A 144,179-nucleotide genomic window follows, 5' to 3' on the forward strand; every position below is an offset into this window, starting at 1 on the left:
TGGATAACATGGTGAAACCCCATCTCTACTAAAAGTACGAAAATTAGCTGAGCGTGGTGGTGTGCACCTGTAATCCCAGCTACTCAGGAGGCTGAGGTGGGAAGATCACTTGAGCCTGGGAAGTGGAGGTTACTGTGAGCTGAGACCTCACCACTGCACTCCAGCATGGGCAACAGAGCCAGACCCCATCTCAAAAAATAAATAAATAAAAGCACTTGCTATGTGCCAAGCAATGCTCTAGCACTTGACAGTATAAACTCATTTAATCTTCATAATAACCCTAGGAGTAGGTACTTTTATTGTCCCTGTTAACACATGAGGGAACTGAGCCACAGAGAATATAAGTGACTTGCCCAAGTTGGAAAGTTAATAAGTAGTAAAGATCCAAATATCCACAGTTCAGCATTCCAGAGTCTGCACACCTGTCATAAAATCTCAGAAGAGCTGGCTCTGTCGAGTAGGCCAAAGTGGTTTCTGTGTTCCTTTCTTTTCCCAGCCCAGAGCTACCTCTCCTTCCATCGCTGCCCGTGGTCTCGGAGAGGACACCCTTTCTGATTTCAGAGCCGCATCCTGCTCAGCAACTCAGGCTTGCACTGAGGAGCTGGGCAAAGCAAGACCATGGAGGAAGGAGAAGAGGAAGGGCCAGGACAATCTCTCCTCATGCTCTGGCTGAGAGAAAAGGATCCTGGCAGCTTCCCAAACTCTGCCTGGACTCCTGATATGTGCTATATCACTTTCAAATATATCCGCATTATTACCCCAATACTTCACCTGAAGTGTCCTAATAAAATACAAGTGGATATTAACTAAGCTGTAAAAGCCATAAAAATGCTGCTTTACAAGAGATTTTTACCTGTGAATCAGCAGCTGGGTTAATTCATTATTTAGCAAGCTTGTTATTTATAGCATATTACAGCTTGGTAAATTCTTTGTATGTGATGTTTCTGTGCATGATTTTCCCTTAAGAGAGGGAAAATGTTTATCAACCATCCAGGGAGGTTGTTTCAGTCACAGGCATATTGTTAAAATAGCTTGGGCTAGTTTCCCTTTCTTACTTCCTGCACAAGATTCCCATCTGGAAAGAACAGGGGCTGAGAGAACTGTAACCAAATCAGGCATTTAGCCATTACTGGGGAGCCAAGAGTCCACTGTAAAGCAGCATTTCCCATCGTGCGTTCTGCCACAGGCCCATGGAACATGGACTATGAAATAACGGCTCTGTAGGAAGACCAGTTTGGTTAATACTGGGTTAAAGTCAAAGTTATGAGCTGCAAGACTTTGATTAAAAAAATGTTGAAAGCTGTATAGCCTTTAATATATGAACATGTCTTTCAAGTCTCCAAGAGGAAGATATGGAATGGCTTGACTATGGAGTCCTTTTTATGCACAAACCTCACGGGTGCTGGAACCTATGTTAAGAACACTCCTCTAAGAAGTACTTCTCATGCTGAAATGGAACTTATATATTTTTAAAATTTTTTTTATTTCAACAGTTTTGGGGTACAAGTGGTTTGGGGTTACATGTATGAATTACATAGTGGTGAATTCTGAAATTTTGGTGCACCTGTCACCTCAGTAGTATACTTTGTACTTAATGTGTAGTTTTTTTTTTTATCCCTGGCCCACTTCCGCCCTCCTCCTTCTGAGTCTCTAAAGTCCGTGGTATCACTCTGCGTGCCTTTGCAGACTCACAGCTTAGCTTCCACTTATAAGTGAGAACAAATGAATATTGGTTTTTCACTCCTATGTTACTTCACTTAGAATAGTGGCCTCTAGGCCAGGCATGATGACTCACACCTGTAATCTCAGCACTTTGGGAGGCTGAGGCTGATGGATCACTTGAGGTTGGGAGTTCGAGATCAACCTGGCCAACATGGTGAAACCCTGTCTCTACTAAAAATACAAAAAAAAAAAAAAAAAAAAAGCCAGCGGTGGATGTGCACCTACAGACCCAGCTACTTGGGAGGCTGAGGCATGAGAATTACTTGAATCCAGGAGGCAGAGGTTGCAGTGAGCTGATATCAATCACACCACTGTATTCCAGCCTGGGCAAGAGTAAAACTTTAGAAGAAAATAATAATAATAATAATAATAATAATAATGGCCCCAAGCTCTACCCAAGTTGCTGCAAAAGACATTATTTCATTTTTTCATGGCTGCGTAGTATTCCATGGTGTATATATACCATATTTTCTTTATCCACTCATTAGTTGATGGGGGAAACTTCTATTTCAGTAAATTCGGGGCCTGAACTCTGCCATCTTGTCCATTCCTGAGAAATTGTGAAATGGAATAGTCAACATAGACCAATCTATTGATGCAATACAGAAACAATCTAGTCCAGCTACACCTAAATGCCTCTAAGAAGTATCTGCACCTCATCATTCAGCACACTCTTATATTCTTTGGGGTTTGATCATTGCTTCATGTTTTTAGTTGTGTCCTCTAAAATGACTGTGCTTCGCTGTGGCAGGGACTGTCTTCTGCCTCTTTGGTCCCTCCTTGTACTGCATAAGCACGACAAGCACCAGGTCCCAGCAGATGAAAGGATAATCAGCAAACATTAAGTAGCAACTAGCTATTTCAGGCCTTAGCTTTCTAAAATGTTTTTGCTTTCAAGCAAAGTAGAAAAGCAGACAGTGTATCTTTGGACAAAGAAGGCTGGAGCAAGGCCATAAAGCAAAATGATTGCCCAAGTCAGAAGAAAAAGGGTAAAGGAATTCAAAGTGTTGGGACCTTTGAGGCCAGACTTAGAGGGACTGACTGCTCTCTGTTGTGAACGGTTTGTCAGATAAGGAAGGCAGCCTGAATACCTGCCAGAAGGTCTGGCCTCTACTCTGTGGTTACTCTAAGCATTTTTTGTTGTTGTTGTTGTTGCTCTAAGTGTTTTTATTCTATGATTTATTCTCCAACTGGAACCGATTCCAAGTAAGAGATACCATTAAATTTAATTTTAAAAGTCATTGCTTTTCTTTTAAATGTGAGTTTAAAAGATTTGCTGCATTCAAAAGTGCCATTTTATTACATTCAGCAGGGTCAACATTTTTTCCATTTGAATGACATCTGATTTTATTGAAACCCATGAGGTTACAGAGGCCACTTACCAGAAACTCATTTCATAGCAATCATTACTGAAATCCACTTCTTAATTCAGGGATACCTTCATCTATAATACAGTTTCTCAACTGTTAACCCTAGAAAGCTAAAACAACTACTTAGTGATTGAAATACACTTCCTAATCTGAAGGTGTGGCTTTCTACAGAGAAGGCCTTTGGCAAACACTAGCATAGCTCACTGGGTGGAGAGAGTCCTGATGTGGGCCCCAGCTGACACTTCTAAAACTGTGTGACTCTGAGCAAAGTCCTTTCCTCTCTAAGCCTCTGTTCTCTGTTCTATGAGAACAGGACCTTAAACTAAATGGTCTCTGAGATCCCAGTATTGTAGTATGATGTTGGGATATACGAGGAGAGAGAAAGGAAGAAACCAACTAGTGGAACACTGGGTTGTAAAGACCCGAGTCAGTGATCTCAGTCAGCTTCCAGGGGCATCATGCTAAAAGGCCCATTTGTATCTGTCCAGAAGAAACAAACTGCAGAGAATCCTTGGCCTGGAAATTCTCTGTCATATGTTGAGGTGGTACCTCGGCACTTCGGCAGCACCTTTGTCAATAGGGCTAGGGGTCCTCCCATTAATCAAATACAGAGATCACAGCTTCTAACATTCTCAGGAGCATATCTGCTGATGGTTAAAGTAAATGCTCTCAACTCAGAAGGCTCTGGAGTCAAAATTTTGCTATGCCAACTTTGTGGATGTGTGATCTTGGACAAGTCCTTCTACCTCTCTAAAGATTCCACTTTCTCATGTGTAATATTCAATGACAAAAAAAAAAAAAAAAAAAAAAAACAAAGAATTTGGTACAGGGACTGGCCCCTAATCAGGAAAATGCTAACTGCAATTATTATTTTTCATCCCTGTTGTTAACTGAGGTCTATTAACCAACTCTCTATATAGTCCACCTGTCTGTAATATAGCCAAAAAGAATTCCAACTTTCTTTCTACAATTTCCTTTATGTGAATTCTCAGTTACAGCCAAGCTAATCTACTCACTGTGTCACAATGCTTCTGTACATGTGCTCAAGCTGTTTCCCCCACCTGAACCGCTTGCTCTCCTCTTTCCCCATCTCAGACAAATAATTATATTTTGTCAAATGTCCCTTGTACTCCACGACCATCTCAAATAGTAGGGATTACTTTCTCCTCTAAACTCGCAGTCCTAAACTGCCCAAATCACTTGCTTGAGAATTAATCACAAAAACTGCCTTGTGCTTGGACACATTATAAATTACTACCAAAATGATTTCACTTTTCAGGTGTGACTGCTTTACAGTAGAGGCTGAACTGTACCCTTTTGTCTCCCCACTCTAGCGTCTAGCGTGGAACATGGGATCAATAAACATACTGAGTGATTTTTTGTTTTGGTTTTGGTTTTGCCTATGAACAAACGTAGCTCCACCTTTATAGGAAAGACTCCACTCGAAGTTTCTTTGGGCCTGTGCTGGCCAATGTGATTGCCAGTAGCCACACAGAGCTCTTGAACACTTGAAATATGGCCAGCCTAAAAGGAGGTGGGCTGTAAGTGTAAATTACATACCAGATTTCTGAGACTTAGAACAAAGAAAGGTAAAATACCTCATTAATATTTTTATATTATTTACATGTCAAGGTGATAATATTTGGGGCCTACTCAGTTAAAATAAATACATATTATTAAAATTAATTTCACATGTTTCTTTCTACGTTTTTAAATTGACTACCAAAAAACTTTAAAATTATATATATGGCTCACATTGTATTTCTATTGTACAGCACTGCTGTAGTCCTTTAAAAATATAAAGCATGTGAACACACTGATAATTAGAGGCATTAATTATTTTACCACTGTTCTTTTCAGAGGACACCTGTAACAACCTACCAGTATTTGAATTTCATGTCTGTTCTAATCTAGCACTGGAGGTGTGAACTGTTCACGGGTCCTTGGAGAGAATGGAAGCTCCTGATGTGTATGCAGCTGGGGACCTGTCTACAGAGTCCTGGTAAAGAATGTACTATGGTCAAGGCCATCTCCTTCTTGCTTGATGTTTTTGTTAATTAAGATGCCTGAAAACTCCTTGGTGAAATACTAAAATAAAATATGGCCAAAAAGGCTTACACATGCAAGTGGGGAGGGTGGCAAAGGAACAAACTCAGTGACCAGTGTTGGATAATGATGTTGATTTTAAGGCAGCAGTTGGGCATTTCCTAAGGCACTTCCATTGATAAGAAATCACTCAAAGGCCCGCCATCCATTCACAAGGACCATTTGTATCTTTATGCTGACAGTGGCTACAGTGTCTTCCCAACAGAATCCCATCTTTGTCACAGCATTATTCAAGCCTAGGAATTGTTGAGTGCTCTGTGAACACAACTTCTATAGGTGCTGTGGGAGCTGCCAAAGATAGAACTCCAACACTGAAGGGTCCTATAAACTTACTATGGTTCACAGCGTCAGGGAAGGCTTCACAGGGCATGCCACACTGGATAAGTGACAGTTTGTTATGGCAGAGGATGTTATAGCAAAGGACGAGAAAGACGCGAAGGAGAAGGAAAACAGGAGGAGGATGTGTGTCCTGGAATGTGTCAACAGTGGGAAAAGAAGGAATAAAAGAAAGAAAAGAGGGAAGGAAAGAGACAAAGAGGAAATGTAACTGTGAGACTCTGCACGTTTCAATTCCGTTTAAAGGGAGACTTATATAGATCAACCTCATAATCTTATTGCAAATATTAAATGAGTTATTACATATGAAAACTCCTAACGTTGTTCCCAGTCTTCATCTTTGTTAATTCCCTCCCTTCTTTGCCTTTTATGTTGGGCTTAGACCTCTTGATTTCTGACTTGGGACACTGAATTTACACCTACAACCACTGCTGAGCTGTAAGTTCTTGCCCATGATGTTCCTCACCTTGAAGTTGCCCCTCGGTTTTGCTGTTGGAGAGGATTTCAGGTGCTTGATAACTCAGGAAGAGCCAGTCTGTCTCACAAAGGACAGCTTTCATGGAAAACTGGGAGCCGTGATTTTCAGCAAAATGAACAACAAAATGACTGTTTAGTCTCAGCAAGAGAGTACTTAGTCTCTGGACCTGTATTTCGAACTCGATTGACCAACACAAACATACCATTTTATCTGCCCAATCCTGATCACTCTGGGAGATCCACTTTTAATCTACTTCCTAGGGACTTGCCATGGCAAAGTATTGCAGGATTTGCCAACCAAGCACTTCATATCTTCTGTTTTAACTCATCTGTGGAAAGAAAACAGCCAGGATCATTTGGGGGTGGGGGTGTTTCTTTAAAGTCAGCATGGCTCCTGTTTTCTTTCAGTAAAGACACCATCTTTGTCACCCCCTACCTGCTGGCGCACATGGTTCAGAACACATGGTAGTGGTTTTGTTAATTCTTGAAGGGGAAAAAAAAAGGCAGTGGATAAGCTGCATATAGTCACAAAGTGATCCCTAAGGCAACCTGGGCACAGTATAGCTAAGCTCAATACAGGCAACTGGGCAGCAATGAAATAAAGAGCGGGCATATCTTCTCGGGCCTGCCAATGTGAGGTGGCAGAAGTCTGGGCGACACCAAAGCCATGAAAATCTTCCTTCAGAGACTGCCTGTCAAATCATCTCAGATGAGAGAGGAACATTTCCAAAATCACTCAAAAGTAAGGGGTTTTCAGAATAGTGGTGACCTCGGGGGTGGGTAGAGATACCGACTGGGCACCAGAAAACTTCCTGGGGATATGGAAATATCATATATGTATGTATATATACATACACACACACACACTCCCAGGTGTGATTTATATATATATAAATATATGTACAACATATATGTATATAAATATGTACTTATATATTTAAGTATATATGTGCTTTACATATATTTATATAATTTAAGTATATATATGCTGTATTTATATATTCAAATATGTAGATATATATGCTGTACATATATTTTATATATATAAATTACATCTATCCTTTTTCAACCTAACATTATAACAAGCATTTTCAAACATGACCATGTTTTCATTTTTTAAAAATGATTACATAATAGTCTATCGAGTAGATTCATGTTAATATATTTAACTACTTATTGCTGGAAACCTAGATGCTTTCCAACTTCCTCTTATTCTGATCTGGAAAGATCTAAGTTAATATCTAAGCTGGAAAGTATCTAAGTTAATGTTGTATTGGATCCTGTATGTAATGAATATATACATATGTGTGTATATATATGTGTGTGAAGCATATATAGATGCATAAATTAAGCATATGTGTATATGATTAATATTAATATTAATAATATATTAATAATATTAATATATTAATATACCCAAATGTAGGTATGTAAAAATTCCCCAAGCCTATGCACTGAAGACTTGTCCACTTTATTGTATCTAAATTATACTCATTAAAATTTTTTAATGTTAACTGTTCCCATGTACAGGTCCAGAGGAAGACTCAAGCCTTGCTGCTGCCAGCCATGTCAACTGGCACAGCCCTTCAGGAAGGCAATTTGCCACTACATATCAAAGGCCTTAAAATAGGTTGAGAACCTTTGACTCAGTAATCCCATTTCCGGATATCTCTCTAAGGAAATCATTTGAAACATGAGAAAAACGATGTGCATAGTGATGGTCAAACAAATCATTGGATAGAAGATGTACTTGCTTGTGTGTGACTAGGTTATGTTCTGTGAACATGTCAGGATAAAAAAAGCAGGATACAAAAGCTTGTTTGTTCATGATGACTTACTTGTACTGACAAAAAAGGAACAGAGAAAACAAAAAAGACAAAAGCACACAATTGTTACAATGTTTATGTTGTGATGAGAGAATTTTTGGTGATTTCTTTTTGTCACTCTCCTATGGTTGCCTTGGGATCACTTTGTGTCTGTGCACAACACAGCCGCCACTGGTGTTTTCTATGAAGTATAGTTATATTATCTGCAAAACAAAATCAGGGAGCAGGGAACCCAGAGGTCTCTGGATGGTTCTGCCCTTAACAACTGCATCAGGTAATTGGTATCAAGCCAGACAAATGAATAAAATGATACTTCTTAAAGTAATTCCATACCTGCATGGCTTCTCTTATATTTGTACCATGCTTTAAGTATTTTCCAGAACGCTTTTACATATATCAATCAAATTATAAGAAAGAGGGAATGATAAAATGGAAATCTAAAGGGGGCCTTTGGATTGGATCATACAGGGCCCACTAGGATGGACATGGGACCAGGTCACCCAGTGCCTGCAAAGGCAAAACAACTATAGAGGTAAAGTCCTTCAGATTCCTGTCATAAGAAATTCTCATCTGATTCTAGCCTTCATTTATTCTGCTATGTGGAGCGATCCAGGGGCAAGCAAATTGAGACTTACATTGTTTCCACTGCCTATAATAAAAGCAGGCATTTTTAAGTGTTCTTCATCATCCCTTGCTACTTCTTATGTTTTAAACCCAAAATTTTACAGTCCTGTCACTTCTCAGAACTTCCAGAGATTTTCTCCTTTCTACCTGTATGAAGTTTGAGAATGATTTCATTTTTCCCCTCCAGGTTTTCCATTAGCTAAAGCCGTTAGAAAGAGCTGGAACCTTGACTCTATGAGGCCTCCTTCAAAGTAGGCTGACACTGGGGTTGATGGTCCGGTTACAAGATTGAAGACTTGGGGTCTGTAAAGAACTGCTCTTGAAAAGTCGTTAGTGAGGTCCCCAGGCCCAAGTTTTCACACCCAGTGCAGAAATTCCCAGGGCATTTCACCCCCAGTGAATACATAAATTCCATTACTCCACATGTACCTTTCTACTACTGCCCAAGAGAATGGTTACATATGCAGATTACAAAGGAAGGTAGTGAAGGGGTGACAGAGAAGACACTAAGGGGTTGTTTTGTTTGATTTTAAAGATTTTAAAGAAGACATATGTCAAGAAACTATCTCAGGATTTTTGTTTTTCCAGAACTTTCTTTCCTTTAGGTCTCTGAGATCTAACTGGAAACCTGTGACAAACTATATGTACCTGTAATTTCATTATGTTGGATTAAGGGCCAAATAATAAACATGAGGAGAAAGAGGTTTCCCAGAAACCTGACAAAGACAGGAGAGAAAACACTGTGAAATACTGTGATGCGATTATATAGGCAGACGAATTCCACTAACTGACTTTGTAGCGTGAAACAAAACACTTGACTAACCCTGACATCGGTCTTCTACTCTGTAAAATAACAGGTCCCAACAAAATAGCCCTCCAGTTTCCAGAATTTCTGGTACAAAATGAGAGCCTAAGAGGATATTCAAGTGGGAGGCTCAAGATGTCCAAGACAAGGAGGACTAATAACATGCAGGCCTCTCCTCTGTAAGTCCCAGCCACTTACAAACATTCTACAGCATACGAGCTTGTGCCAGTGCATTCTGGACACTGCCTCTGAGTTCTCAGAACCGAGATACTTCGGAAACGGTTCTCATCTACTAAAATTACCCAACAGCTGTACTTAATGGGGCTGGGAGGAACACTTTGGTTCTGTTCCAGGGGAGAAACAAAAGGGTCAGGCCTGTCTTAGGCGGAAGCCACCCAGGGCAACAATGTTTCTCTTCACAGTGAACTTTCCCACCTGTCAACAGACGCTTAAAGCAGCAGGATGAATCTGAAACAGCTGAGTTGGACACCGAAGTAGAACAAGGCAGCTGTTCTTGCCTTTCAGTATAAAACGCAGGGCAATTATGTTGAGAAGGAGCTGGTGGTTCATAAATACGATTGCTTTGCACATTCTCTTCTTTCTGTGGTTTTTAGGACTTGAATTATTTAACTGAAATAGCTGCAAAACAACCAAAAGGTTTATGCTACAGGTAGGCCAAAGAAGCAAACATTACAGGAGACAAAGGAAAGTGATAAATTACCATGGTGAGGTGAGGAGAGCTAGGGAGTCGCTGAGCTTCAGAATTAAGCTCCAATGGAAAGAATGGATTGTACGACATTATTCACTTGCAAAAGTTCATCTCCAACCAGTACTTAAGTACCAATCATTTGAAGAACATTTATCTGAATGTTTTGATAAAAGCTAATATAATTAATAGATTTAAGATCAGGAGATGTAAATTAGGGGTGCGTTATGATTACAAAGATAATTTTAAATTTATATTCTGGAAGTTTCAAAAACTCTAAATCTAAACAAGGATAGATGTCAATTCAGAGAAAATAGTTTATTAAAAATTTTTTTTAGCCGGGCGCTGTGGCTCACGCCTGTAATCCCAGCACTCTGGGAGGCCGAGGCGGGCAGATCACAAGTTCAGGAGATCGAGACAATCCTGGCTAACATGGTGAAACCCCGTCTCTACTAAAAGTATAAAAAATTAGCCGGGCGCGGTGGCGGGCGTCTGTAGTCCCAGCTACTGGGGAGGCTGAGGCAGGAGAATGACAGGAACCCGGGAGGCGGAGCTTGCAGTGAGCCGAGATCATGCCACTGCACTCCCACCTGGGCGACAGAGGGAGACTCCGCCTCAAAAAAAAAAAAAAAAGTTTTTTAAATCACAGATTTTCCAACAGTTATGCCATGTGTTTTATGTATACCATTGTGTTTGGCAATTTCATTACAAGCCAAAATATTAATGAAAAGGTTAAGTATTGATATCTAATCAAGAGTACATGGGACCGTACACTCTATGCTACATTTTCATCTAGTATAAAAATAACTTTTATCTCTTACTTTTTAAATGATTTATATTTTCAATTCCATGAGCTGAAAAGGTTGGCATTAATTCGTTTTTGTTTATTTGTCTTTCCAATAGTTTTTTTCATTTTAATATGAGACTACATATGTGATCACTAAACTTAATCACTGTATTTAAAAATGTGAAGAAATACAGATGAAAAATCAGTCACAATTCGCTACCAACTTAATACACGGTTAGCCTTCTGGAAAATGTCTTTCTGTTCTGTTTTTCTATGTTTTTCTTGTTCTTGTTGTCAGTAACAGCTTTATTGAGATATAATTTACATAACACACAACACATCCATGTAAAGTGTACCATTCAATGGTTTTTAGTATATTCACGGAGGCAACCCTCACCACCATCAATTTTAGAACATTTTCATCACTCCCAGAAGAAACCCATGTCCCTTAGCCAATGATTCCCCAACCCTCATTATTCCCAGACTCTGGCAACTACTAATCCATTTTCTGTCTTTATAGATTTGCCTATTGTAGTTGTTTTATATTTCTAATTATACTATATATTTTTATCCTTTTTAACCTAACATTATAACATAAACATTTTCTAACATTAATGACCATGTTTTCATTTTTTAAAAATGATTACATAAGTCTATCCAGTAGATTTATGTTAATATATTTAACTACCTGTTTCTGGAAACTTAGATACTTTCCAACTTCCTCTTATTTTGATCTGTTAATGTTGTGTTGGGTCCTGTACATAAGCCATTAAGTCAAGATTCATTCACTGGAATGTGTGTTCCAGCTGTGACATTAAGGCAATGCCAGCCCTCCTGCCAGCCTATATTTCTCCTTCTCTGTCAGAGTTTAGTGCTTGGCTAGAATTCTGCCCATGAAACACTTGGCATGCAGTGGCTAACCTTGCCAAGGGGAAACTAGGGCTCAAAAGTGACCCCAGTGACCAGCCGTCAGTGCCGGATGTCTAGTGTCCTGCTATCTTCCTGCTCTGATCAGTATCACACCCAGAATACGATTTCTCCATTTGGCACTGTAATCCGATGCCCTCAGGCTGCAGCCTCAAGCACACAGCAATTAGGAAACCTGTAAAAATCTAGTCCCCACTTGGGGAAGTAAGTAGGAGGCTTCCAGGAGCATTCACAGGAAGCAAACTTGCACATTCCACTCTCCCCAGTGTGAAAAGTGATGGGACAACACACAGCAAACCTGGAGGAAACATAAGTTTTCAGGGCCATATCTTAAGCCTGATAATGACCCCTGTTAAGGATGAAATGTGAATAACTACAGGTAACACTGAGCATTTACATGCTGTTTATATGCACAATCACATTCTATTATCCATCCCCACTTGGCAGATACAGAAACTGAGGCTGTCCTGCTAAGTAACCTGCCTAAGGTCACACAGCTCCCTGCACCCGCATCCTCCCACTCCCTAAAAAAGTGGCAAGAAAAGAACTCCATTCTTTTCCTATGCCAAAGTTCAAGCCCTCTCATTCATTTAAATGCCATCCACCTACTGTAAAAGAAGAGGAATGAGGCGATATCATGTGTTTATTAGAACACTTACTATGCACCAAGCCCTGGGTAAAACACTTCCTCACATATAAGCACTCAATACATGTGTGAGTTAAAGGCATCCCCATTTTACAGTTAAACAAACTGAGGCTTTGAGAGGTTAAATGATCTCTCTGACCTCTCGGAGCTAATGGATGGCCCAGCTGTGATGAAATCCCTGATTCCAACTAAAAGAGCTTATTGTTATTCCAAAGCTTAAAGAAAAATGCCTCTGCTTTAGGTCATTGATACAGTCAGGGTCCCGTGGCAACATCATTATTTGAAGACCCAAGGCTCAGGAAATTGCACTTTGGCCAAGTTAAAGAAAAGCAGGCTAAACTCATCTCAGGGGGCAATGAGTTTTGAATACTTCATTTCCAAGTATAAGATAAACTTAATGGAAAAAGGTGTAATTTCCTTCATGACTTGAGAATTGCACATCACACATAAATGTGCACTTTGTCAAAGCTTTGTAGTTCACCTTTACACTTAACAGACCTCTTAGGAAGCAGAAAAAATATGACAATTATGCAAATAGCAGTGTTGAGTCAATTACATGGAAAAGTGGGTATACTGAAAGGCAAAAAGGGTTTGGCAAAACTTAAGCTTCCCTTCTTAGCAATGAAGAGTTTAAATTCAAAGACATTTTTGGCAAACATGAGGGCATAGGTGGCTCTCGCTTTCTCTCTAGGTATTATTAGCACCAGAGGGCTCCTAGTCCTTTGTTTTCAGCTTTTAATAACCCAAGTGCTTTCTAATGGTATTTTACGTGAGTTGCTAAAATGTTCAGAATTCATTTCTCCATATTGAGCTCCACCCAGATGATTCTCAGCAAGCAAATAAAAATAAGAATCTAAAAAGATTTCTTCTCTGTTGAAATGGTGAAGAAATCCATTCCTTTTAGCCTGTTCCATGCTTGAAAAGGTTAGTGTGGCCTTTGGAAAATACCAGCCTGTGCATTCCATACACTGTTAACGATTCCCAGGATGTGCTGACACTTTCGAGGACATCTTAACCTTTTTAAAATGGGGCCTCCATTGTCTTACCTTAACAAGCAGTTTGCTCACCTTGTGTCTTACAAAGGCCACCATGGTGGAAAATACATATGAGATGAAAAGCTGCACGGAGCAGTGGTGTAACAGGAGGAGGAGGATGGAGCACCAATTACATAAAACACCTGCAGAGCACCTCCCCCACCCGTCTCTGTCCCCAACCCAGTAATGACTAATGACAGCTGCTCCCTTAAACAGTACCTGATGATTACTTCTCCTCTCGGTATCTTCCTGGAGGTCCTCCTCCAAATTGTAGCTGTATGAAGGTAACTCAAATACATTTATGAGTCTCATAGTCACCAAACTTCAGGTTCACCAAGTGGTCCCTGTGGTTTAGAGAACCAGACTGATAAGCAATCTGCTATAAACATTTTAGGCCATGGCTGTAACCCCAGCACTTTGGGAGGCAGAGGCGGGCAGATCACCTGAGGTCAGGAGTTTGAGACCAGCCTGGCCAACATGGAGAAACCCCGTCTCTACTAAAAATACAAAAATTAGCTGGGTAAGGTGGCAGGTGCCTGTAATCCCAGCTACTCAGGAGGCTGAGGCAGGAGAATTGCTTGGACCTGGGAGTTGGAGGTTGCAGTGAGCTGAGATTGTGACACTGCACTCCAGCCTGGGTGACAGAGGAAGACTTTGTTTGGGGTGGAGGGGGGAAGAAATTTGCTATAAACATTTTACTTTCCTGTTTTGATGCCTCGCATATTCTGGGGGCCAGAACTCTGAGCTGTCTGGAGTACCCTTTCAAATTCTTGAGCCTATTAATCCCTTATAAATCTCTACATATGTTTCAGGCTCGTCAAGTGAAGCAGTGGACCACACATTTTTGAGCACAGCTCCAGGGTCCCCTATGTGGAGTTAGCTGGCCCCTCTTCCAGATTCCCGTAGTACTTTTTCCCCCAGCAGTTTAAAACACTTATTGAGCATCTGCTATATGCAACACTTTGTGCTGGGTTCTTGGGTTACAGATGTGGCATTACATAGTCCTTGCCTTCAAGGAACTCAAGTCCTAGTGGGTTGCACTTCTGTGGGGTTTCTGTAAAGTTAAAATAGTTAATATGAGACCTTTTTCATGTGTAATTTACAATCTATCTGTAAACATGAGGGAGTCTCAGGGTCCTGGCAACAGGGCACCTTAAGGTTGCTAGGGCAGGAGGTACCTGTGCCCACAAAGGGGAAGGCTGGAAGGCCATTATGAAGATGGAAAAGGCCATTTTGGAGATTCTTGGACTCTCTGCCTTCCAGGTAGAGGGGTGCTGCTGTGAGAAGCAACAGCTTTCCTCTCCTCCCACAGTCCTTTGCACACATTTCAACACAGGTTCAACATATTTCATAGGAGTGTCCACTCACATATCCGTCCTGGCCAAAGGCCAGTGAATTAATTGCTTGAAGGAAGCAGCTGGGCTTATCTGTATCCCAGAACCTTTTTCTTTTCTGTATCCTCTTTAACAACTAGCATACCAAATGGCAGATTCTAAGCCTTTCCTATTGCTTCCAGATGAACAAATAAATAAAGGCAAGTGAGTCTAGGTTGGTTAGTGGCAAGCCTTGATTATAAGGCCAAGGAATTTGAACATAGTTGTACATAATTTTTCATGAGAGGGGTCAGAATAAATAAAGCCTCTAACAGGAAATGTATATTCATTTGTGTGTCCTACAGAATTAAAAATTTCAGCTTCCAGTGTAAAACAAGAATTTTTTTTTTTTTTTTTTTGAGATGGAGTCTCACTCTGCTACCCAGGCTGGAGCGCAGTGGCACGATCTTGGTGCCACTGCAAGCTCCACCTCCCAGATTCATGCCATTCTCCTGCCTCAGCCTCCGGAGTAGCTGGGACTACAGGTGCCCACCACCACACCCAGCTAATTTTTTTTTTTTCAGTAGAGATGGGGTTTCACCATGTTAGCCAGGATGGTCTCGATCTCCTGACCTCGTGATCTGCCCGCCTCAGCCTCCCAAAGTGCTGGGATTACAGGCATGAGCCACTGCACCTGGCCTGAAAACAAGATATTAAAAACTCCTTTGAACAATCTGTTTGTGGGAAATGAGGAGTCATTTAGGATTCATCAGAGCGAAGAGGTTTACTTGAGCCTTGAGGTGGAGAGAAATGACATTATAAATCAATTTTAAAAATAAAGGCCAAAAACACCTAGAAAGCATTTTGCAGTACAAGAGAAAAGCAATTTACTTGTTATTGCTTCCATTTCTTAAATCATCTGGCTTCATAGATCAACACTAACTCTCTTTGAATCTACCAAATGAAATTCCATCCAATGACTCATTACCCAGGACAAGCCACAAATTGTGATTTGTGATTCCAGTAGTTCCTCCAGGAAATGCGGGAAAAATGATTGTCCAGGAAAACAGTAGAGTCCTGTGTGTGTGTGTGTGTGTGTGTGTGTGTGTTGTGTGCGCGCGTGTGTGCATGTAAATAGATGCCATTCACATGCCTACCTGATTCTACTCCATGATGTCCAGATTGGGAAGACTAATCAAAAATGGCCCTGTGACTTCCCAGACAGGTGTTTCTCACTGAATATTGACTCCTTGCCACTGTGGGGCCAAGGCTGCCCCACTGGCCACAGTTTGCAGTGAAACTAGCAGAATGCAGAAAGCCTGGCTTCACTCTAATTGAGTTCAGGCAGTGTCACTAAATCCCTACCTCAAACAGGAACCCTGTGTGGCAGGTTCCCATGAAACAGTCCTTGTTGTTTTCCTCCATTAGCACTTCTTTCATATCCAGGCGAGCCGTTCTTCACAGAGTAGCATTTGGGAAAAGAAAACCCCAGAACTCAGATCTAATCTCTCATTCAAATTGTTCTGCACATTTCTAGAACTATGACTGCAGGTGCCCAGGGAGAGTCCAGAGAATTCTTGGCTTGACCCTGTTTCTCAGAATCATCCTCTCATCTCACAACCATGTTTTGTTTGCTGTACTTCGTGCATTATTTGATCCAGCCCCATCTTGTAAGGAATCATTGCCTAATCAATGGATTTGCTGTGAACAATTAACATGAGATGCAAATAGACATAATAAATATATTTTTTCTCCTCACAAAAGCACAGGTTTCTTTATGGCACAGGCATAGTTGCCATCATCAAGTGGTTATTTGGTCTGATGCCGCATACTTTACAGTAATTGTGTTTTTATGGCTGTATTCTTTCAGACTTACATAGCAACATCATTTTAATTATCATAAATTCTTTAACCATCTGACTCCTCTGTGAACACAAGCTCTCCCCACCCACCCACTTCACCAGACCCTGGCAGGCCTACAGCAAAGCTTCACAACGCGATATTTCCCTTCTTGCCCATGAAATATATCTGCCCTGCCTTCTCCAGTCTTTTACTGCCAGAGAGAGTCATCAGTTCTGTCCTGAAAGATGTCATTCATAAGATGAGATCCTATGAACCATCTGCTGGTTGCTCTGTATCTGAAAGCAACTAGGTCATTAGCAAAGAAGTATCTCAGTTCCACTATCTAGCACCAGATGGTGTTTACACTGAAGGGAGCTAGCTATGAGATCTCCAAATGATAGGCCTGGATTAAAGGGGTGGTCTAAGGAGGCTTCGACTTCTAGGACCCAGAATTATAAATTATAGTATGTGAATTGAAATTAAACTCTACTTGGCAACACTGAATTTAGTATTTTATCATTTTAACTTGGACTTGATTGTTTTCTCACTAAGAAAGGACTTACATAGAAATTCCAAAAGGACAGGTATTACTTCCAAATGAATGCAAGAAGGTTTTATTTTTAGCTGAATCAAAATTGAATGTAGAAAAAGTCGTTCTGGATTTCAATACCGTGAGCTGAAAAATTCAGTTGTAAATGACAAGTCAAGTATGAGGAACATACCACCTTCTGTCACTATTTTAAAAAAAAATTAAAAAAAAACATTAAAAAGTGGGCAAAATACTTGAATAGTCATTTTTCAAGAAGACATACAAATGACCAAGCATATAATAAAATGCTCAACATCATTACTCATCAGAGAAATGCAAATTAAAACCACAATGAGATACCGCCTTACACCAGTCAGAATGGTTATTATTAAAAAGTCAAAAAAATAACAGATGTTGGCAAGAATGCAGAGAAAAAAGAAAGCTTATACATTGTTGGTGGGAATGTAAATTAGTAAATTAGTACAAACTCTACGGAGAACAGTATGAAGATTCCTCAAAAAAAAAAAAGAAAAGAAAAGAAAAGAAAAAAAAGAACTACCATTTGATCCAGCAATCCTGCTACTGTGATTTACCCAAAGGAAAAGAAATCATTATATCGAAAAGACATCTGCACTCATGTTAATCACAACACTATTCACAATAGCAAAGACATGGAATCAATCTAAGTATGTATCAGTGAATGATTAGATACAAAAAAATATATATACACACACAAAATATATATACACAAAAAATATATATATATACACACACACACATACACACACCATGGCATACTACACCTAACCATAAAAAGAAGGAAATTATGTTTTCTGCAGCAACATGGATGTAACTGAAGGCCATTATCTTATGTGAAAAACTCAGAAACAGAAAGTCAAATATCTAACATTCTTACTTATAAGTGAACGCTAAATAATGTGCACACATGCACATAGAGTGTGGAATAATAAACACCAGAACCTTGGAAGGGTGGGAATGTGGGAAGCAGGTGAGGGATGAGAAATTACTTAATAGACACAATGTACATTATTTCAGTGAAGATTACACTAAAAGCCTAAACTCCATCAGTAGGCAATATATCCACGTAACAAAACTGCACTTGTAAACCTTAAATTTATACACATGAAAACAAATGTTGCCTATGAGGATCAAGAATTGTTCAAGATGATAAGGATCTGCAACCAGAAGAGGAGGGTAAAAAACTGCTCCCCATGGAAGTGGGGAGAGGCAAATAAGTATCCTCTTCAAATTAGAGCCTCTGGCCGGGTGCGCTGGCTCATGCCTGTAATCCCAACACTTTGGGAGGCCGAAGAGGGTAAATCACTTGAGATCAGGAGTTCAAGACCAGCCTGGCCAAGATGGTGAAACCCCGTCTCTACTAAAAATACAAAAATTAGCTGGGCATGGTGGTGCACGCCTCTAATCTCAGCTACTCGGAAAGTTGAGCAGGAGAATCACTTGAACCCAGCAAGCAGAGGTTGCAGTGAGCCGAGATTGTGCCATTGCACTCCAGCCTGAGCGATAGAGCGAGACTCCATCTCAAAAAAAAAAAAAAAAAAAAAAAATTAGAGCCTCTGCAGAAGCACTAAGAGCAACTGAAGAGCTGTGAATTGGGTCTAACCACTTGGCTCTCGACTATGAAACAAGTATCTTTTAGTTGTAATTTGAAATCATATCCACAAAGATCCAGTTAATTTAACAATTGAATTTAGTTGGATGAGGTAGAGGGGAGACTCGGAATCATGAAATAAATAATGCAGGTTCCCAAAGTCGATCAAGCCCAAATATTTTGAAATGAGGCAGGCGTTGGGTTTCCCTCCTCCCCACTCTCCCTTCCTCCTTCCCTTTTTTACTCCCTCATCCTCCTCTTCCCCTTCCTCTTCATCCTCCCTTTCTCTCCCTCCCTCACTCTCTCTCTAAGTACCTAACAGATATTATTAATATTATTGGGATTTTAAAAGCATGTACATTGCAAGAATGTTGTGAGGATTAAATGGAATTGGGTGTGTGAAAATGCCTAGTACAGTGCCTGATACATTTTGGGAGCTCATGAAATACTCATTTTACTCTCTTTCTCCTTTTCTTCCCCTTTTTTTCCTCTTCCTACTTTGCTCTTCCTACAGTCATTGTGTCCTTATCTGGCCATGACTAAGAATTGAAGTCAATTCTAATGTATGTGCAGGTACAAAAATGCATAAATATTAGCACTTATATTGTGCTGTATGCTACCTGTTCTTAATGATAAAAGTGGTTATGTTGAACATTTTCTATTTCCCTCTCATATATAATGTTTGTGTTTTATTAAATTCACAGGGATGGTTCGTAAAAGTCATGAAGCAATTTTAAAAACTGGAGTAGGTCAGCTTAATTCTTTTTCAAGTGCAACAAAGTAGTTCTTAAATTCTAGTTACAAGTGGTGAGAAAGCCCTAACAGAGGAAATGAAATCACATGATCTCATACAATCGTCCAATTTCATACTTTGAACGAAATTCAGTCTTTCACTTTTATGAGAAATAATGAGCTAGTACTCTTACATAGAACTATGGGAGAAACTTGAGACTTACCAACTTTAGGAGAGCTCCAAAGATTTATTGTTCATTTTTCCAAAGGTCTGCAGCAAGACTGCTTTCCTTATCTGGAGGTTTTTTCCCCCCAAAAATCAAGAAAGTATAATCACTATATATAGTGCTTAGTTGCTGCATCCTTGGTCCTCTATATATTCCACAAATACTCCTCTAGTACCTCCTCTGTAGAAGACCCTTGGCATCTTGTGAATATCCCTACAGGGTATCAAACTCTATGGAAAATCTACAGGCATAATACTCTTTGTGAAGTTCAGGGCAGGGACGCATTGCTGGCAATGAAACTTATTATGGGAATTAGGTGAGGAGCCTTCTTGCCAGCAATAGGGCTCCCAAGAGAATTAAGAGCAAACTAAGAGGGTGCTGGCAGCAGCAGTCAGTTTGGTGAGCTACCATATAAAATGGGGAGGCCCTACTGTGATGGTTCTCAAAAGTACGCTTCAGTTGAACTTGATACCCAAATAGCCAGTTAAAAAGTGAAAAAAGCAAGCAGCCATGCATCATGTTATATAAAGACAAATGACAAATGGCCGGCTTTGCTGATTTGTTTTTACAAAGCACAGGTTTTTCTTCTTTGTTTTTTTTTTTTTTTTTTTTTTAACAACGAAATTAGTCAATAGTTTTTATAATCTATAGGCCTGTCATACTAGGTGAAACATTTTCTGTTTTCATATAAATAAGTTAGTGAAACTGATGGACACAGCTAACATGCCCATCAGGTGAAGATCAAAGGAAATATGAAGGTTGTATCTTTTAAAGTTTAAGAAGATTGAAGATGAAAGAAGTTGGGTTAAGGAGGAAACTGGCTATGAAGACATGATATCAAACACAAAGGATTAAAGATTAGAAAAAATCCAATCCGTTGAATTTAGAGGTTTTGTCTCCATAACAGGAGGGGAAACACTTGAGATAATTCGGTCACTATATCAACTACTTCTGACTGAATAGATCAATTCACCCTACCACTTTCCAGCAGCCCCACTGGGCTTTGAGCCCATTGCACACAGAGCCACAAACCACAGCCCAGGCTGGTGAATGATCCCACCTCTCTGTGGGAACCATATCTGCTCAATTTTGGTTTTGTTGCAATTATACACAGCCTGATTTCTGCACATTCATTTTTCACATAACAGTTTCATTTATTTATTTGTTTTCATGTTAAGTGGATTGGTCCCTAATCACCAAACAGCTTGTGCACAAGTACCCCTAAATATGTTAATTCAAACTCATAATGCAAGCGCATTGTGCTGCTGTAATGACTTTTCATTACCACCTCTAATTAAATGTTTTGCCAAACTATTAGAAAAATATTTTCCTTTTGATTCCCAGAAAATCCTGGGAGAGGACAGAGAGAAACAATGCTTCCAGGCTGACCTGTTCTCTTCCTCCCCGAGCCCTGCCCTGGATCGATGGCTCTGCGGATGAAGGCCGGGGCCTTACCGGATTACCACATACAGTAGAATACTCTCATTGGTCATCAGTGCATCCGACAGGAGCAGCCTCTGAAGGAGTCGGATCCTGGTGACTATTCCCGCATGAGGGGCCTGCCATGTCTGGGATGTTTAAGCCAGCCCAGTCCTTATCCATAATTCATTATAGACTTATAGGAAAATCCAGCTGAATTTATGTATCATCTTTTTTTTTGGTGGGAGTGGGGTGGTTATAAACAACAGAAATCTATTTCTCACAGATCTGTATGTCACCCTTACACTTAAAAAATAAACGATGTTCTAACTGTCACAAATTCTTTTCTTTTTCTCTAGCAGTTAAACAAGCACTGGCCTTGAGATAAGCAATATTAAAACAATTTGCAGCTCATCCGCAGCCGACAGCCAGACGATGACCCCCAGTTTTCCCAGCCCGCACCCACTTCCCCTTTCCACCAGCTAGAACCACAGGTGTGAGTGGACAAGAGACCAATTTCAGGAACTTTCTCTTGATGAGAAGACCACCAGCCATGGCTTGGTTCTGGCCGGTTTACAGAGGCTTCACACTTGAGTGCCTTCCTGTCCCTGCTTCACTTTTTGATATATAGAGACTAACTGCAATGCATGTGAACATTAAGTCTCCACCCCAAAATGAACATGGTCACATGTAACTTGCATGTTTGCTTATCACATACGTGTGTGACTCCCCCATGAATATTCATAGCTCTCCTGTGATCTGTTGAATATGTATGTTTAACCAACCAGTTCAGCATAATCCTCCTGCCCCAGCCCCTCCTTCTTCAAAGTGCCTGCTAACAGCTTCAGCCAGAGGCCACTCTTCCCAGCCTGTCAGAATGACCACTTCGCACACTGTAACCTTTATAAGAAAGTCTCCTTTCCAGATTTTAGGATATGTGATTTTAGGCCAGGTGTGGCGGCTCATGCCTGTAATCCCAATACTTTGGGAGGCCGAGGTGGGAGGATCACTTGAGGTCAGGAGTTCAAGACCAGCCTGGCCAACATCTCTACTAAAAATACAAAAATTAGCTGGATGTGGTGGCAGGTGCCTGTAGTCCCAGCTACTTGGGAGGCTGAGGCAGGAGAATGGCTTGAACCCAGGAGGCAGAGGTTACAGTGAGCCAAGATCTTGCCACTGCACTCTAGCCTGGGTGACAGAGTGAGACTCCATCTCAAAATAATAATAATATGTTATTTTAAGTTGATGTATCAAGAAGAATGACATTCTGATGCATGCTACAACATGAATGAATTGTGAAAACATTATAAGTGAAATAAGCCAGATACAAAAATGACAGATATATGACTCCTTTTATATGAAGCATCTAGAATAGGCAAGCTCATAGAGACAGAAAGAAGATTAGCCATGACCTGGGGCTGGGGGGAAGGAGGCCACTGGGGAATTTCTGTTTGGGGAGATGAAAAAGTTTCAGAAATAGGTAGTAGTGATGGTTGTACAACACTGTGAATCTAATAATGCTACCAAATTGCACACTTAAAAATGGTTAAAATGGCTAATTTTATGTTATCGATAATTTTGCTACAATCTGGGGTTCCCCACAGCAGACTGGTGAATGGAGAGTTGATGGTCAGAGTGAGTGGAGAGAAAATGGACCTGTGACTGTTGGGTGAGGAAGGGACGTGTAGAACAGGCCCTGGGTCTACAGTCAGTGAAGGCCGACATGATGACAAGTCAGACAGGCTGAGCCTAGACTGGGACCAAACTGACAGAGAGACCAAGCACGGGTGGGCGACATTCAGGCAGCCTGCAAACAGGCAGGGCAGTGCCCCTCCCCAGAGGCCTCCATGGAGACCCAGCCCTTCTGCATCACCACAGGAGCCGTGTGAGGCACACTCTACTCCCCTCCTCCCAAGATACTGCCTTGGACAGACAGCAAGAGGGACGAAGGATAACTGAGAAAGGGAATATTCGTGTCTATGAGAAGACTGAGCAATAACTAAAGACACCGATGAGATGAAGGGAACATGCTACAATCTTTAAACCAGATAGAATTAATAGTTAATTTTTTAACTCCCTTCCCACCCCTGCACCATTAAACCAATGGGTGGAGGTTCATGATGAAGATCAGATTAAACTGAGTCAAAATAAGGAAAATGCATTAATGTGGTGGTGCGTCCCCACTCCTGTTACACATTTTACAGGAATTGTGTCAGATGCCCCCTCTTTTGGTTTCTTTGAGGCTCAGGCCCTGCTGTGACTTGCTTTGGAAAACTGGGCTTGGGCTCCTGGAGCCATCTCACCTGCAGGCTGCACACTCTGAAATTGAACCATTGCTTTGTTTCATCCCCTTCCTGTCCTTTTTCCTCCATCTCCTGACTGGTTTCCTTAGGGAGCCCCTCCTCAATAAAAACTATGCACACAAAAGCTGATCTCAAGATCCACTTGTGGGTAACCCAGCTAAGATACCCATTTTCTCTGCATTCGCAAGCTATACTATGACATAAACCTTTCAACCTTGCCGTATCTGCTACATGGCTGAGCCCTGAAAGTTATTTGTGTGTGTGGCCCCTATTCTAGGCATCTGCCCTGTTTGTGGGAAGCACTGAGCCAGCTCTGTGGTGGGGGCACCTTGGGGAGGGACATTTTGAGCAAGGTCAGAAGGACCGGTTAATGGGTGGGATCACAGAGGCGGGCCCCTAATTCCTTCCTCCTCATTTCGGACTCCCCATCGGCAAACCCCAATTCCGCTACTACATGTTGGACTTCAGTCTGGCCCAGGAGCTTAATAACAAGTAATCTCTGCAGACAGTCCCTGTGGTTTAGAAATAACTCTCACATACTTTGTTTTACTTTACCTCATTTTTTAAATCTCTGTGGGGAGGGTGATACTCATTCCCATTGACAGACTATGAAATGGATGCTCAGAGAGTAGAAATTATTTGTTCAGTGTTGCACAGTTCAAAAGTAGGTGTCTCTGTTAATTCCAAATAAAACAAAAACAAAAAGCCCATGAACTGTATTTCCGCTGCTCTCCTATCACAACCATCAACACAGAATACTTCTGTGATCAGTCGTGCGGGGTCGCCCCTCCACATCACGCTAGCCATCAGTTCTGCAGAAGACATCAGCTGCGTGTCCTCTAACTCAATTCTGACATTATCTTCCTGGAGACAGATGGCCTCAGATTCCACAGGTTGAGAACTCAGTCCTGTTAAGACTCCCCTTCTACTCTGGAACTTCTGACTGGCTCCAAGTTGGGGTTCCTGTGGCTCCCTTTTTGGGCTTGATTAATTTGCTAGAGCAGCTCATGAAACTCAAAGAAACATGTTACCAGTTTTTTATTTATTTGTTTGTTTGTTTTTGAGATGGAGTCTCACTCTGTTACCCAGACTGGAGTGCAGTGGCATGACCTCCGCTCAGTGCAGCCTCTACCTCCTAGGTTCAAGTGATCCTCCCACCTCAGCTTCCTGAGTAGCTGGGACTACAGGCATGTGCCAACACATCCAGCTATTGCTATTTTTTTTTTTTTTTTGTATTTTTAGTAGAGGCAGGGTTTCACCATTTTGGCCACGCTGGTCTTGAACTCCTGGCCTCAAGGGATCCACCCACCTTGGCCTCCCAAAGTGCTCAGATTACAGGTGTGAGCCACCACACCCAGCTGTCACCAGTTGTTTTTTTTTTTTTTTTTTTTTTTTTGTAAAGGATATTACAAAAGATACAGATGAAGGATGCATAAGGCAAGGTATATGGAAAGAGACAAAGAGCTTCCATGCCCTCCCCAGGTGCGCCACCCTCCAGGAACCTTCAGGTGTTCAGCTATCAGGAAGCTCTCCAAATTCTGTCATTTTTGGGTTTTTATGGAGGCTTCATTATGTAGCCATGATTGATTATATCATTGGCCACTGGTGATTGATTTAACCTTGTGGGAAGTGTCCCTCTCCCCTCCCCAGAAGTCAGGGGATGGGGCTGAAAGTCCCAATCCTACCCCTGCCTTGGTCTTTCTGGTGACCAGACCCATCCTGTAGCTATCCAGGCACTGCCAGCCTTCTGTCAATCATTAGCATATTTGTATGCTAATGTGCTAAAGACAGCACTTTAGGGATTCTAAGAATTTTAACAGCTGTGTGCCAGGAAATAGGGTTGAAGACCAAATATATATTTCACAAAATCACAGTTTCTCAGTCCAATATTTCTTCATCTTAAACTGATGACAATGATAAGGATGAGCTAATGATGATTCAGGATGGACCTCAGGTCCTGAGAGTTCCATTTCCTGCTCCTAGTGCAGGTCATTGTTGGTCCTTTCAGGGCTCCATATTGTTTTCATTTATTCATTCATTCTCTTTTATCCTCTATTATCCTCTTCCATTCCCCTGATCTCCCATAAGAAGCTATGCTCTTCTAATACATTTAATATGCATCCTTTCTTTATATGTGTTCTTGTAAAGGGCACATTGTTGTTGCATGTGTTTTTTATTAAATACAAATGGTGTAAGTCACAGAAACCATCTGATTTTTAATTTTATTTTCTTTTTCTCTTTTTTTTTGAGACAAGGTCTTGCTCTTTCATCTGGGCTAGAGTGCAGTGGCACCATCACAGCTCACTGAAGCAGAGCTCAAGTGACCCTTCCATCTCAGCCTCCTGAGTAGCTGGGACTATAGGCACATGCCAACATGTCTGGATAGTTTTTTCATATTTAGTGAGATGAGGCTTCACTATGTTGCCCAAGCTGCTTAATTTTCGTTTGGCATCATGTCTTTAAAATCTATCCACGTTTCTAACCTATATGCTACATAGGACTCCAGGGAGTGTATATTCACCATATTTTTTTCTATACTCTGCCACTGATGGACACCCAGATTGCTTCTAACTTCCCGCCATCACAAACAGTGTTGTAAGAAACATCACAGGGTCTTTGGCCTTTCTCCAGTACACACTATCAGACAAGGTAGATGATTCCCGTGGGGAAAATGAAGGCACAGGCCAAAGTGACTGGACAGGGGCACATAACTACACTATGAAAAAGGGGCAAGGCAATGGATTGGTTTCCTGTGGCTCCTTAACAAGATACCACAAATTTGGTGGCCTAAAACAGTATAAATTTATTCTTTCCTAGTTCTGGAGGTCAGAAATCCAAATTCAGTATCACTAGGCTGAAATCAAAGTATTGACACGGCCACACTCCCTCTGGAGATTCTAGGAGAGAATCTGTTCCTTGTCCTTTCAGGCTGCTGACATTTCGTCAATTGTGGACACATCACTCCAATCTGCAAGGCCAGCTTCTTCAAATCTCTTTTCGTTTCATTTTCATGTCACCTTCTAATGTGTGTGCATATGCGTGTAAAGCATTGCTCTGCCTCTCTAAAATCAGGACACTGTGATGCCATTTAGGGCCTTCTTGAATAATCCAGGCCAATCTCCTCATTTCAAGATCATCCACTTAATCACATCTGCAAAGACTACATTTCCAAATAAGATAATATTCACAGATCTCAGGAATTAGGACCTGAAATTTTTGGAGATATTTTCAGTCTATTACAAGCAACCATCTAAAAACTTTTTCTGAAACTGAATTATTAGAATATAGAGACCAAGGATTTAAAATAAGCATGATAAATGTATTTAACAGATATCAGAATTTCTTAGAAATATGAAGAAAGAGCAAGAGAGCATAAAAACAACCAAGGAGAAATATTGGATAGAAAATACAATCGTTGGAAAAAGAATACAACAAAGGGAATAAATTACAGAATGGATGCAGCTGAAGAAAGATAGAGGAACCGTTTTAGAAGCCAGCAGAAAAGACAAAGATTAGCCCCTGTGAGGTTGTGCGTGCCTGTAGTCCCAGTTATTTGGGAGGTTGAGGTGGGAGGTTCACTTGAGCCTGGGAGGTGGATGTTGTAGCGAGCCCTGACTGCACCACTGCACTTCACCCTGGGCCACAGTGAGACCATAGTCTCAAAAAACAAAAACAAAAAAATGAGAAAAGAAAAAAAAGAAAGACCAAGGGAAAATATAACAAAAGCTCATGGATGTGGAAGGTAAAATATAAGTGCCAGCATCTGTGTGATATAAGAGAGGAATTATTGAAAGAACTAGTGAAGATAAATTTCCCAGATTGAAAGCCTCTTTTGATGCTGAGGTGGAAAGAGAAAGAATGAATATTAGAATAGGGTTTCAAAACATTAAAAAACAAAACAAAACACAAAAACTAGGCTCATGTTTGTAATCCCAGCACTTTGAGAGGCAGAGGCAGGCAGATCACTTGAGCCCAGGAGTTCTGAGAGGCAGAGGAAGGCAGATCACTTGAGCCCAGGAGTTCTAGACCAGCCTGGGCAACATAGAGATACCCCATCTCTACTAAAAATACACACAAAAATTAGCTGGGGATGGTGGGCCTGTAGTCCCAGCTACTCGGGAGGCTGAAGTGGGAGGACTGCTTGAGCCCCAGGAGGCAGAGGTTGCAGTTAGCTGAGATCATTGAGATTGTGTCACTGCACTGCAGCCTGGGTAATGGAACAAGATTCTGTCTTAAGGAAAAAGCAACAACAATAACAACAACAACAAAACAAATTAAGAAAAAAAAGAAAACTCTAAAAATATCTAGGGATAATATATTGTAGAGATAACTTGAAAAGAACAATAATCAAAAAGCAGGCTGGGCACGGTGGCTCACGCCTGTAATCCCAGCACTTTGGGAGGCCGAGGCAGGTGGATCACTTGAGGTCAGGAGTTTGAGACCATCTCTGCTAAAAATGCAAAAAATTAGCCGGGTGTGGTGGCAGACGCCTGTAATCCCAGCTACTCGGGAGGCTGAGGCAGCAGAATCACTTGAACCCGGGAGATGGAGGTAAGATCGTACCATTGCACGCTGAGTTCCTCCAGCCTTCCCGCTGAGCCAGGGCAGGCCGTCCTTCCTGGCCGGGGAGCGTGGGCCTCCCTGGAGGCGGAGGGTGGCCCCGCAGGGGCAGCCCCAGGGCTGGAGAGGCCAGTCCGTGGCGCGGGAGACGCCCTTTCCAAACTGGAAGCGCTGCGTGGACAGCAGCGGGGTCCAGGCCCTCGAACCCCTAGTTTTTGTGGCTCGGGAGACCCGGCTTGCTCAGTGTCCTCCAAGCTCAGCGCCCTCGGGCAGCGCAGCCGGCTGCGCTGGGCGCAGTGGCTCCCGAGCAGGGCGCCTTCGGCCTGGGTGCCAGAGCCCCTCTCAGCTCCCGGGTTGGTGCGGGGAAGCCCGGGCTCCCGCAGCCCCTGTGAAAGGTCCTCCGCGCCTCCTGCCTCGGTGCACTCTGTGGCATTGCTGGACCTCTGGCCAGAAGCACCTTTGGCGGCCTGCTGGGCCCCTGGCGGGCTCTGGTGGAGACTCTGCCCCCGGGGCTCCCGTTCTGTCCATGCCTGTCCCGGGCTCTGCGCGCACACCACTTCTTGGCCTTTTCCGCCAAAACTTTCTAATCTTCAGTTGGATAGTGTCTGGGTGGTCCCCTGCATGCCTGTCTTCAGACAGGGAGCTGGGGCTGGGAGCTGGGCACGGCGCTCACGGGGACTGACTCCCCCGGAGGCGGAGGAGCTTCTCCTGACGCTTAGGCAGGACCGCGCCCGGCTCCCAGAGACCTATTTTTGGAAAATACAATTTTGTAGGGTGTTCCCAACTGCAGTCTTCTGTGTTCTGCTTACAAGTCTTAGATCAGGAAACATTCGGTTTTTATCATCGCAGCTAGGTTCCAAGAGACTCTGGGAGGATGCTTTTTGGTTGATTGCTGGTGAAGAAGTCGGGTGGTGGCCGCCATGGGAGCGGGAGGACCTAGGGCCTCAGCTGCAGGCTTCGCGGATTGCTCAGACGCCCGGAGGTGTCCGTCGGGAAGCTCCCAGGACAGCACTTTTGCAAGGACCACCACTCTGATCCTTGGAGGCCAGAATACATCTTCTGAAAACTGCAGCCACAGCCTTCTGTCGGAAAAACGGTTGGAGGACAAAGGCCAGGGAGCACACTGACCGCTCCCTGTTAGAGGTGAAATTCGCGGATGTCCGCGTTGGCTGCTCTGCAGCGGAGCCCCTGGCCTGGGTAGGTTCATGTCCAGTCTTGTTCAACACTACATGACTCTAACATCTAAATAAACTTTGTTTTTCTTTTTCTTTTTTTTGAGACGGAGCCTCGCTCTGTTGCCCAGGTTGGAATGCAGTGGCCAGATGTCGGCTCACTGCAACCTCCACCTCCTGGGTTTTAACGATTCTCTTGCCTCAGCCTCCTGAGTAGCTGGGATTACAGGTGCCCGCCACCATGCCCGGCTCATTTTTGTATTTTTAGTAGAGATAGGGTTTCACCATGTTGGCCAGGCTGGTTTTGAACTCCTAACCTCAATTGATCCGCCTGCCTCAGTCCCCCAAAGTGCTGGAATTACTGGCAAATGAAACAGGAAGTAACGATGATCAAATACTTTGGGTTTTTTGCTCGTTTGTTGGTTTATTTTGAGATGGAATCTAGCTCTGTCGCCCAGGCTAGACAGCAGTGGTTGCTCACTGCAACCTCTGCCTCTCGCATTCAAGCAGTTCTCGTGCCTCAGCCTCCCAAGTAGCTGAGATTAGAGGCGTGCACCACCATGCCCGGCTAATGTTTTCGAATTTTTAGTAGAGACAGGGTTTTGCCAGGTTGGCCAGGCTGGTCTGGAATTCCTGACCACAGGTGATCCCCCTACGTCTGCCCCTCAAAGTGCTGGGATTACAGGCGTGAGTGGCTGCACCCTGCCAATGATGAAATATTTTGATAGAGGTTTCAAGAAAAATAAAGGACCAAAGAGAAAACAACTAAATATCTGGATGATATCGACATAATGAGGGCTGAGACTATGGGAAGTAAGTTCAGGTTAGAAGACCGGTCTCTTTAGGGGAAGAAACAGGTGTTATACACCTAAGAAATAATGAGGGGTGAATGAGTATGAGGACAACCACTGCATGAACAAAAATACCGTCTAACTTCCACTAGCCAAGGAAATCTCAAAGTGTCCAATGGAAAGCAGGAAAAGAAAAAAGGTAGTGGTTTAAGGATATATAATAGAAAATCTCAATGTATTGATTTTATTTTTATTTCTATTTTATATTTCTGAAATAAGCCATATTACTTATTAAATTTTAAAGATTTCAAAATAGTTGTATGCACATTGTTTAAAACAACAAATGATATAGAATTACTATACAAATAGTCTTCTGCTCTACAGAGACAATAATAGTCAACTCTTAGCTGTTCTGGTATTTAATGTCATATCTGTAAATGCTATATTTATACTGTTCTTTCTCAGTTTGTTTATTAAAGATATTAACTATTGACTTAAACATATCCATATACAAATATATAAGCTCATTTTCTCTGTTGTTGTCTCTGTTACACACAGACACACATACATGCTTCTTCCACACAAAACTACATATTTCCTCCCAATATAATTATGTAACTATTTTAAATTAAACTCAGAGTTTACATTTCTCTCTCTCTCTTTTTTTTTTTTTTTTTTAAGCAGTATCTTGCTCTGTTTTCCAGGCTGGAGTGCAGTGGGGCGATCACAGCTCACTGCAGCCTTGACCTCCCAGGCTCAAGTGATCCTCCCACTTCAGCCTCCCAAGTAGCTGGGACTACAGGTGCATGCCACCATGCCTGGGTATTTTTGTGGAGACAGTCTCCCCATGTTGCCCAGCCTCGTATTGAACTCCTGGGCTCAAGCGATCTGCCCACCTTGGTCTCCTATAAGTGCTGGGATTACAGGTGTCAGCCACCATGCCTGTCCAATATTTTTTATTTCTTAAATAAGATATGCAGATAGACAGCAGGTATATGAAAAAATGCTGTATATCACTAATCATCAGAAAATACAAATCAAAACCACAATGAGATATCACCTCACCCCAGTTAAAATAGCTTTTATCAAAAAGTCTGGGCAGCATGGAGAAATCCTGTGTCTACAAAAAATCAAAAAATTAGCCGGGCATGGTGGTGTGCGCCCGTGGTCCCAGCTACTTGGGAGTCTGAGGCAGAAAGATCACTTGAGCCTGGGAGGTTAAGTGAACCATGACCTTGCCACTGCACTCCAGCCTAGGCAAACAGAAAACAAACAACAACAACAACAAACAGAAAGACAGAAAATGAGAAAAAAACGGCCGGGCGCAGTGACTCATGCCTGTAATTCCAGCACTTTGAGAGGCTGAGGTGGGCGGATCACAAGGTCAGGAGATAGAGGCCATCCTGGCTAACACGGTGAAACCCCGTCTCTCCTAAAAATGCAAAAAATTGGCCGGGTGCAGTGACTCACGCCTGTAATCCCAGCACTTTGGGAGGCCGAGGTGGGCGGGTCACGAGATCAGAGATCGAGACCATCCTGGCTAACACGGTGAAACCCCGTCTCTACTAAAAATACAAAAAGTAGCCAGTTGTGGTGACGGACGCCTGTAGTCCCAGCTATTCGGGAGGCTGAGGCAGGAGAATGGCGGAGCATGCAGTGAGCCAAGATCGTGCCACTGCACTCCAGCTTGGGCTACAGAGTCAGACTCCGCCTCAAATAATAATTAAAAAAAAAATTAGTTGGGCACTGTGGCGGGTGCCTGTAGTCCCAACTACTCAGGAGGCTGAGGCAGGAGAATGGCATGAACCCAGGAGGCAGAACTTGCAGTGAGCCGAGATCTCGCCACTGCACTCCAGCCTGGGTGACAGAGCGAGACTCCGTCTCAAAAAACAGATTAAAAAATCACAAAACCCTCTCAGCACTCCCAATAATTCCCTTTCCCGGTTTTTTTTTTTTTTTCTTTTTTTTCTGTTTGAACAAAGCATTATCTGTTAACATATTATGTAATTTACTTATTATGTTTATTGATTTTGTGACTTCTGCAGTTAATATGTAAAGTCCTTGAAGGCAGGGATCTTCTGTTGGTTTCCTCACTCATATATTGTGAATAATATCTAGCTCATCGTATCTAGCACATAGTAGGCATTCAATGAGTTAATGAGTGAAAGAAGCTCTACTTTTCTTACAATTTATCATCCAATTTTCTACCTCATTGATATTTTCCTTTTTTTTTTTTTTCTTTGAGACAAAGTCTCGCTCTATCACCCAGGCTGGAGTGCCCTTGTACAATCTCAACTCACCACAACATCTGACTCCCAAGTTCAAGCCATTCTCCTGCCTCAGCCTCCCGAGTAGCTGAAATTACAGGCTCGTGCCGCCACACCCGGCTAATTTTTGTATTTTGAGTAGACACGGGGTTTCACCATGTTGAACTCCTGACCTCACAATCCTCACACCTCAGCCTCCCAAAGTGTTGGGATTACAGGCATGAGCCACCGTGCCCTGCCTACATTTTCCTTTTAATTACTGAGATATTTCATCATCTTTATTTTCTGAACTTTGTGTTGAATTTTGTTTGTTTGAGACAGGGACTCACTGTGTTGCCCAGGCTGGAGTGCAGTTGGTGATCACAGTTCACTGAAGCCCCATCTTCCCAGGCTCCAAACAATCCTTCCACCTCAGACTCCCAAGTAGCTGAGACTACAGACATGCACCACCCTGCCTGGATAAAATTTTAAAAATTATTTTTTGCAGAGACAGGGTCACATTATGTTGCCCAGGCTGGTCTCAGACTCCTGGGCTTAATCCTCCCACCTTAGCGTCCCAAAGGGTTGGGATTACAGGCATGAGCCACCTTGCATGGCCCTTGTGCTAAAATTTTAATTTCTTCAATCATATTTTATTTCCAAAAGCTCTTTTGTTGCTTTCTAAATGTTCATGTTCATAATCTGGTTTTTCTTCATGGATATGATATCTTAATTTTGAAGTTTTCTTCTTCCTTGAATTATCTGTTTCCTCTGAATTTCTTTTTTCTGTCTTCCTTTTTGTTTTCCAAGCTAACAAACTTTCCTCAAATTTCCCATGATTTTGTCTATTCATATTTAGCATATTTAGCACTAAAAACTTATTGGAAATTCTGCCTACCGCGGTGGAACCTGTCAATGAGTAGGTCTCACTGGGTGGTGCTAGATGTCCCTGGTCTCTTTGTAGGAGAACTCCAAATACCAGTATCTACAGAATTGGGAGGAGGGGGCTGGTTACTTTGCCAGTAAAGATGAATTGTCTTAGCTTCTGCCTGGGAGTCTATGCCTAGATGCCAGTATAATGGGATCTGAGCAGACATAGGGTGTGGTGAGAGTGGGAGAGAGTTGTGGCTGGAAATCTCAAGTTCAGTGTGTAGGTTTCCGCTTGAGTTTTTAATACAATAAAGATAAAGAATACTATCTTTCCCTAAATCAGACCAAGTATCCTGAAGATTGGAGTCCATAATAGTTCAGCCTTTCCTGGCTTCTGCTAGTGAAGGGACAGGGTAATTCCTGGTTGTGTAGGGGGCCGGGGAGGAGGACAGCGTGGTGGTTTGACTGTTTCTTACAAATGCCATCAACTTTTCTCTTGTTTTACTTCCACCCTGCACCTGTACTTCTGAAGTGCTTGCCCAGTACTTCCCATTTCTGAGCTGTCCCCAAGTTGAAGACTTTAAATCTGTTCCATTCTTCTGATCTTCCCGGTAGGGTAAGGTTTTGGTTTCTGGCCATCCATTTGCCTGTCAACTTCCAAAGTTTGTTGAGATCTCCCCTCTGCCGTTGCATTCTCTACTTTCTTTTTTCTTCTGGGTTTATGCATATTTTATTTATTTTACTCTGTTTTACTGGGATTTCAGGAAAGAACAAAACTTAAAATATATTAATCACCATATTTAATTGGAAATTATTTGTGTCATGTCTCATGATTATTTATGTAAAAATAAAATATTTTTACTTTTTACTTCATGTTTCTTTTGAGGGTCCTTTCTTGGATAGCTCCATACTGTTTCAAAACTAATGAAAATTTAGAGCTTGAGCTACTTCTAGCAAATAGATACAGCTTTGGACACTCTGGACAAATATAAATAATCATGATTTTGATCCATGGGACGAATTTCAGTTTGGTGAAAGTAAAAATCATTTCTAGAACAAAGTTAAGGTGGAGCAGTTAGTTATAGGAATTATTTTTTAAAAACTACTTGTTATGGCCGGGCACAGTGGCTCACACCTGTAATCCCAGCACTTTGGGAGGCTGAGGCAGGCAGATCACAAAGTCAGGAGTTCGAGACCAGCCTTGCCAATATGGTGAAACTCCGTCTCTACTAAAAATACAAAAATTAGCCAGGCATGGTGGCAGATGCCCGTAGTCCCAGCTTCTCAGGAGGCTGAGACAGGAGAATCACATGAACCAGGGAGTTGGAGGTTGCATTGAGCTGAGATGGCACCACTGCACTCCAGCCTGGATGACAAAGTGAGATTCTGTCTCAAAAACAAACAACAACAAAACAACAACAACAACAAACTACTTGTTATGTGATGATGAATCACTGATTTAATTAAGATTAATACATATATTTAAAGTATTATGTAATTTTTAGCATATAGTCATGTATAATGACCCAGGAATTATGGAATTGAGTTTATATGAGAACACTGATTATCAGATGAAACCAAGTTTTACTCCATATATACTTATCTGTGCAATACTATCTGAAAGTATCTACTCTTTAAAGACATATAAACATTTTTAAATGGTGGGTAGGTGCATTGAGATTTGACTCTCTGTACTGTGAATCATCTAATCCACTGTTACACTGTTTCTCAATATTTTTAAACTCATGTCTCTTTTGGACAAATAGAAACCTCACCACTTTCCCCAAACCTCTTCTCTCCCTCCCTCCCTTCCTTCTTTCTTTCTTTTTTTTTTTTCAGACAGAATCTTGCTCTGTCACCCAGGCTGGAGTGCAATGGCAAGATCTCAGCTCACTGCAACCTCCACCTCTCGGATTCAGGTGATTCTCCTGCCTCAGCCTCCCGAGTAGCTGGGATCACAGGCATGGGTGACTACACTCAGCTAATTTTTTTTTTTCCCCCCAAGATGGAGTCTTGCTGGGTCACTCAGGCTGGAGTGAAATGGCATGATCTCGGCTCACTGCAACTTTCACCTGCCAGGTTCAAGCAATTCGCCTGCCTCAGCCTCCTGAGTAGCTGGAATTACAGGTGTACCCCACCACAGCCAGCTAATTTTGTATTTTTAGTAGAGATGACGTTTCACCATGTTGCCCAGGCTGGTCTTGAACTCCTGAACACGTGATCTGCCTGCCTCAACCTCCCAAAGTGCTGGGATTACAGGCGTGAGCCGCCATGCCTGGCCTTAATTTTTTTTTTTTTTTTTTTTTTTGTATTTTAAGTGGAGACAGGGTTTCACCATGTTGGCCAGGCTGGTCTTGAACTCTTGACCTCAGGTGATCCACCCACCTCTGCCTCCCAGAGTGCTGGAATTACACGGCATGGGCCACCATGTCCAGTCCAAACCTTGCCATTTCTAATATATTTTTCTTAAGAGCCTAAATGACATTTATTGAAGTTTACCTTACATATTTGAGGTTTTGTTTTGTTATGTTTCTTAGAGATAAGATCTCGCTCAGTCTCCCAGGCTAGAGTACAGTAGAGCAATCATAGTTCACTGCAGCCTTCAACTTCTGGATTCAGGCGATCTTCCTGCCTCAGCGTCCCAAGTAGGTAGGACCACAGGTGCACACCACCGTGCCGGGGTAATTATTTTAATTTTTGCAGAGACAGGATCTTGCTATGTTGGCCAGGTGGGCTTCAAATTCCTAGCCTCCCACCTTGGCCTCCCAAAGTGCTGAGATGTATAGGTGTGAGCCAACACACCCAGCCCTTGTTTTTGTTTTCGCATAAATAATGCTGAATTTTTTTCCAAGTTACATGTTCTCACTTCTCCAGATTCTAATTAGTCCCCACTACTAGGGGCTGGAGGAAGGGCAGGCGACCTTACCAGTCTTTTGAAACTATGTTGAGGATGATTTTAGGAGCAACTTTTTTTTCCTTACTCATGAGCATAACTGTGTTCCATGAAATTTGAGGCAAGGGAATTTTCAAATGATGTATATCACTCTACATGGTGATTTTCAGGGGGCTCCGTTCCCTTCCAAACTTGACTACATTCTTGTGATAGTTGAAATGATGGTATAATGTGGATTTACAAATTACAGCAGACTGGTTACACATCTTTACCATGGGAGGCAGTCCCAATTTACTTTAGTAAAGTTAAGTGTATTGCATTTTAACATCTCCACAGCCACAACATAAGGGTTATTTCATAGTTGTAGTGACATATATTTAACTACATTAAATTAATAGATAAAAAAGCTACTTAAAAATCTAATTACAGAAATATAAATTAAAACACAAATGAAGAAATAAAAATTAGATAAGTTTAACTTCATCAAAATTAAAAACTTTTATGCTTCTAATGGTACCATTAATAAAGTAAAAGGACAATCTATAGAATGGTAGAAAATATTTGCAAATCATACGTCTGATTCAGAATAGATAAGTACTTTTTTTTTTTTTTTTTTTTTGAGAGAGAGATTGAGTCTCTGTTTGTCGCCCAGGCTGGAATGCAGGGGCACAATCTTGGCTCACTGCAACCTCTGCCTCTCAGGTTCAAGCGATTACTATGCCTCAGCCTCCAAAGTAGCTGGGATTACAGGTGCGGTCCACCACGTCCGGCTAATTTTTGTGTTTTTAGTAAAGACAGGGTTTCACCATGTTGGCCGAACTGGTCATGAACTCCTGGCCTCAAGTGATCCACCTGCCTTGGCCACCCAAAGTGCTGAGATTAAGATGTGAGCCACCACACCTGGCCTAGAATAGATAAATAATTTTTATAACTCAATAATAAGAAAACAGCCCAATATAAAACTCAAATTATTTGAACAGACATTTCTCTAAAGAAGACAGACAAATGGCCAACAAGCACATGAAAAGATTCTCAACATTATTAGTCATCAGATAAATGCAAATGAAAACCACATTGAGGCCGGGTGTGGTGTCTCATGCCTGTAATCCCAGAACTTTGGGAGGCCGAAGTGGGTAGATCACCTAAGGTCAGGAGTTTGAGACCAGCCTGACTAACATGGTGAAACCCTGTCTCTACTAAATACAAAAAAATTAGCTGGACGTCATGGTGCATGCCTGTAGTCCCAGCTACTCAGGAGGCTGAGGCAGGAGAATTGCTTGAACCCAGGAGGCGGAGGTTGCAGTGAGCCGAGCATGCACTATTGCACTTCAGCCTGGCCAACAAGAACAAAATTCTGTCTCAGAAAAACAAACAAACAAACAAAAAGCAAAAAAAAACCCACAATGAGATACCACTTCATACTCACTACACTGGCTGTAGTAAAAAAGGTATAATATAAAGTGTTGGCAAGTATGTGGAGAAAGGAACCTTCACACGTTACTGATGGGAATGCAAAATGCATAGCCACTTTGGCAAAAGAGCTTCGCAGTTCCTCAAAATGTTAAATGTGGCAGTAGGATATGACCCAGCAATTCCACTTCTAGGCATATACTAAAGAACTGAAAACATGTCCACACAAAAACTTGTAGGTGAATTTTCATTGCAGCAGTATTCATAATAGTCAAAAGGTCGAAACAGCCTGAATGTCCATTAACTTATGAATGGATAAACAAGTGTGGTCTCTCCACATTATGGTATATGGTTCTGCCATGGAACGGAGTGAAGTACTGATACATGCTATGACATGGATCAACCTTGCAAGTATCAGACAACATGACAGAGGTCACTCATAAATGGTCACAGATTGCATGATGACATTTCTATGAAATGCCCAGAAGAGGCAAATCCATAGAGAGAAACGATGAATGGGGCTGGAGTGAGGGGTGTGGGCAGTGGCTGTTAATGTCTATGGGGTGTCTTTTGGGGATGATAAAAATGTTCTGGAATTAAATAGCGGTTAATGGTGCCCCATGTTGTGAAAAGGATGAGTTTTATGGCAAGTGAGTTGTATCTCAATAAAGCTGTTATTACAGAAGAATTTCCCTGATTATCTCAACAAATGTTTCCTTTACCAGGTAGATCTTGTTGAAATCAAGAGCTAACAAAGCCAGGCTGGGCGCAGTGGCTTACACCTGTAATCCCAGCACTTTGGGAGGCCGAGGCGGGCAGATCACTTGAGGCCAAGAGTTCAAGACCAGCCTGGTCAACATGGTGAAACTCTGTCTCTTCCAAAAATATTTTTAAAAACAGCCTGCCATGGTAGCAGGCACCTGTAATCCTAGTTACTCGGTAGGCTGAGGCAGGAGAATCACTTGAACCCGGGAGGTGGAGGTTGCAGTAAGCTGAGATCACACAACCGCACCCCAGCATGGGTAACAGAACGAGACTCCGTCTCAAAAAAAAAAAAAAAAAAAAAAAAAAAAATTAGCAAAACCCACACAATGTATTTGGTTAAGTCTCTAAAGCCTCTTTGAAAATCCATCCCAGGTTCCCCTTCTCTTCCTCATGCCACTTATTTGTTGAAGAAACCCCTTAATTACTATAGCAGGTTATTTTTTACTTGTGTTGAAGTGGTAGGAGGCATAACGGTGAATTTCTTTTATTTTAAATTTTCTTAGCCCCTTTAACATTCCACCTTCAGACTGGAAGAAATGAGCTTGGGCTGCTGTAAGGGAAACTCCCAGCTTTCAAAGACTTAAGATTCTCATTAGCCGGCTTCTCTCAGCATCCCCCCAAGTCATCCCCTCGACCTCCCTGGTCGCTGACATCTGCCTGTTCTTCATTACTCTTCGGTCCAGCCTGGGCTTCCCAGGGTGGCACACAGAATTACAGCTCCAGATGTGGCCTGGTCAGGGAAGTGTCTATGGGGATGATGATTTCTCTTGATCTGGATGCCATCCTTTTGTTAATACAAACTAAGATCTCATTAGCTGGTTCATTCTCTGGTTCACACACTCCTGACTCATTCTCTTCTTGAAATCAACTAAAGCACCTGAGGTGTTTGTATGTGTGTGCATCTGTCTTCCCGTGTAAACTTCTGACACCAGGTTGTGTACTTTACAGTGGACTTTTGGAACCTAAATGCAAGTTTCTATTTTTATTTATTTGCATTAAATTTTATTTTGTTGATTTCCATTCATCTGTACAGCCCTTAGATATATTTTTTAATTTTTCTAGAGATGGCGGTGGTTCTCATATTATTGTCCAGGCTGGTCTCAAACTCCTGGTGTCAAGAAATCCTCTCATCTCAGCCTCCCAAAGTGCTGGGATTACAGGAATGAACCACCTAACCCAGCCTAGAGATCTTTTTGAATCCTGAGTTCTACACACCTTACAAATCTGAGAGGCATGTTTGTCTGTTGCAAAGTCACAGAGAGAGCCCTGGAGCTCTCCTGGCCATGTAACATTGATGGATTGCCTCTGTGACCTCTTGGTTTAATCAACGATAAATCCACAGAGCTGTACTATTACTCAGGCCTCAGTTTTACCTGAGCTCTACAAGAATATTATGAAAGACTGAAAAAGCACCTATCTGAAACCAAGAAACTGTTCACTTATTTCCAGACTCATTTCATTTTTCCTTACCATTTCTTGCACGCAGCTCACTAAATGATATAGGATGTCCTTGACCTCAAGAACGAAACACAGCCCCCAAATTCCAAAACTAGATTGTTTTGCTGAAAAATGTGATGACCACATTACTCTGCTCCCAAATACATAATTTCTAATCTTTGAAATGCAGTTGTTTTTTAAGTCTCCTAAGTTTTGTTTTAACAGGCTTTCTTTTTTTATTAGTATTTCCCTTCCTTCACCTTGTCTTTGAATTTTGTTTTACTCATTTGATATTTTGAAGAAAACATTCATTGACTTCGACATGTTTCTCTTCAGGAAAATATTTTCTAATATTTTAAAATTCCTTAAGAGTATCTTTTAGGCCGGCTGTGGTGGCTCACACTTGTAATCCCAGCACTTTAGGAGGCCGAGGTGGGCGAATCACGAGGTCAGGAGTTCGAGACCAGCCTGGCCAAGATGGTGAAACCCCGTCTCTACTAAAAATACAAAAAATTAGCTGGGTGTAGTGGCGGGCACCTGTAATCCCAGCTACTCAGGAGGCTGAGGCAGGAGAATCATTTGAACCTGGGAGACAGAGGTTGCAGTGAGCCGAGATCTCACCACTCTATTCCAGCCAGAGCATCTTTCCGTGATATGGGCTCTACATCTACTGGCCAAGTTGGTTCATCGATGTGGACATGGCCAGATGAACTTGACGCCCTGTCATTTTTACTGTCACTCACCCAAGGAGCATTTGTGTTCAGGGCAGGTGTTCAGGAAGTGCTGGCTGGTTTAGGATTGCAAGGAACTTGCAGTGCTGCCTCTGTTTGCGGGGGTGATCGCAGTATGAAGAGTTCACATTCTTCTTCAACTGGGGCTGGCCCTGCATTCCAAATGAGCACAGCCAAGCTCTGGACAACAACAGATGGCTCAGTCTCTGCAAGATACAAACTTGATCCTGCTCAGAGAATTTATCTTCTGCTAAAATAGTACCCCAAGCAGCAAATAAAGCAAATATTCTGTAGGATTCCTATGTGGGGGTGTACAGAAAGTTTCTCTGTCAAAGTTGACATTTCAAAAACATATCTGAACTGGATAAGACACATGGCTTTTGGGTTATTCAGCTCCAGTAATACATATACTGTGCTTCAGGGAGACATTCTAAATATAACCGTATTAATGGAGCTCATAACTTCACTAGTAGATTAATGAGGATCTGAAAGATAGGGTAAGTCTGATCTGTTACTGGATAATGTGGTGATTAATGTTTGTGATGTAATAAGGAAGTCCAAGTTAGAAAGCTACAGAGAGAAAATCCCAACAGGCTTTTTCACTTAACTGAAGCCTCCACCATTGAAAGACATTTTGAAGTGTCATTTAATAAGTTTTATGGACTCAGGATGCAAAATCAGAGTAAAGCCTATTACATGTTGAATAGAGTCAGCAACATTACGATCCACTGAGACTTCATATCTTTTCTTATGAAAATTCTTAAATCTGAACAAATTACTGTGAAAATATGATTTGTAGTTATAAAAATAAATGGGGTGTTTATGTTGTTTCAATGATATTTTACGTTTTGTTCTTTTAAGAGTATAAGAATCATATGCCACCATTTTCAAGGGGACACTAACCTATGATCCAATTTTTCACTCTCCTTAAAACTTTCAATAAATTCATTCAAAGTGTTAGTAGGCAAAAACAAAGACTCCCATTTTTTAAAGTGAATTTTATGTCCCTTTTTCTTTGAAAATCATTTTGGAATGACTGATTTTAGTAATACTTTTTCTTACCTATATACATATAATTTTTACCTCAAATTACTCTTTTGTGCTGGAAGAAAATTCTGGAAATAAAAACCTTAAAAAACCCTATAAACTACCTTGCTCACACATATACATTGTAAGAGAGAGATTTGTCTACATTGGAAATGTATGTATGAAATATTATACAGCCTTTTAAATACTATTCATAAAATGCTTTTTTTTTTTTTTTTTTTTGCATCCTATTTAGCAGTTTCTAGAGGTTAATGACAAGCAGAGGGGTTCAGTGACTGAGGCTTTGTCAGCACTGTTAACTTCAACCCATCCCTAATTGCTAAAAATGTCTTGGGTCTAGGAGGTTAACTCTTGTACAAGATTAAGGAGAAGGAAACATAAACTCTTCCTACTATCTTTATGGGCTATGTCCTTTAATCTGGAATGTAGAGGGCAATTACGATTTTGGCCAATAATTAGCCAATCTGCAGACTGGCCATTCATATGGCTTAAACCATCATTCAGCTCTTTGCCCAACAGTTCTACAATTAAAGCTCTTATATTTAAAAAGGAAATAAAGTCTATTAATTTCTATCTACTTTAGTTACTTATGATTTTTATATCCCTTCCCAGAAATGGTTTCATATTTTTTCTTAGAATCTTTATGCAGGGACTTTTATCTCTTAGAAATGTCTATTTATTTGTCTATAAGACCACTGGGGTACTCAAAGTGATCTAGGACAAAACAAAAACTCTTCCTAAAGTGCAGCAGTTTAAGCAAACAACTGTATTTCTCAGGTGCTGGAAAATACCCTCTGAATCCTCCGGTTTCACTCTTGTCGCTGTGGGCTTTGTATTGGGCAGGGAAAACATCTTAGGTATCTCTGTGGTGTCCATTTTTGTTTTAGCACACAGTAGGCCCTGAACATGCATATATCGATTTACTGCATAAATGTGAACCAAGTCTCCTTATGGGTATCTTTAAACATAGAAACACTTCTTATTTTCAAATACTCATGCTATATCAACACAGCTTCTCACAACAGTAATGCTCATAACATATTAATAAGTGAAACAAGAAAGTATGTAAGTTATGACCCATTTTTTGAAGAAAGAAAATGTTCTTAAATTATTTAAATTATTAAATAAAGCCACACAATTACAAAGTTGACTTACGCAATTAGGTGTCTCTCTTTTTGAAAAAAACTCCAGGTTCCTTAAAGAGCAGATGAGTTGGGAAGCTTTAGGAAACAAAGCACAAATCCTCAAAGCAGTCTACTTAGTCTTGCCTTACATCAATTACCCTTTCTTGTTAACCTCTCACCCTTAAATGGTGCTGCTGGGAGGTGGTGGCACGTGTGTGGTGGGCTCGGGGTGAGGGCAGAGTGATAAAATGTAAATTACCTAGAAGAGGGCTGCAGCTTTAACAAGTGTTTATGTTTATTCAGAGCCTTCCTCTAAGATGCTCAGTGTTGTATACATGTTTTCTCCGTAATCCTCTGGAACCAGCAGGTGGCAACTCTGGCTCTTGACAGATTTTTGTTTATTTATTTTTTGAGACAGAATCTTGCTCTGTCACCCAGACTGGAGTGCAGTAGCGCGATCTCTGCTCACTGCAAGTTCCGCCTCCTGGGTTCACGCCATTCTCTTGCCTCAGTCTGCTGAGTAGCTGGGACTACAGGTGCCCACCACCACGCCCGGCTAATTTTTTGCATTTTTAGTAGAGATGGGGTTTCACCATGTTAGCCAGGATGGTCTCCATCTCCTGACCTTGTGATCCGCCTGCCTCCGCCTCCCACACCGTGCCCTATCCCCTCTTAATGACAATATTAAAACTGACTACAATTAGTGGTATTCACTGATTTGCAAGTACTATCATGCTTAAGTCCACTTTAAAACGAAACCCTCTTAGATTGCTCTGGTGTTAGGAAAAATTATCCAAAACTTAGTAAAAAGCCGAAAGAATGACTGTCTTTTTAAGGCCATACTTAAGCATTGTCAGCAAGCCTATCTAAAGATTATTTCATTCTCCAGGGATAGAAGGTTGTACTATTATTTTACTTTGCTTGGTAGTATTAATTAAAGACTCAGACTCTATGCAGGTAAGTATTAACTTGTAGATCTGTGTCCAGTGGAAATACAAATTATTTCTCTCAGGTAGATAACCCCCAACATTAGGCTTCCATCTCTTGGAAACACAACTAGCTACTTCTATATCTGATCAAGTAATGTTATTCTGAATTCTTCTAAGTTTTCTTTATTGTTTCATTTTTTCTTTTTCTTTCTTTTTTTTTTTAAGAGACAAGTCCTCACTGTCACGCGGGTTGGAATGCAGTGGTGTGATCATAGCTCACTGCAGTCTCAAGTAATCAAACCTCCTGTAATCAAGCCTCTTGGCCTCAGGTAATCCTCCCATTCTGTCTCCCCCAAGTGTTGGGATTACAGGCATGAGCAGCTGTGCCCAGCCTCCTGTTTTCTTTTCGAGACAGGGTCACTCTGTCACCTAGGCTGGAGTGCAGTGGCACAATCTCAGCTCACTGCAACCTCCACTCCCCGGGCTCAAATGATCCTCTCACCTCAGCCTCCCAAGTAACTGGAACTACAGGTACACACTATAAAACCTGGCTAATTTTTGTGTTTTTTTTCATAGGGACAGGATCTAGCCATGTTGCCTAGGTTGGTCTCAAATTCCTGGGTTCCTCAGATGTTCTTAAAACCAGCTTTAAATTCTTACTGGATGCCTCATTAATTAGCACAGGTGCTGGGAAGCACTTTGGAGTTGTTTCTCCCAACTGACAAATAAAATTTAGTATGTACTCATCCTATAGTTGTATGAGAGTCATGCTTTAACTTGTTGAAAATGATGCTTTATCGGTAGCGTAAGTCAGCCCATCTGGTTTATGCCATGGATTTGCTTTAACAACTTATTTCTTTTTAGATGAGATGAAGGCTCAAGTTTCTTAGCATGGCATTGAGGGTTCTTCACATTCTGGTCTCAGTTGACATCTCCTCTTTTTTCTTTTCTTTTTTTGAGACAGGTTCTCCCTCTGTCACTCAGGCTGGAGTGCGGTGGTGTGATCTTGGCTCACTGCAAACTCTGCCTTCTGGGTTCAAGTGATTCTCCTGCCTCAGCCTCCTGAGTAGCTGGGATTACAGGCATGGACCACCATAGCCTAATTTTTGTATTTTTATTTGTTAGGGATGGAGTTTTACCATATTGGTCAAGCTTGTCTTGAACCCCTGACCTCAGGTGATCTGCTTGCCTTGGCCTCCCAAAGTGCTGAGATTACAGGCGTAAACTACCACACCCAGCTGACATCTCCTTTTCTGTGAAGTCTTCCCCAACCTTCCTCTTTCATCATCTACAGCATCGCCTCCTCAGGCAGAGTCAGGTATCTCGGCATCCTTTGCACCCAGCATCCCAAACATATGTTTGTTGATAAATTGAACTATTTTCCTACTCTTCTGGTTGGCATGTGACCTGGAGGTTAATTTGAATAATACATTCCATGTGCTGATCACAGTGATTGCTTCCTGGGGCGGGGGGGGGGGGTCCTATGAGCCACCCTGGCTCCATGAGCACTCTTCTCAGGATGTTTATTACAATGGTGGGACCAAAGTACTCTTTCTTTCCTTCTGATGTGGACAAAGCCTGTCGCCTGGAATCTGGTGGCAGCAGTCTTCCGCTGGTGAGAGGAGCCACCCTCAGGATGAAGCCAGCACTGGGAAAGCAGCTCTGAGAACTGTGGAGAAATTCTGGCCTTGGTCATGTGGTTGTGTTTCTGGAGCAGGCCTTAAGATACTCTGGCTTCTAGACTTTTCAAGTCTGGGAGCCAGTAGATCCCTTGAATCCTGTAAGCCTGTTTGAATTAGATTTTCTGTTATCTCTGGCCAGATGCATCCTAGCTGATATAGATACCTATGTTACACACAGGTGTCTCCATCAATGCTTCTGAAGTAGTTTTGTGTCTGCCTAACTTCTGCACATACAAAAACGTCTTTGTGATCCCAAAAACTTGCTCAGTTTCTAGCTCAGTTTCTAGCTGAGTTTCTAACTCAATAAATGTTGCCTGAGTTTGTTTTAGGAAAACACTTCTTTTGCACTATACTCTTGTTATTTTTACAAGTATTGAAATAAAAAGCTACTTTCCTCACCTTCTGCAGATCCCAGTGTCTCCCAAACTCCAAGGCTTGATTACGTTTTCTGACCTCTGTGTCATCTCACCTGGAGCCACATGAATCTCTCCGTATCCCTACCCTACTGCTTTAGCCCCTGCCCACTTCCTGTGGAAATTTTCCATGAGGCTATGCCTGGGCAGTTAGCCAGGCTGGTAAGTGTGGGTTTAACAGAGAACTGCATAAACACACCCACATCCTACATAAACAAGATGCACCTCATTGCTTGCAACTTTGGATTTTAAAAATGATTACAGAAACATGGATGTCAATGTGGAGATCTTTCCTTTTTCTTTTTTCCTTTTTGGTTTGTTTGTTTGTTTGCTTTGAGATGCAGTCTCACTCTGTTGCCCAGGCTGAGGTGCAATGGCGTGGTCTTGGCTCACTGCATCCTCTGCCTCCCGGATTCAAGCAATTCTCCTGCCTCAGCCTCCCGAGTAGCTGGGATTACAGACACCTGCCATCATGCCTGGCTAATTTTTGTATTTTTAGGATAGACGGGGTTTCACCATGTTGGCCAGGTTTGCCTCGAACTGCTGACCTTGTGATCCGCCTGCCTTGGCCTCCAAAAGTGCTGAAATTACAGGTGTGAGCCACTGTGCCTGGCCTACGTGGAGATCTTTTCTGAAGTGTATGGACTTCATTCTGAGCCAACTCGCCTCTGGATCAGGCTGGGAAATCATGTGGGAAAGAGATTCTGCTAGCAGATTCAGAGGGCCTGAGAACGAATCCCTTCTCAGCAACCAGGCACAGGTGCTGGGAAGCACTTTGGAGTTGTTTCTCCCAACTGACATTCACAACATCTCCATCTGGGAAGTGCACCTGTCCTGCCCTTTTGACAATCATGCCAATTTTATCATACTCCTATTGGGGGAACCAGCCACCAATATTTCAATGTAGGTTCTTTTCTATTTTTCCTAAGTGTCAGCCGGTCTGAGAAATAAAGGCAAAGAGTACAAAAGAGATAAATTTTAAAGCTGGGTGTTCAGGGGTGACTTCACATGTTGGCAGGTTCCATGATTCCCCCGAGCCACAAAACCAGCAGGTTTTTATTATGGATTTCAAAAGGGGAGGGGTGTATGAATAGGGTGTGGGTCACAGAGGTCACATGCTTCAAGGGCAATAAAATATCACAAGGCAAATGAGGGCAGAGCAAGATCACAGGATCAGGGCAAAATCAGAATTGCTAATGAAGTTTCAAGTCCCATTGGGCACACATTATCATTGATAACATCTTATGAGGAGACAGGGTTTGAGAGCAGATAACCAGTCTCACTAAAATTTACTAGGCAGCAATTTCCTAATCCTAATAAGCCTGGGGGCACTATAGGAAACCGGGGCTTATTTCATCCCTTATCTGCAACCACATAAGACAGACACTCCCAGAGCAGCCATTTTAGAGACCTAACCCTGGGAATGCATTCTCTTTCTCAGGGCTGTTCCTTGCTGAGAAAAAGAATTCGGGGATATTTCTCCTGTTTGCTTTTGCAAGAAGAGAAATAGGACTCTGTTCTGTCCAGCCCCGCAGGCAGTCAGCCCCAGTGGTTATCTCCCTTGTTCACTGAAAATCACAGCCATCCTGTTTCTTTTGGATGCCCAGATTTCATATTGTTCAAACACACATGCTCTACAAACAATTTGTGCAGATAACGCAATCATCACAGGATCCTGAGGCGACATACATCCTCAGCTTACAAATATGATGGGATTAAAAGACTAAAGACAGGCATAGGAAATTATAAGAGTATTGATTGGGGAAGTGATAAATGTCCATGAAATCTTCACAATTTATGTTCAGAGACTGCAATAAAGACAGGCGTAAGAAATTATAAAAGTATTAATTTGAGGAACTAATAAATGTCCATGAAATCTTCACAATTTATGTTCTTCTGCCATGGCTTCAGCCGGTCCCTCCATTTGGGGTCCCTGACTTCCCGCAACATACTCCCTGTATGTCTCTTGTGCAAAGAATGAGAACTCAAAACATCTGTGGGAAGAAGGCATCAGAAGAACGATTTTGTGCTTGATATATTTGCATACATTGGCAATAGCAAGAAAAAAGGCCCCTATTTGGAACTAATTCAAGTAGATAGGACCAAGATAGATTTTAATCAACACTGAATTCAGTGAGTTCTTAAGACACCAAAGGAGGAAGTGTGTCTGCTTCAATTGCAAAATGAAACTGGTATTGATTCTAAAAACGTTGAATGACATCAAAGTGGGCCATGCCAGTCTCATATTTCAGACGTGATTTACTGTTGTGTATCTTTCCAGAGCCCATCTCATCTGGGACAAAATATTGCTAATAATTTATGTATGATTTATCACCACCTACCCCATGTTAAAAGAGTGAACTAGCCAGTATTAACCTGGTTTTTATACCAAAGGCCAGAAACCTCCTTCCTTCCTATCACCAGGGGTAACTTAGGGGTGTGGTGTTATCATTTGAACATAAAAGACCTTCAATCCCTGTATTTCTTTCTCTTCCCCTTGGTTCATGAAACACACAGAGGTAAAAATAGCAAGTAGGTGTGGGAGGCAGACACCCACATAAAGAAGCAGAATTTATGATTTGTGTCTTACAGATTTATTAGCAGGTTTGCTAACACTTCTTTCATTGAGTTGGTGCTTGAAACTCTCATAAGCATGTAATTTTCAACCCACAGTGTTGCCAGGTGAGGCATGGTTGTGGGGATACAGCAGTTGGACCCTCATAAGTTATTTTTAACAATAATGACCTGTTCCAAGGGCCACTGCAGTCTTTAATTTTGAAGGATGAGCTTGAAATATTTCATGTCTTTGTGGCATATGACCATGCCACATTTCAATGAATGTTATTTATTATTTATTTGAGATGGAGTCTCTCTCTGTCACTCAGGCTGGAGTGCAGTGGCACGATCTCAGCTCATTGCAACCTCTGCCTCCTGGGTTCAAGTGTTTCTTCCACCTCAGCCTCACGAGTAGCTGGGACTGCAGGTGCGTGCCACGAGGCCCAGCTAATTCAATGAATGTTGTCTCTCCCAAATTGAAAATGTTTAAAGGAGGCAAGATTCATACTTTTATATAACAGAAGGGCAGCTGTTATCTCCACATTGCCTAAGATGTTATGATTTTAATTTCTGCAATGTAGTGATCACATCCGCATTGGACTATCTCAGTGTGGGTCACAGAACACAAGTTTGTAATGCTTAATGACATCTGTGAGAACTGCTCAGTGAAAATGGAATTCGTGAGCTGAGAAGCCCACATCTCTGTTCATTTACATGAATGTATTAACCAGTTAACAAGTAAATACTCAATATTTATTCCATGTAATGGTGACAAACATGAGGGAATCAAAAAGTATAAGACACAGTGCTGTTTTGAATTTAATTGAAGATAAAAATTACATCATAAAAACCCCATATTCATCCTTCAAGAATCAGCTCAAGCCTCCCACCTGGCTCTCCTTCAGTGATCCTTCCTGGGAAGAGTCAGACACTCCTTTTTCTGGACTTTTCACCACTTTCACTCTAACCTGTAATGATTTCTACAGGCACCGTCTACACAGTTGCCTAGTACAGTGCAACATGGTAGGTGCTTGACAAAATGTAAGTTAAATAAACAATGAACAAAGGAGTCAGTGCACCAGAAGAACCCAAGAACATTCTGGATTGTAATATGCATAAAACAAGTGAGGCAGAATGAGTGCTCACCCCAAGCTGGAGTGGTCAGTGGAGGCATGTGAAATAGACCAGACCTTCTTGGCTGGGATGCTCAGCTGTAGGGAATTATGCATATGACCCCATCCTCCGGGCAGTTTCTTGAGAAGGGGTACTGGTTGTGGGGATACAGATTTAAGGGAGATAAATTGAAATCTTGCACTTTTTTTTTTTTTTTTTTTTTTTTCTGAGACAGGGTCTTGCTGTGGCACCCAGGCTGGAGTGCAGTGGTGTGATCTTGGCTCACTGCAACCTCCACCTCCTGGGCTCAAGAAATCCTCCCACCTCAGCTTCCCAAGTAGCTGGGACAACAGGAGTGCACTACCATGCCCGGCTAATTTTTTCTGTTTTTATAGAGACAGGGTCTCACCACATTGCCCAGGCTGGTCATGAACTCCTGAGCTTAAGCGATCTACCTGCCTCAGTCTCCCAAAGTGCTGGGATTATAGGCATATCCACCATCCTGGCTTTTTTTTTTTATACAACTTATGAAGACATTACCACAATCGAGATAATAAACGTATCCATCGTCCCCTAAAAGCCCTCCTTTCTCATGGTAATCCTGCTCTTCTTCCTCCCTGTGCCTCTCCCTACCCCCAAGTAACCACTGCTGTCTGACGCTATCAATTGTATTTTCTAGAATTTTATGTAATGAAATCATAGAGTACACACGTGACATAACTATTTGAGTTGCATCCATGTTGTGTTATATCAGTAGCTATGCCTTTCCATGGCTGAGTGGTATTCTATGGTGTATATATACCACAATTTCCTTACCTATTTACCTATTAACTGACAACGGGGCTGTGTGATGGTTAATTTTATGTGTCAACTCGACTGGACTCAAGGATGTCCAGATAGCTGGTAAAACAGTGTTTCTGGGTATATCTTTGAAGTTGTTTTCAGAAGAGATCAGCATTTGAATCAGTAGACTGAGTAAAGAAAGTCACCCTCACCAATGTGGGCAGGCACCATCCAGTCCACTGAGGGCCTGAATAGAACAAAAAGGTGGAGGAAGCGCAGTTTGACCTCTCCATTTACTCTGGGACGTCCATCTTTTCCTGTGCTCAGAGTTTTCCTGGTTCTCAGGCTTTCAGACTCAGCCCAAATTACACTACTGGCTTTCTTGCATTTTCAGTTTGCAGGCAGCAGACTGTGGGTCTTCTTGGCCTCCGTAATCTCAGGAGCCAATTCCCACAATAAATTACACATATACATATTTGCCAAGGTTCTCCAGAAAGGTAGAACCAATAAGATGTCTGTCTGTCTGTCTGTTTGTCTGTCTCTATCTATCTATCTATCTATCTATCTATCTATCTATCTATCTACCTACCTACCTACCTACCTACCTATCTATTTATACTGATCAGACATGTATGAGACATACAAGAAATACACACACACAGACACACATATGTGTATCTTACTGGCTCTATTTCTCCTAGAGAATCTTGACTAACACAGTTTGTTTCCAGTTTTCAGTCATTACAAATTCACGTATAACTCTTTTTATGTACAATGCTTTCACTTCTTTTCAGTAAATCTCAAGAAATTTAGGTCTATGATCCCTAGAAGTTAAATGGCTGGGTCCTACGTTAGGGATTTGTGTAACTCATTAAGAAACTGCCAAACTATTTTCTAAAGTGGTTGTGCCCTTTTAATTCTCATGAGCAGGCCTGGAGAGTTGCAGTTGTTCCATACCCTCACCAGCATAGGTTATAGTCAGTCCTTTTAATTTTAGTCATTTTAATGGTATGTACTGGTATCTTACTGTGGTTTTAATTTGCATATTCCTAATGAGTAATAACATTGAACATCTTTTCACAGCTTTTTTTGCCATCTAAATATTTTCATTGGTCTGGTCAATGCTTTTGTGACTTTTAAAAAATTGGTTGTTTATATTCTTATCATTGGGTTTTGAGAGAGTTCTTTTTATAATCTGAGTAAGTCCTGTATCTGATATGTAATTTGCAAATATTTTCTTCCGGCTGTGTCTTGTCTTTTCATTCTCTTAACATGTTTGAAGAGCAGAAGTTTTTAATTTGATGAAGTCTAACTTAACAATTTTTTTTTTTTTTTTTTTTTTTTTTGAGACGGAGTCTCCTCACTCTGTCACCCAGGCTGGAATGCAGTGGCACGATCTTGGCTCACTGCAACCTCCACCTCCCAGGTTCAAGCGATTCTCTTTTCTCAGCCTCCCAAGTAGCTGGGACTACAGGCATGTGCCACTACATCCAGCTAATTTTCTGTATTTTTAGTAGAGATGGGGTTTCACCATGTTAGCCAGGATAGTCTTGATCTCCTGACCTCGTGATCTGCCAGCCTCAGCCTCCCAAAATGCTGGGATAACAGGCACAAGCCACCATGCCTGGCCAACTTAACAATTTTTAAAAGTAAATTGTGCTTTTGTTATTCTAAAAAAGTTTTGACTAACTCAAAGTTTCAAAGATTTTCTTCTATGTATTCTCCTAGAAGATTTATAGTTTTAGGATTTACATTTATGACTATGATCCATTTTGAGTTGCTATTTACATATTGTGTGAGATCTGGATTAAATTTTTTTTTTTTTTTAGACGGAGTCTCGCTCTGTCACCCAGGCTGGAGTGCAGTGGCCAGATCTCAGCTCACTGCAAGCTCCGCCTCCCAGGTTTACACCAGTCTCCTGCCTCAGCCTCTCGCGTAGCTGGGACTACAGGCACCTGCCACCTCGCCTGGCTAGTTTTTTGTATTTTTTTTTAGTAGAGACGGGGTTTCACCATGTTAGCCAGGATGGTCTCGATCTCCTGACCTTGTGATCTGCCCGTCTCGGCCTCCCAAAGTGCTGGGATTACAGGCTTGAGCCAGTGCACCCGGCCCCTGGATTAAATTTTTTTAATATATGCATATCCAATTGTTCTAGCACCATTTGTTGAAAAGGTAACCCTTGCTTATGCAATCACTTTTATTCTTTTGTTGAAAGCCCACTGGCCATATATATCTCAGTCTGCTTCTGCCTTCTCTTTTCTCTCATTAATCTATTTGTTTATCTTTTTGCTAATAAGACACTGTCTTCATTACTATAGCTTTATGAAGTTAAGTAATATGAGTTCTTTACTTCGTCTTTGTTTTTGTTTTTGTTTTTGTTTTTTTTTGGAGATGGAGTCTCACTCTGTCACCCAGGCTGGAGTGCGGTGGTGCAATCTTGGCTCACTACAACCTCCGCCTCCTGGGTTCAGCCTCCTGAGTAGCCAGGATTACAGGCATGCACCACCACGCCCAGCTAATTTTTGTATTTTTAGTAGAGATGCGGTTTCACCATGTTGGTCAGGCTGGTTTTGAACTCCTAACCTCAGATGATCCACCTGCCTCAGGCTCCCAAAGTTCTGGGATTACAGGCGTGATCCACAGCTCACGGCCTGTCCTTGTTTTCCAATGTTGTTTTCACTATTCTAGGTATTTTGCATTTCCATAGGAATTCTGTAATCCCCTTATCAATTTGGACAAAAAAACCTAGTCTTCTGGGATTTGATTTGGATTGCATTGAATTTACAGATCAATTTGGGGATAATTGACATCTTAACAATATTCTAATATCTCCTCTATGAGGTAAGAACTATTACTATCACTCATTCTTGTTTCACAGAAGACCAAACTGAGGTAGAGAGATTAAGTAAGCTTGTCTTGCCGTCAGCATACCTGGTTTATGGTAGAGCTGGGATTCAAACTCAGTGGCACTGCAGACCATGCCCTTAACTGAAAATACGGTCTTGTCTTTTCTTTTTTTTTTTCTTTTTGAGACAGAGTTTTGCTCTTGTTGCCTAGGCTAGAGTGCAATGGCGCAATCTCAGCTCACTGCAACCTCTGCCTCCTGGGTTCAAGCAATTCTGCTACCTCAGCCTCCCGGGTAGCTGGGATTACAGGCATGTGCCACCGTACCCAGCTGATTTTTTATTTTTAGTAGAGACGGGATTTCTCCATGTTGGTCAGGCTGGTCTCAAACTCCTGACCTCGTGATTCATCCACCTTGGTCTCCCAAAGTGCTGGGATTACAGGCATGAGCCACCGCACCCAGCCGCTGTCTTGCCTTTATGGTACAAAATATAGGGGTAAAGCAGGCAGGTGAAGGGTCTGAGTTATCAGGTGAGTAAAAGATGTCATCTGTAGTAACAAATGAGAATTAGCTGAGTAAATAGTTACTAAATGTTCCTCATGAGCGAGATGTGATTCTACTTAGCGGCACTCACCATCTAACTGGGAAGAAGTCTGAGCCAAGGGGCTGGGGAACACAGAAGCGGGAAGAGTGATTTTTGCTAGGAAAGGGATGACAGTTACATAGCAATCAGGTAATGATTATTTCCTTTACTCTTCACAGAAGCCCTTTGAGGAACTCTTGAATCCTCTTTTATAGATAAGGTACCTAAAGTTCAAAGAGGTCAGAAATTTGTTTTACCTGCCCTGGTCTCAGATTCATGTCTCTGATTTTATCCTTGGGACTACTGCTTCAACCTGTGGCCCTGAACAACCGGCACTGCAATGTAACCATTTCCCAGAGCCCCTCTTTCTAATGCCACCCCGGCCACTGGCCTCCCACTCCATATCTGACTGTCATGGACATCCATATCCATTCTCCTTTCCATGGTCTCCACGCACCCCTCCTTTTTCAAGCCTAATCTTATTACTCAGTCTCTGTATCTTTTCATCTTCAGTCTCTTGCATCATCAATGAGCTCCCCTCTTTCTCTTGTCTTTTACTAGCCTTCTTCTCTACCTTTAAGCACATTGAATCCTTTCAATCTAACCAGAATCCCACCTAGCGGAATAATATTCTCCAGAATCTTTCTTCTTTCCTCTTCATTCATGCTAACCAGATATTCCTAAAAATTCCACATCTAGGTTTTACTACTTCACTAGAGCAGTTTTACTTATTTGAAGAAATTTTAAGGCTAGAAAACACGAACAAGGTAATAAAAGGATGAATAAACTCAAAGAGCAAAAGAACAAACAGAATCATTTCCAGTACCCGAAGGAGGGAAGGTTTCTGGAGTGGTTGCTGTGGTGCTGGAATTTCCCTCCCAGGGTTCTGTTCTGGCATCCGTGAACTGGTTATCTGGAAGCCACATTCCATTTGCTGAAATTGTAGTGCCTATACAGTTTGTGCTTGCTGTTCTTGTGGTCCCATTGTCAGAGTCTGAAGAATTGACGGGTCCCAGAGTTATATTTCGGCTGAATGTTGGTGCCACAGAAAGAGAAGTTAGTGAAGAAGTTGGATTTGAAGTTTTGGCCTCTTCTTTAACTGGTTCTGCCATTGATGAGTTAATTCATCGTGTAATTCCTACAGAAGGTGCAACTACAAACACCAAAAAACAAGGAAATATCACATGAAGAATGTGAGGCTAAAAAGTTGTGAGACACTAAGCAGTAAGCCTTAATAAACTCTCAAACATGTGGAGACCAAGCAAAGACCAATCCCCCCAAGCACCCACCCATCCCCTGTGTTTTATCTAATGCTGGGCCCTTCCTACCTCCTCTAAAGGACTATGGTTTAAGGGAGAAAGACACAAGATTCTTCACTTAATTCCTCAGAAACCATATATAGAATTGTAAATGTCTACAGTTTATTTTACTTTCCAAGAAAGAACACATAATCTCTTTGATTTATTTAAAACAGTTACACGTATGAAAAACAATGCTGAGCATTCAATACAATTCCAAGATTTCTGAAGACACCTATTTTACCATTACTTTGAATAAAATTTTTATATTCCTTTCGACAAATACCATCTAGGTTTTCAAATTTGGCTTATTAAATGTGAAAGCAAAATTTCATTTCAAATAGCAGCCTTATCAAATGACAATTTACCTGTGGTAGCATTGTGGGCACTGATACGAATCAGATCACTGCCAAGCAGAACACGAATGAACCAGGAATCCACACTTATCTGGAAAATAGGGAGCCATGTTAAGTGAGGTCCTATATTATCATGACTATGTCTGAGCTAGTCACCAGAAGAGTATTCTGGATTTCCAAGCTATTAAAATGTATGCCTAAACCAAAAATCTTTTGGGAACCTGATATGCATGTTTCCCCAGACACCCAATAACTAACTGAGTCTTTATAAAGATTGACTATCCCTTATCTGAAATGGTTGAGGACCAGAAGCATTTCAGATTTTTAACCAAATTTTGGATTATACTCACTGGGTTGAGCATCCCTAATCCAAATTTCCTTTTTTCTTTCTTTTTTAAGAGACAGGGTCTTGCACTGTTGCCCAGGATGGAGTACAGTAGTATGATCATAGCTCAGTGCAGCCTCTACCTCCTGGACTCAAGGGATTCTTCTGCCTCAGCCTCCTGAGTAGCTGGGACTACAGGCATGTACCACAAAACCTGGCTAGTTTAAAGAAAATTTTGTAGAGATGGAATCTCACTATGTTGCCCAGGCTGCTCTCAAACTCTTGGGTTCAATTGATCCTCCTGCCTCAACCTCCCAAAGTGCTATGATTATAGGTGTGGGCCACCATACCCAGTCCCTAATCCAAATTTCGAAATCCAAAACATCCTAATGAGCATTTCTTTTGAGCATCTTGTCTATGCTCAAAAAGTTTCAAATTTTGGATCATTTCAGATTTTCGGATTAGGGATAGCCAACCTGTAAAAATAAGTTTTAATAGTATTTATGTTTTTTGAGACAGAGTCTCGCGCTGTCACCTGGGCTGGAGTGCAATGGCATGATCTTGGTTCACTGCAAGCTCGGCCTCCTGGGTTCAGGCGATTCTCCTGCCTCAGCCTCCCAAGTAGTTGGGATTACAGGCATGTGCCACCACACCCAGCTAATTTTTTTATTTTTAGTAGAAATGAGGTTTCTCCATGTTGTCAGGCTGGTCTCCAACTCTTGACCTCATGTGATCCGCCTACCCTGGCCTCCCAAAGTACTGGGATTATAGGCATGAGCCACTACGCCTGGCCGAAAAAACTTTTTTTAAAAAAGTTACGGGTGCTAGACTGCAGCTTTGTGGGTGAGAGACAGGTAGCAGTCCCTTTTAAAGCTCCCAAGTTGATTGCTAGGTGCAACTTCACAGTTTTCTGAGTGAGAAGTATGGAGAAGGTAGGCTGACTGCACTGATGTACTGCTGCCCTTCAAGGAAACCCATTATATAGCTGTTGTCAACCTTTATTCCACCTCAAACCATGTAAGATAGTAGCACATTCCCACTGGTAATAGTGGTTTGTTCATCCATTCAGATTTTTATATCCCATACTGAGCTAGGTTCTAGAGAAACAACTGGGGAGCAATATACTCACGAGCCCCATCTTCATAGGACTCACAGTTTAAAGTGTTCAATATGGCAGTGACTCTCCAAGGGAAGTAGGACATAGATTTTTAAGGGACACATGAAAATCTCAGGGGTAGGGGGAAGAGAGGGAGATGTAGGTGGTAAATATAGACCCCAGGAGTTTGCCCCTGGTACCAGCAGCCATGTCTAGCAGGGAAATGGGTTCAGCAGTGGCCTTCTTCAGGTGCACCTACATAAGATTTTGACCATTTCCCCATTCTTCCTAGGCTGTGATCATGAAACCAGTGATATACTGTTAGACTTTCATAAAACTTAAATTTTTATAACTCTGTGGAAGATCTGGATAGTGAATCAACATTGATCTCTGGCAGAACCCAGCTCAATTACTACCTGAGCATAATCCAAAGTTGGAAACTCACACAATTTCCTTCACAAGGGTCAGCAAACATGTGGAAAGCTACTATATATGTATATATGTCTATTCTTGATAAATCAATAACAAACAGCTTTGGGAAAAATAACTACATATTTGAGGGGAGGGAGTTAGACCACCACCTTATTCCATATAACAAAATAAATTCCACACAGGTTTAAAAATAAAATGCTTGAGGGCCAGGCGTGGTGGCTCATGCCTGTAATCCCAGCACTTTGGGAAGACGAGGTGGGCAGATCACGAGGTCAGGAGATCGAGACCATCCTGGCTAACATGGTGAAAACCCGCCTCTACTAAAAATAAAAAAAAAAAAAAATTAGCCAGGGGTGGTGGCATGTGCCTGTAATCCCAGCTAATCGGGAGGCTGAAGCAGGAGAACCGCTTGATCCTGGAAGGCAGAGGTTGCAGTTAGCCAAGACTGTGCCACTGCACTCCAGCCTGGGTGATAGAGTGAGACTCTGTCTCAAAAAAAAAAAAAAAAACTTGAAAAACACATTTTGAAAGAAAATAAATGAATATATAGGCTCAGGATGAGGAAAAACTTTCTAAGCATAAAAACAGATGTAAGAAATCATAAAGGTAGAAGTGGAATATCTGACAGCAGAAAAAACAAAAGCTCCTAAACATAAAGAAACCCATCATAAACAATGTTTATGGATAGGAAGACTCAATACTGTCAATATGTCAGTTTTTCCCAGATAAGCCTGTAGATTCAATGAGATCTCAATCATAATGTCAGCAAGTTATTTCATGAATATAAAAAGGCTGATTCTAAAGTTTACATGGAGAGACATTAAGACTCTGAAGGGCCAACTCAATACTGAAGAAGAGTCAAAGATTAATGCTATTGAACTTCAAGACCTACTTTAAAGCTATGGTAATGAAGACATTGTGGTATTAGCAAAAGAAAAGACAAATAGATCAATGGAACAGAACAGAGATCAGAAACAGACTCACATAAATATAGTCAACTGACAAAGGAGCAAAGGCAATAAAATGGAGCAAGATAGTCTTTTCAACAAATGATACTGGAACTGGACAGGTACATACAGAAAAATTAATCCATATCAGGCCTTATGCCTTTCACAAAAAGTAACTAAAAATGGATCATAGAACTAAATACCAATCACAAGACTATAAAATGCCAAGAAGAGTTATACAGGAGAAAATCTAGATGACTTTGGGTATGGTGAGAACTTTTTAGATATAACATCAAAGCCATGACCCATGAAACATAACTGATAGTTGACTTTATTAAAATATGTCTACACCATGAAAGACAATGCCGAGAGAATGAGAGGACAAGCCACAGACTAGGAGAAAATATTTGCAAAACATACATCTGAAAAAGGACAAAGAATTCTTAAACTCAACAAGAAAACTAACAACTCAATTAAAAATTGAGCAAAACACCTGAACAGACACCTCACCGAAGAAGATATACAGTACAGCAAATAAGCATCTGAAAAGACATAGAACATCAAGTCATTAGGGAATTGCAAATTAAAATGAGATATCCCTACACAAATATTAAAATGGATTTGGGTTTTAAAATCCAAAACATTTGACAACACTACATGTTTGTAAGAATATGGAGCAACAGGAACTCTCATTGCTGGTGGGAATGTAAAATGGTACATTCACTTTGGAAGGCAGCTTGGTAGTTTCTTATAAAAATAAATATACTCTTACCATATGATCCAGCAATTGTGCTCCTTGGTATTTACCCAAATGAGATGAAAACTTACGCTACTAAAAATCCTGCACGTGGATATTTCCAGCAGCTTTATTTATAATCACCACAACTGGGAGCAATCAAGATGTCCTTCAGTAGGTGAATGGATAAATAAGTTATGGCACATCCAGACAATGAAATATTACTCACTGCTTAAAGGAAATAAGCTAAAAACATGAAAATACATAGAAGAAACTTAAACACATATTACCAAGCGAAAGAAGCCAATGTGAAAAATCGTGGTGACAGTAAAAGATCACTGGTTTAAAAAAAAAAAAAAAAAGGCCAGATGCAGTGACTCATGCCTGTAATCCCAAACACCTTGAAGGGCCAAGGCAGGCAGATTGCTTGAGCTCAGGAGTTCAAGACTAGCCTGTGCAACATAGCAAGACGACATTTCTATAAAAAATACAAAAATTGGCCGGGCATGGTAGTGTGTGCGTGTAGTCCCAGCTACCTAGGAGGCTGAGATGGGAGGATCACTTGAGCCTGGGAGGTCGAGGATGCAGTGAGCAGTGATTGCACCGCTACACTCCAGCCTGGGTGACAGGGCAAGACCTTGTTTTTTTTTAAAAAAAAAAAAAAAAAAAAAAAAATCAGCGGTTGTGGGGTTAGGAAAAGGGAGGGAAGAATAAGTAGGTGGAACAGAGCACTGTCAGGACAGTCAAAGTCTTCTTTATGATACTACAATGGTAGACACATGTCATTATACATTTGTCCAAATCCACAGAATGTACAACACCAAAGTTTGGGTAATAAATGAGGATTCAATGTAGGTCCATCAATTGCAACAAAGGTACCACAGTGGTGTAGGATGTGGATAATGAGGAGGCTGTGCAGGTGTTGAAGACAGGGAGTATTTAGAAACTCTCTAAACTTTCTTTCTTTCTTTTTTTTTTTTTTAGATGGAGTCTTGCTCTGTCGCCCAGACTGGAGTGCAGTGGTGCAATCTCAGCTCACTGCAAGCTTCGCCTCCCGGGTTCATGCCATTCTCCTGCCTCAGCCTCCTGAGTAGCTGGGACTACAGGTGCCCACCACCACGCCTGGCCAATTTTTTGTATTTTTAGTAGAGACGGGGTTTCACCGGGTTACCCAGAATGGTCTTGATCTCCTGACCTCGTGATCCACCCACTTTGGCCTCCCAAAGTGCTGGGAATAAAGGTTCTTTTTTTTTTTTTTTTTTAAAGCCAGAACTCGCTATACTTTCTGATCAATTTTGCTGTGAACCGGAAAGTCTCTAAAACATAAAGTCTATTTTAATTTTCATTTTCTATTTCTCCAAGAAAAAAAAGAGTCTATTTTAAAAAAGAAAACAAACTCTCATAAATAATTGAAACAAGAACTCATAACAATATTGAAGACATAAGAGTCCAATTTTGAAAAATTGAAGGACCTAAACAGATAATTTACAGATAAGGAAAACAAACAGCTAAGAAAGTAAATGAAAATGTGTTGACTGTCTCCACTAATCAAATGAATATAAAAAGGCTACATTTTTACTTTCCAAATCAGAAGAGATCAATCATATGGAATATCTAATGCTGGCAAGAGTTATATGAAAAGAACTCAAATACTGGTGGGAATGACAATTAGCCTACAATAACAAATTCCTTTCCAGAAAGATTATACAAGAACAAGGGAAAAGAACAAATGCAAGGTGACGCAAGTTGGAGAGAATTGGTATGTGTAAACTAGGGAGGAAAAGACACATCAGAATTTATGAAGATCCATGTCACTAATGGGTAGTAGTATATCCATAGACCACGACCAGGAAAATCACAGTGAAAGCCTCATCCTTCCCCGAGAAAGACTTTGAGGCAAACTCCTGTGACTTTCTGATACCTCATATACAATGTATCTGCAACAACACTATCCTTACTTTCCTCTCTGGTTTGCAAATTTCTGCTCCAAGCATCTCAGAGCTCCATTTCAGGAAGTAGGGTTGAGGTCCTCCTTACTCCTCAAGAATGCCATATAGAAAGCATTTCTCCTGGAGTCTGCTCTAACACTCCCTGTATGTATGTATGTATGTATTATGTATGTATTTGTTTTGAGACAGTCTTACTCCGTTGCCCAGGCTGGAGTGCAGTGGCATGATCTCAGCTCACTGCAATCTCCACCTCCTGGGTTCAAACAATTCTCCTGCCTCAGCCTCCTGAGTAGTTGGGATTACAGGCACGTGCCACCATGCCTGGCTACTTTTTCTTTTTTTTTTTTTTTTTTTTTTTTTTTTTTAGTAGAGATGGGGTTTCACCATGTTGGCCAGGCTGGTCTTGAACTCCTGACCTCAAGTGATCCCCCTGCCTTGGACTCCCAAAGTGCTGGGATTACAGGTGTGAGCCACTGCACCCAGCCTAACGGTCACTGTTCTTGAAAGCTTTTTGCCTTGTGCTTTACTGTCACTGAAAACATTGTAATGTGGCTCAGTTTTGTTCCTGTCCCCAAGGCCTGCTATTCTCCTGGATGATATCAATATCTTCATGGATGACAACCAAAATCCACATCTGGGCCAGGCTCTCAGTTCCTTGACTTACCTAACTCCAACAAACCTATATGTCTACTACACTTGGGGCACTCATGACAATAGCTGTACTCCAGATCCTGTCATCACCCAGAAAAGCCCCCATACTGAATCAATCTTGCCTTCCCACTCTCCAACCACATTTTCTATCCTTGTAGTTCTCTCTGTTACGCCTACTATATCTGCTCTCTGACCTCACCCAGGCCTTCAGTCTCTTGAACCCCTCTCTAATTCTTTCCAATATCTCTGCTCTATCTTTATTTCCTTCTCTACCAAATCAAGAAAACTTGGTGTCAGTTCAATCCTTCTTTTGTCCTAACTTCCTTCGCTACACTGTTCTTCTATTACACCAACATGGAAAGGAAAATCCTGAATTGTCACCCTTATATTTGGATTGCCAAATGCTGCTTAAAAAAATCAAACAACTCGTAAAGGTTGCATCACTTCAAATCACTATTTCCGCTTCGATGGAACCCTAAGCACTTTCTGCAGTCTTTTTGTCTTTGCTTAGCTCTCTCCAATCCTCCACAGAAGTGATTTCAAATCTCCTCTCCCCTCTAACAATCTCCTCCCATACATTTGGCTGTTGGGCTTGCCTACACTTCCAAGAAAATAAAAGCCATTGGATTGGACACCCTTAACTCCCCAGTCACTATATCCAGAAATGTTCCCCTTCTCAGAAATTCCACCCAAGAGAATCTCAGTCCTTTAGGAACCCTGCATTTTTCTCTACCACCATCTCTAGCTTTAATGCCTCCCTTTCACACCAGTTTTTAACACAATTAAGTTTTCAAAGAAAAGATGAAAAACTTCTTTGCATCTACATCAATCCTCCAGCTATCATTCTCTCTACTCTGCTTCATAGCCAAAACTCTAAAAAGAGTTGTCTCCATGGCAGTCTGGCTTCTTTTTCCACCATTTCACTAAAACAGCTGCTTTGATATTAAAGAATGACTTTTTAAAACATATTTACCACTCATTCACAAAGCCCAATTTCCCTAATACATAAAGGGTTCTTACAGATTAAGAAAAAAAGGACCAACAGTTTAAAAGAAAAATGGGTAAAGGACATGAAACATAACTCACAAAAAACCATACAGTTCTCTTAAATGTATGAAAAGATGCTCAACCTCACTGATGATCAGAGAAAGCCAAACTAAAGCAATGCTGAGATTCCATTTTTTACCTATCACACTGGCATACGTAAAAGACTTTGAGAATGCTGCATTGGCAAGAGTTTGTGTAAACAGATACTCTCATATAATCTACAAATATTCATCAGAATTATAAATGCACAACACCTCTGACACAATTCCACTTCTGGAAACTTATTCCACAGATACATACCCATACTTTCAAAGTGACTCATGTACAAGGCTGTTGAATGTAGCACTGTTTTCAAGAGAAGAAAACTGGAAATACCATTAATATCTATCAATGGGGGAGACAGACATGATTAAATAAATTATGGCTTATTTACTTACTTATTTTTGTTTACTGAAACAGGGTCTTGCTCTGTCAGTCCGGTTGGAGTGCAGTGGGGCAATCATTGAACTTGGAAGGATAAAGAGTAATTGGCCAAGACAAGGGTCATAGTCTTTCAAACAGAGATGATCTGGAAGCTTGAAAAAGCTTGTCTGGTCCTAGGAACAACAAAGACCTAGGTAAGGGCATTATGCGAGGCTTCAATAAACATCTGTCAAATGAATGTAAAAATGGCAGACATAAAAGACTAGCGTGGGTGAGGATAGGGTGGGGGGGGGCGGCCGGAATCCATACAATGAGGCTGGAGGAGGCAGTGATCAGATCATGAAGAGGCCTGTAGGTTACAATGAAAGTTTTAACTTACCACTGGACACACTAAGGAACTACCAAAGGTTTTATCATAGCAAGGTGAAATGGAACAATTTAGATTTTAGAAACAATGATTGACAGCAGAGTGAAGAATCAACTGGTGGGGTTTGAAGTAAAGAGGGTCACTGATTGAAGCCTTCAGAAGTAATCTAGCCAGCAAACCAGTTAGACCTCAGAGCAGGGCAGGAATATCTAAAGGAGACTGAGAAGAGAATTTATAGGGGTGGAATTGAAGGCTAATGAGATGTTGGAGCTAAGGAAGGCCCAGATGTCTAACTTCAGTGAACTCAATGCTCTAAGCAGGAGGATGACCAGTTGTGGGGAATGTAGTGGGGAAAGTGATGAGGTTAGTTTGAACATGGAGAATGTGTGGTGTTAGAGTACATGTTGTACCTGTGGGGAACGGTAGGAGAAAGGACAGAATGGCAGACAGACAATGACAGAGCAGCTGCCCTGGAAGTCAAGCAGAAAGCCAAAGAAGGGAAGAAGGCAGCTCTAAGAGTGACAAAAGCAGCAATAAGCTAGCCAGGCAGGAGACATCTGACAAACACAGTGGGCAGGAGTAGGTGGGTGCTGATGAGTAGAAAACCGATACATACCACCAAGCAAGGGTGGAGTAGGAACAGCACTCTGAAGAGCTGCCAGTGAGATACATCAGCTTGAAAAACTGGCAAGCTTCTGAAGATGTCCTAGAACACCAGAAATCATCTTTCATTATAGGTCTTCTTTTGAGAAAGGTAATGTGATAGAGAAGTCCAAAACAAAGAGAAGAGACCTTCCCCAACATTAGTGAAACTAAGGCACTGGAAAGCAGCTCGCTTCCATAGATGACATTATATAGAGAATGATACTAGACTACTAAGGTTGTGAAATAGATTCTTAAGTTCTACTGCTTCTAAGTTGCACCTAAAGCAAGATGCAGTTGGAGACCTTGAGAGAGATGAGTCTGGAGACAAGAAAGTCAGTCAGATTATTGCAATAAACAAACACAAAGTAGAATTTGGTATAAGTTTACATTGCAGATTAACACAAAGAACAACATGAAAAATTATTTGTTCTGCTTAAAGCACAACTTGGAACAAACTACTGGATACATGAAACCAAAGTATAGTATAGGTTATCTGCATAAAGTAAAACATAAAAACAAACCAGTGACAATTTTGAAAAAGAACAATAAAATGAAAGAAATCTATCTACTCAGTGTTTTTTTTTGTTTTGTTTTTTGTTTTTTTTTTTTTTTGAGACGGAGTCTCGCTCTGTCTCCCGGGCTGGAGTGCAGTGGCCGGATCTCAGCTCACTGCAAGCTCCGCCTCCCGGGTTTACGCCATTCTCCTGCCTCAGCCTCCCGAGTAGCTGGGACTACAGGTGCCCGCCACCTCGCCCGGCTAGTTTTTTGTATTTTTTTAGTAGAGACGGAGTTTCACCGGGTTAGCCAGGATGGTCTCGATCTCCTGACTTTGTGATCCGCCCGTCTCGGCCTCCCAAAGTGCTGGGATTACAGGTTTGAGCCACCGCGCCCGGCCTCTACTCAGTGTTAAGGCTTACTATATAGCTACCATATTTAAGACAGTATTAGCAGAGGAATAGACAAATAGATCAATGGAGTAAAATACAGAACCAGTAACAGACTCACATAATATGCCCAAATAAAGTTGCAAAAGCAATTCAATGGACAGCCTTTTCATCAAATGGTACTTGGAAAAATGTGTATCTATATGCAAAACAATAACATTGAACCCTCCCCTTATACCACATGCAAAAATTAACTTAAAACGGGTCAAAAACCTAAATTTAAGTCCTAAAACTATAAAACTTAGAAGAAAACAGAGAGCAAAGCCTCATGACACTGGATTTGGCAAGAATTTTCTGGATATAACACCAAAAGCATGAGCAACAAAACAAAACACAGATTAAGTAGGACTTCATCAAAATTAAAAACTTCTGTGAATCAAGGATACCATAAGAGAACGAAAAGGCAATCCATGGATGGAAAAAAATGTATGTCAATCACATATCTGATAAGGAACTGAAATCCAGAATATATAAAGAGCTCCTATAGCTCAGCAACAACAAAAACAACCTAATTTTAAAAATGGGCAATGGGGCCAGGTGTGGTGGCTCATACCTGTAATCCCAGCAATTTGGGAGGCTGAGACGGGAGGATGACTTAAGCTTAGAAGTTCAAGACCAGCCTGGCCAAGACAGTGAGACCTCATCTCTACAAAATACATTTAAAAGTTAGCTGGGGGCCGGGTGCAGTGGCTCATACCTGTAATCCCAGCACTTTGGGAGGCCGAGGCAGGTGGATCACCTGAGGTCAGGAATTCAAGATGAGCCTGGCCAACACTGTGAAACTCCATCTCTACTAAAAGTACAAAAAATTAGCCAGGCATGGTGGTGGATGTCTGTAATCCTACTTGGGAGGCTAGGCAGGAGAACCGCTTGAACCGGGGAAGAGAGGTTGCAGTGAGCCGAGATAATGCCACTGCACTCCACCCTGGGCGAAAAGAGCAAAACTCTGTCTCAAAAAAAAAAAAAAAAAAAAAAGCTTAGCTGGGTATGGTGGCATGTGCCTGTAGACTTAGCTACATAGGAGGTTGAGGCAGGAGGATTGCGTGGGTCCAGGAGTTTGAGGTTACAGTGAGCTATGATTGGTGCCACTGAACTAAAGCTTGGGAGACACAGCAAGACTCTGTCTGTCTCTAAAAAAAAAGAAAAGTGAAAAAAAGAAAACACACACAAAAAAAACCCACCAAAAAAAACTCCATTAGGATGGCTATTATTTAAAACACAAACAAAAACAAACCCAAAATGAAACAAAACCCAGAAAATAACAAGAGTTGGTGAGAATGTGAAGGAATTAGAACCCTTAACATTGCTGGTGGGAATGTAAATGGTACCACTACTATAGAAATCAGTATGGCAATTCCTTAAAAAACTAAATACAGTATTAGCATATGATCCAGCAATTCTACTTTTGGGAATATACCCAAAAGAATGAAAGCAGGAACTTGAACAGATATTTACACACCAACATTCATAGCAGCATTATTCACAATAGCCAAAAGGTGGAAGCAACTCAAGTGTCCATCAACAGATGAAGGGATAAATGTGGTATATACATACAATGGAATGTTAGCCTTAAAAAGGAAATTCTGACGCATGCTACCACATGGATGAAACTTGAAGGCATCATACTAATAAGCAAGTCACACAATGAAAATATTGTATGATCCAACTTATATGAAGTACTTAGAGCGGTCAAACTCATAGAGAAGGAAAACAGAATGATTGCCGGGGCTGGGGTAAGGAGGAAGGAGGAGTTGGTGTTTAAATGGGTACAGAAGTTCAGTTAGGGAGGATGAAAAAGTTCTGGAGATGGATGGCAGTGATGGTTGCACAACAATGTGAATATGTTTCATACCACAAAACTGTATACTTAAAAATAGTTAAAATGATAAAGTTGGTATTATGTGTATATTTAACTACCTTTTTTTTTTTTTTTTTTTAAGACAGGAGAATAAAAAGGCAAATCACGAACTGGGAGAACATTTTGCAAAAAATATATCCGACAAAGGATTGGTATCCAGATATATAAAGAACTCTTAAAGCTCAACAGTAAGAAAATAAGTATCCCAAGAAAACAATGGGCAAAAGATCTGAACAGATTATTTTTATCAAAGAAGATATATGGAAGGGAAATAAGCACATGAAAGATGCTGCAAACTATTATCATTAGGGAAATGAAAAGTAAAACATAAAATACTAGTATATGCCCACTAAAGTGACTAAAATGAAAAGATCAGCTATACCAGGTGCTGTCGAGGATATGGAGCAATCAGTACCCTCATACATTGTTGGCGCAAATACAAAATGGTACCACCACTTGGGAAAATCATTTGAGTTTCTTAAAAAGTTGAACATACTCCTACCATATGATCCAGCCATTCCACTCTTGGCTATTTACCCACAAGAACAGGAAATGTGTATCCATACAAAAGCTTGTATATTAATGTTCATAGAAGCTTTATTTGTAATAGCCAAAAACTGGAAACAACTCAAATGTCTATCAGTAGATGAATGGATAAAATGTATTTTGGTATATTCATATAATGGGATACTACTCAACAATAAAAAGGAATGAACTACTGAAGTACACAATATGGATGAATCTCAAAATAATTAAGCTAAGTAAGAGAGGCAAAAGGGAGTATATACTTATTTTAAAACATAGATGTTATTATGAGGCCAACAGATCAGGAGATGATTGCCACTGACAAGATAGTTAGTTACAGTTCTGAAGAGGAAGGTGCACACTGTGCCACAAGGGTGCCACATGAGGAAGCACTAGGGTCAGTCAGGCGGCCAATGGAATGGGTGAAAACAGGGCAAGAGTCTTTATGTGGTTTCAGTGGAAGGAATGGGCAAGGCAGGGTAAGCACATTTAGGACTGGCTAGTTTGAATAATTTCAGTGAGTTTTACAGCATAGGGATGTCCCTAGTTTCCTGTTACCTGATCTTGAAATGAACAGGGCAGGTGGATAGTAGCAGAGGGGTGTGAAAGTCATGTGAGAACCACATAAAGGAGGTAGCTAGAGTATGAGTTATTCACTGTCTCTAGGAATTAGCTAGTCCTGTCAAAGGATCAGAAACACATGGTTAATCCACTACTATATGATTTCACTTGTATAGAACTCTAGAAAATACAATCTAATCTATAGTGGCAGAAAATAGATCAATGGTTGCTTGGCGATGAAGGAATGGGCAGGGGCAAAAGGCAGACATTATAAAAGGCACAAGAAAACTAAGGAGAGATGATATGTTCACTCTCGTGTTGTGGTGATAGTTCCCTGCTGTATACATGCATCAAAACTTAATAAATTTTACACTTTAAATGTGTACAGGTTATTGTTATGTCAATTATAAAGTTCTTTAATAATTCTAGGAATAATCTATGAAAAGAAACACAATGAAAAGAATTTCATTTTTATTGTATAACAAAAATGAAACAAAGCCAAAGAATAGTTGTTTGATAAATTAACAAACAGGTAAAAAGACACAAGTTAATATTATAAATGAAAAGTGGAAATAATTACAGATGAAGGAGATAAAAAACTGAGATTATCTACAACTATAGGCAAATAAAACTAAGAGAAATGAATGAATCTCTAGAAAAAGAATTAAAAACTAGCCCAGGAAGAACAAAAGACCTGAATATTCTTAAAATTAAAAAGGTTGATCGAAAGTTCAAATTTGTCCCACATAAAAAACACTGGACCCAGATGGTATTATAGGTGAGAAAACAAGAGTGAATAGTTCCTAGCTCATTCTAAGGAGAGAGCCAAACCAGGCACCAAAACTGGACAAAAACATTACAAAAAAGAAAATCACAGGCTCATTTTTACACAATGATATATTCAAAAATCCTAACAAAGTATCAACAAATTGAATCTAGCATATAAAAAAGATAAATCATGATCCAGTTGAGTTTATTAAAGATATACAAGGATGTTTTAACATAAAATCTATAAATATAAACTCACCCATATTAAAAAAGCAAGGTCATAGAAATCTTTCAATTGATGTAGAAAATGTACTAGATAAAAACACACGAATTCAAGGTTTTAAAAATTCCTCTAAAATAGAAAAAACCTTCCTTAACCTGATAAAAGTTACTATTTTAAAAAACAATGACACTAGCCAGGCATGGAGGCTCACGCCTGTAATCCCGACAATTTGGGAGGCCAAGGCAGGTGGATCACGAGGTCAGGAGACCAAGACTATCCTGGCTAACACGGTGAAACCGCGTCTCTACTAAAAAACACAAAAAAATTAGCCAGGCGTGGTGGTCGGCACCTGTAGTCCCAGCTACCCAGGAGGCTGAGGCAGAAGAATGGCATGAACCCGGGAGATGGAGCTTGCAGTGAGCTGAGATTGTGCCACTGCACTCCAGCCTGGGCAACAGAGTGAGATTCCATCTCAAAACAAACAAACAAACAAACGAACAAAACAAAAAAACACTATGCAATTATCTTCAACAGAAACGGAAAGCATTCCTTTGAATATTCCTCAGGAATAAAGTAATCTACTATCACTTCTTTTCAATATTGCACGAAAAGTCTTTGCCTTTGCAATAAAAAAAGAAATTTGGCCAGGCACAGTGGCTCATGTCTGTAATCCTAGCACTTTGGGTGGCTGAGATGGGAGGACTGCTTGAGCCCAGGAGTTCGAGACCAGCCTGGGCAACAGAGCAAAACCTTGTCTCTAAGAAAAATTTTTTCAAAGAAAAAGAAACTAGAATTACAAAAATTAGAAAGGCTACTAATACTTGCAGAAAATGATTGTTTACATAGGAAACGTACAAGAATCTAGGCCAGGTGCAGTGACAGAGTGAGATGCTGTCTTAAAAAAGAAAACCTACAAGAATCAACAGGTAAATTATTAGAAATAACAGGGTGACTTTGTCAAGGTGACCAGGTATAGAATTTTTATACCCTAGCAAAAATAGCCACTGATTTGCACTCAAGAAAGGGTCTGTTAGGTTAAGCAAGAACTAATCATGTGTAAATGCTGATAAGGAACCAGATAGGAAGGAAGGGAAGGTACGTAAGAAAAATCGTAGAAAAGTGAGGGAACTGAAATCTGACATCTTAAAGATTTCCCCATGAAGTACGCAGCAAGATCAAAGGCTAAGAGAGAAGGAGAGATAGTGGGATATGGTTTTTTAAAATATTAAGACTAATATTGGTGCTATAGAAAATGGCAGGAAGTGCTGACACTAGGCAGCCCAGCAGCCTTGAGGGCCCAGGTGAGGTAAGACCCATTTTTCTAGGATTCTTTTCGAAAAAATGCTCTAAGCACTAATGGTATGGAGAATATACAGAATTAAGGTTTTGCTAGATGAATGTAATGAAACTATGTGGTTGAGTACTGAGAAGAGAATGGATGAACTGTTGAACTACAGAGTCTAGCATTGACAGGAAAGGCAGGCAGATAGTAGAGATGATTAGAGAAAATAAAAAATTTAAGTGGCTCAAATCCCAAAAGTTGAGAATATTTTATAGTGGAAACAACATAGAAGGTAAACTGGAAGGCCCCAAGAAGCTAATTTCACCAGAATTTTTTGGAGCCTATTATAGTTCAACTATTTTGGAGCCTAATATAGTTCATCATGGGCTATACGTCCTTGAAAAATCAATAAATATGACTAACTTTATATACAGTTCCCTTGAGATGTAGAGATCTCAGTAAAATGCAAATCCTTTACTAACCACCCCCCATCCAAGATTATGCCATCAGCAGCTTTCTAAATAGCCCTTCAAAATTCCATGTTTCCTTTCCTCCTTTATTCCTGTAGAAAAAACTTAAAAACCCATTTCAGTACCTACTAGCTTCTTTTAAAAAGTTAATTATGCTCTTTGAACAGGTGTCCTAAAAAAAAGGAAACAAAAAAAGTTAATTGTATCTAGGTTATGTGAAGCATTCATCAGCCTCCTATTGACATAAATTATCTATAGGCAAATTTTATATATAAATAACTTTAACATGAACACTTCTTCAACTTTGGCCTAATAATTTCACAAAAATTAGGCTGCAAGTCACCATATTTATCAGATACCGGCAGACACTAACTTCTGCGGCTATGACACTAATCAATACTGAAATCTCTTATCTTTCCAGGAGGACTGTTCATGTACTCAGTGTTTGCAAAGAGTTCCTGCTGAGCTAAACGCAGTCCAGTGTGCACTCTACGAAAGAGTCCATGAGGCAAGCATGGGGGAGGGTAGGAAGTTTAATACTTTCACAATGCCTGTGGAGAGGCTGGCAGTGATCAAAGCCTAGAAAACTCATGAAAGGCCTTTTATAACCAGATTGAATGTAGAGCACAAAAGCAAAGTCAGATGACCCACTTAGAGCTTTGCCTTTACTGATGAGAATTCATTCTCATTCCAGATTAGTCTCTCTCTAGAAAGAAGCAAACCTTATATAAGAGTTGGACAACTAAGATACATGAAGTATAATTCTACTAAGTTCCAATCTTTCCTTCTCAAATATCAGCCTAAGTCTTAGGGTCTGTGGCCAAAGACAAAAAATACAAGGCTCTGAGAAATGTGCTCCTATTTATCTTGGTGTAACAATCTCTGACGGCTGGGCTTTGGGGAAATTCAAGCTCTACAATCCACAGATCAGATCAGAAGTTTAGGCTAGTAATATTACGAGAGGAAATAGTTTCTTAATCTGTTTCTGAAACTTACATAAAGCAAATAAATGGCAAACCCTATTTGTAAGGTAACGACAGTCCAAATTCCTTCAAAGCAGAGAACCACTTATTGGCTCATTGGCTCATTCATTCAACTAAGTTCCCTGTCTTGTGGCAGGCTGGAGAGAGAAAGCAGCTCCTGTCCTGAAGAAGCTTACATCTCAGGTATCTTCTCACCTCCCTTTCTCATGTTAACCAAAACATTTCAGGTTCATCAATGAAATTCTTCATCCAGGAGGCAGATAAAATGGCTTTTCTTCATTTTGATTCATTTGCTGTTTTTTTTTTTTTTTTTGAGATGGAGTTTCACTCTTGTTGCTCAGGCTATAGTACAATGGCATCACCTCGACTCACGGCAACCCCTGCCTCCTGGGTTCAAGCAATTCTGCTGCCTCAGCCTCCCGCGTAGCTGGGATTACAGGCATGCGCCACTATGCGCAGCTAATTTTGTATTTTTAGTAGAGACAGGGTTTCTCCGTGTTGGTCAGGCTGGTCTTGAACTCCTGACCTCAAGTGATCAGCCTGCCATGGCCTCCCGAAGTGTTGGGATTACAGGTGTAAGCCACCGCGCCTGGCAAGATGGAATATTCTTATCTTTTCTTCTATAATTAAAAAAGGAATACAAAGAAACTTGACATAGTCTCTCTCCTCATGTGCTCTCTTCCTTACTTCCGATCTCAAATCCATGTTTGCCCTCTTTTCCTTTCCTCCGTCTGTTTTATTTTGAATGAAGAATCAGGTAACTAGTCCAAAACTGCAGAGCTAGACCTGGGGCCTAGATTCACTGGTATCCAAATCACTAATTTTTCTGAAGGTAAATGGGAGAAAAAGGGGAGATGGGGGGAAACTCATTAATACCGTTCTAAAGCAATCTCAACTGCACCCTGTACAACTTCCCCTCCCTGCCCCCACATACTTTTTTGGTTGTCATCTAGTCTTCACACTGGTAACTGCTTCTGCCTGGCAGTTTCTGTTCTAAGTCCTCTTAGTTTTTAGCTTAAACAAAACCTGTCGCCACCAATTATGGTAGACCCATTCTTAACCCCTGCCTACTCCAAATACTCACAACCATAGCAGCCCACTAACTGCTTATATAGAATGTATGAATTACATATCTATATAAACATCAGTATCTATATAAATCAATCTATCTATCTATCTATCTATCTATCTATCTATCTATCTATCTATCTATCTATCTATATTTTTTTAGATGGTGTCTTGCTCTGTTGCCCAGGCTGCACTGCGGTGGCACGATCTCGGCTCACTGCAGCCTCTGCCTCCTGGCTTCAAGCAATCTTGGTACCTCCTGCCTTAGCCTCCTGAGTAGCTGGGATTACAGGTGTGTGCCACCACGCCCGGCTGATTTTTGTTATTTTTAGTAGAGACAGGGTTTCACCATATTGGTCAGGCTGCTCGCAAACTCCTGACCTTGTGATCCGCCCACCTCAGCCTCCCAAAGTGCTGGGATTACAGGCGTGAGCCACCGCGCCTGGCCAAAATATATATTTTTTGAGATGGAGTCTCACTCTGTCACCCAGGATGGATTACAGTGGCGTGATCTGAGCTCACTGCAACCTCTACCTTCTGGGTTCAAGTGACTGTCATGCCTCAGCCACCCGAGTAGCTGGGATTACAGGCACCCACCACCTAGTCTGGCTAATTTTTTTATTTTTAGTAGACACAGGGTTTCACCATGTTGGTCAGGCTTGTCTTGAACTCCTGACCTCAAGTGATCCACCTGCCTTGGCTTCTCATAGTGCTGGGATTACAGGCGTGAGCCACTGCACCCAGCCCATTCTAAATATATATATATGTATATACTTACCTGTGAATTATAATCAAGCTCCGTGCTCCATACAAAGAGAGATCTGCTGTGCTAACAAGACCTACCCAACATCTAGCAAAGTACTCCACACATAATAGGTATATTAGGCAGTGAACTGAAGTTGACCACCCCTGTAGGGACTACAGCCCTGCTTAAAAGCAAATCAATCTCTGAAATTGAATCAAAACGATTGAAGACTCCTAGGCAAAGTTAGTAACAAATGTAAATACTCTCCTGAAAAATGTATCATAGGTCTCAGATTATTTCTACAAATAATTTTAAAACTACAGTGTCTAGTCCATGAAAAGGTAACACAAGAATCAGTAAAAAACAGACAATAAGAACAGTCCCCCAGCATGAAGAATTTTATACCAAATTAAATATGGTATAAAATGTAACAGCAGATCTGAAAAAAACATCTTAATGGATAAATTTAAGAACAGATAAAATATAGCTGAAGAGAGAATTAGTGAACTGAAGATAGGTCAAAAGGAAGTATCTAGAATGAAACAGAGGGAAGCAAAAAGATTTATAAAGATATAACACACAGAAGATAAGAGGTATAAAAGATACAATGAAATGATCTATCCTATATGTAATTTTAGTTTCAGACAAGCAGAAAAGGAGAAATGGAACAGAAGAAATATGAAGAGACGATGGCTGAAAAATCTCCAAAACTGAGGAAAAACATCAAACCACAGATCCAAGAAGCCTTAAACCCCCCCAAAAGCAGATAAATAAAAAGGAAATCTGGGTCTAGATACACTATACTGAAACTTCTGAAAACCAAACAATTATTTAAAAACAAAATTTTTAAGCACCCAAAAGGAAAAAAGACACTGTGGTAGATTGTTTGCAAAGATGGCTACATAAAATTCCATCCTTGTCAAACAAATGCCTTTTACAGTGAGACACTGCCACTCCTACCAACAGGTGAAGTTTATTTTTCCATTCCTTTAATTTGAGCTGGCCCTGTGACTTGCTTAAACCAATAAAATGCAGAAGTAATGGTGTGTCTTCCAAGTTGACACCTCAAGAGAACTTGCAGCTGTCATTTGGCTCTCTGGGAACACTGCTGTCATAATGTGAAAAGCTTTGGTTCACTTCCTTACATTAAGAGAGAGGCCCAATCAGCAAGTGACACCAACTGCCAGACATATGTTTGAGACAATCTCAGTCTGAGATGAACCACTAGATGATTATAGCTGCATGAATGACTCCAATCAAGACCAGAAGAGGGGCTGGGCATGGTGGCTCACGCCTGTAATTCCAGCACTTTGGGAGGCCGAGGCAGGTGGATCATTTGAGGTCAGGAGTCTGAGAGCAGCCTGGCTAACATTGTGAAACCCTGTCTCTACTAAAAATTTAAAAATTAGCCGGGCGGTAGTGGTGTGCACCTGTAATTCCAGCTAATCAAGAGGTTGAGACAGGAGAATTGTTTGAGCCTGGGAGGCAGAAGTTGCAGTGAGCCAAAATCGTGCCACTGCACTCCAGCCTGGGTGACAGAGTGAGACCCTGTCTCAAAAAAAAATAAAAATAAAAAATAAAAAACAAAATAAAAAAGAAAACCCCGCAGAGGAACCAAGCAGCTACCTAGCGCTGACTGATATTCACAGAATTGTGAGCCAATTTTAGATGGTTGTTCCTTTAAAATATTAAATTTGGGGATGTTTTGCTATGCAGCAATAGAAAATGGATACAAAAATATTTTCATCAAATAAAACAATTAGATTAACAGTTGATCATAATACTTAAGTATTATTAACATTTTCTTAAACTTTAGAATTTAAGTTGCAGGATATCAAGAAGAAGAGTAAACATCAACCAAGTAATTTGCATCCTCTTCTAGAGAAAGGAATAGTGTGTTTTGGCTACAGAAGATAGTTCTTTCATGTTAAGCAGAAGTATGACTTTATTACTGTCTTTATTTGGAGATTAATAATAGTTTAAGGAGATGTGTATGGGTGACAAGTTGAAAAAAGGTGGACTTGTGATTGTTAATTTTGTTGGGCCACACTGTCCAGATATTTGGTTAAAGGTTATTCTGGATATTTCTGTGAGAGGTGTTTTTGGATGAGATTTACATTTAAATCAATGGACTCTGAGTACAGCAGATCGCCCTCCGTAATGTAGGCGGGCTTCACCCATACAATCGAAGGTCTGAATAGCACAAAGGGCTGACCTCCCCCATGCAAGAGGGAATTCTCCAGCATACTACCCTTGAACTTGAATTGTGGTTCCTTCCTGGGTCTCCAGTCTGCTAGCCTCCCCAACTGTGAGTCAATTCCTTAAAATAAATCTATATAATATATATGTATATATGACTAATATTTAATATAATTAGTATATATTTAATATAATTTCAGTAGTACCCCCTTATCTGGGGGGGATATGTTCCAAGACCCCCAGTAGATGCCTGAAACCACAGATGGTACTGAATCTTATATAAACTATATTTCTTTCCTATGCATACATACCTATGATAAGATTTAATTTAGAAATTAGGCACAGTAAGAGATTAACAGCAACAACTAATAACAAAATAGAATAACCGTAACAATATGCCACTACTACTCTTGCACTTTGGGCCATTATTAAGTAAAATAAGAGTTGCTTGAACATAACCACTGCAGTATTGCTACAGTTGATCTGATAACCTAGATGGCTAAGTGACTAATGGGTGGATAGCGCCTAGAGCATGGATACATCAGACAAAGAGATGATTCACATCCTGGGTTAGATGGAGCAGGACAGGTGCAAGGTTTCATCATGCTACTTAGAATGGTACACAAAACTTACGAATTGTTTATTGCTGAATTTTCCATTTAATATGTTCAGACTGTAGTTAGCTGTAGGTAATGGAAATTGTGGATAAGGAAAGAATGAAACTACAGATAAGAATATATATATTACATAACATATATTTTTATAATAAAATAAAAAATACACTTTTAAAATAATATAAAAAATATATAAAATATAATACAAAAGATACATTATATAAATATGAAGGAATATATATGTAAAATAAGCTAGGCGCGGTGGTGCATGCCTGTAGTCCCAGTGACTTGGTAGGCTGTGACTGGAGTACTGCTTAAGCCCAAGTATTCGAGGCTGCGGTGGGCTGTGATCACACCACTATATTCCAGTGTGAGTAACAAAGCAAGACTCTGTCTCTAAAAAATAAACAAAAATTTAAAAACAAAACAAAACAAAATAAAATAAATTTATTTTATTTTAAATAAATATATTTAAATTTATTTTTATATTATAGCACCAAAAAATATTACTATACCCTGTAAAATTATCTTTTAAGAGCCTAAAGTTTCTTAAACATTTTTGTTTTTTGAGATTAGTCTAACTCTGTTGCCCAGGCTAGAGTGCAGTAGCACGATCTTGGCTCACTGCAACCTCCATTTCCTGAGTTAAAGCAATTCTCCTGCCTCAGCCTCCTGAGTAGCTGGAATTACAGGTGCCCATCACCAGGCCTGACTAATTTTTATATATTTAGTAGAGACAGGGTTTCACTAAGCTGGCCAGGCTGGTCTTGAACTCCTGACTTTAAGTGACCCACCAGCCTCTGACTCCCAAAGTGCTGGGATTACAGGCGTGAGCCACCATGCCCGACCCCTAAAGGTAAAATTAAAAAACCTTCAGACCAAGAAAATTCAAGAGAATTCATTACCAGCAAAACTATACTAACAACTTATTAAAGTATGTTCTTCAATCAGAAAATAAATAATCTCAAAAAGGTTAAAAAAGCAATGATGAAAAATGAAAATGGTAATATATCTATAGATATAAATGAATGGTGACCATATTAAACAATAATAATGTTTTATGGGTTTTAAAACACATATAATTAGAATACACATTATACATATATGTGTGTGTGTGTGTGTATATACATATATATATATACTGATAAAAAAAATTAAGGAACTGATAAAAGAAATTAAAAGTGTTCCAAGACCTCTGTATTGTCTAAGAAGAACAAATGGACTAATATATCAATTACATTAATGTGACACATGTAGGCTACGTGTTGTAATCTGTAGGGTAACCATTAAAAGAACAGGGTCTATAACTTGGCAAGAGAGAAAAAAGTTAGGATATTAAAAAAAAGTCTATCAATCCAAAAAGCAACAAAAAAGGGAAAAAGGAACATGCTGGTATATTATTATAATTATTGTATTATTAGTTATTCTTGTTAATTTTTTACTGTGCCTAATTTATAAATTAAACTTTATCACAGCTATGTATGTATAGGGAAATACACATCTGTCGTTTCAGGCATCCACTGGGGGTCCTGGAACATAATCCCTCCCCCAGATAAGGAGGTACTACTGTAATTATATGTCATATTAAGCATATAGTACTTCTACTAGATAGCCACATTATATATTAGTTATATTAAATATATATTATATAGATTTATTTAAGGAATTGACTCGTAATAGAAGAGGCTGGAAGGCTGGAGATTCAGGAAGGAGTTGCAATTCAAGTCCAAAGGCAGACTGCCAGAGAATTCCCTCTTGCTTGGGGGAGGTTGACCTTTTGTTCTATTCAAATTTTTGACAAAAATAGAGAGCAAAGAGTATATTAACCACATTATACAAACTAAATGCTCCAATTAAAATACAAAAATTATAAAACCTAATAATAAAAAGCCTCAGTCATATGCTGTTTAGAAGAGACATTTTTAAGCTTAAGGATATAGATATAGAAAAGTTGAAAATAACAGAATAGGCCATGAAGAAATACTAGTGTAAGACTGATGTCAAAATCTGACAAAGCACACAAAGAAGAAAATAATTTTAACTGCAAAATCTTAATAACCTAGCAAAGAGAAAGCGGCATATGTTATAACTGTATCACAACATGATCAAGTAAGGCTTGCTTCAAAAATTTAACCATGAGGCTGGGCACTGTGGCTCACACCTGTAATCCCAGCATTTTGGGAGGCCGAGGCGGGCGGATCATGAGGTCAAGAGATTGAGACCACTCTGGCCAACATGGTGAAACCCCGACTCTACCAAAAATACAGAAGTTAGCTTGGCATGGTGGCAGGCGCCTGTAGTCCCAGCTACTCAGGAGGCTGAAGGAGAATCGCTTGAACCCAGGAGGTAGAAGTTGCAGTGAGCCTAAATCGCACCACTGCACTTTAGCCTGGTGACAGCACGAGACTCCGTCCCACAAAAAAAAAAAAAAAAAAAATTAAACATGGTCCATTATTAGGAAACATATTACTAAAAATCCTCACAAAAAATAATTCAAAATCTAAAAAGCCATATGAATGATAAGCCTGATGAATGCTGGTTTACGGAACTGATTTTCTAGAAATCAGGTTTATAAAACTGGTTTTCTTTAAAAAGGCAATCATTAGGGAAATAACCCATTTACTCAGTATTTTTTTTTTTTTTTTTTTTGAGACAGAGTTTTGCTCTTGTTGCCCAGGCTGGAGTGCAATGGCGCGATCTCGGCTCACTGCAACTTCTGCTTCCCGGGTTCAAGTGAGTCTCCTGCCTCAGCCTCCACAGTACCTGGGATTACAGGAACCCGCCACCACGCCCGGCTAATTTTTTTTGGATTTTTAGTAGAAATGGGGTTTCACTATGTTGGCCAGGCTGGTCTCGAACTCCTGACCTCGTGATCTGCCTGCCTCAGTCTCCCAAAGTGCTGGGATTATAGGCATGAGCCACCACACCTGGCCTTCCTCAGTATTTACTATGTGTTAGGCCTTGTTCCTTCTACTAGAAATAGTGGAAGAATTCTAACCGAATCCCTATCCTCATGAAGCCTACACTCTAGTAGCAGAAAACTGACATTAAACAAATCACCCTCACAGACAAATATGAGAAGTGATAGAAAAAGAGAATTATAGGACTCTAAGAGCCTATAGAAGAAGAAAATTTGACCTAATCAGGGAGCTCAGCCAAGGCCTCCCTGAGGTACTGAGTCGTAAGCTGCCAAGTCAAAGATGCACAGCAATCAGGCAGGCATTAAGGAGGGCAGGGAATTCCATGCTAGTCAGTAACCTCAGAAAGGAGGGGCGCAGGGTCTGAAAGAAGCCACTGTGTCTGAAGCCTAAAGAGCAAGGGGGAGCAGGTGCCAGGAAGCTGGAGATGTATACAGGGTAGGGCCACACAAGCATGATTTTTCTTTGTCCTATAAGCATTAAGAAGCTTTAAACAACAGAAGCATGACAATGACCTACTTGCTCTACATTTTGGAATGAATATTTTATTTAGCTGGGTGTAGAGAACATACATAGCACTGGATGTGGGCAGTCCAGTTAGAAGTTACTGGTGGAGATGCAAAAGTGTTACAAGTAAGGAGCTATTCAGGAGGTAGAGTGCACTGGGCTTGATAATAGATTTGCTCATTGGGCAACGGAGTGTTGAATGCTACTCCTCTTTGGTTTCTGATTTACCTAACAGATCCCATCTAGTGAGTCAGATAGGAGAGGAAAAGAGGCTGGGTGCGATGGCCCATGCCTGTAACCCCAGCAGTTTGGGAGGCTGGGGCGGGTGGATGACCTGAGGTCAGGAGTTTGAGACCAGCCTGGCCAACGTGGTGAAACTCCGTCTCTACTAAAAATAGAAAAGTTTACCTGGCGTGGTGGTGGTGCCTGTAATCCCAGCTACTTGGGAGGCTGAGGCAGGATAATTGCTTGAACCCGGGTGGCAGAGGTGGCAGTGAGCTGAGATTGAGCCACTGCACACCAGCTGGAAAATGACATGGTGCATGACTGGGGGACTGCAACTGCAGGGGGAGGTGCCCAAGCTGCAGGGCAGGAGGGAGGGAGGGGCTCTGACCCAGGATCCACCAAGAGACTCTGAACCTTTCCAGGGAACCACTAAGGCCACACTTTCAACTATGACACAAAGCTGCCGGACACTTGGACCCCACCCCCCAGGCCATCTTCTTTAGTTAGTGACGGTCGTCATTCCCCTGATCAAGCTAAAAACATGTCTTATCCATATTTGTTTGCCATAAATATTTCTATAAATGAATGAATATATCAAATTCAGCTCTAAGGGATGAAAGAAAAAGCCTAGTGCTCATGTTCCATATAGCCAGGGTCTAGCACTTCATCCAAAAGTCTTTATCATTTCATAAAGTGAATAAATGCTATCCCTACATTTCTGACACTGCATCCTCAGCGCCACACATTTTGGCTAGCTCATCGATTCCTTCTTCTCTGATGACCGTTCTGTCAACATCAAAACACATTGCATGTGCTGAGTAGAACAGCTTCCTTAGCTCTGAGTGGGAGACTATCCTTAGAAGAATTTTCCTCCAAGAAAAAAGATAAATGTATTTAAAGACATCAAATAAAATTATGAAAAGATCCCACCTTGTCTACTGAGCCAATGTAACTTGTGTCAAAGTCAGTGCAGGCCAAATAAGAGTGTACTCACAGATTCATTCATTTCTTTTTCCTTTTTTTTTTTTTTTTTTACCCCCCACACTACACCCATCTTTTTTTTCTTTTGATGGAGTCTTACTCTGCTGCCCAGGCTGGAGGGCAGTGGCATAATCTTGGCTTACTGCAACCTCTACCTCCCAGGTTCAAGTGATTCTTATGCCTCAGTCTCCTGAGTAGCTGGGATTACAGGCATGTGCCACCACACCCAGCTAATTTTTTTTTGTAATTTTTGGTAGAGATGGGTTTTCACCATGTTGACCAGGCTGGTCTTGAACTCCTGACCTCAGGTAATCCACCTGCCTCGGCCTCCCAAAGTATTGGGATTACAGGCATGAGCCACCGTACCTGGCTGGTACCAACATTTAAGTATATTTGATGTTGAGGCCAGGTGCGGTGGCTCACATCTGTAGTCCCAGCATTTTGGGAGGCCCGAGGCGGGCACATCATGAGGTCAGGAGATCGAGACCATCCTGGCTAACACGGTGAAACCCTGTCTCTACTGAAAATACAAAAAATTAGCTGGGCGGGTGGCGGGCGCCTGTAGTCCCAGCTACTCGGGAGGCTGAGGCAGGAGAATCGCTTGAACCCGGGAGGGGGAGCTTTCAGTGAGCCAAGATCATGCCACTGCACTCCAGCGTGGGTGACATAGAGAGACTCCATCTCGAAAAAATAAAATAAATACATTTTTTAAAATAATAATAAAATTAAAAAATAAAAATAAATAAACCACCCAGAGCACGGTCTACAGCAATAGTTAGATGCTGTCAGAAGGATGTGCCCCCCAACACTGGTCCTGAAATAGACCTGCAGCAAGGGCTCCTCTTACCTTATGCTGGGAGTCAGGTGTGGAAGGTGTTCTGCTATGAGTCTCTGCACCTGCTCCCTGGAGGGCTGGATTAGGTCTAAGCGCTCCGTCAGAGCAGCTTTGAAAGGCACCATCCTGCCCATGGCTCACCGTGTCCTAGGAGGGAGACCCAACAGTCAGGCCAGCCAGGTCCAATGTCCTCGAGGTTAACATGCCTTACTGCCCCAGGTCTGCACAATATCCACATCCACCAACAGGAAGATGCTACCAAGAGACCCACTGTGCAACAGACAGGCTTTGCTGCTATGAGAGCAAGGCGTTGGAATAAACTTTTGAAGGTTTGTTTGAAAATAACATTAACAGGTCGGGTGCAGTGACTCATGCCTATAATTCTAAAACTTTGGGAAGCTGAGGTGGGCAGATCACCTGAAGACAGGAGTTTGAGACCAGCCTGGCAAACATGGTGAAACCCCATCTCTACTAAAAAAAGTGCAAAAATTAGCCAAGCATGGTGGTGCACGCCTATAATCCCAGCTGCTTGGGAGGCTGAGGCAGGAGAATTGCTGGAACACAGGAGGCAGAGGCTACAGTGAGCTGAGATCGTGTCACTTCACCCCAGCCTGGGCGACAGACCAAGACTCTGCCTCAAATATATATATATATTTGATGTTGAACCAGTATTCAATTATTTTTGATCTAATTGCAGCAAGAAAGCAAGCAATAAAGTGGAGAAGTGCATAAGGCTCTATGGGCACACAGGAAAATGTTTAGCCTTATCTATGAAACAGGGCTTCAGCCTGGGCATGGTGGCTCATCCCTGTAATCCTAGCACTTTGGGAGGCTAAAGCAGGAGAATTGCTTGAGGCCAGGAGTTCGAGACCAGCCTGGGCAACATAGACATACTGAGTCTCTACTAAAAATAATAATACAAAAAATTAGCTGGACATGGTGGTGCATGCCTGTAATCCCAGCTACTCAGGAGGCTGAGGCAGGAGAATCACTTGAACCCGGGACGTGGAGGCTGCAGTGAGCCAAGATTTCGCCCTTGTACTCTAGCCTGGATGACAGAGCCAGACCCTGATTCTAAAGAAAAAAAAGAAAAGAAAATAGAAAAGAAAAGGAGGGAAAGGTATTTGAGCTGAATCTGACAGGTAAGTGGCCCTCTGAGTGGGTTGTCAAAGGGCAGGGCATTGATTTGGCATGTGCTGGGAGGAGAGGAAGGGAGGCAGAGACAAGGAGAGAGGCTTGTGATGGCAGAGGGAGGAGCATGAGCAAAGACAAGGAGGAGGAAGCAGATGACCTGCTGGAAGCTATCCCGTGGCTTGGCCCAGGGGCCTGGCAGTGCATCAGGAGTTCAGACTAAGCGGGTCCTAGGGCCAGGCTAAGGAGTTTAGACTTTAACTTCCAGATACTGGGAAAGGCTTTAAGCCTCAGAAGAAAGGTCAGAGCTAAATATAACGGCTTAACATACACAACATTGCCAATGTAGAGGTGCTAGTTGAAGACATGGTCTGATTAAAGTCCAGGGAGAGGTTGGGTGCAGTGGTTCATGCCTGTAATCCCAGCACTCTGGGAGGCTGAGGCGGGAGGATCAATTGAGGCCAGGAGTTGAAGACCAGCCTGGCCAACATGGCAAAACCCCAACTCTACTAAAAATACAAACATTAGCCAGACAGGGTGGCATGCACCTGCAGTCCCAGCTACTTGGGAGGCTGAGGCAGAAGAGTTGCTTGAACCTGGGAGGCAGAGACTGCAGTGAGTCGAGATCATGCCTCTGCACTCCAGTATGGGTGACAGAGCGAGACCCTGTCTCAAGAAAATAAAAAGTAATAAAAATAAAGTCCATGGAGAATAGAGAGAGGGAGAAGAGAAGAGCGCCAAGGACAGAGCCTGCAGGACCACCACCTTTATGTCTTGACTTGAGCCTGGGAAGGAGAAGGAAAATGGTGAAGTTACAGGAAGAAACTCTGCGAGGCATACTGCTGCACAAGCTGCAGAGGACAGGGATTGAAAATGAATTTTTTTTTTTTTTTTTTTTGGTGACAAATTCCACTCTGTCACCCAGGCTGGAGTGCAGTGGTGCCATCATAGCTCACTGCAGCCTCAAACTCCTGGGCTCAAGTGATCCTTCCATCTTGGCCTCTAGAGTAGCTGGGACTACAGGTGTGAGCCACCATGCCCGGCTGATTTTTACATTTTAAACAGTTGAAAAAAAAAATCAATAGAAGAATTGTATTTTTTGACATGTAAAAATTAATGAAATTCAAATTTCAGGCTGGCTGCAGTGGCTCATGCCCATAATCCTAGCACTTTGGGAGGCTGAAGTTGGAGGTTTACTTGAAGCCAGGAGTTCAACACCAATCTGGGCAACATAGCAAGATCCCATCTCTACAAAAGTATTTTTAAAATTAGCCAGGTGTGGTGACACACACCTATAGAACTAGCTACTCAGAAGGGTGAGGTAGAAGGATTGCTTGAGCACACGAGTTTGAGGCTGCAGTGAGCTACAACCATGACACTGCACTGCAGCCTGGATGACAGAGTGAGATCCTGTCTCAAAAGTAATACCAATAATAAATAAAAATGAAATGCAAATTTCAGTGTCTAGTAATACTTTTTGTGTTTTTTTTTTGTTTTTTTGAGAAGGAGTCTTGCTGTGTCACCCAGGCTGGAGTGCAGTGGGGTAATATTGACTCACTGCAACCTCTGCCTCCTAGGTTTAAGCAATTCTCCTGCCTCAGCCTCCCGAATAGCTGGGATTACAGGTGCCCGCCAGCACGCTCAGCTAATTTTTGTATTTTTAGTAGAGATGGGGTTTCAACAAGTTCACCAGGCTGGTTTCGAACTCCTAAGCTCAGCTGATCCAACCTCCTCGGCCTCTCAGAGTGCTGGGATTACAGGTGTGAGTCATCGCATCCCACCACAGCCACCGCACCCAGCCAATTAACACAATGTCTTTATTACACAATTTATGCCCTTCATGATCTGGCTCCTATGCCTATGTATTTTACCAACCTCATTCCCCACAAATACACATATATGCACACACATTTTTACACACACACACACACTCACATTTTTTTCTGAGTTAGGGCCTCACTCTGTCATCAAGGCTGGAGTGCAGTGGTACAATCTCAGCTCACTGCAACCTCTGCCTCCTTGGCTCAAGCGATCCTCCCACTTCAGCCTCCTGAGCAGCTGGGACTACAGGCATGCATCACGATGCGCAACTTATTTTTGTATTTTTAGTAGAGATGGTGTTTTGCCATACTGTCCAGGCTGGTCTTGAACTTTTGGGCTAAAATGGTCCATGCTCCTTGGCGTCCCAAAGTGCTGGGACTACAGGCGTGAGCAACTGTGTCTGGTCACATGTACAATTTATGGCTCAAGGAATACTAAGAACTTGTTTCTTTTTTTCTTTTCTGAGATGGAGTCTTGCTCTGTCACCTAGGCTGGAGTGTAGAGCAGTGGTGCCATCTTGGCTCACTGCAACCTTCCCTTCCTGGGTTTAAGCAATTCTCCTCCCTCAGTATCCTCAGTAGCTGGGACTGTAAGTGTGTGCCGTCACGTCCTCCTAATTTTTGTATTTTTAGTAGACATGGGGTTTTACTGTGTTAGCCAGGCTGGTCTGCAACTCCTGACCTCAGGTGATCCATCCGCCTCAGCCTCCCAAAGTGCTGGGATTACCGGAGTGAGCTACTGCGCCTGGTCGGACTTGATTCTTAGGCATGTCATATGTGGGCTTTTTTCTTTTTTTTGAGACAGAGTCTTGCTCTGTCGCCCAGGCTGGAGTGCAGTGGTGTGATCTCGGCTCACTGCAACCTCCGCCTCTTGGGTTCAAGCGATTCTCCTGCCTCAGCCTCCTGAGTACCTGAGCCACCACGCCAAGCTAATTTTTGTATTTTTAGTAGAGATGGGGTTTCACCATGTTGGTCAGGCTGGTCTCGAACTCCTGACCTCAGGTGATCTGCCCACCTCAGCCTCCCAAAAGTGCTGGCATTACACACATGAGCCACCACACCTGGCCTATGTCAGGTTTTTATTCCTCTACACTCTTTCAAATGCTGCTCCTCTGCCTGGAATCACCATATACCCCATGTCATGAGGAAAGGCCTATTTCTTCATGGTGCAGATCAAGTGACCTCCCCTATACCACATTATTTCCACCCCATCAACCCAGAAAATCCATAAATCACTCCGGTTTTGTGAGAATGTAGGCTCTTCCAGGGCAGACCCCTTGACTAAAAGAATTATCTTCTATCTCTGCACCCAGCACCCAGTAGGTGTTAGTTAAATGTTTCATGAGCTAAATACTTTATGAATTAAATAGAGTTGAACCTAAGCAGTTATTAAGAACTCAACAAGGGGCTGGGTGCAGTGGCTCAAGCTTGTAATCCCAGCAGTTTGGGAGGCCGAGGCAGGAGGATCACTTGAGGTCAGGAGTTCAAGACCAGCCTGGCCAACATGGTGAAACCCCATCTCTACTAAAAATATAAAAATTAGCCAGGCGTGGTGGCAGGCACCCGTAATTCCAGCTACTTTGGAGGCTGAGGCAGGAGAATCGCCTGAATCTGGGAGAAGGAGGTTGCAGTGAGCCGAGACAACGCCACTGCACTGCAATCCAGCCTGGGTGAAAGAGCGAGACTCTGTCTCAGAAAAAAAAAAAAAAAAGAACTCAACAAGGGCCGGCGTGGTGGCTCATGCCTCTAATCCCAGCTCTTTGGGAGGCTAAGACAGGTGGATTGCTTAAGGCTAGGAGTTCAAGACCAGCCTGGCAAACGTGGTGAAACCCTGTCTCTTTAAAAAATAGATAAAACATAAGAAAAACTAAAAAGAAACCACTCATTTGGCTTTGGTCCAGCAGGAATCAAGCTAATAAGGTCTTGAAGTCAGCATGTCTATCAGCAGAGAAGCAGCACTTACCATAGTGTAATTCCACTAAGTATGGAGAATGAACCATAGGTGAGTGAAGAGGAAGCCAGAAACCAGACAAATGGTGTAAGAGGAGCTAAAATGAGGTAAGTGGGACAAGATAAAACACTTTTTAAGAAGGTGCATGAGAAGGCCCGGCGTGGTGGCTCACACCTGTAATCTCAGCTCTTTTGGAGGTCAAGGTGGGCGGATCACCTGAGGTCGGGAGTTCAAGACCAGCCTGACCAACATACAGAAACCCCATCTCTACTAAAAATACCAAATTAGCTGGGCGTGGTAGCGCATGCCTGTAATCCCAGCTACTCGGGAGGCTGAAGCAGGAGAATTGCTTGAACCCAGGAATTAGAGTTTTTGGTGAGCCGAGATCATGCCATTGCACTCCAGCCTAGGCAATAAGAGGGAAACTCCATCTCAAAAAAAAGAAAAAAAGAAAAAAAAAAAAAAAGAAGCTGCATGAGGCAACACAACATAACTAAGAATGGGCAATGCTCCTGAAAACGACTGACGGGCACCAGAACCTCAAAGCCAGTCCCCAGGGACCCTGACATAAGACCCGAGAGAGGAATGCATAGGCGCCATCTTCAGAGGCTTCCAATGTTGTTGAGATGATCAGACAAATAATTACTGGCCATATTTGAAAAACCAGGTACTTTGGCAGGGCGTGGTGGCTCACACCTGTAATCCTAGCACTCTGGGAGGTTGAGGCCGGTGGATCAACTGAGGTGAGGAGTTTCAGACCAGTGTGGCCAACATGACAAAACCCGGGCTCTATTAAACGTACAAAAATTAGTCGGGGGCCTGCAATCCCAGCTACTCAGGAGCCTGAGGCAGGAAAATCACTTGAACCCGGGAGGCGGAGGTTGCAGTGAGCCGAGATCGCAGCAGTGCATTCCTTCCAGCCTAGGCAACAAGAGCAAGGCTCCATCTCAAAAAAAAAAAAAAAAAAAAAAGACAAACTAGGTACTTGAACCTCTTTCCAACTGCTGACACTAGCATTAGCTTCAATGAGATTGGCCAGGTGCAGTGGCTCACACTTGTAATTCCAGCACGTTGGGAGGCTGAGACAGCAGGATCGCTCAAGCCCAGGAGTTTGAGACCAGCCTGGGGAACATAGCGAGATTCTTTCTCTTAAAAAAAAAAAAAAAAAAAAATTGGTGGGGCATGGTGGTGCACGCCTTTGGTCACAGATACTCAAGAGCCTGAGGTGGTAGGATGGCTTGAGCCCAGGAGTTCAAGGGTGCAGTGAGTCAAGATCAGGCCACAGCACTCCAGCCTGGGTGACAGAGCGAGACCCTGTCTCAAAAAAAAAGCAAGACCATCAGCCTTGAATTTGAAAGGAAATGTACATTTCCTCCACTAAAAGTTAGAACTGATTTACACATCCCCAACTGACCACTAGGCGTGATTTACAGCTCAGAATTGTTGACACCTGCCTCCTGAAAGAAACAAGTATTTTTGGCTTTTATTTTTTTAGAGAAAAGGTCTCTTTTTCCGTCGTCCACACTGGAGTGCCAATAGTGCAATCATAGCTCCCTACAGTCTCAACCTCCTGGGCTGAAGGGATCCTCCCGCCTCAGCCTCCTGAGTAGCTGAGACTACAGGCATGCACCACCACACCCAGCCATGTTATTATTATTTTTGTAGAGATGAGGTCTCACTATGTTACCCAGGCTCGTCTTGAATTCCTGGCCTCAAATGATCCTCCCACCTCAGTCTCTCCAAGTGCTGGGATTATAAACGTGAACCACCGTGCTGGCCAAAATAGAATATTAGAGACACACTTTACATTGAATTTACTTGGAAAGCTGATTCTTTTTCCACCCCCTCGCTAGGAGAGCGAGCTGGATTTTAGGACTTTTAACGCTGAGCATGAAATGGTCAGGCCAGGGGAGATGGCCTTCACCCGTTGGGTTACAAGAGTATCAACTCCCTCCCTGCTTGATTAAGCAGCTGAGCAAACTCGACCACAGCTGCTTTTAGCTCTTCCCATCCTGCTCTGCAAAATGCTGTACCTCCCTGTGCACTTCTGATTTCCTCCTTTTTATTTTTTATTTGTTTTGAGATAGGGTCCCACTCTGTCGCCCAGGCTGGAGTGTAGTGATGTGATCTCGGCTCACTGCAACCTCCGCCTCCTAAGTGCAAGCAATTCTCCTACCTCCCGAGTAGCTGGGATTACAGGTGCTTTCCACTGTGCCTGGCTAATTCTTTTGTATTTTTAGTAGAGATGGGGTTTCACCATGTTGGCCAGGCTGGTCTCAGACTCCTGACCTCAAGTGATTCACCTGCCAAAGTGCAGGAATGACAGGTGTGAGCCACCACGCCTGGCCAATTTCCTCCTCTTTTCATTGTCTCCACCAGGAGTGACTCACAATACAAGCGTATTTAACATTCTCGTGGCTATAGGGGAAAAAAATCTACTAAGTTCAGTTGCTTCAAAGTAAATTGTGTACATCAGAATTCCACACACAGAAAAATCATTGCCGGAGAATGGACTCTGGATTCTTCATATTTGGCTCTAACAGGGAGGGAGAGGGCAGGGCCAGGGGTAGAAGACATGCCGGTGTGAAGGTCTATTCTCAGATTCTCAGACACAGCGGCTTCCAGGCCCCATCCAGACCACTGCCTTCTGCAGCTCAGAACAGAACTTCTGCCTGGCTGGCCCCAGCTACTTCATCTGGGGCAAGCAAAGGACCAACTGATTTAAAAAAAAAAAAAAAAAAAAAAAAAAAAAAAAGCCACCACTGACAAGGCCTTCTTGCCAATAGTTCCAAAGCACAAAAGCAAGTTTTCCTGCAGGGCCAGCCTTCGAACGCCTGATTTTAGATAAGAGGAAAAAAGTTCCTTGCCCAAACAAACGCTTTCCCAACTTCTCAATCTCTGTATCTTTCAAGAGGCTTCTAAGATCACCTTGCTTCCTTCACCTTTTGTTAGCACTGACCTCTTACCTTCACCTGTGTAAGAAAAAAAAATAAAAGCCAGTACAGAGGTTGTGAAGGTCACGCATAGTTGTGAGAACCAAGCTTACTTGCTTTGGTAGTAGGGATAAATTTGTTCAGGCCCCCAGGCATTGAAAGAGTACACAGTAGATTCTGAAAAGGTTCTGAATCAGAGGAGAGTCAAAGAGGCTCCGTAACAAGGGCTGGGGTTCCCAGCCCATGTAATTATACTATATTTTATTTTATCTTTTATTTTGAGATGGAGTCTTGCTCTGTCACCCAGGCTGGAGTGCAGTGGTACGATCTCAGCTCACTGCAATCTCTGCCTCCCGGATTCAAGCAATTCTCATGCCTCAGCCTCCCGAATAGCTGGGATCAGAAGTGTGAGCCACCACACCTGGATAATTTTTGTACTTTTAGTCGAGACAGTGTTTCGCCATGTTGGCTGGGCTGGTCTCAAACTCCTAACCTCAGGTGATCTGCCCACCTCGGCCTCCCAAAATGTTGAGATAACAGGTGCGAGCCACCACACTAGGCCCACGGTTTCTTGTAAAGTTAAACATATACTTACCATAACACCCAGCAAGGCCGGGCGCGGTGACTCATGCCTATAATCCAGCACTTTGGGAGACTGAGGCAGGCAGATCACCTGAGTTTAGGAGTTAGAAACCAGCCTGACCAACATGGTGACACCACATCTCTACTAAAAATACAAAATGAGCTGGGCTTGGTGGCACATGCCTGTAATCCCAGCTACTAGAGAGACTAAGGCAGGAGAATTGCTTGAATCCGGAAGGTGGAGGTTGCAGCGGGCCGAGATTGAGCCATTGCACTCCAGCCTAGGCAACAAGAGTGAAACTCCATCTCAAAAAAAAAAAAAAAGACCCAGCAATGCCAATCTTTGAGTTTTATCCAAGAGAAATGAAAACATATTCATAGCAGCTTTATTTGTGACTACCCAACACTAGAAAAAACCCAAATGTTCATCAACAGATAAATAGCTAAACAAATTGTGGTATATCCCTACAATGGAACACTACTAAAATGAATTACTGACACATGCTACAACATGGATAAGTATTTTCAAAATTATACCGATGGGTGTGGTGGCTCACACCTGTAATCCCAGCACTTTGGGAGGCCTAGGTGGGCAGATCATGAGGTCAGGAGTTGGAGAGCAGCGTGGCCAACATGGCGAACCCCTGTCTCTACTAAAAATACAAAAATTAGCCGGGCGTGGTGGCACATGCCTGTAATCCTAGCTACTTGGGAGGCTGAAGCAGGAGAATCACTTGAATCCTGGAGACAGAGGTTGTAGTGAGGCAAGATCACACCATTGCACTCCAGCCTGCGAGAACTTGTTGCAGTCACCTTGGAAAATAGAATTGGCCACAAAGGGCAAGTAAAAAGAACGTCAGAGTTTAAGGTTTCAGAAATGTAGCCCTCCAAAAGGATCACCAGAGCCGTACCTGTGGTGGCTTAAGGGGAGTGGAAGCAAAGGTCATCAGAGCTGAGGAAGACGTGGGATGGTGAGTCAGGCGAATTGCATGCTCATCCATGTCGATGCTGACATCCTCAGGAAAGCAGAAGGATTTCAGAGAACAGAGGGCAAAGCAAGATTTCATTCATGATTTTTTCAGACAGGGTCTTTCTTTGTCTCCCAGGCTAGAGTGCAGTGGCGCGATCATAGCTCACTGTAGACTTGAATTCCTGGGCTAAAGCAATCCTTGTGTCTTGGCCTTCTGAATAGCTAAGGCAACACTGTGTGCCACCACGCCTGGCTAATTTTGAATTTTTATTTTGTGTAGAGAAGGGGTCTTGCTATGTTGCCCAGGCTGGTTTGTAACTCCTAACCTCAATTTATCCTCCCACATTGGCCTTCCAAAGCATTGGGATTACAGGCATGGGCCACCGTGCTCCACCACAAAACACTTCTTTTTTTTTAGACGGAGTTTCACTCTTGTTGCCCAGGCTGAAGTGCAATGGTGCGATCTTGGCTCACCGCAAACTCCACGTACTGGGTTCAAGCGATTCTCCTGCCTCAGCCTTCCGAGTAGCTGGGATTACAGGCATGCACCACGATGCCTGGCTAATTTTGTATTTTTAGTAGAGATGGGGGTTTCTCCAAGTTGATCAGGCTTCCTGACCTCAGGTGATCCACCCGCCTTGGCCTCCCAAAGTGCTGGGATTACAGGTGTGAGCCACCGTGCTCGGTCCACAAAACACTCTTTTAAAAGTTTTTGTCTTTTTTTCTGGAGTGGTGAAATAATTAATCTCTGTGGTGAGGACTTCCTTTTTATTTGGGAAAAGATATTTGCTGTGGGCCTATTGTTTGTGCAAAGATGCTAATAGCTAACATTTTTTTGAGTGTCCATTCATTCACTCATTCAAAATACATGTACTGGGGCCAGGTGTGATGGCTCATGCCTGTAATCCCAGCACTTTGGGAGGCAGAGGCAGGTGGATCACTTGAGGTCAGGAGTTCGAGACCAGCCTGGCCAACATGGTAAAACACCGTCTCTACTAAAAATACAAAAATTAGCCAGGTGTGGTGGCATGCACCTGTAGTCCCAGCTACTCGGGAGGCTGAGGCAGGAGAATCACTTGAACCCAGGAAGTGGAGGTTGCAGTGAGCCGAGATTGCGCCATTGCACTCCAGCCTGGGCAACAAGAGTGAAACTCCATCTCAAAAAAAATTAAAAGCCACACAGAGGGGTGGAGAGGGAATACTCGCATCAGATGTACCTGGGTGATAACTGAAGCTCTACCTTTTACAGTAATTGGGCAAATTACTCAACCCTCTGAGATTGACTTTTCTATGTGAAGTAGCTGTTCCTGTGGATGGCTTAAGGGGAGTGAACGTAAAGGTCATCAGAGTTGATGGATGACTCAACTCAGAGTTGAGGATGAAAAGTGGGGATAATAGCACCTGCCTGTATCCTGGTACAGATCACATGATGTTGATTTATTTATTTGTGGAGTCAGGGTCTCATTCTGTTGCCCAGGATGGACTGCAGTGGCATTATCATGGCTCACTGCAGCCTTGAGCTCCTGGATGTGGTTGTGCACACCTGTAGTCCCAACTACTCAGGAGGCTGAGGTAGGAGAATCGCTTGAACCCAGAAGGCAGAGGTTGCAGTGTCCCGAGATCATGCCACTGCACTCCAGCCTGGCAACAAAGCAAGACTCCATCTCAGGGGAAAAAAAAACTTAAAAAGTTATAGTATCTAAAATGAGCAAAATCGCTGGGCACGGTGATCACAGTTGTAATCCCAGCACTTTGGGATGCCCAGGTGGGAGGACCATCTGAAGTCAGGGCTTTGAGACATACCTGCAGTAAGCCGAGACTGCACCACTGCACTCCAGCCTGGGAGACACAATAAGACTCCATTTCAAAAAAAAAATTAGCCAAGCATGGTAGCATGCACCTGTAGTCCTAGCCACTGGGGAGGCTGACGGGGAGGGATTCCTTGAGCCCGGAGGTCAAGGCTGCAGTGAGCCATGATTTCACCACCTCACTCCAGCCTGGGCACAGGGCAAGACCCTGTCTCGAAAAAACACACACATACACACACGCACACACAGAAAACAAAACAGAATAGCATCATTTCCTTATCACTAGCTTGAAGGAAGTGAATTCCCTGTAAAAGTTTCCATTTTCAAAAAAAGCATTAAAATACAGTGTAATCCCAGCACTTTGGGAGGCTGAAAAGGATTGCCTGAGGCCAGGAGGTGCAGCCTCGACCTCCTGGGCTCAAGGGATCCTCCCACCTTAGCCCTGCAAGCAGCAGAGACTACAAGCGCGTGCCACCATGCCCAGCTAATTTTTTGTATTTTTGTAGAGACAGGGTTTCACCATGTTGCCTAAGCTAGTCTGGAACCCCTGAGCTCAAGCGATCCACCGCCTCGGCCTCCCAAAGTATGGGATTACCGGCGTGAGCCACTGGGCCCGGCCCAATTACTTTCTTCAGTCTGAGCATGAGCGCTGGAAGAAAAGTTCTCACTTGCATGTAAGTTTTTAGAGACAGAGTATCCCTCTGTCACACAGGCTGGAGTGCAATGGCGCAATCTCGTCTGACTGTAACCTCAACCTCCTCTGCTTGATCGTTTATATAATCTCGGCTCACTGTAATCTCAACCTCCCGGGCTCGATCGCATACTCGCATACAAGCATACACACACATATACATACACACACGCACACACATACACATTTGTTTAGACAAAGTCTCGGTCTGTCGCCCATGATGGAGTGCAGTGGTGCGATCTCGGCACACTTCAACCTATGCCTCCCGGTTCAAACAATTCTCTGCCTCAGCCTCCCGAGTAACTGCGATTATAGGCGCCCGCCACCACGCCCGGCTAATTTTTGTATTTTTAGTAGAGACCGGGTTTCACCATGCTGGCCAGGCTGGTCTTGAACTCCTGACCTCGTGATCCATCCGCCTCGACCTCCCAAAATGCTGGGATTACAGGTGTGGGCCACCGCGCCCGACCGATCGCTTATATTTTTAAAAAGATGTTTTCTTCGTTTTCTAACCCCTTTTACACCGCTACAAAGTTTCAAAGGCTTAATGCGATTACAACGGCCCGTGAGAGGTTGAGCTCGGCGGTGCAGCTCCCTAATGCGGGGCAACCTCAGAGGGGGCCTACCCTGCCCAGGATGAGCCGCGCCAGGTGGCTGGGGACGTTCCCGGGGGTCCTCGGGCCCTGGCTGGGGGAGGTGTTGTGGGATGCACGTACCCGGGATCAGGTGAGGCGAGTGCACGGCCGGGACTGCAGCTGCCGCTGGCCATTGAGGAGCTTCTCCGCAACCGGCCCGCCAGGAGCCGGCCGGTTGGGGCGCAGCGCCTGCTCGTGACGCGTCTGGCCCTTGCTACACCCGGCCCTGCAGGCGGGGAAGTCGTAAAGCTCCTCCCGGTAGCTTATGGGCGGCCGCAGCCGCGCCGAAGCTTGTGGACACAAAAAGGCCAGCTCAGCTGCCGGTTACATCCCCCCGGCCGCCTGCGGGCAGCCGTCCGCGCATGAGCGCTCCTGGAAGACCTGCAGCCTTGCCGCGAGTTCCGATTGGCTCCGAGTGAGGAGCGGGCCTCTGCGACGTCACAAGCGCGCGCCTCCGGTGACGTCATAAGGGTGGGCCTTGGGGCGACGTCACAGGCGGGGGCGTTCGGCGGCGTCACAGAGGTGGTAGTGTCGGTAGCTGAGCAGTTTTCTCCTGAAAGTGGAGCCTGGTAACCGCGACCTCCCCTCCAGGTCCTGTGTGTTGCTGGCTGGAGAAGGGTAGTTGACAAACTCAGACCCAGCGCAGTGTTTATGTCGGTCAAAAATACAAAAAGATGTCCAGGCGCGACCAAGGCGGGAGGATCCCTTCAGGCCAAGAGCAGTCTAGCAACGTGGCGCGACCCTGTCTCAGTAGTCCTACCTCAGCTCCCCAGCTACTTGAACCCCAAGGTTCGGTGCACCAATGAGCTATGGTCCCACCACAGCATTCCAGCCTGCGAGACTGAGGTAAACCCTGTCTAAAAAAGTAAAAAAAAACCCTAAATGTGCAACAGGGAGGGACTGCCAAATAAAACTGCCATCCCAGTACTTCGGGAGGCCGAGGCGGGAGGATGGATGGCTTGGGCTCAGGAGTTCTAGACCAGCCTGGGCAACATGAAGAAACCCCATCTCTACAGAAGATACAAAAATTGGCCAGGCGCGGTGCTCACGTGGCCTAATTTTTGTAATTTTTGTAGAGATGGGGGTCTCGGTATGTTGCCCAGGCCAGTTTCGAGCTCCTGGGTTCAAGCGGTCTTCTCACCTTGGCCATCAGAGTCGTCAGGATTACAGGCGTGAGGGACTATGCCCCGCCTGGATTAGGCTGTTTAATAACAGGAAAGTGCTCGGCCAAGCTGGGTGGCTCAAGCCTGTAATCCCAGCACTTTGGGAGGCCGAGGTGGGTGGATCACCTGAGGTCAGGAGTTCCAGACCAACCTGGCCATGGTGAAACTCAGTCTCTACAAAAATTAGCCGGGTGTGGTGGCACATGCCTGTAGTCCCCGCTACTCCTTGAACCCAGAAGGCGGAGATTACAGTGAGCCGAGATTGCACCACTGCACCCCAGCCTAGGCAACACAGTGAGACTCCAAAGTATGACACCAGCCTGAGCAATGTAGTGAAACCCTGTCTCTACAAAGCAAAAAACCCAGCTGTAACTGTGTCCACCTGTGGCCCAGGCTACTTAGGAGGCTGAGGCAGGAGGACCACTTGAGGCCAGGAGCTCTGATCATCCCACTGCTCTGCATTCTGAGCAATAGAATGAAAGCATGTCTCTAGATAGTTAACTAGCTAGCTAGATACGTAGTTTTCAATTTTTTCCCTAGATTTGAACATGTTTTTCTAAAGTAGCATTCAACACATCAGCGTTTTACAGTGTTATTAGTTGTTGATATGATTCTGTTTTTCTGAAATACAGTATCCTTCACAAGCAGTTTTGTCTTTCAGAGTACATAGATAGATCCTCAAGTGAATTTGTCTGATGTTGGCGACCTTGGTACCATTTTCTCCAGTTGACTGGAATAGTCAGTCAATAATTTCAGGTCACTGTTGGCCTTAGAAGAAGAGCCCAAAGGCAACAAGCAAATGTGCTGGTGTCCAATCACCTTCTAGAAACATTTTCACTTTCCTGTAAGGTTTCCCTTGATGAACATAGAAGTAGTGTATGTAGAACTGACCCAGTGCTGCCGTGGCAACTTTGTATATTAGGCCAAATTTACATTTCTTACCTTTATGAGAGGCACCCTGGTAGGCTAGTGGAGTTACACACGAAGTCTGATCTCAGCTGCACTGTCCAGAGATGCAACACGGTCCAATCAAATAACATTCTCTGAGCCTGTTTCTTAAGCTGTAAAATAAGAATAACAATTATACCCGTCTAAAAAGACAGCTTATTGTATTTGAGTGGTCTTTTATTTTCTACGAAGCTGTGTTTAACACGGTAATTATTTTTATTTCCATACCACATTTGTGTTTTGTTTTGCTTTTGTTTTTGTTTTGAAATAGGGTCTGTTTTTGGTTTTTTTTTTTGAGATAGAGTTTTGCTGTTGTCTCCCAGGCTGGAGTGCAGTGGCAAGATCTCCGCTCACTGCAACCTCCACCTCCCAGGGTCAAGCGATTCTCCTGCCTCAGCCTCCTGAGAAGCTGGGATTACAGGTGCCCACCACCACCCCCAGCTAATTTTTATATATATATATATGTGCGTGTGTGTGTATGTATGTATATATATATTCTTAGTAGAGATGGGGTTACATCATGTTGCCCAGGCTTGTCTCAAACTACTGATGTCAAGTGATCCACCTGCCTCTGCTTCCCAAAGTACTGGGATTATAGGCGTGAGCCACCACACCTGGCCTGTTTTTTAATAAGGGTTTCTTGGCCAGGTGCAGTGGCTCAAGCTTGTAATCCCAGCACTTTGGGAGGCCAAGGTGGGTGGATCACCTGAGGTCGGGAGTTCAAGACCAGCCTGACCAACATGGAGAAACCCTGTCTCTACTAAAACTACAAAATTAGCCGGGCATGATGGTGCATGCCTGCTATCCCAGCTACTCAGGAAGCTGAGACAGGAAAATTGCTTGAACCCAGGAAGTGGAGGTTGCAGTGAGCCGAGATCGTACCGTTGCACTCCAGCCTGGGCAACAAGAGCAAAAGTCCCGTCTCAAAATAAAAAAAAAAAGATTTTTTAAAATGATATTTTCAGTATTTTATAGATATGTGAGCAGCGATCTTCATAGGACATTACCTGACACTTTGCGGGACTAGACGATGACAGAGGCAGCTGATTTGATCCAGATGTCTAATTTATTTTTTTTCTTTCTTTCTTTTTTTTTTTTTTTTTTGGAGACAGTCTTGCTCTGTCACCCAGGCTGGAGTGCAGTGGCACGATCTTGGCTCACTGCTACCTCCACCTCCCAGGTTCAACCGATTTTTCTCCCTCAGGATCCCGAGTAGCTGGGATTACAGGCACGTGCCACCAGGCCAGGCTAATTTTCGTATTTTTGATAGAGACAGCGGTTCACCATGTTGGCCAGGCTGGTCTCGAACTCCTGACCTCAGGTGATCTACCTGCCTCGGCCTCCCAAAGTGTTGGGATTACAGGCATGAGCCACTGTGCCTGGCCCAGATGTCTCTAATTTTAACAAGAGATGTGTTGCAGGATCATAGCAGATTGAGTTGCTGGTGTATCCAGAAAGAAGTAAGCATGGAACTCAGGACAGCTGTCCTGAGTAGTGTGTGTGTGCTGTGCTTGAATATCTCACTGCTCATTTATACACAGGCTTTCTTGTGACCGAGTCAACAGTATCTGTTTCATAAATAATGTAGCTTGCTTGCTTTCTTGCTTTCTTTCTCTCTTTCTCTCTCTTTTTTTTTTTTTTTGAGACAGGGTTTTACTCTGTTACCCAGGCTGAAGTGTAGTGGTGCGATCGCAGCTCACCGCAACTTCAGCCTCCCAGGTTCAAGCAATTCTCCTGCCTCAGCCTCCCAAGTAGCTGGGATTACATGTGCCACCACTCTTGGCTAATTTTTGTTTTCTTTTTTTTTTTTTTTGAGACGGAGTTTCACTCTTGTTGCCCAGGCTGGAGTGCAATGGTGCAATCTTGGCTCACCGCAAGCTTTGCCTTTCGGGTTCAAGCGATTCTCCTGCCTCAGCCTCCCAAGTATCTGGGTTTACAGGCATGCGTCACCATGCCCAGCTAATGTATTTTTAGTAGAGACAAGGTTTCTCTATGTTGGTCAGGCTGGTCTCAAACTCCCGACCTCAGGTGATGTACCTGCGTTGGCCTCTCAAAGTGCTGGGATCACAGGTGTGAGCCACCGCTCCTGGCCTAATTTTTGTATTTTTGGTAGAGATGGGGTTTCACCACGTTGGCAAGGCTGGTCTCGAATTCCTGACCTCAGGTAATCAGCCTGCCTTAGCCTCCCAAAGTGTTGGAATTAAGGCATGAACCACCATGCCTGGCCAGCCCTATTTCTTTAAGCCTCCACATTTTGCACTTGTTAAAAGTATTTGAATGTACAATTACCCAGCTTCCCTTGTTTATGTGTGCTTGAATTTTGTACAATCTTAAATATTTTTTTCCAATCTAAGCTTTATTTTACCCCGTTTCTTCTATATTTGTATAACTTTAGGTGGCTCTCTTCATTGAAAGTTTTTTCTCAAAAGCCTTAAAATAGATTATTGTTCTTGGCAGCAAGTTGAAAGCTATTTGAGGAGAAGGGAAGACTTATGATGATTCAAATGAAGCAAACTAAAAAGTAATGAAACAAGACAGAAGAAAAAGCAGTATTCACTTGCGCACATCCCAAAAGAATAACATTTCAAATATAACTAGAAAAAGGTATGCTGAAGTTCGCAATACAGAAATAATTATTAATACTCAAAATAGCTTTAAAGCCCTCCTCAGATTTTGAATGTTGGGAATTGACCCGGAGGTGGCTGTAACCTAAGATGGTTCCTTCAGTAATGAGCATATGTTCTTTTTCAAGATGATGATGATTCTCCACCTTCTAAGGGACCAAAGACCATTGAGACACCACAGCCACCAGTCCTGTAACCTGCCAATGTTGGGCAACAGAAAGTGAGGGAGTTCAACTCTGGTAAGTTCTCAGTGAAATCCACTACCTTTTCCTTCATCTTCTGGACTCTCAATGTGACTGATGAAAGTTACAACATTCTCTGCAGGGGGAAATGTTTTAGCATGTATTACTACATTTTAATCACATCTTTGTAAAGCCAGGAGCATTTTGAAAGTCACATTACAGACATTGTTTAAACATAGTTTGTATTTGCCAAAACATAGGACACTGTGTCATCTCATATTAATTAGTTAGTTGGCTCAAAATTAGTGCTAATGACTTAGTAATTCAATGATTTCTCTTAGCTTTAAAACCCTTTTTATTTCAGAACTATTTCACCCCTTGGTTTTCATTTTTGCTATGTGTCACTGCCTGCCAGCTGCTAATTTATTAACTCCCAGTGGATCATGTGTCCTGTGAAGGGACTGAATGAGATGTTAGTGGCAAATTATGTTGATGATTTGTATTTTGAATAGTTTGAATAAATAGAACATTAAGCTTATATACATTTTGAAAATAGTATTTTAATATTCTACTGTCATAGTCATAATGATTGGATAGATATTGAATTTATATGTACTTTAGGATATATTTTGAATTTGTATGTATATCTGGTTTTTTTTTTTTTTCTCCACGAAAATTAGACTCTGATTTATTGAGGCATCTGTTTGATGCCACGTTAGGTGGCCCAGGCTCTGTGTAGGGGGTGAGGTTAAAGCAAGAAGAAGGATGGTGAGAGGCGGGGGTGAGGTTAAAGCAAGAAGAAGGATGGTGAGAGGCAGGGGTGCCAGGTTTAGTTTGGAATACCTGGGGGTACTCTGAGGCTCCCCAAGTTTCCTTGGTCATGGCCGGCTGTGCTGCTGGCCTGGGCATCTGATGAGCCTGCAAGGGTGACTCCCAAGAGGTGAGTGGTCCAGGTAGGGCAGGGACTTTCGAGTCATGCTGTTTGTTGGCTTTGAATCCAGACTCATACACTTGGTAGCTGTGAACTCTCCATGCCTCAGGGACCTGCAGAACTGAGCTCAGTCTGAGCCAGGTTCCATCCAGGCACTGCAGATCCATCCAGAGGGAAACCGCCCCAAGTTGCTCACTATCCACTGCCTTCTCAAGCAGACCCTTGTCTCACAATCCAGTGGAGGAGACGAAACTCATCTGCCTCTGTCCCTCTGGGCGCACCTCGTGCCAGGTGCATCTGTGGACCTGGGCCATGCTCCTGGGCTTCCGAAGTTGGAGAAAGCTGCCAGGCTTAGGTGGGTACCTCAGAGCAGCTGCTGCCCTCTGGACACAGTGACAAAACCCTGTGGGTCTGGAGCCCTGGTCTGGGGCGTTGGGCAAGGCTCTTGCACTTCTCGGAGCCCATTTCCCCATCTGGAAAGTGTGCTGATTCTATCTCCCTGTGGGCACTGAGGGATCAGTGTTAGAGAGTCAGCATCTGGGGTTTGGGCTGTAATTCCCCTTCAGCCCCGTAGCTGGGGGGAGCCAGGGACTTTATCAGGATTAACCTAGGTGTCATTCTAGCTTCCTGCCCCTGGCTTGGGTTCAGCATATGAAGTAGTCTAGGCGGCAGGTGGTCCTGGTGGGGGTTGGGGCTTTTCCCCATTCTGAGGTCACACCCGGAGCCAGGGACTTTATCAGGATTAACCTAGGTGTCATTCTAGCTTCCTGCCCCTGGCTTGGGTTCAGCATATGAAGTAGTCTAGGCGGCAGGTGGTCCTGGTGGGGGTTGGGGCTTTTCCCCATTCTGAGGTCACACCCAGAGCCAGAAATGTTGGTGCCTGCTCTGGGCAAAGGTGGCAGCCTGTTTGACAAGAGCGAAACTCCGTCTCAAAAAAAAAAAAAAAAAAAAACCTTCCACCATTTCAAGGGGCTCACATCTCCCTAAGGGCCTGGTAATTGGCCTGATATGGCCTGCACTTGGCCCCCAGGGTGCAGGTAACACCCCACCTTACCTGGCTTCTTTCTGCCAGGGCCAATCTTCAGACCTCAGGACTTTCCAGCCTATCCCACCTCCCTCTCTGGCCAGCCTTGAGCCCTTGTGGCTCCAGCACATTTTCCAGGCTGTCTCCTGGTTGTCCTTCTGCCTCAAGGTCTGGATCATGCTGCTCCCCCTCCCATTCACCAAGACCCACAAGGACCACTCCACACCCAGCTCAGCCCCATCCCCTTGGATAGTCCTTTCTCTTTCCTCAGGTGGCCAGGTGCATATCTTGGTGTCAGGACCTTCACTGCACCTGAGAATGCTTACTGGTCACCTCGGTGACAGAGACCAAGGCATTTACTTGATATGACTACCCTGGTTCACTACATGGTCTACATGGCCAGGGAAGAAGTCAGTAATAGGCTTTTGACTTGCTGAAAGGATCAGTTCTCCTGGCCCCATGGTCTAGGGATGGAGGATGCTGCAGGAGATGCACCCCTCCCTTCCCAGCTGAGGACTGTGGGTCATCTCAGGGCAATTTCACAGTCCCCACGTGCCCCACCCCCTCAGCTCTGCAAATACCAAGCAGTGCAGCCTGCCTAGGGGACAGTGGGCTCAGGGGTGCCCAGGTAGTCCCCAGAATGCCCTTGGCAGGCCCCTCACCTACGTACTGCCACAGCTCTGTAGCAAGAGTTCTAACCTTTTTTAACTGTGGAGCCTGCTGAGAATAAGCTGTGGACTGTTTTCCAGAAAGGCATGTACATGCTCTCCATGCAAAACCTTGCATTGCGGCCAAGCGCAGTGGCTCACGCCTGTAATCCCAGAACTTTGGGAGGCCGAGCCAGTCGGATCACCTGAGGTCGGGAGTTCGAGACCAGCGTGCCCAACATGGCGAAACCCCATCTCTACTAAAAATGCAAAAAATGAGGCGTGGTGGCAGCCACCTTACTGGTGGCCTTACACCTTACAGCCTACTCTGGAGGCTGAGGCAGGAGATTCACTTGAACCCGGGAGGCGGAGGTTGCAGTGAGGTGACATTGCACCACTGCACTCCAGTGTTGGTGACAAGAGTGAAACTCCATCTCCAAAAAAAAAACCTTGCATCCTTTCAGGGGGCTCACACCTCCCTAAGGGCCTGGTAGTTGAACCCCTTGGACCTGAGGGTGAGAAACCTTGCTTCAGTTCTTCCCTGGGTGATCAGCCCAGGGTAAAGAAGGAGAAGCCAAAAAGGAGGACCCATGAGAAGGGCCCCCTCCAGGAGTTTGAGGCCCACTCCCTCCTCCCCTGCCTGTCCTCTGTCCAGGTCTCCTCCCTGCTGTGCCCCACTCCTGGGGCCATAACCATTTGGTGCTGTGTTTTTCTACAGGCTCCTGGGCACAAAGTGGGCAGGCTCACCTGGAGGGGATCAGAGTAACATGGGAGGAAATGAGGGGGAAAGCTGCCCTGGAACCACGCCTCTCTTCCCCCTCATGTCACTGGGGTGCAGTCCTCCCTCACCTCACTCAGGCAGTGACATGGGTTCCATGTGAGTGCTGTCCTGCTTCCTCTGCTGCCTGTTTTTTTCCTTAGGGCTATCATAAAACTTTCTCTTTCCCAGCTCTGCCAATCTGGTGGGACATTGGGCTTCCCTCTCACAGGGTCCTGGGGACATGCCCGTCCTGTATCATACCTGCAGAGAGACCCTGGTTTTCTCCGGGACCTTGGTAGCAGCCAGGTTCCATGGGTGAAACGAGATCTGAACCATACCAAGCTGGGGTTGGGTTCCACACTCTCCTCTACTGAGAAGGAGCTAGGGATTCCAGCTAGGTGAGAGGGAGAGTGGGCAGAGCCAGACCAGACCAGGACTGATCCCCTGGAAAAAACCTGCCATCAAAGGCCTTGGCGAGTGCTCGGTGCGGTGGCTCACTCCTGTAATCCCAGCAGTTTGGGAGGCTGAGACAGGTGGATCACTTGAGGTAAGGCGTTCAAATCTAGCCTGGGCAGCATGGCAAAACCCCATCTCTACTAAAAATACAAAAATGAGCTAGGCGTGCTATGTTCCTATAATCCCAGCTACTCAGGAGGCTGAGGCAGGAGAATTCTTTAAACTGGGGAGGCAGAGGTCAAAGTGAGCTGAGATTGTGCCACTGCACTCCAGTCTGGGAGACAGAGTGAAACTGTGTCTCGGAAAAAACAAAAACAAAAAACACCATAATATGGCTTTGGCAGACAGCCTGGCCCGGCAGTGCCTTCCCTTGGGTTTCTCCTGGGTAGACCTCTGCCATGAGGAGGCGCTTCCTTTTGCCTGTCCATGGCCTGCAGCAATGGAATGTCTGCTTCCGAGGGTTGGGTGGGGGACTGCTGGCAGAACTGGAAACCTTCTTCAGGTGGGTTTTTTGGTTTGTTTTGTTTTTGTTTTCGAGATGGAGCCTCGCTCTGTCACCCAGGCGGGAGTGCAGTGGTGCAATCTCAGCTCATTGCAGTCTCCACCCCGCAACCCCGGATGCAAACAATTCTCATATCTCAGCCTCCTGAGTAGCTGAGATTACAGGTATGTGCCACCATGCCCGGCTAACTTTTGTATTTTTTGTAGAGACAGCATTTCGCCATGTTGGCCGGGCTGGTCTCAAACTTCTGACCTCAAGTGATCTGCCCTCCTCGGCCTCCCAAAGTGCTGGGATTACAGACATGAGCCACTGAGCCCAGCCCCTTCATATGGGTTTTGAGGCTTCACTACAATACTAGTTTCCCGTGGCTGCTGCAACAAATTACCACACACTTAGTGACTTAAAACAACACAAATGTATTCCCTTACAGTTCTGAAGACCAGAATTCTAAAGTAAGTCCCACTGAAGCAAGGTGGGAGCAGGGTTGTTGCCTTCCGGGGCTCTGGGGGAGAATCTGTCTCCTGGCCCTGGAGGCGGCCTGCACTTCTCAGCTTGTGCTGCACGTCCTGAATGACTGGAGTTTCCTGCTTTCGTCACTACACCTCCCACCCTCTCCATCACCTTCTCTGCTCTTATAAGGATCCGGGTGAGTACATTAACCCCGCCAGTACAAGCCAGCCAAAGACCCTTAACTTCATTATATCTGCAAAGCCCCTTTTGCCATACAAGGTCATGTTCACCAGTTCCCGGGATTAGGATATGGGCATCTTGGGGGCATCAGCCTGCTACAGCTAGGCTGCAAAACTGTTACACCCTCCTGGTGTTTCAAAGATTGAGAGGAAAAGGGTTGACATTTTTTGCTTAGGGGTCCCTCTTAAACTTGTACCTTTAAGGTCTGGGGTCCCTTTTAACCTTGTTTTTGTTTTTGTTTTTTCTTTTTTGAGGTGGAGTGTTGCTCTGTCGTCGAGGCTGGCAGTGGCATGGTCTCGGCTCACTGCAATGTCTGCTTCCTGGGTTCAAGTGATTCTCCTGCCTCAGCCTCCTGAGTAGATGGGACTATAGGCACCCACCACCATGCCTGGCTCTTTTGTGTTTTTGGTAGAGATGGGTGGGGGTGGGGAGGGGGGTTTTGGCTATGTTACCCTGAGCTCAAAGCCATCCCCCTGCCTCTGCTGCCGAAGTGCTAGGATTACAGGCCTGCACCACCACACCCGGCTGCTGTAAAGACTTATTTCCACACAGCTGAGACATGTTTTAGGAAGTTTGCTAAAAGACCCCTGGAGACCTCTTCTTTGTGGCCTCCCTGTTACTGTGTTTAATTTGATTGAACTTTTCTGCCCTCCTGCTTTTCAACTTCTCTAATAGTCTCTCATTAAACCAATTCTAAGAACCACCAAAAAAGGGAAAAATTTTTTTCAAAGCAGTAAAATGATGTGGACTGTTAGAATGTAAAATATATGAAATAAGTTGTTACATGTTAGTGCTGCTCTGACATAGGGACATATTATTGAGAATCAGCTTTTGCTCAGTTTTCAGAGAAATGGAATAATCGTATTGCTGATCTATATAAGCAAGTTGAAGAATTGTCTGAAAGAAAATATGGTATGTCTAAACTGGAAAAGTCCTGTAATCCTGTGTTCATGAGCATTTACACAGTGGAGTTACTCTTCATCATGGGCGTACCGTGGACAGGCCCAGGGCTGCCGGTGAGTCATACCTCCTTACACGTTTCTCCTTGTCAGGTGCTTTGTAGTGTCTAAATATTGGAAACATTCTCTGTTTCTAAATTGCTACAAAGCTAAGGAAAAGTTGTGTTTCTTTATTTATTAGCATTTCTTTTAAACTTTCAGCATGGAGATTGGGAATTTATTTACATATTTATTGCAAAGCCCTTCATCTTAGGGATTTCATTGAATTATTATTATTATTATTTTTTTGAGACAGAGCCTCACTCTGTTGCCCAGGCTGGAGTGCAGTGGTGTGATCTCTGCTCACTGCAACCTCTGCCTCCCGGGTTCAAGCAGTTCTCTGCCTCAGCCTCCTGAGCAGCTGGGATTACAGGCGCCAGCCACCAGGCCTGGCTGATTTTTGTATTTTTAATAGAGACAGTATCATGATCTTGGCCAGGCTGGTCTTGAACTCCTGACCTCCTGATCCACCTGCCTCAGCCTCCCAAAGTGCTGGGATTACAGGTGTGAGCCACCGTGCCTGGCTAAATGTTATTTTTTTAAATGAATTGTTTCTCTTAGTCTGCTTCATTAAATTTGGTATTCATCCAGGTGTGGTGACTCACGCCTGTAATCCCAGCACTTTGGGAGGTCGAGACAGGCAGATACTTGAGGTCGGGAGTTCAAGACCAGCCTGACCAGCATGGAGAAACCCCGTCTCTACTAAAAATACAAAATTATATGGGCGTGGTGGCACATGTCTGTAATCCCAGCTACTCGGGAGGCTGAGGCAGGAGGTTCGCTTTAACCTGTGAGGCAGAGGTTGTGGTGAGCTGAGATTGCACCGTTGCACTGTAGCTTGGGCAAAAGGAGCAAAACTCCATCTCCAAATAAATAAATAAATAAATAAATAAATAAATAAATAAAAATTCAGTACTCACCAAGGTGCCCCTATTGTCTCTACTTTTGTCTTGATGCATCACTGAGTTGACATTAGATTTCAAATTCGTCATTGCACTTATACTATTCTATCCTGAAGCCACCTTTATATAATGATGAAAGAAATTAGCAATTTGTTATTATCCTCTGTCGGTATATATCAAGCGCTTACCTAAAAAGAGCAATAACCAAAGTGCTTACCTAAAAAGCAATAACCAGTGGAAAACATCATGTGTTTTACTGTTTTTATTTGGATGACTACTTGTAACCTACTAGCAAACTACAAAATTGTATGAGATGCAGAATTTTAACTGAATTGCTTTAAGTGAACGTTTAAACATGATAAATCATATTGATGGTATTTATGTTAATATACTTAAAGTGAACATTTTTTTCTTCATCATGAGTAATATAACCTACCCCTCAATGAAAATCTAGAATTAAATTTGCTAGTGAATTCAGTAACATTTCCATAGTATTTTTAGTTATGTGCTTAAGGTTCTCTTAGTGTTTCTCCCACTTTTTAATAGCTTATGCCTTTTTTGCGTTTGGTTTTTTTTGGTTCATTTTAAAGTAAAAATCTCACAACATGTGATACCTAGAACCAGTGTAACGGTCTCACCTGGTGGTAAGACCGTAGGCTCTAGGGACACAGGCTGGCCATGTCTCTTCTCCTATCTGAGCTTTAGTGTCCTCTTTTGTGGTCATGAGAACTGAAGATCTATCCTGAAGATTTGATAAGACACTAAAGTGCTTCATATAATACCAGGCATATACATGCACAGTAAATGCTTCCTCCTTACATTTTTATTGATTGATTGATTGAGACAGAATCTTGCTGTTTCACCCAGGCTGAATTGCAGTGGTGTGATCGTGGTTTCTGCAACATCTGCCTCCTGGATTCAGGCAATTCTCCTGTCTCAGCCTCCTGAGTAGCTGGGCTTACAGGTGCCTGCCACCATGCGTGGTTAATGTTTGTATTTTTGGTAGAGACAGGATTTCACCATGTTGGTCAGGCTGGCCTCGAACTCCTGACCTCGTGATCTGCCTGCCTCAGCCTTCCAAAGTGCTGGGATTAAAGGCATCAGCCGCCATGTCCAGCCTGTCTTTTCTTATCACAACCACCCTTGGTGATGAAATGTTAAATAAGTACTAGTGGATATTATTTTGCTTAATGTTGCCTAGTGAATATTAAGTATTCTTACCTTTCAGAAATGAACTTATGAATTCAACAGGTGAAGATTTACAACTTGATTAAACAGCTTCAGGAGGTAGGTCTTCAATCTTAAGTCAGATTAGAAGATTATGTGAAATAATTATTTAAGGTTTAACATTGAATTCTTTTAATGGTACCCTCCACATGAAATAATATGCCTCTAAGTATTAATTATGTGCCAGGACAAGAGAATTCATGTTGTCAAAATTCTCATACTCTCTAGAACAATGAACTCATTTTCTTTTTGTTAACCCATTACAAATACATGTAAATATTGCATTTACGGGTAGACAGAACTGGAAGAACAGTATTTGTCCTACTTTTGAGATGCAAGATTTATCTGGCGTAATGCATTGAACAGATTATTATTGAAGTCTACACCGGTCAACTGAACAAGCATTCGTCAGATGTCCATGATACATAGGACAGAAGGTTTTCTTTTAGAGTGTGGAGCCATGCATATTATCTTTTAATTAGATTTAGTTAGATATGTTTTTAAAGAAATAGAAGTATAATTGATTTTCTTGTTTTGGCTCTGGAGTGGGACTAAACAGAATGGAATGACACTGTTTAGATTTACTAAAATGGAAGGATAGCCAGTGAGATCATATCCCATCTCCCTGGACCTTTGGCTTTTACAGGTTGAGCTATAAGAACAATTAGAAAAAGGGATATCATTTAAACACAGTATGTAGAAAAGAATAATTTCTACATGTTGTGAATAATTGCACCTGCTAGCAGTTCTTTTTTTTTTTTGTTTAGATGGAGTTTTGTTTTGTTGCCCTTGCAGTGCAGTAGTGTGATCTCAGCTCATGGCAAGCTCTACCTTCTGGGTTTAAGCAATTCTACCTGCCTCAGCCTCCCAAGTAGCTGGGATTACAGGCACCTGCCACCATGCCTTCCTAATTTTTGTAATCGCAGTAGAGTTGAGGTTTCACCATGTTGGCCAGGCTGGTCTTGAACTCCTGACCTCATGTGATTTATTCACATTGACCTCACAAAGCGCTGGGATTACAGGCATGAGCCACTGGGCTTGGCCATAATTTTTTAAATAATGTTGTTTTATTTTAGGAAAGTAAATACAATGAGTAGGACTTAGCTCCAGTTTTCTCTTACTGCTTTTTGTTTGTTTTGTTTTGTTTTGAGATAGAGTTTAGCTCTTGTTGCCTGGGGTGGAGTGCAATTCCGTGATCTTGGCTCACTGCAGCCTCCGCCTCCCGGGTTCAAGCGATTCTCCTTCTTCAGCCTCCTGAGTAGCTGGGATTACAGGCGCCCTCCCCAATGTCTGGCTACTTTTTGTGTTTTTGCTAGAGATGGGGTTTCACTGTTGGCCAGGCTGGTCTCGAACTCCTGACCTCAGGTGATTCACCCGCCTTGGCCTCTCAAACTGCTGGGATTACGAGTGTGAGTCACTACAACCGGCTTTAATGGGATATTTCACTGCAGACTTTGATAAACAGAATATTAGCATTTTTGCTGTTGTTTTTATTTCAGTCTTTATTTAAGGTTTAACATTGAATTCTTTTAATGATACCCTGCACATGAAATAATATGCCTCTAAGCATTAATTATGTGCCAGGACAAGAGAATTCATGTTGTCAAAATTCTCATACTCTCTAGAACAATGAACTCATTTTATTAACCCATTACGAATACATGTAAATATTGCATTTACAGGTAGACAGAACTGGAAGAATAGTATTTGTCCTACTTTTGAGATGCAAGATTTATCTGGCGTAATGCATTGAACAGAGTATTATTGTTCAATGTTTTGAACAATAATATTTTTATTTTATTGCTATTTTTCTTTAGACTCAATTATATTAACAGAAATAAAGATAAAAGTATAAAAGTTAAAGACCAATACAGATTTAATAGTTATTCTCTTCTACATATTGTGTTTAAATGATACCTCTTTTTCTTTTTGTCCTTGTAACTCAAGCTGTAAAAGCCAAAGGTCCAGTGATGATCCCATACCCTTTTTTCCAGTGTCATGTTGAAGATCTTTATGTAGAAGGCTGTTCCAAAGGAACTTTTTTTTGGTGGTGGGTGATGGGGTTTTCATTCTTCTTGCTCAGGCTGGAGTGCAATGGCGTGATCTTGGCTCACTGCAACCTCTGCTTCTTGGGTTCGTGTGATTCTCCTACCTCAGCCTCCCGAGTAGGTGGGATTATAGGCGCCCACCATCATGCCAGCCTGATTTTTGTATTTTTAGTAGAGGCGGGGTTTCAGCATGTTGGCCAGGCTGGTCTTGAACTCCTGACCTCAGATGATCCTCCTGCCTCAGCCTCCCAAAGTGCTGGAATTACAGATGTGAACCACTATGCCCTGCCAGAAATTTTTTTTAAGAGGACTCTCTACTAATGGAATTCCTGGCCTGGAGAGGATATTGCTGTCAAAGGAATGGATTCATTTTTTTATTAAAAGGTAAGACTCTTGGATTCTTATTGGACTCTCCTCTCTGTTCTGAGTAATAAATTTTTTTTTTTGTTGACAAATATTTATTCACCACCAGGGTTATATTTAATTAAGTCTAAGTTATTTTATGGTTTTTTTTTTTTTTTTTTTTTTTGAGATAGAGTTTTGCTGTCCTTGCCCAGGCTGGAATGCAGTGGTGCGATCTCGATTCCATGCAATGTCTGCCTCCTGGGTTCAAGCGATTCTCCTGCCTCAGCCTCCCGAGGAGCTGGGATTACAGGCATGTGCCACTATGCCTGTCTAATTTTGTATTTTTAGTAGAGTTGGGGTTTGTCTATGTTTGTCAGACTGGTCTCGAACTCCCGACCTCGGGTGGTCTGCCTGCCTCAGCCTCCCAAAGTGCTGGGATTACAGGCTTGAGCCACTGCACCTGACCTATTTTAGGTATTTTTATCTTCTACTTTTTAATTTATGTGGGTCCAACATTGAGTAAGTCATGCCAGTGTTAGCTTTTAAAATGTGAAGACTGCCCTCACCTGACTGGCACGCAAATGACATTTTCTTTCACAGTTTTCTGCTACTTTTGCTAAAGAAAATAGTATCCATGTCTTGTTTTCAAGCCTGAGATTTTAAAGCCTATGTGGAAATAAATGATTTTTATAGCTGTGTAGAGAAAGATAGTCTTGAATGCAATGTGATATTAAAGGATCCCATTTAAGATTATTGTAATATGTTTCAAAGACCTGTGGGTTGCAAAGTTACCAGTTTACTTGTGAGGACACATCCTCCACGAAGTACCTGATGAGACCATTTGCAATTATTATTTTGTTTGGTTAATGTATAGAAACCTCAAAAGAAGATTTAGTTGTGCTCAAGCATCCCAATTGTCTTGTCTTTTCTTAATTAATTAATTAATTATTTTTTTTCCCTCCTGAGATGGAGACTTGATCTTTCACTTAGGCTTAGAGTTCAGTGGCATGATGTTGGCTCCCTGCAATCTCTGCCTCCTGGGTTCAGGCAATTCTCCTGCCTCAGCCTCCTGAGTATCTAGGATTACAGGCATTTGCCACCACACTTGGCTAATTTTTGTATTTTTAGTAGAGACGGGGTTTGACCATGTTGGTCAGGCTGGTCTCGAACTCCTGACCTCAAGATCTGCCTACCTCGGCCTTCCAAGGTGCTGGGATTACAGGTGTGAGCCACTGTGTCCAGTCTGTCTTTTCTTTTCACACCCACCCTTGGTGATGAAATGTTAAATATGTACTAGTGGATATTACTTTGCTGAATATTGCCTAGTGAATATTAAGTATTCTTATCTTTTAGAGATGAACTTATGAATTCAACAGGTGAAGATTTACAACTTGATAAATCAGCTTTGTGAGGTAGGTCTTCAGTCTTTAGTCAGGTTAGAAGATTATGTGAAGTAACGTTTAATATTAATTTCTTTTAATGGTAGCTTTCACATGAAATAATATGCCTCTAAGTATTAATTATGTGCCAGGACAGGAGAATTCATGTTTTCAAAATTCTCATACTCTCTAGAACAAACTCATTTTCTTTTTATTAACCCATTTTTAAATACGTGTAAATACTACATTTTGGGTAGACAAAACTGAAAAAACAATATTTGTCCTACTTTTGAGATGCAAGATTAATGTGGCGTAATGCATCAAACAGGTTATTATTGAAATCTACACCAGTCAATTGAACAAGCATTCATCAAATGTCCATGATACTCAGGACATAAGAAGTTTTTGTTACTAGTATGGAGCCGTGCATATTATCTTTTAATTAGATGATTTAGTTAGATATGTTTTTAAAGAAATAGAAATATAATTGATTTTCTTGTTTTGGCTCTGGAGTGGAGTGGGGACGAAACAGAATGGAATCACACTGTTAGCAATTATTAAAATGGAAGGATTGCAGCAAGATCATATCCCTAGTCTCCCCATAGCAAATGTCATGTGCTAGCTGTTTTGTGTGTGTGTGTGTGTGTGTGTGTGTGTGTGTTTTTAATTAATTAATTTATTTATTTTTTATTATTATTATACTTTAAGTTCTAGGGTACATGTGCATAACGTGCAGGTTTGTTACATATGTATACTTGTGCCATGTTGCTGTGCTGCACCCATCAACTCGTCAGCACCCATCAACTCGTCATTTACATCAGGTATAACTCCCAATGCAATCCCTCCCGCCTCCCCCCTCCCTATGATAGGCCCCGGTGTGTGAGACTGGATTAAGAAAGTGTGTTTTTTTTTTAAGATGGAGTTTTGTTCTGTCGCCCATGCTGGAGTGCAGTGGTGTGATCTCAGCTCATGGCAAGCTCACCTCCTGGGTCCAGGCAATTCTCCGTGCCTTAGCCTCCTGAGTAGCTGGGATTACAGGCCCCTGCCACCGCGCCTGCCTAATTTTTGTATTTGTAGTAGCATTGGGGTTTCACCATGTTGACCAGGCTGGCCTCAAACTCCTGACCTCAGGAGATTCACCCGCCTCAGCCTCCCAAAGTTCTGGGATTATGGGTGTGAGTCACTGTACTTGGATTTAATGGGATATTTCACTGCAGACTTTGATAAACAGAATATTAGCATTTATGGTGTTCTTTTTATTTTACTCATACTATTTTTCTTTGGACTCAATTACAATAACATAATTAAAGATCAAAGTATAAAAGTTAAAGACCAATACAGATTTAATAATTATTCTTTTCTACATACTGTGTTTAAATGACATCCTTTTTTCTTTTTGTTCTTACAGCTCCAACTGTAAAAGCCAACGGTCCGGGGATGATCCCATACTGTTTTTTCCAGTCTCATGTTGAAGATTTTTATGTAGAAGTTCTTCCCAAAGGAATTTTTTTTTTTTTTTGAGACAGAGTTTTCAGTCTTGTCGCCCAGGCTGGAGTGCAATGGCGTGACCTTGGCTCACTCCAACCTCTGCCTCCTGGGTTCAAGTGATTCTTCTGCCTTAGCCTCCCGAGTTGCTGGGATTACAGGTGCCCAGCACCATGCCAGGCTAATTTTTGTATTTTTAGTGGCGATGGGGTTTCGCCATGTTGGCCAGGCCGGTCTTGAACTCCTGACCTCAGGTGATCTTCCTGCCTCAGCCTCCCAAAGTGCTGGGATTAGAGTCATGAACCCATGCCCGGCCAGAAATGTTTTCTTTAAGAAGGCTGTCTACTAGTGGAGTTCCTGGCCTGAGAGGATATTACTTTCCAAGGAAAGGATTTCTTTCATTATTTAAGGGTAAGATTCCTGGATTCTTACTGGACTCTTAATCTCTGTTCTGAGTAATCTATCTTTTTTATTGTTGACCAGTAGTCATTCACCACTAGGGTTGTATTTAATGAAATCTGAGTTATTTTATGGCTTTTTTTTTCTTTTGAGACCGAGTTTTGCTCTCACTGCCCTGGCTTGAGGGCAATGGTGTGATCTCAGGTCATCACATTCTCTGCCTTCTGGGTTCAAGCTGGTCTCCTGCTCGGCCTCCTGAGTAGCTGGGTTTACAGGCATGTGCCACCATGCCCAGCTAATTTTTTGTATTTTTAGTAGAGATGGTGTTTCACCAGGTTGACCAGGCTGGTCTCGAACTCCTGACCTTGGGTGATCCACCTGCCTCGGCCTCCCAAAGTGCTAGGATTACGGCACTTTAATCCTAGCACCATGCCCGGCCTGGGCCTGCTTCTTTCATTCTCTTTTTCTTTTTTTTTCACTAGCAGTTTAAAATTGGTGACTTATTCAGACACAAGCAAAAGAATATTAGCCCAGCTTTGGAAATAGGTGTGAGCCCATGTGTGATTTTCCTAGTTTCTCCTCCCCCTTCGCTTTTTGCTCTCTTGTTAGTATGTTAATTGTTTTCTCTCTCTCAATCTTTTTTCCCCATTTCTTTGGCAGACATTTTTACTTGTCTTGGAGGAGTAGGCGAAGAGCTGTTTTTAGGACTCTTTGAAAGGGTACAGTATGCATGACAGTCTTGGCTAATGGTAACCAGATCCAGGGAGCCGGGGTCAGTGTGAGCTGGAATCAGTTCAAATTAGCAAAGCACTGGTACTCAGTGGCAGGAATACAAGTGACCGCAAATTGTTCAACACATCTGGAAAGAGATACTGACATCATCCTCAGAATCTGTGGGGAATACACATAGCCCGTAAGACACATTCCTCTTTGACCCTATAAAGATTCTTTGAAGAATAATACCCTTAGCAATTTTCTAGCCAGCTTGCCTGCTTATTTATCTTTGAGGACAACATGCCTTGTGGAGCTCCACAGGCCCCAGAGGATTCTGCATTTGAAAGTGCTGAAGCTGAGAAACTCGGTCTTGGTGGACCCCAAGAGTTCTGCTTTTCCTCTACTCATTGTTCCTTTTTTTTCCCGGCAACTGGCATTGCTGTTTAAATGGGTTGTTCTTTGCCGTTTAAGTTGTTTGGTAGTGGTGTGTCAGGATTTGGGTTTTCTGAATACTTTCCCAGCTGGTTACTTGAGTGGTGGTTAGGGAGGAGCTGTTTTAGGGCTGTTCTGAAGCTGTTGAGTTAGGTGTATGGATACTCACAGCTCGTCTGTTGAGGAGAATGCTGTTCTCATTGTGCTGCCTTTGGTGGCGCTGTGTGTGGCCCTTTAGATGTGGGTGGAGGTGAGTTGGGGCAGTTAATGAGATCTTTTTTAGGTGCTTTTGATAAAGTAGCCTGCACTACAGGATTCTTTGTGACTTTTTTCCCTAACCTGCGCGTATTTCTCTGCTAGCCTTTGCTGTCTTTCTCATGCCTTTGATTTTCCCAGCACCTCTTGGTTGAATTTACATAAGTGCTCTGCTGTGGTTTAAGTGTGTCCCCCAAAGTTTATGTGCTGGAAACTCAATCCTCAATGCAACGGTTGGGATGTGGGGCCTAATAAGAGAACCCTCATGAATGAGTTAATGTTGTTATTATGGTAAAAGATAAGTAATCACAGAGTGATCTTATTATAAAAGAGAGTTCAGCCCCTTTTGCCCCCTTGCTGTCTTGCACTCTCTTGTCCTTCTGCCTTCTGTTGTGGGATGATGCAGCAAGAAGATTCCTACTAGATGCAGGCCCCTCAACCTTGGATTTCATAGCATCCAAAACTATAAGAAATAAAGTTTCTTCCTTTCCCCTTTTCCTTTCCTTTCCTTTCTGTTCCGTTCCATTCCATTCCTTTCCATTCCCTTCGCTTCCCTTCCCTTCCCTTCCCTCCCCTTCCCTTCCCTTCCTTGTTCTTCTGTTCCCTTCCCCTCCCTTCCTCTCTCTCCCCCTCCCTCCTTCCTTCCCTTCCTCCTTCCCTGTTTCCCTCTTTCCCTTCCTTCTCTTCCTTCCCTTCCCTTCCTTTCCTTCCTTCCCTTCCTCCCCTTCCTCCCCTTCCTCCCCTTCCTCCCCTTCCTCCTTCCCGCCTTCCCTTTTTCCCTCCTTCCCTCCCTTCCTTCCTTTCCCTTCCCTCCCTCCCTCCCTCCCTCCCTCCCTGCCTCCCTCCCTTCCTTCCTTCCTTCCTTCCTTCCCTCCTTCCTTCCTTCCTTTTTTCCTTCTCATAAATTATGCAGTCTGTGGCATTGTTTTATATCAGCATGAAATGGACAAAGACCGACTCCATTTTCAAGAGCAACCCTTTTGTAGTTTCTGAGCGAATTATGACTACAAAGGAAGTTCTGTAGGTAGCCTCAGATCCACCACCTAGGAAGCATGCTACCAAGTAGTCCTAGCATCTAGGATTCGATCAAATGCTGGGCAACATGATACCTCTGCAATTTAGCACCTCCCTATGTACCTCCAGTTGGCTCAGCCCATCAGGGCTAAAACTACCCCTCATATCCTAGTGTCTCTTGTAGGCAGAAGCCTTGCCTAAACCCTAAGCTACTTGGCTCACATTCTGTCTTGTGCTTTTTTTGTAGGGGGTTCAAACATACACAAAAGAAATAGAATGAACCTCCATGTACCCAACCCTCTGATTAAGCAGTTACCTCCATTTTTCCAGATTTGTTTCATCTACTTTAATCTCCCTAAAAATTTATGTTTGTAAGGGAAAAACTGAATAAATAGCTCCACGCTACCTCTCATTTTAAGTCACTTTTCAGAGTAGTAAGTTAGTGACCTAGTAACCTTCCCTCTAGTGACCAAGTTTTTTTTTCTGAATACCATCATGAACTCATAGATTATTGTTTGCATTTGATGTATTTCAGGCCATTGTTGTCTTTATTGTTTTGGATGCTGACATTGTCTCATCGAGGTTAATTATCTCTTCAAGTTGACTCTCCTGTCTTTTTGATGTGATCCTGTTGGACTTTGATGACTTCGTTGCTTTCTGGCAAAAAAGATGTTCCAGGATCAATATACTGTACCATACATGGAGTCAGCAATTTCTCTAGGGGGCCTTGATTCCTTTTAGTAGAGAACACAGTTTGGGGTCTTGGACTGAATGACTTTTGTGAACCTCCTCTTCTGAGACTACAGCCTGCATCCCTGCATATAGCCCATTTGGAGCTCTCGCTGGGCACCAGCAGGTCTCCTGAAACTGCTATATAGTTCTGCCTCACTCTTACAAAGATTCACCTCTTGAGAGTTTTGTGCTCTGTCCCCAGATATAGTCTTTCTGGTTCTGAAGCTTTTGTTTCAGTCCCCCTGAATTCCACCAGCCCTATGCATACCATACCTTGGATTGCTAACCCAACCCCAGTGGAGCCTCTTTGGTTAGAATAGTTGCCACACCCCGTACCTAGTACTCTAGTAAACAAGGTTCTACCTGGGCTTAGGTTAACTTTTGCTCCTTTGGGCCCTGTGTTCTACCAGCATTTCATTTATCTGAAACTCCCCCCTCACCTCCAGACCTTATCTGTTCTTTAATGGTTTACTGCTGCTTCCTGGGTTCTCAAGAACCCAGTTCAGGAGTTTCTGTTTTAGTTTGAGATCTTACAGGCCTGAGTCATCAGGTTGGTGTCAGCCCAGCTAGGATTAGGCAGAATTGGGTGGGGGTTGTAGTGCATTTTTGGCCCAGCATGTACCTGTCTGACTAATTATCTGTCTTTTCTTTCCTGTTGCAATTCATGGGCCTTAGCATCTTCTGAATGGTGTTTAGTAGGTCATTCTGTTGATTTCCTGCTAGGGAGTAGCATACTCTGGCTCTGCACCATTGGCCAAGGGACTTAAGGATAGATGACAGGCTGCAGTTTTGTTAAATGGAACAATATGAAGAGATGGCATTTTGGCAGCAGGGCCTATTTGAATGGTTGGTCCTTTGTCCCTGTGTTGATATAGGCAGATCCTTGACGGGAATTTGGAATGATCCCAAATATTGTAGATCACTGGTACATCAAGTTATCCTCAAGGTTGTCTTTCTAACAGTCTTGAATGATATTTTGTGAATCTTTGGAGATTCTCTGTGTAGGGTTTAATCATTTAGTTTTTTTAGTCATGCTTGTTTAGTTTCTTTGCAAAGAAATAAGAAATCTGAAAGAGATGGCAGGCATTAGGGAAAAAAGCCAGGAGCCTTGTTTCCCCACCCTCTACTTAGGTTCTGGAACTGTACTCATAGGTGAGTAGTGAGGAGCTGGGCCCAAGCACATTAATCCTAGATGTAGCTCTGCTTTGCACTCGCTCCGGTACTTGTATCAAATTCACTTCAAGTCACCCAGAGTAATATGTAGAGCAGTCATTCAGGAGCGTGCTTATACTTCATTATATCAAATGGGAGATCCTGTAATTTATAGCCTATTATTTCTGGAGTCTGGAGATGGCTCTGCATAAGCTTTGCTGAAGCGGATTTTATTACATTAGAAGAGAACCTAGCTGGCTGCATCCTACACTGGAAGCTTCTAGATGCTAATAAGGAGGTCACAGAACGTAAAGGTCACGGAATGACTCTGGAATCCATTCCCTGCCAAGAAAGAATAATGACGCTCTAGGTTGGCCTCTTTTCATTTCCCTTTGATTTTGAGTAATAAATTATCTCCTCACTTCCCAGCTGAACAGTTTGGGAGTCTCTATTCCCTAGAAAGACTCTGGTCACATACCCATCAGATTAAATTAGGTGATAACTCTTTGACCTTAATGAATGTTGAAGGATTTCAAAGGGCTAATGGAAATTCTTCTAGAAGTAATTGCAACCTCCGCCTTCTGGGTTCAAGCGATTTTCCTGCCTCAGCCTCTGGAGTAGCTGGGATTACATGTGTCCACCACCACGCCAAGCTAATTTTTGTAGTTTTAGTAGAGGCGGGGTTTCACCGTGTTGGCCAGGTTTGACCTCAGATGATCCATCCGCCTCGGCCTCCCAAAGTGCTGAGATTACAGGCGTGAGCCACTGCGCCTGGTTAAACTCCAGTTTTTCGTGTTCCCTGCATAGGACAAGGTCTTAGGGAGTGATTCATTCTAGCAGAACTCCCTGGATTTTAAGGCAGGTGTTCCATTTATTAATTGACAAAAGAGGCATATTTCTCCCCTGGTAACCTAAAGATTTAGGTTGTTTTCCCAGGGACTCTGTTTTCACTGTGAGGGTTCTTGGAAACTAAGCAGAGGATGAGGAAAAGGCTGTGAACAAGCTTGCTGGTCTCTCCCTGTCCTATAAAAGAGCATACTTCTTCTGTAACCAGAAGACCCTTTTGATTAGTCAAGGCTGGGCAGACCGAGATGACGGGGTGTGTGTGTGTGTTGAGACAGGGTCTCACTCTGTCACCCAGGCTGGAGTTCTGTGGCGAGATCAGAGCTCACTGCAGCTTCTACTTCCTGGGCTCAAGCGATCCTCCTATTTCAGCCTCCAGAGTAGCATGGAGTATAGGAATGTGTTACCACACCCAGCTCATTTCCTAATTTTTTGTGGAGATGAGGTTTCACTGTGTTGCCCAGGCTGGTCTTGAACTCCTGGCCTCACGGGATCCTCCTGCCTTTGTCTCTCAGTGGCTGGCATTATAGGTATGAGCCACCTCACCTGACCTGCAATGATTTTTCACCAATATACTTTCTTTTTTACAGAGCCACTTAAGCTAAAGATTCCTTTGAGAACAAGTACTGTCCTGTGGTTTCATGGCCTTTCTTCCATCTGTGGTTCTTGCCAAGTGGAATTTCAATGACATCTTATCAAGATGGATAAACCCAAGTTTCCCAGTGCTGGAATAGAGAAAATGGATGGACAAGTAAGTCCCACTCAGCACCCATAGCCAAGGCATGGGGACCTCAACACACCTGAGCCCCAGACGTCACCTTTCATTGTGAGTAGCTCTGAGATGACACTTCTGGTTGGTAAATGCCTACTGGCAATAGTTTATATAACAGCAAGTGAAGGAATAAATAGTCACCAAAACGTTTTCTGTCCCCAATTCCAGCATTAATTGGATTAGATAGTTATTTTATGAAAAATTTTCCGATGCCACAGTCCTGACCATATCTTCAAGTGAATAGAAAAATTTTATTAAAAAGTGAACCTTCTGTCTCACTCTGTTGCCCAGACTGGACTGCAGTGGTACAATTATGGCTCACTGCATCCTCAACCTCCTGGGTTCAAGCAGTCCTCCTGCCTCAACCTCACAGGTAGCTGGGACTACAGGTGCTTGTCACCACACCTCACTAATTTTTCCATTTTTTAAATATTTGGATTCCACAGGACTGACTTAAAAAACTTGAGTACGCATGGATTTTGGTATACACAGAAATGGGGTAGCTGGAACTAATCCCCCCATATACCAAGGGACAAATTTTATCTGTTTTTACAATTTCACTGTAGGATACATTATGTTCCATGACAATGGTAATTTTTAATGACAATTTTTAATTGAGTGAAATTACCATAAAAATAATAATTTGCTGAGCTGTTACTAGGTGCCTATAAGTACCATAGATTTTTTAAATTCCCCATATCTCTTCCTTATTTCACTTAACCACTCTATCTTAAATTACTCATGCTTGTTTCAGTAGCACATGTACTTAAGTTGGAACAATAGAGAGTTTGGCATGGCCTCTGTGAAAGAATGACATGCAAATTTGTGAAGCATTCCATATTTTTTAAAAAATGAGAAAAAAATTACTCCCAGATTTTCACTGTGTTTGTGCATATCACCTTTTGTTTAGGTTGAATTATATCCAAAGATAATATTTCCGGAAGTGAGATAACTGTGAGTGACAGGGTATGAGCATTCTTATTACCCTTGATGTAAATTGCCAAGCTTTCAGGCATGGCAGCTGTCAGCCTATAATTCCAGCACTTTGGGAGGCTGAGGTGGGAGGATTGCTTGAGGCCAGGAGTTGGAGGAGGCAGTATAATGAGTCACTGTCTGTATTATTTTAAAAAAATTTCCAAGCTTTATCCCGGAAGGTTTATATACAATTTAAACACCACTGATAGTACAAGAAAATGGCCATTTCACTGCACTTTCACTGGCACAGGTATTATAATTTAACAAGTTACTTTCTGTGTGATAAATAAAAGACTTCATATTACTTTGTCACCTTTTTTTTTTTTTTTTTTTTTTTGAGACACAGTCACGCTCTGTCGCCCAGGCTCTAGTGCAGTGGTATGATCTTGGTTCACTGCAACCTCTGCCTCCCAGGTTCAAGCAATTCTGCCTCAGCCTCCTGAGTAGCTGAGATTACAGGCACACACCACCACACCTTGCTAATTTTTGTATTTTTAGTAGAGATGGGGTTTCACCGTATTGATCAGGCTGGTCTCAAACTCCTGACCTTGTGATCTACCCGCCTCGGCCTCCCAAAGTGCTGGATTACAGGTGTGAGCCATGTACCCGGCTTATTTGTCACACATTTTATCTTTCCTTGTGTTAGCTTCTTAGCTTTATTTCTTTATTGTCCTTTTTTTTTTTCTTTTTTTTTTTTTTTGAGATGAAGTCTCGCTCTGCCTCGCAGGCTTGAGTGTAGTGGCACAGTCTCAACTCACTGCAGTCTTGACCTCCTGGTCTCAGGTGATCCTTCCACCTCAGTACTTGGGTTTATGGGCACATGCCACTATGCCTGGCCAATTTTTTTAAATTTTTAGTAGAGACGAGGTCTTGCTTTGTTTCTTAGGCTGGTCTGGGACTCCTGGCCTCAAGCGATCCCCCCACCACCCCCTCCCAAAATACTAGTATTATAAGTGTGAGCCACCATGCCTGGGCTGTCCATGTCTTTTCCATTTATTTATGGAATTAATTTGTCTTTTACTAATGCGATGATCTGTTTAATCTTTTATTAAATTATAAAAATAGTAAATACTTTTAAATAAATAAGTGAAAAATTTCCTTCAGTCTTTAGACCCATAATCTTATATCAGGAAATAATTGCTATTGAGAAAATGGGCCATATCCTTCAAGATACATACATGGTGATTGAACATCACTTCACATTTTCATATTTCGTGGACATTTGTGCCAATACCTATTGATCTATCTTAATCCTTTTCATGGTTGCATAATATTTTGTTATATAGATGTATCACAGTTTACTCATCAGCTGCTGTAGGCATTTAGGCTCCTTCTAATATTTGCTTTGAGTTCTTTATATAATTAAAAATTAACCCCCTCAGCCAGGTGTGAGGTCACACCTGTGTGGTGTTACAGGCAGGTCACACCTGTAATCCCAACACTTTGGAAGGTTGAGGTGGGAGAACTGCCTGAGTGTGGGAGATCACCACCAGCCTGGTCAACATAGGGACACTTTGTCTCTACTAAAAATTAAAAAAATATTGAGCTACACATTGCACTGTATACCTGTAGTCCCAGCTACTGAGGAGGCTAAGACTGGAGGATCACTTGAGCCTAGAAGGTTGAGGCTGCAGTAAGCTATGATCACACCACTGCACTCTAGCTTTGGTAAGAGCAAGACTGTTTCTTAAATAAAATAAAAATTAGATGGGAATATTGCTCGAGCCCTGGAGGTTGAGGCTTCAGTTAACTGTGATTGCACCACTGCAGTCCAGCCTAGGCGATAGAGCAAGACCCTTTTTCTAAAAATAAAATTAAAAGTAACCTTCTATTTCCCAGTAACACTTTCCCTCCTATGTTTCTGCTGGAAGCCCTTGCATTTTGTTTGTTTTTCACATACCATTTAAAACTTTTAAGTACTGATGTCTGTCTGTGTCATCCCTCTTTTTTCTTTTCTTTTCTTCTTTTTTTTTTTTTTTTTTTTTAAGAATGTGTTTTTGTCACTCCAGCTGGATCTACCATGAAAGACTTCTGAATCCAGGAAGAGAGGCTGACTGGGCAACATGTTATTCAGGTACAAAAAGACTTGGACTATAACTCAAAAATGATCAAATAATAGTGCATGCATCAAGTGCAATGGGAAGCTCTTCTGGAGGGTGAGAGAAGCTTCCAGTTAAGTTGACATTGAAGCCAGGTCCTGAAAGATGAGGAAGAGTTGTATGAGAGTGGGGAGGGAAGAGGGACGTGGAGGGATGAGGAATGGGCTGGGATGGGATGGAGTGAGCAGCCCAGGCAGGGAAATCAGCACTGTACAGACCTGGACAATGAAGATGGCACATTTTGTTCAGGGAATGGTGAATTAAGTGTGGCAGGAATGCTTTGTAGAGACAGTAATTTGCTTGTATGGAATTTTGCCCGAGACCTCATTACAGTTTCTAAGTTTTTGTGTTATCATGCATCACTGTCCTTGTCAAACAGTGTGATGATCACAATAACATCAAGCATAGTATTTCATTAATTCTCACAAAAACAGGTCGGTGCCACAGTTATCCCCATTTTATACATGAAATGATGAAGGCTTAGGGTTAATGAGCGATTTGCCCAAGCTCACATGGATATTAAGACTGAGTCAAATGTTAGGTCTGGTCTGACTTTAGTGCTTGCCTTGTTCATGAGCACCATGCATTGTCTCTCCTATGCAGTTAAGCAGGTAGACAGGTGAGAGAACTCATGTTTTTCTCTACTCACACACTTCTAACCAAATGTATGTGTGGAGTTTCTACAGCAATTCTCCAACTCTCTGGATGCCAACTACGTATTCCACAATTCCATTTTGACACTACCTGGGATTAGTGCAGACCTCACAGGTTAGGGGCTCAGTCCCACAAGACCACCCTTACTTCAGATGCCAATTGCAAGTCCTAGATTGTCACCTGTATTTCGACCAACCAGTTAGAAATCAGAGTTTCCCGTGACTCTCTTCTTCAGTTTAGTTATTTGCTAGAACAACTCACAGAACTTAGAAAAACAGGTTTTTCCTTTTCTTTCTTTCTTTTTTTCTTTTTTTAAAAGACAGGGCCTCGCTCTGTTGTCCAGGCTGGCGTGCAGTGGTGCAATCGTAGCTCATTGAAGCCTCAACCTCCAGGGCTCAAGTGATTCTCCTGCCTCAGCCTCTCAAGTAGCTGGAATTACAGGGTTCCCACCACCACATCTGGCTGATTTCTTTTATTTTTTGTATAGATGGGGTCTTGTTATGTTGCCCAAGCTGGTCTCAGATTCCTTGACTCAAGTGATTTCCCCCCACCTCTGCCTCCCAAAGTGCTAGGATTACAGGCATGAGCCACCTCATCTGGCCAGCTTATTTTCTCTTACTGGCCCAATGTAAAGGCTCCATCTCAGGAACAGCCAGTGAAAGAGGTGCACAGGGCAAGGTAAGTGGGGAGAGGCACAGAGCTTCCATGCCCTCTGTTGGGCACGCTACCCTCCCAGCACCTCCTTGTGTTCAGTGGACACAGAAGTTCTCCAAACCCTGTTGTTTGGGTTTTTATGGAGGCATGATTGATTGACCATTGGTAGCTAAGTCAATCTCCAGTCCCTTTTGCCTCCTGGAGTTCGGCAGGTGAGGCTGAAAGTTCCAAGCCTCAACAAATGTGGTTGGGGCTGGGCGCAGTGGCTCATACCTGTAATCCTAGCACTTTGGGAGGCCGAGGCGTGCGGATCACTTGAGGTCAGGATTTTGAAACCAGCCTGACCAACATGGTGAAACCCCATCTCTACTAAAAATACAAAAATTAGCTGGGCGTTGTGGCACATCCCTATAATTCCAGCTACTCAGGAGGCCGAGGTAGGAGAATTGCTTGAACCTGGGGGGTGGAGGTTGCAGTGAGCTGAGATTGTGCCATTGCACTCCAGCCTGGACTACAAGAGCCAAACTCCATTTAAAAAAAAAAAAAATGTGGTTGGTTCCTCTGGCAGCCAGCCCTCCTCCTGAAGCAGTCTGGGAGCTTGCAGCCACTCTGGCAGCTCAACAGCATCCCACATGCATGCTTACCATGCTGCAGATCTGAAAGACCTTAGAGGCTCTTGTGTCAGGAAACTGGGACTAAGACTGAATATTAAAACAGAAAATGCTCCTATTACCTCCGTCACTAAGGACTTTATAAGAGCTTTAGAAGTTCTACGCCAGGAACCAGGGGCAGAGACCAAATGTATATTTCTTTTCTTATATTTGAGACAGAGTCTCGCTCTGCCACTGAGGCTGGAGTGCAGTGATGTGATCATAGCTCACTGCAGTTTTGACCTCCTAGGCTAAAGCAATCCTCCACCTCAGCGTCTCCAGTAGCTGGAACTACAGGCATGCATCACCATGTCCAGCTGATTTTAATTTTAATTTTATAAAGGCGGAGTCTTCCTGTGTTCCCCAGGCTGGTCTCGAACTCTTGGCCTCAAGCGTTCCTTTCTCTTTGGCCTCCCAAAGTGTTGGGATTACAGATGGGAGCCCCCATGCCCACCAATCAAGGATCTTTATAAGAGAAGGGAGGAGGTAGAAGAGTCAGAATTAGAGAAGGAGATGTGGTGATGGAAGAAGAGGTCAGAGAGGGAGATTTGAAGATGCTGCACTTTTGGCCTTGAATATGGAGTCAGGGGCCATCTTCAAGATGAGTCAAGGAATGGGGGTGGCTTCTAGAAGCTGGAAAAGGCAAGGGAGCACATTCTCTCGAGCCTCCAGAAGGAATGCAGCCCCTCTGACACCTGACTTCAGCCTTAATAGACCTAGTTGGGCTTCTGGACCCCAGAACTGTAAGGTGGTAGATTTGTGCTGTTTCAAGCCACTAAATATAGGGTAGTTTGTTGTAGCAGCAAGAAAAAATGAACATGAAGCTGGGGCTTTATGTTACAGTTGCTCATGCCTGTAATCCCAGCACTTTGGGAGGCTGAGGTAGGAGGATCGCTTGAGCCCAGGAGTTTAAGACCAGCCTGGACAACATAATGAGACCTCCTGTCTCAAAAAGTTTTTTTTAAAAAAGGCTGGGCGCGGTGGCTCACATTTGTGATCCCAGCACTTTTAGGAGTCTGAGGGGGTTGGATCATGAGGTCAGAAGTTCAAGACCAGCCTGGCCAAGATGGTGAAACCCCATCTCTACTAAAAATACAAAAATTAGCCAGGTGTGGTACCTGTAATCCCAGCTACTCGGGAAGCTGAGGCAGAGAATCACTTGAACCTGAAAGGCAGACTTTGCAGCGAGCTGAGATCACATTGTTACACTTCAGCCTGGACGACTGAGACTCTGTCTCAAAAAAAAAAAAAAAAAATTAGCCAGGCATTGTGGCATGTAGCTGTAGTCTCAGTTCCTAGGGAGGCTGAGGCAGGAGGATTGTTTAAGCCTGGGAGGTTGAGGTTGCTGTGAGCTATGATTGCACCACTGTACTCCAGCCTGGGCAATAGAGCAAGACCTTGTTTCAAAAAGAAAGAAAGAAATGAGCATGGTGGGAATGGGGACAAATGGCAATGTTGAGTAGAGTGGTCAGGGTTGGCCTCCTAAGTGAATATTGAGCAAAAGTTTGAAGCAGATGATGGAGCTGGCCAAGGTGCTGAGGGAAGAGCACTGTAGGCTGAATCAACAGGATAAAGGCATTAGGAGGAAACTTCCTGGTGTGTCTGAGGCTCTGGAAGGAGGCCAGTGGAGCAAAGAGAGAGAGGGAGCGAAGTTGGCGAGGAGGTCAGGGAGTTGCTGGGCTGGGATCGGTACAGATCGTGTAAGCCCTGGGACGCTATTCCTGGGGCTTTGGCTTTTACTCTGACTAAAATGGGAACCACCGAGGGGTTCTGAGCAGAGAGGCGACATGATCTGTCTCCTGATTTAAAGCACGCCCTGGCTGCCAAGTTGAGAAAGACTCTGGGAAGATTTGTGTAGAAGCATGGGGGCCAAGCTGTGGCAACATCCCAGTGAGAGATGATAGTGGTCCTGACCTGGTGCACGGTGGTAGTGAGAGATGGTCAGAGCCTGGATGCATGTTGAAGTCAGTCAATAGGATTTCCTGACAGACTGGATGTGAGCTGTGAGAGAAGGCAGGGGTCAAGGTTGAGTTTGATTCTAATTGAATTATTAAGTAATTAAAAAAAAAAAACCCTACTGCCTTTCCCAATCCTACCAAGTAAAGGATGCTAGATAAAAAAAATCCTAAGTCAGGCCAGGGGCAGTGGCTCACACGTATAGTTCCAACAGTTTGAGAGGCAGAGATGGGAGTATGTTTTAAGGCCATGAGTTTGAGAGCAGCCTGGGCAACATAGTAAGACCTCCTCTCTACAAAAATAAAAGAAAGAAATTTAATAAAATAAAATAAATATAGCCGGGCATGGTGGTGTATACCTACTCAGGAGGCTGAGGTGGGCAGATCTCTTGAGGCTAGGAGTTTGAGGCCAGCTTGGGCCAAATATTAAGACTTCTCTCTCTCAAAAAATTAATAATAATTTTAAAAAGTCTGACATGGTAGTACTTGCCTGTGTTTCCAGGTATTGGGGCAGCTGAAGCAGGAGCATCTCTTGAGCCCAGTTGGTCAAGGCTGCAGTGAGCTATGATTATACCACTGGACTCCATCCTGGGTGACACAGTGGGACCCTGTCTCAAAATACAAATACAAATGAAATGAAATTCCAAGTCAGACCAGTCCCTTCTAGGCTATGTAGGCCTTGCAACCACATAGCTGCATGATCGGGTTTGTGTGGCTGCAGATGAGGAGACCCCTGCCCAATTGTTGTTGGCTTTATAATCAGTTTATTTTTCAGTATAGTAATCAAATATATTTCATCATACTTGATGGTCTCAGATATGTGTGGGTTTTGGAATTCTCCTTGGAACAGCTTGTAACATCTCTATCATTCCATAATTCCATAATTTTTAAAATCTGATCATTGTTTACTAAGATTGGAATTGATATTAGACTACCTCGTCAGTTTTGATTATTGAGAAAATGAAATTGTGTTGTTTGCACTTTATCCAAGATTGGTGTCATATTGGGTAAATCTAATCAATACTTGAACAAATGCAAAATTAGAGCTTTATCATGAAAAACTATGTCATTCTTGAAGAAGATGCCATTTCTTTTTTTCTTTTTTTTTGTTTAAGATAGAGTCTTGCTCTTGTCGCCCAGGCTGGAGTGCAGTGGTGCAATTTTAGCTCACTGTAACCCTTGCCTTCTGGGTTCAAGCAGTTCTCCTGCCTCAGCCCCCTGAGTAGCTGGGATTTTGGGTGCCCGCCACCACACCCAGCTAATTTTTGTATTTTTAGTAGAGACACAGTTTCACCATGTTGGCCAGGCTCATCTTGGACTCCTGACCTCAGGTGATCTGCCTGCCTCAGCCTCCCAAAGTGCAGGGATTACAGACGTGAGCCACCAGGCCCGGCCTCCATTTCTTTTTCGTAGTCTTTAATAAACAGCTGGTATTGTTGCAAACTTGCTATTTAGGCACTTAGGAATTTTTCACTAGAAGGCATGTAAAGAAAGACCATGGGCATTTGTAATGAATTTAGCATTCATTCTTTGCATAACTGTCCCCAGAGCTGTAACTTTACTAATGAATTCTTTAGAAACCACTTAGCTAGCAACGGAGCCTAACCAGCCACTCACCCTCCTTATTCAGTGCTCTTTTGTTCTTGTCTGTTTCTCCTCCAAGTTGGCTACACTCACAAAGTGATACAAACTTGCATTTGTTTTCTTTCCTTTTTAGAGAAAAGGTCTTGCTCTGTTGTTCAGGCTGCAGTACAATGACATGGTCATGGTTCACTGTAGCCTCAAACTCCTGGACTCAAGCAGTTCTCCCACTTCAGTCTCCTAAATAGCTGGGACTACAGGCGTGTGCCACCATGCCCAGCTAATTTTTTCATTTTTTATCATAGAGATGAGATCTTGCCAGGTTGCTCAGACTAGGCTCAATACTCCTGACCTCAAGTGATTACAGGCAGGCATGACTACCTGTGCTATTATTTTAAATAATAGCTTTATTAAAATATTATTCACATGCCATTCACTTTATTTATTGAAATCTGCAATTCAATAGGTTTTAGAATACTCAGAGAGCTGTGCATCAATCACCAGTCACTTTTAGAATCTTTTATTACCCTATAGAGAAATCCATACCCCTTAGCCACTACCTCCTACTCCCCCCACCTGCCTTGGCCCCCAGCCTTAGGCAACCATTGATTCATTTTTTTGTCGCTATAGATTTGCCTAATCTGGACAAATAGAATTGTACAATGTGTGATCTTTTGTGGCTTTTTTTCCCTCTTAGCACAATGTTTTCAAAGTTCCTTTATGTCATAGTGTGTATCAATATTTCATCGTCCTATTGCTGAGTAATATTCCGTGGTAGAGATACGCTGCATTTTGTTTATCTGTTCATCAGTTGGTGGACATTTGGGTTGTCTTCATGTTTTGGCCATTATGAATAATGCTGCTATGAAGATTGTTGTACAATATATATTTGGATATATATTTTTATTTCTCTGGGATATATGTCTAGGAGTGAAGTTGTTGCATTATATGCTGACTGTACATTTTGAGAAACTGCCAGACTGTTTTCTTAAGTGGCTACACCAGTTGGGTGTGATGGCTCACACCTGTAATCCCAGCTACTCAGGAGGCGCCGATGGGAGGAATTGTGCCCATGAATTCAAGACCAGCCTGGGCAAGATAGTGAAACCCTGTCTTGATTAAAAAAAAAAAAAAAATCCAATTGAAATGACAGGAAAAGAAATACCCAAAGTGTTTACACGATTTTATGTTCCCACCAGTAATGTATGTGGGTTCCAATTCCTCCACATCTTCACTGACATTTTTTTTTTTTTTAGATAGGGGCTGCTCTGTCTCTTAGGCTGCAGCCCAATGACACCACCATCACAGTTCACTGCAGCCTTGACCTCCCAGGCACAAGTGATTCTCTGATCTCAATGCCTGGCTAATTTTTATATTTTTTTGGAGTGATCGGATTTTACCGTGTTGCCCAGGCTGGTCTCATACTCCTGGCCTTGAGTGATCTACCCACCTCAGCCTCCCAAAGTTCTGGAATTACAGGCTGAGCCACCATGCCTGGCCTTCACCAACATTTGTCATTATGTTTTGTTTTTTCTTTTATACCTTAAAGCAGTATAAGAACAAGTGTCTTCAATTATAGGAAACAATATAATCCCAGGGCATTGGGAGGCTAAGACAGGAAGATGTGTTGATGCCAGGAGTTTGTTTTCTGTTTTTTTTTTCAGACAGAGTCTCACTCTGTGGCAAGAGTGGAGTGCAGTGGTGCAATCTTGGCCCACTGCAACCTCCGCCTCCCAGGTTCAAGTGATTCTCCTGACTCAGCCTCCCAAGTAGCTGAGACTACAGGTACACGCCACTACTGCCCGGCTAATTTCGTATTTTTAGTAGAGTCGGAGTTTCACCATGTTGGCCAGGCTGATCTTGAAGGAGACCAGGTGATTTGCCTGCCTCAGCCTCCCAAAGTCCTGGGATTACAAGCATCAGCCACCATGCCCAGCCTGACACCAGGAGTTTTAGACCAGCCTGGGCAACCTAGCAAGACCTTGTCTCTACAGAATATTTAAAAATTAGCCAAATGTGGAGGTGCCTGCCTATAGTCTCTCTCTCTCTCTCTCTTTTTTTTCTTTTTTTTTTTAACTTTTTGAGACATAGTCTGGCTCTGTCTGAAACTCCTGGGATCAAGTGATCTGTCCTCCCACCTCATCCTACCAAGTAATAGGGACCACAGGTGCATGCCACCGAGGTCTTGCTATGTTGCCCAGGCTGATCTTGAGCTCCTGGCCTCAAGCAATCATCTCACCTTGGCCTCCCACAGTACAAGGATTACAGGTATGAGCCACCATGCCTGGTACCTACCCTGCCTGTTGAGAACCAAAAGAAGGATCCAAATTCTCCTTAGCTCAACTCGAGCCATTTCCTGATTGCATCATCAGCAAGGAGCTGGTTATTGGGCTGTCCAGACCTTCCAAGTGGCACAGAAATGAGGTGAGGGAGTTTTCCTGCTCCTCCATTCTGTGAGGAGTTGGAAGATGATGTTTACTCGTTTGCAGAGAGAGATGCCTTGTAGGCACTTTACGATGGAGGGGACCCTGATTCCAATGTCGTTTTTTTCTTTAGAAACAGGACCTTGCCTTGTCACTTAGGATGGAGTTCAGTGGTCCAATCACGGCTCACTGTAGCCTCAAACTCAAGCAATCCTGCCACATCAGCCTTCCCAGTAGCTGGGACCACAGGTGAGCACCGTGACACTCAGTGAATTTTGTTTTGATTTTTTTGTAGAGATGGGGCCTCAACTGTGTTGCCAGGGCTGACCTTGAACTCCTGCACTCACGGGATTTTCCTGCGTTGGCCTCCCGAAGTATTGGTATTACAGGCATGAGCCATTGTGCCCACTGTCTCTGGTTCTTAACCTTCTGCCTCCCTCTTCCACTTTTAAAGAATGCTTGTAATTACATGGGCTCTTCTAGATATTCCAGGATAATCTTGTTTTAAGGTCAGCTGATTTTCAACATTAATTTTATCTGCACTCTTAATTCCCCCTTCCTATGTAATTGTGCTGTGTAACATAGGACATGAACAATTGGTGGGGGTGGGGGTTATTACTTTGGCTACCACAGTAACTGTTTTATGCTAGGTACTGAGCTAAGCACTGGTGAATTAAGCATGAATAACACACTCTCCCTAATCTCCATGCATTCATGGGAGGAGCACCTCACCTGCCATGCTTCTGAGAATCTGGGGAGTCAAGGAAGTCTTCTGTGAGGAGGGGATGCCAAAGTGGACAAGTGACAGAGGAGCCGAAGCTAGCCAGGAAGAGAGTAGAGGTTTAAGGGGAAGCGTATTATAAGCAGAGGGTATCACCCACTTCAGAGACTCCCAGAGGGGAAAGATGAGGCTCAGTTGGACTCCATAGCAGGTGAAATGGAGAGGGGCAAGCAGTGAGGCTGCCTTGCAAGGCAGGGCAGAGCAGGGGCTGTTAAGGAGTTTGGACTTAATCCCAGAGGCAAGGAGAAGTGATGTAAATGGGGGAGTAACGTGATGAGATTCATGGATTAGAGACATGGCTCAGGCTGCTATAGCGAAGACACCAGGGGGAGCAGATGGCTCAGTGGGTGTGCAGGAGACCTCTTACTGAGTTTAGGAAGAGGTTTTTAAAATAGCAGAAGTTTGAGTAATTTAAATGATGGTGGGAAGGAGCTAAAAGTGGGGGATAGGTTAAAGATACAGGAAAGTGGGAGGAAGAACTGACAAGTGAGGTTCCCGAGAGGGCAGGAGGAGAGGAGATTCCCATAGGGGGATTAACACTTTCTTTTCTTTTTCTAAGACAGGGTCTTATTCTGTCACCTAGGCTGGAGTTCAGTGGCATGATCTTGGCTCACTGTAGTGTAGACTTCCTAGGCTCAAGGGATCCTCCTACCCCAGACTCCCAAGTAGCTGGAACTACAGGTGTGCACCACCACCACACCTGGCTAATATTGTTCTTTTTTTTTGGTAGACACAGCGTCTCACTATGTTGCTCTGACTGGTCTCCAACTCCTGGCCTCAAGCGATCCTGCTGCCTAGGCTTCCAAAATTGTTGGGATTACAGGCATGAGCCATAATGCCTGACCTCTGCTAGTTCTGTATTCTCTAGAGATGTCTTTACTTTGTGCTAGTGTGTCCCTCATTATGCTGATCCTCTGTTAAAATTAATACCTTTTTTTCTTTTGAGATGGAGTTTCACTCTTGTTGCCCAAGCTGGAGTGCAATGGCGCTATCTCGACTCACCGCAACCTCCGCCTGCCGGGTTCAAGTGATTCTCCTGCCTCAGCCTCCTGAGTAACTGGGATGACAGCCATGTGCCACCATGCCCAGCTAATTTTGTACTTTTGGTAGAGAGGGGGTTTCTCCACGTTGGTCAGGCTGGTCTCGAACTCCTGACCTCAGGTGATCCGCCTGTCTTGGCCTCCCAAAGTGCTGGGATTATAGGCATGAGCCATTTCACCTGGCCAAAATTAATACTTTTTATATTAAATTTACATATATGTATTTTTTTCTTTTTGATACCGGGTCTCACGCTGTCACCCAGGCTGGAGTGCAGTGGCACAACCTCTGCTCATCGCAGCCTCCACCTGCCAAGCTCAAGCAATTCTCCTGCCTCAGCCTCCCACGTTGCTGGGATTACAGGTAAGTGCCACCACATAGCTAATTTTTGTGTTTTTTGTAGAGATGGGATTTCGCCATATTTTGTAGAGATGGGATTTCGCCATATTTCCCAGATTTCGCCATATTTCTCAGGTCTCAAACTCCTGAGCTCAAGGCAATCCACCCACCTTGGCCTCAGAAAGTGCTGAGATTACAGGTGTGATCCACCTTGCTCATTCCAGTTTAAACTTTTGAGTTGTTTGAGTCTCCTGATTGGACTCCTACAAATACAGAATTGATGCTAGGAAGGGTACCAGGAGATAGACCCACATGGATAGGATTTGGGAATAGGCTTGGTTATCCAAGGAGCAGTGCTGAACTGCTTCCTAATTGGATATAGGATGCTGGTGATTTCCAGGAAGTGACCTCACAATGACTCAAGCTACCACTTACTGTTGATTGTGGTGAAAGGCCAGGTGAAGCATTTGCCCTGCAAGCTTAGGGGTGCTACAGTTGACCACTGCCGCAGTAAAGATGACTCTGAAGAATGGCATGGGATGGATCCTTTCGAATGCACTTGAGCAGTGGTCTCCAACCACAGGGCCATAGAACCGGAGGTGAGCAGCAGGCAAGTGAGGGGAAACTTCATCTGTATTTCTAGCCCCTCCTATCGCTTGTATGACCACCTGAGCTCCATGTCCTGTCAGATGAGCAGCAGCATTCGATTCTCATAGAAGCACGAACCCTGTTGTGAAGCGTGCATGTGAGGAATCTAGGTTGTGCACTCCTTATGAGAATCTAATGCCTGATGTTCTATCAGGCTGTCTCCCATCACCCTAGATGGACAGTGTCGTTGCAGGAAACTAAGCTCAGAGATCCCACTGAGTCTACATTATAGTGAGTTGTAGAATTATTTCATTATATATTACAATGTAGTAATAATAGAAATAAAGGGCACAGTATATGTAATGCATTTGAATCATCCTGAAATTATTCCCTCCACTCCCAGTCTGCGGAAAAATTGTCTTCCACACATTCACTCTGTTTTTTGGTAGAGAGAGAGTCTTAATATATTGCTCAGGCTGATCTCAAATTCCTGGCCTCAAGTAATATACCTCTCAGCCTCCCAAAGTGCTGAGTTTACAGGCATAAGCCACCACCCTCAACCAAGACTTATTTCTTAAACCAAATAAAAATTAAGTGAGATTACTTGAGCCCAGGTGGTCGAGGCTGCAGCAAGCCCTAATTGCACCACTGCACTCCAGCCTAGGTGACAGAAAATAAAAAATAAAATAAAAATAATGTCTCAAAAAGTAAAATAAAATACAAATTAACCCTTTATGACATTCCCAGTAACTTTCCCTCCTAAGTGTTCCCCACAAGTCTTTGAATTTTGTTTAATTTTCACACACATACCATTTAAGACGTTTAAGAACTTCCGTCTATCTGTGTCATCCCTTTATTTCAAAAGAATGTCTTTTTGTCACTTCCAGCTGGATCAACCATGAAAGACTTCTGAATCCAGGAAGAGAGACTGACTGAGCAACATGTTATTCAGGTACAAAAAGACTTGGACTGTAACTCAGAAATGATCAAATAATAGTGCATGCATCAAGTGCAGTGGGAAGCTCTTTTGGACAGTGAGAGAAGCTTCCAATTAAGGTGACCCTTGAAGCCAAGTCCTGAAAGATGAGGAAGAGTTGTATGAGAGTGGGGAGGGAAGTGGGGAGGTGGAGGGATGAAGAATGGGCTGGGATGGGATGAAGTGAGCTGCTCAGTCAGGAAAACCAGCACTGTACAGACCTGGACAATGAAGATGTCACTTTTTTTTCAGGGAATGGTGAATTAAGTGTGGCAGGAGTGCTTTGTAGAGACAGTAGTCTGCTTGTATGGAATTTTGCCTGAGAGACCTGACTACAGTTTCTAATTTTTTGATGTTATCATCCATCACTGTCCTTGTCAGATAGTTTGGAATAGGGATAATGATCACAATAACACCAAGCAGAGTATTTCAGTGATTCTCACAGAATCACAGGTAGGTGCCACAGTTATCCCCATTTTATGAATGAAGTGAAGACGACATAGGAATAATGAGTGATTTGCTCAAGCTCACCTGGATATTAAGCTGAGTCAAGTGTTGGGTCTGGTCTGACTTTAATGCTTGCTTTGTTCATGAGCACCACATATTGCCTCTCCTATGCAGTTAAGCAGGTATACAGGTGACAGAAAAGCCCGTGTTTGTCTCTACTCACACACTTCCGACTGAATGTATGTATGGAGTTTCTACACCAAATTCTCCAATGCTCTGCATATTAACTGGGTATCCCGTGATTTTATTCTGATACTACCTGGACTTAGCACAGACTCCACAAGTTAGGGGCTCAGTCCCACGAGACTGTCCTCACTTCAGATGCCAGTGGCAAGTCCTAGGTTGTCACCTGTACTTTTGACCAACCTGTTACAAATCAGGGGTTCCCATAACTCTCTTCTTGGGTTTAATAATTTGCTAGAACAGTTTCCAGAACTCAGAGAAACAGTTTATTTTCTTTTTTTCTGAGAGAAACGGTCTTATTTTGTTGCCCAGGCTGGTGTGCTATATTTCTTTTCTTTTTTTTTTTTTGAGACAAAATCTCCCTGTGTCATCCAGGCTGGGGTGCGATGATGTATCATAGTTTATTATAGCTTTGACCTCCTGATCAAGCGATCCTCCCACCTAAGCCTCCGAAGTAGCTGGGACTACACATGCATGTCACCCATGCCCAGCTCATTTTTGTAGTCAGAGTTTCACCATGTTGGCCAGGTTGGCCATGTTGGCCAGATGGGGTTTTGTTGTGTTGCCCAGGCTGGCCACAAATTCCTGGGCTCAAGTGATGCTCCCACCTCATCCTTGTAGAGATGGGATTTAGTTTATGTCACCCAGGCTGATCTCAAACTCCTGGGCTAAATCGATTGTCTCACCTCAGCTTATCAAGTAGCTGGGACTACAGGCACACACCACCATGTCGGGCTAATATTTATTTTTATTTTTTTCTAGAGGTGGGTCTCACTATGTTGTTCATGCTAGTTTCAAACTTCAGGCCTCAAGTGTTCCTCCTGCCTTGACCTCCCAAAGTGTTGGGATTATGGGTGGTAGCCACCATGCCCAGCAATCGCAGGGTCTTTATAAAAGAAAGAGGGTAGGAGATTCAGAAGTGAAGCAGGAGATGTGGTGATGGAAGCAGAGGTAAGAGAGGGAGATTTGAAGATGCTTCACTTCTGGCTTTGAAGATGAAGTCAGGGGCCATGATCCAAGGAATGGCAGTGGCTTCTAGAAGCTGAAAAAGCCAGGGGAACACTTTAGAGTCTCCAGAAGGAATGCAGCCCTGCTGACACCTTGACTTTAGCCTTAATAGACCTAGTTTGTGTTTCTGGCCCCCAGAACTGTAAGATGGTACATTTGTGGTGTTTTAAGCCACTGAATGTAGAAAACTGCAAACTACATTGCAGCAGCAAGAAGAAATGAACATGAAGCCAGGCATGATGGCTTATGCCAGTAATCCCAGCACTTTAGGAATTTAGGCAGGAGGATTACTTGAGGCCAGGAGTTCAAGACCAGCCTGGGCAACAGAGTAAGACCCTGTCTTTACAAAAAATGAAAACATTGGCTAGGCATGGTGGCTCACGCATGTAATTCCAGCACTTTGGGAGACTGAAGTGGGCAGATCACCTGAGGTCAGGAGTTCGAGAGCAGCCTGGCCACATTGTGAAACCCTGTCTCTACTAAAAATACACAAATTAGCTGGGCATGGTGGCACGCACCTGTAATCCCAGCTACTTGGGAGGCTGAGGCAGGAGAATCACATGAATCTGGGAGGTGGAGGTGGCAGTGAGCCGGGATTCCACCATTGCACTCCAGCCTGGGCAAGAAGAGTAAAACTGTCTCAAAATAAAATAAAATAAAATACTAAAAACATTAGCCAGGCACGATGGCATGAACCTGTAGTCCCAGCTACTCGGGAGGCTGAGGTGGGAAGATTGCTTGAGCCTGGAAATTTGAGGTTGCAGTGAGCTGTGATTGTGTCAGTGCACTCCAACCTTGTTGACAGATCTTGAAAAAAAGAAGGCAGAAAGTAAAGAAGAAATGAGCATGGTGGGCATGGGGACAGATGGCAATGTTAAATATTATGGTCAGGGGTAGCCTTCTAAGTGAAAATTGAGCAAAGACTTGAAGGAGGGGAAGGAGCTGGCCAAGGTGCTGAGGGAAGAGGATTGTAGGCAGAAACAACAGAATAAAGTGTCCGAGGTGTGTCTGAGGCTCTGGAAGGAGGCCAGTGGAGCAGAAGGAGAGAGGGAGAGAATTACGGGAGGGGGCCAGGGAGTTGCTGGGTGGGGATCAGTACAGATCATGTAAGCCCTGGGCGGTTATTGCTGGGGCTTTGGCTTTGACACTGACTCAGATGGGAACTGCAGGAGGGTTCTAAGCAGAGAGGTGACATGATCTGTCTTCCGGTTTAAAAGCATTCTCTGGCTGCTGAGTTCAGAAAGACTCTGGGAAGATTTGGGTAGAAGCATGGGGGCCAAGTTATGGCAACATCCAGGCAGGAGATGATTTTGGTCCTGGCCAGGGTCATGGTGGTGTTGAGAGGTGGTCAGAGGGGAGAAGTAGGGGAGGCGGCCAGGGAGTTGCTGGGTGGGGATCTGTAGTGTGTGTTGAAGACAGTCAACAGGATCTCCTAACAGACTGGATGTGAGAGAAGGCAGAGGTCAAGGTTGAGTTTGATTCTTACTGAATTATTAAGTAATTTAAAAATACACTACTGCCTTTCCCAATCCTAGCAAGTACAGGATGCTAGGTTAAAGAAATCTCTTCAAGTTCATTGCAGTGGCTCATGTCTGTAGTCCCAGCTGTTTGGGAAGCAGAGATGGGAGTATCTTTTAAGGGCAGGAGTTCAAGACCAGCCTGGGCAACACAGCAAGATCTGCTCTTTACAAAAATATTTTTCAAAATTAAATAAATGTAGCTAGGCATGGTGATGTGTACTTGTAGTTTCAGCTACTCAGGAGGCTGAGGTGGGCAGATCTCTTGAGGTCAGGAGTTTGAGGCCAGCTTGGGCAACATAACAAGACCCTCACTCTACAAAAAAATTTAAAAAATAGCCAGGCATGGTGGCACTCAACTGTAGTACCAGCTGCTGGGGAGCTGAGGCAGGGAGATGGCTTGAACCCAGGAGGTTGAGGCTGCAGTGAGCTGTAAGTGCACAGCTGCACTCTAGTCTGGGTGACAGAGCAGAACCTGTATCACAGTACAAATACAATAATGAAATCTCAAGTCAGAGCCTTTCAGCTCTACAACCCTTGCAAACCCTGAGCCATGCAGTAGGGTTTGCGTCGCTGGGAATGAGGAGACACCTGCCCTGTGTTGTTGCCTGACTAATCAGTGTTTTAAGCATTTGTTAATCAGGGTGGCCGCGGTAGCTCACGCCTGTAATCCCAGCACTTCAGGAGACCCAGGCGGGTGGATCACCTGAGGTCAAGAGTTCAAGACCAGCCTTGCCAACATGGCTAAACCCTGTCTCTACTGACAAAATACAATAATTAGCCGGGCATGGTAGTGGGTGCCTGTAATCCCGGCTACTTGGGAGGCTGAGGTAGGAGAATCGCTTGAGCCCGGGAGGCGGAGGTTGCAGTGAGCTGAGATTATGCCACTTCACTCCAGCCTGGGCGAAAGAGCGAGTATTATATCAACATGTAATGGTTTTATTATTAATATGTAAAGAATGTTAAATATTTTAAGAATCTTGTATCAACATGTAATGACTTTATTAATATGTGATGAATATTTTTAAAATTTTGTGTTTTCTAGTTTTAATATAATTGTTTATATAAAGAAATAGTCTTAGAGGTCTTTAATAAAGTTAAAAAATGTAAAGACATCCTAGACCCCAAAAGATTGAGAACTTCTAGTTTAGAAATATTCAGAATAAGCCACATACAACTTGCTACTTGAACTATTTTTTTTCTTTGTTTTTTATTTTAGGAGATGAGGTCTCACCCTGTCACCCAGGCTGGAGTACAGTAGTACTATCACAACTTACTGCAGTCTTGAACTTCTGGGCTAAGGATCCTCCTGTCTGAGCCTCCTGAGTAGCTGGGACTATAGGTATACATGACGACACTTGGCTAATTTTTAAATTGTTTTGTGGACATGGGGTCTCACTTTGTTGGCCTGGCTGGTGTCAAACTCCTGGCCTTAAGTAACCCTTTCACCCCTGCCTCCCATCCTAGAAGTATGAGCTGCCACAATGAGCACTTCTTCAATTTTCTAAACAAATAAAACATTTCTAAAGTAAGGCTGTAGGATGATGGCAGGAAGATAAAAATAGAAAAACAGAAGAATAAGTTCAAATGACTTACACATATTCTTTTGACAGCAAAAACTTTTAGTATATACATTCCTTGCAAACATAAGGCAAATAAACAGTGTTGTATAGGAACGTCAACACACACTGTACAATATTCCCACTTTGCTGACATGAGTTATGGAAATTTTGTGGTTTACTGGAGTATTGCTATCAGTATTTTGCTTCTCTGATCATTTTTATGAACTTCCTTATCTGTTAACTTCTCTCCAAGGTATGTCATATCGTGACATACTGCTGCTGCACAAACATGGCCAGTGTCTTCCTCTTAAACATGTTGAATGCTTTCTTAATTTCTTTTACCCTCTGTCTCTGTGTTTTGCATTTTTCTTACCTTTATTGTCAGGAACTCCAGAAAGTCAGTCATACTAATTTATCGCCATTTGCTTTATTAATTTATACTTTGCTTATATGGAATTTTGCCCAACAGGCCTCATTACAATTTCTAACCTGTTTTGTTTTATTTTGTTTTTTTCTGAGACAGAGTCTCGTTCTGTTGTCCAGTCTGGAGTGTAGTAGTACTATCACAGTTGACTGCAGCCTCAACCTCCCAGGCTCAAGCAATCCTCCCGTCTCAGCCTCCCACGTGGCTGAGACTATAGGTGCTTGCCACTATGCCCAACTAATATTTGGAATTTTCCTATACGTGGGTTCCAGAGGGGTGACAGCGAAACGTGAGTAAGCATGGATTTTGGTATATGCAGAGATGGGGGGCTGGAACTAATTCTGTCTGTATACTGAGGGACGACTGTATATGTTTTTACAGTTATGCTGTAGGACACATACTGTTACATAGCCTTGAAAATAAGAATTTTTAACTGAGTGGAGTAATAATAATATTGATAAAAGTAGCAGCTGGCCAGGTGTGGTGGCTTACACCAGTAATCACAACACTTTGGGAGGCTGAGGCAGGAGGATGGCTTGAGGCCAAGAGTTTGAGACAGGCCTTGGAAACAAAGGGAGTCACCATCCCTACAGAAAAATACATGAATTAGCCTAGTGTGGTGGCATGTTCCTGTAGTCCCAGCTACTTGGGAGGCTGAGGTGGGAGGATTGCTTGAGCCCAGGGAGGCTGAGACTGCAGTGAGTCATGATCAGGCCTCTGCACTCCAGCCTGGGTGACAGAGTGAGACCCTGTCTCAAAACAACAAAAAAGTAGCAGCTAACATCAACTGACCTTTTACCAGTTGCCTGTTAATACCATGGTTTAATTTCTTATAACTGTTTCTTATTTCACTTAACCACTCTGTCTTCCGTTACTCCCAGATTTTCACTGTTTGTGCAGATGACCTTTGTTTAGATTGAATTGTCTCCCCAAGGTATTTGCAGAAGTAAGATTACTGTGAGTCATGGTGAATGGACATTCTCATTACCCTTGATGTAAATTGACAAGGTTTTGGGTGTCTCCCAGCTATAATCTCAGCACTTTGGGAGGCTAAGACAGGAGGATTGTTTGATGCCAAGAGTTGGAGGAGGCAGTTTGGCAGTATGATGAGACCCTGTCTCTATTATTTTAAAAAATTGTCAAGCTTTACCCTGGAAGGCTTATATACAATTTAAACACCCCTCATAGTATAAGAAAGTGCCCATTTCACTGCATCTTTGCCAGCACAGGGTCTTATAATTTAATGTCATTTTTTGTTAATTTTAAATTGGTAAAAGACCTCATATTACTTTACTTGTCACATTTCTACATCTTTCCTTAGCTTATTAGCTCTATTTCCTTTCTGTCTGTAAACGGTTGTTGTTGTTTTGTTCTTTGAGACAGGGTCTTGCTCTGTCACCCAGGCTTGACTGTAGTGGCATAATCATGACTCACTGCAGCCTTGATCTCCCAGGCTCAAACTTCAGCTTCCTGAGTAGCTGAGACTACAAGTGTGCACCACCACTCCCAGCTAAGTTTTTTCTTTTTTTGAATAGAGACAGGGTCTCACTGTGTTGTCCAGACCGGTCTCTAGCTCCTGGCCTTAAGCAGTCCTCCTGTGTTAGCTTCTCAAATTGCTGGAATTTTGGGTATGAGCCACCGTGCCTGGCCTGGGCTAGTCCTGATTTCTCTAGAGTTCTCTTCACTGTGTGCTAGCCAATCTCTCATTATGCTGTTCCCCTGTTACAATGAATAATTCTCTGGATTAAATTTTACCACTTTAAACTTTTGAGTGGTTTATGTCTCCTGATTGGACTCTGACTAATATACTCGGAAGGGTCCCAGGAGATAAACTCACACAGATGGGATTTGGGCATAGGTTTGATTTTCCAAGGGACAGTGCTGAGCTCCTTGCCAATGGGAAATGGGATGCTGGTGATTTCCGCTAAGTGACCTCACAGTGACTCAAGCTACCACTTACTGTTGATTGTGATGAAATGCCAACTGAGGCACATGCCTTGGGAGCTAAGTGGTTGCTGCACAGGACCACTATGAAGACTGGTGTGGGAAGGGTCCTTTTGGATGCACTTGAGCAGGGGTCCCCAACCCCTGAGCCATGGAGCTGTAAGGAGCCACACAACAGGAGGTGAGTGGTGTCGAGTGAGGGAAGCTTCATCTGTATTTACAGCCACTCCCCTTTGCTCACATTCCCGCCTGAGCTCCACCTTCTCTCAGGTCAGCAGCAGCATTAGATTCTCATAGGAGCACGCACCCTGTTGTGAACCGTGCATGTGAGGCATCTAGGTTTTGCTGTCCCTATGAGAATCTAATGCCTAATGATCTGTCCCTTTCTCCCGTCACGCTCAGATGGGACCATCTAGTCGCAGGAAAACAAGCTTAACATGCCCACTGATTCTACATTATGGTGAGTTCTATAATTACTATATATCACAATTTAATAATGGAAATAAAGTACCTAATAAATGTAACAGGGTTGGATCTTTTGGCCCAGGTCTTGCCTCCTGGCAGCCTCTGCAGCCTCTCCAGGCCCCGAACTTTCTCCAGTCGGCCTCTACAGACCAAGCTCATGACTCACAATGGTCTATTTAGGCCTGTACCCTACCTCACGGCAGTCTCCACAGATAAGGCTACTGCCTCACAACAGCCTCCACAGGCCCAGCTCCATCGTTACCACGGCCTCTTTAGAGCCAGCTCCTGCCTCCCAGTCTTCTCTCCAGGTCCAGAACTTTCTCAAGTCGACCTCACCAGACACAGCTCCTGCCTCTCATTGCCCTCCCAAGGGCCAGCTTTTGCCTCACGGCCACCTTCCGAGACCCAGCTCCTGTTTTACAGTGGCCTCATGAGGCCCATCTTCTGACTCCCGGCAGCCTGTACAGGCCCAGCTCCTGCCTTACAATGGCCTCTTTAGTCCCAGCTCCTGCCTCTTTGCAGGAGGCCCGAATGTCCTCAAGTCCAGGCCACAAAATCCAGGCCCAAAATGTCTACAAGTCGGCCTCTCAAGGCCCCGCTCCTGTTTCGTTGGCCTCTCCAGGCCCAACTGCTGCCCCCAGGTGACCTCTACAGGCTGCGCTTTTACTTCTGGCTGTGCCTGGAAGCCCAACTCCTGCCTCAAAACAACCTCTTTTGGCTCAGCTCCTGCCCAGTTCTTGGTGGGCTTTGAAGGCCCAAAAGTGCCTCAAGTCAAGCTTTCCAGGCCCACCCTCTGCCTCCCAATGGCCTGGAAAGGCCCAGCTCCTCCGTAACAATGGCCTCTCCAGGCCCACCTTTTGCCTCACGGACATGTTCCCCAAACAAGCTCCTACCTGCCTCCCGGCCAGCTCGACAGGCCCAGATCCTGCCTCACACTAACCTCGTTAGGCCCAGCTCATGCCTCACTGTGGCCTGTCGAGGCCCAGGTCCTGCCCCCCAACAGGCTGTCCGTGCCCGAAACTTCCTCAAGTCAGCCTCTCCAGTCTCAGCTCTTGCCCAACATTGGCCTCTTTAGGCATGGCTCATGCCTTGGTGGCCTCTCCAGGCCTCTCCAGGCCCAGTTCCTGCATCCTGGCAGCTTCTCTAGACCAAGAACTTTCTCAGGTCCGCCATCCCAGGCCCAATTCTTGCCTCCCGTCAGCCTCTATAGGCTCAACCTCTGCCTCACAGGAGACTTTCCTGGCCACCTAGGCCAAGCTCCTGCCTTTCAGCAGCCTCTGCAGGCCCAGCTCCTGCCTCTCAATGACCTCTCTAGAGCAAGGTCATGCCTCACAGCGGCCATTCTGGCTCAGCTTTTGCCTGTTGGCAGCATCTCCAGGCCCAGAACTTCCTCAAGTGGGCCTCTCCAGGCCTTCCTCAAGTGGGCCTCTCCAGGCTCAGCTCTTCCTCCCGGCTGCATCTCCAGGCCCATCTCCTACGTCACAACAACCTCTTTCAGCTCAGCTCTTGCCCAGCTCCTGGCAGCCTTTATAGGCCCAAAGCTTTCTCACATCACGTTCTCTAGCACAACCTTCCTCCCAGCAGCTTAAATAGGTCCAGCTCCTGCGTGACCATGGCCTCTCCAGGCTCAGCTCTTGCTTAACGGAGTCCGTCCTCGGCCAAGTTCCTGCCTGTCTCCCAGCAGGCTCGAAAGGCCCAGCTCCTGCCCCCGACAGTCTCTCCAGGCCAAAATCTTCCTCAGGTCGGCCTCTACAGGCTGGTCTCTTGCCTCACACTGGCCTCTCCAGGCCTAGCTCCTGCATCTTGGCAGCCTCTCCAGGCCCAGCTCTTGCCTCATGGCAGCTGCCCCAGGCCAAGTTTCTGACTGCCTGCCAGCAGCCTCAACAGGCACAGCTGCTCCCTCACACTGGCCTGTTTAGGCCCAACTCCTGGCTGTCAGGCCATATCCAGGCCCAGTGCCTGCCTTCTGACTGACTCTTGAAGCCCAAAACTTCCTCAAATCAGTCTTTTTAGGCCCACCTTCTGTATACTGTTGGACTCTACAGGCCAGCCTCTGCCTCACAGTGGACCCTCCAGACCCAGATCATGTCTTAATGTGGCATCCTCAGGTGAAGATCCTGCCTTTCGGCAGCTTCTACGGGGCCATCTCCTGCCTTGCAATGGCCTCTTTAGGCCAAGCTCATGCCCCATAGCGACTTTTCCAGGCACAGATTTTTGCCTTTTGCAGCCTGTCCAGGCCCAGAATATCCTCAACTCGGCATCTCTGGGACGAGTTCATTCTCCTGGCTGCATCTACAGGCCCATTTCCTGCCTCAAAACAACTTCCTTTGGCCCAACTCCTACCGAGCTGCTGGCAGCCTCTGTAGGCCACAGACTTCTTAAAGTAAAGCTTTCCAGGCCCACCTTCGGCCTCCCGGCAGCCTCAGCAATTAAACTATTCCCTCATGGCAGCTATAAAAAGCCAAGTTTCTCCCTGCCTCACGGAATCCTCCAAAAACAGCATTTGCCTCACGGCAGCTTCCCAAGGCCACAAATCTGCCTGTCTCCCAGCAGTCTTGACAAGTCCAGCTGCTGCCTCACAATGGCCCCTTTAGGCCCAGCTCATGCCAAAAGGTGGACTCTCCAGGCATAGCTCTTGCCTCCTGGCAGCCTCTGCAGGCCCCAGTTCTCTAAAAGTTGCCCTCTCCCAACCCAGCTCCTACCTCACATCAGCCTACACAGGCCCAAACTCTACCACACAGTGGCCCTTCCAGGCCCACCTGATCATGGCCTCCTCAGGTGAAGCTCCTGCCTCACAATGGCCTCTGTAGGCCAAGCTCACATCTCCCAGTGGCCTTTTCTATCTTAACTTTTGCTTTTTGACGCATACTCCAGGCCCAAAACTTCCTCCATTCAGCCTGTCCAGGCCAAGATCTTCCTCCCAAAGGCCTCTGCAGGCCCAAATCATCCTGAAGTCAGCCTCTGCAGGCCCAGGTCCTGCCTCCCAGTGCTGTGTAGGTCAAGCTAATGCCTCACAGCAGACTTTCCAGGCCAAGTGTTTGCTTTTGTGCATCGTCTCCATGCCCTCAAATTACTCCAGTCGGTCTCTCCAGGCCCAGCTCTTCCTCCCAGCAGCCAAATTGTCCTCAATTTGGCCTCTCCAGGACCAACTCCTGTCTTCTGGTGGCTTCTGCAGGCTAAAATTGACCTCACGTCAGCCTCTCTAGGCCCGGCTCTTGCCTCTAAGTAGACTCTCCAGGTGCACAACTGCCTCAAGTCAGCCTCTCCAGGCCCAACTCCTGCCTCCCAGTGGCCTCTTTAAGACCAGTTCATTCTACATAATGGATTTTACAGGCCCAGTTTTTCCCTGTTGATGGCTTCCCGAAGCCCAGAACGTTCTCAAATCGGACTCTCCAGACCCATTTGCTGCCACATGGTGGTCT

The 144,179-nt window shown here is 43.1% G+C and overlaps 1 protein-coding gene, 1 long non-coding RNA gene and 1 other non-coding gene across 19 annotated transcripts; 2 read left to right on the forward strand and 1 right to left on the reverse strand.

Moving 5' to 3' along the window:
- Positions 1–46,403: 46,403 nt before the first annotated feature.
- LOC140708540 (receptor-type tyrosine-protein phosphatase alpha-like) lies at positions 46,404–94,226 on the reverse strand. Of its 17 annotated transcripts, none has more exons than XM_073008722.1 (9): positions 93,892–94,207; positions 81,302–81,436; positions 71,211–72,023; positions 63,555–63,644; positions 62,586–62,744; positions 54,978–55,056; positions 54,138–54,464; positions 49,134–49,254; positions 46,404–47,425 (listed from the first exon to the last, which is right to left on the reverse strand). In XM_073008722.1, the coding sequence occupies exons 7-9, from the start codon at positions 54,421–54,423 to the stop codon at positions 47,311–47,313; spliced, it is 522 nt and encodes a 173-aa protein (XP_072864823.1). In that variant the 5' UTR covers positions 54,424–54,464; positions 54,978–55,056; positions 62,586–62,744; positions 63,555–63,644; positions 71,211–72,023; positions 81,302–81,436; positions 93,892–94,207; the 3' UTR covers positions 46,404–47,310. The 17 variants fall into 17 exon arrangements, 11 of the variants coding, with proteins under 11 accessions (XP_072864823.1, XP_072864828.1, XP_072864822.1 ...); XM_073008727.1 differs by lacking the exon at positions 71,211–72,023 and adding an exon at positions 90,618–90,722; XR_012090142.1 differs by lacking the exons at positions 49,134–49,254; positions 71,211–72,023 and adding an exon at positions 90,618–90,714 and having other exon boundaries at positions 93,892–94,220.
- Positions 94,227–94,312: 86 nt separating this feature from the next.
- LOC140709610 (uncharacterized) lies at positions 94,313–119,080 on the forward strand. Its single transcript, XR_012090146.1, has 12 exons — positions 94,313–94,656; positions 98,379–98,525; positions 98,674–98,784; positions 99,768–100,013; positions 103,478–103,693; positions 104,577–104,753; positions 106,866–106,924; positions 108,948–109,296; positions 110,611–110,669; positions 111,345–111,457; positions 112,045–112,532; positions 118,253–119,080. It is a non-coding gene; the product is annotated as an uncharacterized lncRNA (long non-coding RNA).
- Positions 119,081–119,175: 95 nt separating this feature from the next.
- LOC140709738 (U6 spliceosomal RNA) lies at positions 119,176–119,279 on the forward strand. The gene has a single exon (XR_012090481.1). It is a non-coding gene; the product is annotated as a U6 spliceosomal RNA (small nuclear RNA).
- The last annotated feature ends 24,900 nt before the right edge of the window (positions 119,280–144,179 follow it).

This window comes from Chlorocebus sabaeus, chromosome 21 (genome assembly GCF_047675955.1).
Source record: "Chlorocebus sabaeus isolate Y175 chromosome 21, mChlSab1.0.hap1, whole genome shotgun sequence".
Taxonomy (NCBI): domain Eukaryota; kingdom Metazoa; phylum Chordata; class Mammalia; order Primates; family Cercopithecidae; genus Chlorocebus; species Chlorocebus sabaeus.

What these genes read in the sequence shown, in the direction of transcription:
- LOC140708540 (XM_073008730.1), bottom strand. Translation starts at nt 54,423, where the DNA reads ATGGCAGAACCAGTTAAAGAAGAGGCCAAAACTTCAAATCCAACTTCT. An exon ending in AGAAACCTTCCCTCCTTCGG is followed by an intron (nt 49,255 to 54,137) that starts GTACTGGAAATG and finishes CCCCACAACCAG; the next exon opens with TACCCCTTCTCAAGAAACTG. An exon ending in ACTGACCACTCCAGCTTGGG is followed by an intron (nt 47,426 to 49,133) that starts GTGAGCACTCAT and finishes TTCTTCCCACAG; the next exon opens with ATGTTTTGAGTTCTCATTCT.